We start from the raw sequence: 144,179 nt of genomic DNA, 5'->3' as shown, positions 1-144,179 counted from the left end.
CATTCTGAAAAAGAAAAAAATGGAAGGAATCACTCTACCTGATTTCAAGACTTATTGTAGAGCTACAGTAATCAAGGTTGTGTGATTTCGGCAGAGGGATCGACATATACATCAGTGGAACAATATAGAGAACCCGGAAATAGCCCCACACAAGTACCATCAAGTAATGTTTGATAAAGGTCAAGTGCAATCCAATAGAGGAAGGATAGTCTTTTTAATAAATGGTGCTGGAGCAACTGGCTATCCATAGGCAATACAAAACAAAACAAAACAAAACAACTCCTCAGAAACAAAAAATAAAACTTGACCTGAACCTCACACCTTATAAAAAAATTAACTCAAAATGGATCATAGAGTTAAATGTAAAAGGTAAAGCTATACGGCTTCCCTGGTGGCGCAGTGGTTGAGAGTCCGCCTGCCGATGCAGGGGACATGGGTTCGTGCCCAGTCCGGGAAGATCCCACATGCCGCGGAGCGGCTGGGCCCGTGAGCCATGGCCGCTGAGCCTGCGCGTCCAGAGCCTGTGCTCCTCAACGGGAGAGGCCACGGCAATGAGAGGCCGGCGTATCGCAAAAAAAAAAAAAAGTAAAGCTATAAAATTTTTAAAAGATAATATAGGAGAAAGTCTTCAGGACCTAGGACTTAGTGAAAAGTTCTTAGTCATAACCCAAAAGCACAATCCATAAAAGGAAAAAATGGATAAATTGGACTTCATCAAAATTAAAATTTTGCTCTGTGAAAGACCCTGGTAAGAGGATGAAAAGGCAAGCTATAGATGGGGAGGAAATATTTGCAAATCACATATTAGATAAAGGTCTCATTTCTAGAATATCCAAGAACATTTAAAAGTCAACATTATGAAAACAAGCAATCCAATTAGAAAGCAGGCAAAAGACATGAAGAGACATTTTACCAAAAATGATATACAAGTGGCAAGTAAGCACCTGAGCAGATGTTCAGCGTCATTAAGCATTAGGAAAATGCAAATTAATTGTCCAATGAGATGTCACTACACACCTGTCAGACAGTTAAAATAAAAAATTATGACAATACTGCATTTGTTTACTAAAACTGCTGTAACAAATACCACAGACTGGGTGGCTGAAGACAACAGCAATTTATTTCTCACAATTCTGGAGGCTAGAAGTTTAAGAGCAAACTGTTGTTAGGGTTGATTTCATTCTGAGGCCTTGCTCCTTGACTTGTAGATGGCCATATTCTCCCTGTATTTTCACATGGTCTTTTCTCTGCATATGTTTAGTCCTAATCTCTTCTTATAAGGACACCAGTCGTATTGGATTAGGGTCCACACCAATGACCTTATTTAACCTTAATCACCTCTTTAAAGACCCTATCTCCAAATATAATCATATTTTGATGTACTGGGGGTCATGGCTTCAACATATGAATTTAGGAAAGACATAATCCAGCCCATAACAAACACCAAATGCTAGAGAGGATGCAGAGAAACTGGATCACTCTTTTATTGCTGGTGGGGATGTAAAATAGTACAGCCAATGTAACACAGGAATTGCTCTCTGGGGCTTTTTTTTTTTTTTAACATCTTTATTGGAGTATAATTTCTTTACAATGGTGTGTTAGTTTCTGTTTATAACAAAGTGAATCAGTTATACATATACATACGTTCCCATATCTCTTTCCACCCTCCCTATCCCACCCCTCTAGGTGGTCACAAAGCACCGAGCTGATCTCCCTGTGCCATGCGGCTGCTTCCCACTAGCTATCTATTTTATGTTTGGTAGTGTATATATGTCCATGCCACTCTCTCACTTTGTCACAGCTTACCCTTCCCCCTCCCCATATCCTCAAGTCCATTCTCTAGTACGTCAGTGTCTTTATTCCCGTCTTACCCCTAGGTTCTTCATGACCTTTTTTTTTTTCTTAGATTCCATATATATGTGTTAGCATACGGTATTTGTTTTTCTCTTTCTGACTTACTTCACTCTGTATGACAGACTCTAGGTCCATCCACCTCACTACAAATAGCTCAATTTCATTTCTTTTTATGGCTGAGTAATATTCCATTGTATATATGTGCCACATCTTCTTTATCCATTCATCCGATGATGGACACTTAGGTTGCTTCCATGTCCTGGCTATTGTAAATAGAGCTGCAATGAACATTGTGGTACATGACTCTTTTTGAATTATGGTTTTCTCAGGGTATATGCCCAGTAGTGGGATGGCTGGGTCATATGGTAGCTCTATTTGTAGTTTTTAAGGAACCTCCATAGTGGCTGTATCAATTTACATTCCCACCAGCAGTGCAAGAGTGTTCCCTTTTCTCCACACCCTCTCCAGCATTTATTGTTTCTAGATTTTTTGATGATGGCCATTCTGACTGGTGTGAGATGATATCTCATTGTAGTTTTGATTTGCATTTCTCTAATGATTAATGATGTTGAGCATTCTTTCATGTGTTTGTTGGCAATCTGTGTATTTTCTTTGGAGAAATGTCTGTTTAGGTCTTCTGCCCATTTTTGGATTGGGTTGTTTGTTTGTTATTGAGCTGCATGAGCTGCTTGTAAATTTTGGAGATTAGTCCTTTGTCAGTTGCTTCATTTGCAAATATTTTCTCCCATTCTGAGGGTTGTCTTTTGGTCTTGTTTATGGTTTCCTTTGTTGTGCAAAAGCTTTGAAGTTTCATTAGGTCCCATTTGTTTGTTTTTGTTTTTATTTCCATTTCTCTAGGAGGTGGATCAAAAAGGATCTTGCTGTGATTTATGTCATAGAGTGTTCTGCCTATGTTTTCCTCTAACAGTTTGATAGTTGGGGCTTTTATTTTAAAGAAATGAACAAAAGCTGACACATGATTTCTCATAGCATCAGTATTTTTAATAGCCCAAAACTGGAACTACAATTTCCTTCAATAGGAGAATGGTTGAAAATGGCATGGTAACATCCATACCATGGAATGCTACTCCACAATGAAAACAAACTACTGATGCACGCAAAAATATGGATGAATTTTAAAAGGTCATTATGCTGAATAAAAAAACCTAATCTCAAAAGGTCACATACTGTATGATTCCGTTTATATACCATTCTTTTTTTTTTTCCAATTTATTTATTTATTTATTTTTGGCTGTGTTGGATCTTCGCTGCTGGCACGGGCTTTTCTCTAGTTGGGGCAATTGGGAGCTAGTCTTCGTTGCGGTGCACAGGCTTCTCACGGCAGTTGCTTCTCTTGTTGCGGAGCACGGGCTCTAGGTGCACAGGCTTCAGTAGTTGCAGTGCGTGGGCTCAGTAGCTGTGACTCGCAGGCCCTAGAGCGCAGGGCCCTAGAGCGCAGGCTCAGTAATTGTGGCACACGGGTTTAGTTGCTCCACGGCATGTAGGATCTTCCCAGACCAGGGCTCAAACCCGGGTCCCCTGCACTGGCAGGCAGATTCTTAACCACTGCGCCACCAGGGAAGCCTTATATACCATTCTTAAAATGACAAAATTAAAAATCTAAAAATAGAGTTACCATATGATCCAGCAATCCCACTCCTGGGCATATATCTGGAAAAGACAAAAACTCTATTCAAAAAGGTACATACACCCCAGTGTTCATAGCAGTGTTATTTACAATAGCCAAGACATGGAAACAACCTAAGTGTCCATCAACAGATGAATGGATAAAGAAGATGTGGTATATACATATATTTCATTATATATACATATAAATATATATATATATATATATATGTGTATAGTGGAATATTACTTGGCCATAAAAAAGAATGAAACATTGCCATTTGCAGCAACATGGATGGACCTAGAGATCATAATACCAAATGAAGTAAACTAGACAGAGAAAGACAAATATTATATGACATCACTTATGTATGAAATCTAAAACATAATGCAAATGAACTCATTTACAAAACAGAAACAGACTCAAAGACATAAAAAACAAATTTACAGTTACCAAAGGGGAAAGAGGTGGGGGAGGGATAAATTAAGAGTATAAGACCAACAGATACACACCATGATGTACAAAATAGATAAAAACCAAGGATTTACTGTATAGTACAGGGAACTATATTCAATATCTTGTAATAATCTATAATGGAAAAGAATTGGAAAAAATATGTATATATGTGTATAACTGAATCACTTTGCTATACACCATAAACTAACACAATATTGTAAATCAACTATACTTCAATAAAAAAAGTTTTTAAATAGTGCATTAAAATATCACTCATCTTGATTTCTGGGTTTTCTGATGTCCTTTTAAATTCTGTGCCCAAAGCAAGTGCCTCTCTCGCCCCAGCCTAGCCCCAGCCCTGTGGGTCATCTCCTGTTGCCAGATTGTTTGTCAAAGGGTTTTGCCTCTAATGTTTGCTATGTAAAATGTGAGCTTTATTTTACAATGTTTTAAACTTTAATTACAAAAGTACCTCATACTCGTAAAAAGTAAAAGAAAGTATAAAGTAAAAAGTAAAATTCTCTCATAACTTTCTCCTCTCAGTCCCGTTTCCAGAAGTTGCCACTGTTAGTAAATTGTATGTCCTTTCAGATAGTTTTTATATAAATACATGCGAAGTATACATGCTGTTAATACTCATTAAAAAACAAAAGGGGGGGGGACTTCCCTGGTGGTGCAGTGGTTAAGAGTCCCCCGGACATGGGTTCAAGCCCTGGTCCAGGAAGATCCTACATGCTGCAGAGCAACTAAGCCCATGTGCCACAACTACTGAAGCCCACATGCTCTAGAGCCCGTGTGCCAAAACTACTGAGCCCGCATGCTGCAACTACTGGAGCCTGCGTGCCTAGAGTCCATGCTCCTCAAGAGAAACCACTGCAGTGAGAAGCCTGTGTACAGCAACTAGAGAAAGCCCACACACAGCAACAAAGACCCAATGTAGTAAAAAAAACCAAAAATGACAACACAAAAATAATGGGATCCTATTCTACCACTGTTCTCAACTTGGTTTTCTTTTCGATTAATGATATAACAGACACCTTTTCATATTCTTCTATTCTAGTACATTCTCTGTGAGCTTCATAGAGATCCATTGTATGACTCTGTAATAATTTAATTCCTTGTTGATAGACATTCAGGTTGTATCTAGCATTTATTATTTCAAACAATGCTACAATAAACACCCTTAAACATATTTTTGCTTGTTTGTTCTAATGTAAATGTTTTATTACTATTGCCAAAAACCCCTCTAGAATATTTTATGCATCTTCTCACCCCTCCACCAATTTTGGGGGGAGTATTAATTTCCTCTCTCTGTGGCCAATACTGTATATCATCAATTTTTTTAATTTACTAATCTGCTAAGTAAAAAATGGAATTTCATTGTTTTACTTTGATACTCTTTTATTATATTTTTATAGATTTATTAGCCATTTACTACTCTCCTATGAATTTTGTGTTCATATCCTTTGCCCGTCTTTTTATTGGAACATTAATCTTTTCTATATGGATTGGTATGAACTTTGCATATTAAAGAGATTAGTGCTTCATGTATTACAAACATTATTCTTTCTGTTTCTTGTTTATCTTTTGATTTTGTCTATGGAGAGTTTTTTGTTTGTTTTGTAGGGTTTGTTTGGTTTTTTTTGCTGAATGGAAATTTCAGGATTTTTAAAAAAACTTAAATAGTCAATCTAATCATTCATGGTTTCTTAATATCATGTCATGCTTAGTATGGTCTTCCTCATTCAAACTTTTTTTTTTTTTATTCACATGTTCTTCTAGGGGTTTTGTTGTTGCTCTCATTGTATTACTTTAAGAGTTTAAGCCATTGAATTTCTTTTGGTGAAAGAAGTGATGTAGAGATTCAGATGACTTTTGTCAAATGCCTTTCCATTTCTCATAATATACTTTATTGGACAGGCCAACCTTTCACCACTTCTTCTGAGAGGCTAACTTTATTGTAAAATAATGTTTATACATACTTCTGATCATTTCTGAATTTCTCATTCTCTTTGTTTAATAGAATCTGTTTCCACAGCAGTCCACAGCATGTTAATTACCGTAATTTAGTGAAACATTTAAATATTTAATAGGGCTATTTCTCTTCATCATTTTTTTCTATCTGGCTCTTCTCTTATGTTTGTTTCTCTAGGTGGACTTTGGAATGAGTGTGCTAAGTTTTAAGAACCCTGTAAACTGTCATTATACTGAATTTATAAATTAATTTCAGGAAAACTTATCTTTTCATATCTTTAATAATATTCATATTTTTAAAATTCCTAGGCAAAATGAACACATGTCCTTCAACACATTAAAGTCTTCTTGGACAAAATAATATTGCATTATATTGCAGACTTTTGATTAAGAGCTTGAGAAGGGTGGTCTTTTCTATAATTCTATAATTACTATTTACACTTATTTTAATGTGAACTAATTCATTCTATAAGCAATTATGAAGCACCTACTGCATATAGCATACACCACGTTGGACAGTGAAAAGATAATGAAGCAAAGACATCGTCCGTGCTCTGACATCTTATCATGCGGTTGGTTATTTCTAGTAGGAAGACAGTCATATAAATAATTGCAGAATACTGTTGTGATTATTAAACAAGGGCAGTACAGTGTGTTATGGAATACAAAATCACAGGTTTGAAGAAGAGCTTACTTTCCCTAGGAGTTTCTTGAGGACTTCCAAGACATGACACGTCAACTAGATTTTGAGGAAAAGTGAATTTTGGCCAATAAGAATATTGTCTATTCATGATTCATGTATCTACTGGCGTCTGGATATTACTAAGAAAGATGCTTTTAAATGAAAATAACCAGAGCATTAAAAAATGAACATGATTATTCATTAAAAATTTGATCTTATATATAAGCAGATTTTCATACAAGTAAGTAAATTCTTTAGATTGTATAGATATGAATTTTTTACTATTTTAATGTTTCCTAGCCAGCTTTATTAATTTTCATGGTATATAAATTCAAAAATTTTAGACAGTTAAATCTATCATTTCCTGTTTAATTTCTCTTATTGTTTCAATCTTTCAAAAGCTACCATCTCTACAAAGATCTAGTAAATGGGGTCCCATTTTGGCCACATTTCAATAATCACATGGAATTGCTGAACAGCATCCAAAAATGATGAGAAATGAAAAGTAGGTTTCCAGTTTTTCACAAGTAAAAATTAGAATAAGCCAAAGAGAGATCTTGTGCATTGTCTCCAAGGATAATACAGAGGATGATGAGCAACAATTTTCTATGTCCAATAATTTTAATTAAGAGAAAATGAGTTTACAGCAAAGGACAACATTTTGGATGAGCACAGGGAAGAACTTATTTACAATCATGGTGCTAGAACAATAGAATAAACTCCAAAATAAGATGAGAGCCTCCATTCGCATAGGTTTTCCCAAGATAATAGAAACCATTTATACCAATGGTTTACAAACTGGAGTTCTTATTTGGTGTATCTTAGAGAAGGTAGAGGAAAAGGATAAGACTGTTAGCAGGAGGCCAAGGACATGGGTCTATTGATTCAACAGAAAGATCTGGAAAGACTGGTTTATCCAGTTGATAGTTGGGGTGTTGACAGGTGGGGTGCTGACTCAGCTGATAGCTCAAGGTCTCTTCTCTATATTGGCTGAGATTAGTAGTCAAAGGCCAAGTCATATTTTTTTAAAAATAATAATTTCAGTCACAGTTTTCTAATTTCGTGTTCTATGTTTATTCACATTTGGTCTTGGATAAATGGGTTCACAGTGAACACTTTTCCTCCAAATCCAACATAGCCATGAAATTACATAAAAGTACAAAACCACAAGCATTGAGAATATAAATTTTTTTTTAATGAGGGAATAAAAAGCAAGTTTTTCTGCAGTTTATAAATGCTATGCTAGTAGGAAAGTCAGATAAAAATAGTTTAGCACACTCCCAAACTCCCAAATTAACCAAATTTCTTTTCATAGGGTAGGCATATTCAGCATATAAATCAATGGTCAAAATCTGGTCTTCAGTGACTTTGAGAATAGACATAAAAATGCATATTTTACATTTTGAAAAGTCTTTAATTGACTAGTAGAGCTATGGTAAAAGGAGATTAGAAATTTTTTCAGCTGCATAAGATTTTCAATGAGTTCCCTAAGGATGTGGGTGGATATCTTTGATTTTAAGATTTGAGTTGATTAGTAAGAAGGAAATGTGGTGTCAGGCATTAGAACCTCATTTTTATTATCTAGCTTTTATGCAGTTCATTTCCTCTCTGAATTGAAAAAAAAAATACTTTATAATATCTTGGTTAATGAGGACAGTGTTAAATTTGAAAGGCTAGAGCTGGAGGTCTTAGAGGAAGGCCAGCTGTTGGCCAAGCCAGGCTTCATAAGTCTACATTGTATTGATGGGGTCACTAGGGCCCACAGCCCAGTAACTTAGGTTCATCAGATTCACTCAGACTCAGAGAGACGGATGCACACTAACAAACTCCCAGTTCTCTGAGGTCAAGGGTGGGACGAGGGAGCACACACATCTGCCTTTCCTTACTCACCAAATCCTATGAAATCATCACAGAGGTACTTTAAAAGAAAATAAATCTATAATAGTGTGGGGGAAACAATGAAAACCTTCAATAATGAGCCAGAAATTTGGAATGATTCCTAAAAGAGGAAAAGCAGTAAGAGTCATACTTGGGAGAAATTTTAAAATCCTGTAGAACATTACAGCTCAAAACACATCCAAGAGAGGAATCATAGCATTGAGAGGACTTGTTTTGGAGGAGCTAATGCAATTCACTAATTCATTCTTTTATTCAACAAATATTTGTTAAGCATCTATTATGTGTCAGGCACTGTTCTAGGCATTTGGGTCACATCAGTGAACAAAACAAGGTTTTATCCTCTTGGAGAGTGTGTTCTAGTGGCATGAGACAGACAATGAAAGATAAACTTAAACATTTCAGTATGGAGAAGAGGATGAATGCCATGGAAGATGAAAAAGTAGATGGGGGAGAGAGACATTTGTCCTGTGGTTGTAGGAGGCTGGATATTGAACAAAGTGGTTAGGGTAGGGCTCGCTGAGGAGAGGAGTTAGCCAAGCAGCTATCTGGTGGAAGGGCATTCAAAGCAGAGGGAACGGTGAGTATGAAGACTCCAGGGTGGGAGTGGTGTGCCTGTCATGTTCTAGGAACTTTGAGGAAACTGGAAGTGGAAGGGGATGAGGTCGAGAGGTCACAGGGAGCTGGACTGTGTAGCCCTTGTACAGACGTTGGGTTTTAATCTAAATGAATTGGGAGCAGTGTCAGGGGGACGTGTGTAGGCGGGGAGAGGAGAGAACAGGGTTTTGAGCAAAAGAGTGATGTGATTTCATGGACATTTAAAGGGCTTGACTCTGGGTGTCCTGTTGAGAATAGACTGTAGACAGTCAAGAACAGACACAGGACCACCAGTAATGCAGATGAGAGAGGATGGTGGCTCTGACCAGGATGGAAGCAGTGGTGGTAATGAAAGTGGTCACTTCTAATGTATTTTGAAGATAGAATGAACGGGATTTCCTGATGCATTGAGTGTAAAAGTGTGAAAGAGAAACGTCACAGATGACACATATTTTCTGGTCTGAGAATTGGCTAGATGGAGTTGTCCTTACCTGATATAAAGACAGCTGCATGTAGAATAAGTTTGGTGGAATTTGGGAGAGTTGTGTCGAGTTTGACACATCATTAGACAATCAAGGGGAGATGTCAACAGGCAGTTCTCCAGGATCTGGAGTTTGGAAGAGATGTCTGGGCTGGAGATATGTATTTGGGGCTTGTTGGCACATGTATGATGTTTGAGAATGAATACGATCACCACATGGGAGAGTACAGATATTGAAGAGAAAATAGAGGAGAAAAACCAGATGATCATCTCAATAGGTGCCCCCAAAATATTTGATAAACATCTATTCCCGATTAAGAAAACAACAAATATCAAGAAACTTTAAGGGGAAAAAAAGACTTCAATATATCATGAAAGATAATATGTTCTCTAAATGAAAGACTATAGTTTTTTCTTGTTTTCTCTGCTTTATGTTTCTCAAATTATAAAGCAATACAGCTTTATTGCAACAAGGAAACTAGTACAGTGATGTGTAAAGAAAAGTTAATCATCATTTCATCCCCATCTCAACCCCCTTTGAGGTGACAAAATGTTAACAACTGGCATTTATCCCTTCACATCTTTTTCATGGTTCATTCAGTATTACAAGCATTTATGCAGCCCACAGTTATAGTGGTTTGTTTTTATGTGCTTTGTTTTGACAAAATAGAATCATACCATAGACATTACTAGCTTTTAAAAATTTAACAACATATCATGAACATCCCTGCAAATATGTCGATATAGATTCAACTCTAGCTTTTTCTCTTAATATATATATACACACACATTATACATGTATATGTATGTATATATAATGTATATACATACTAATGTGTGTTATATATATATATATATATAGTATCATTATGCTAGTTTAAAAAATTTCTATTAGATTTTTTTTCCTTCTACCTTCTTCCAGCATCTACCCAAAACTAATCCCCCTACCCCCAACCTGGCATAGCCCTTGTTAACAGTGCCCTGTAGAGCATTCCATGCTTTTTCCCCAAGGTCATGTAATCATGAGCAAACTGAAGTCTGCACACAAATATATATATTTACATATATACACACGTACATACGTACACTCATATACTAGTTTATAGCTGGAAACCATAATATACACAATTCTAAGCATCTTGTCTTTATCACTCAACATTGTGAAGAAATCCTTCTAATTCATGGGGAGTAGTTCTAATTCCTTCTTCTTAGTAGCTGCATAGTATTTTATGATGCAGATACATGCACAGTTTATTCAACCATTTCCTTATGGACGCATATTCACTTTGTTTTTAGTTTTTTGCTACTATAATTCTGCAGTAAACAAGTTACATATAGCCTTCTGTACTGGTTCTTTTATTTCTACTGGCTACATTCCCAGCAGTGCAATCATTGGGTATGTGGATTCTTTATTTTAATAGATGCTGTTAGATATTTTTTTTTCCAAAAGGCAATAACAATTCACACTTTTCACAAGCAATGCATGAGATTGCAATAGATAATATTATTCTTTTTAATTTTTAAAAATAAATTTATTTATTTATTTTATTTATTTATATTTTGGCTGCATCGGGTCTTTGTTGCTATGCACAGGCTTTCTCTAGTTGCGGTGAGTGGGGGCTACTCTTCATTGTGGTGTGCTGGTCTCTCATTGCGGTGGCTTCTCTTGTTGCAGAGCACAGGCTCTAGGTGCGTGAGCCTCAGTAGTTGTGGCTCGTGGGCTCTAGAGCACAGGCTCAGTAGTTGTGGCGCTCGGGCTTAGTTGCTCCGTGGCATGTGGGATCTTCCTGGACCAGTGCTCAAACCCATGTCCCTTGCATTGGCAGGCAGATTCTAAACCACTGTGCCACCAGGGAAGTCCTATTCTTTCTAATTTTTGCCAGTCGGATGGGTGTAATGTCTCATTATTTTAATTTGCAGTTTCCTGACTGCTGGTGAGTTTGCGTACCTTTTAATATGCTTATTAGCCATTTGGATTTGATATTCTGTGAATTGCCTGTGTATACCCTTGCCCTTTTTAAAAAATGGAAGTGCTTATCTTTTTCTTATCACTTTGTAGGAATTTGTTGCATGTAAGAATTATTAACCCTTTATCTGTTATCTGCATTACACATACTTTTTCTAAATGCATATTTTGACTCGACTTTGTTTATGGTATCTTTTGCCATATAAAAGTTTTCCATTTTTAGATAATCAAATATGTCTATCTTTTATACTTCCAGATTTCTGGTTTTAGTTACAGAGCTGTTCTCTGTCCCCTAGATTTCCAGGTAGTCGCCTAAATGTTCTTCTAAGATTTACTGTTTACATTTAAGTTTTTTTTTTTTAAGTTTTTTTTTTTTAAGATGTTGGGGGTAGGAGTTTAATTAATTAATTTATTTTTGCTGTGTTGTGTCTTCGTTTCTGTGCGAGGGCTTTCTCCAGTTGTGGCAAGTGGGGGCCACTCTTCATCACGGTGCGCGGGCCTCTCACTATGGCGGCCTCTCTTGTTGCAGAGCACAGGCTCCAGACGCGCAGGCTCAGTAGTTGTGGCTCACGGGCCTAGTTGCTCCGTGGCATGTGGGATCCTCCCAGACCAGGGCTCGAACCCGTGTCCCCTGCATTAGCAGGCAGATTCTCAACCACTGCACCACCAGGGAAGCCCTACATTTAAGTTTTTAATCCACTGGGAATTTATTTTTGGATTGTTGTGAAACTGGGATACAAGTTCATTTTGTTCTAGATGAATAGCCAGTTATGCCAGCACTATTTATTAAATAAACCATTCTTTCCCACAGAATTGAAATACTACCTTTGTCACATATTAAATTATGATATATACTGAGATCTATATTTGGATCCACTCTTCTGTTCCACTGATTTGTCTACTCTTATGCCAATACCATGCTGGTTGTACTACAGTGATTTTTATTACAATGGCTTTCAGTTGAAGGCAAGTCTCTCATTATTTATCTTCTTTATAGTTTTCTTTGCTATTCAGGCTTTTATATTTCCATATGTATTCCATATAGATTTTAAAACAATTTTATCAACTTCTTCCACTCCCCCCCAAAAAACCTGTTAGGATAATAAATGGAATCGTGTTATATTTATTTAGGGGGACGATTGTTATTTTTTATCTATAAAAATTTCAGTATTTATTTCTTTAAAAAAGAAATAATATTATCACATCTTAAAAATGAACAATTTCTGGATAATTAAATGTCTAGTCACTGTTTAAATTTCTCCAATTATCCCATGATTATTTAGTCTATTTGTTAGACTCAGAATCAAAATAAGGCCATAAATTGCAGTTGGTTGTGACAGGTCTTTAAATCTTTTTTGAATCTATAGACTCCTCCCCTGTCACACTTTTTTCTTGCAATTACTGAAGAGAATGGGTTGTTTTTTCCAGTAGCATTTCCTAGCCTGCATTTTGATAACTGTGCCTCTGTGGTGTCATGTAATGTATTCCTCTGTCCCTTTAGTTTCTGCCTATTAGTGGTTAGATCTAGAAGTTTGATCAGACTCAGGTTCAATTTTCTGGCAAATACTCTTCACAGAGGACAGCACAGGATGTCTGATTCTCTCTCTTTGTTGTTCAGCACTCCTCTATCCATGGATTTGTTAGAACTTGCACAGTGGTGACGTTTTGACTCCATCACTCCTTCTGTATTGTTAATGGAAGCAGCTTTAGATGTTTCTTCTACAAAAGTACTTCAACTACTTGGGTACCTGGAGGTACATGTTATGCAAAAAAACAAGATAAGGGATTGATTTCAGATGAGCTGACTTCCTAGAATCTTCTGAAAGTGACCACTAACTTTTGTTTTGTTTTGTTTGTTTGCTTTGTTATGAACTAGTGGGCATAATCATATTGGATATATTTCAATCTATTAAAGTTATTATTCATGTTTCAGTGGCCTGTGGGAGCCTCTTCAGGTTGGCTTGTGAGGCTTTTGGACACAGCCCTGGGAATCTTTAAGGTCACACCAGAGAGCAGGAAGCTCAGTTACTCAGGGCAGGTGGTGTGTTTCCTGCCCTAGATCTGTCATGGCTGTAATCCAAGGGGCCCTTTGGCCTTCTGGGTGAAACTGAATTTGGGACCACCATCTGGGCACTTGATGTTACCAGCTTAGTCATTGTTTCTGGAATTTTTTTTCAGTGGACAGAGTAGAAAATGGTGTTTGTTGGTAAGAGTACATGTCATGAGTTTATACTAATAGTTTCAACTCAAATTAAAGACTACAGGGTTATTACTTAACTCATTGACCTCCTTCCTACCACACTGAAAAATTTCAGTTGTTGACAATCTCAACAGAATTACTTGCTTCCTTTAGGCCACTCTACATACACTATAGTCTGCGAATAATGGTCTCAATACTGCCTCAAAAAATGTGGGATTTCTCAGGGTAGCTTAAGATATTTTTTGCAATTCATTTTTTGTCCATAGGGCATGTCCCACTAGGGATGGGCTATCAAATTACTGTGCTTTAAAATTCACTTTAAATAGCTTCTCTCTGGGTAGCTGTGCCACCAACATGATTCTGGTTGAGTTGGGTTCATTTGTTTTATTTTACTTTCAGTGTTTAGGGATTGCATTTTAAAAATTTAAGTTTGATGTATAATTGTGTAAAACGTATATGGTTTTAAAGTCAAATCTAAAAGTAGGGAATATTCAGAAAAGCTCAGCTTCTGTCTCTGCTTGTTCACTACTTCCCCACAGGAAGTCATTTAAAACTGGTTTTATAGTTAATTAACTTTACATTTTTAAATTTAAGTAGTTATAGATTTATGCACATGTATACATACACAGTATGTGTATATGTATCTCCTCTTTCTTTTTTTTTTTTTTTTTTTTTTTTTTTTTTGCGGTACGCGGGCCTCTCACTGTTGTGGCCTCTCCCATCGCGGAGCACAGGCTCCGGACGCACAGGCTCAGCGGCCATGGCTCACAGGCCCAGCTGCTCCGCAGCATGTGGGATCTTCCCGGACCGGGGCACGAACCCGTGTCCCCTGCATCGGCAGGCCCTTTCTTAAATATATATACCATATATACTTCTCTCCATCTTGTTTTCTCATTATAAACTGTCTCAGAGATCACTCTATCTCCTTAACCTTTAGAATTTTAACCTTAGAATTTTAAGGTTTTAATCCAAAAGAATTCCCACCCCCTTCCAGCTTATCAACCTTGAAATGGCCAGCCTGTCCTCCACTGGTTCTTCAAATGCCCAATCCAATTGTATCATGCATCCTCCCCTTCCAGGCCATCTAAAGCATCAGCAGCTGAGAAGTAGTATTTTATGATATTAACTTTCCCCATCCAAGGGCAAGATATATGCAAATGTAAGGATATCAGTTATATCTCATATTATTATACAAATTTAATTCATCCTAATCCAAAACCCAACAGGACTTTCTAAGGGAATTTAATAAGCTGGCTATACAATTCATATGAAAGAGAAAGGGACCTAAATGGCCAAGAAAGTTTTGAAATAAAAAGAAAAATGAGGGAAGACTTTCCCTACTAGATACTGGAGCATTGAGTCTATAGTATAGACTGAGTTTACCTGACCATGATGAAATAACAGGGTCCAGATTTAGCCTCCTTCCTATACCATGAAATTACTAGAAAAAAATATGTAAAACAATAGTTTTCAGGCATTGGACAACAGGCAGCACAGAGAATGAAAACAAACAAGGTGAACTCTAAGACTGTCCAAGCATACTCCCTGGAGAGAATTTTTCAGCTGCAGCACAGGAAGGAGCACCTAAACAGAGTGGTCTCTGACCCCTGAGGAGGTCAAGGGAGCTGGAATTTGTGAGTCAGTCCAGACAGTAAAGAGCCACATGAAGAGAGCTCAAAGATCCACAGAGAGTTCCCCTTGAGAGTTCAGCTCAGTACTCATCAGTACCTAGGTGTCTTAGTCAGCTCAGCCACTGCAACAAAATGCCATAGACCAGGTGGCTTAAAAAACAGACAATTATTTCCATAGCCATTATTTTGTAATAACTTTAAGTGGAGTATAATCTATAAAAAAATTGATATGTTGTACACTTGAAACTAATATTGTAAATTAACTGTATTTCCATTCAAATTTTTTAAAAACACACTTATTCCTCACAATTCCGCAGGCTGGAAGTTTGGGATCAGGGTGTCTGGTTGGGTCTTGGTGAGAGCTCTCTTCCTGTCTATACCCTCACGTGGCCTTCCTTGGTGTCTCAGAGAGACTGAGATGCCTGGTCTCCTCCTCTTTTTATAAGGGCATTAATCCCATCATAAGGGCCCCACCTTTATGATCTCATCTAAACCTAATTACCTCCTGAAGACCCCACCTCTAAATACCATCACATTGGGGGTTAGGGTTTTAACATGTGAATTTGGGGGGGACACAAGCATTCAGTCCATAGCAATGTGTGTGAGAACTCTACATGAGGTTAGGGGAAGACCACCAGAAAAGATCAGGCAGAACAATCCCCAGAACTAGCCCTAGACTAAAGGCTGCTCTGAACCCAACTAACAAAGTATAAAGACAAATTTTGAAAGGACTGAATTCCTTCCAAGTAACTTAACTGTGTCCTAAAACAGAGCCCAAAACCATTCAAAGGAACAAAAGATATCCAGTATTGAACAAGACAAAATTCAAACTATTTGCATCCAATAAAAATTTACTAGGCATGCAGAGAAGCAGAATAATGTAACTCATAAAGATGAGAAAAATCAATCAATAAAACAGATCCAGAAATAACACAGATGATAAAATTAGTAGACTATGGCATTAAAAGAGTAATAACAAATATGTTCAAGAAGGTGGAGGAAAGCATGAGCATGTTAAGGAGAGATATGGAAGATACAGAAAAGACCCACATCAGACTCCCTCCTGGTGATTGGGCTTTGGAGACTGGGCCATGCAGTAAATCAGCCTTCGGTGAGTTGGCTTTTAGAAAACTGGCTTTTGGAGAACTGACCAAGAACCATCTTAAACGTGAGATTGATAGTGGGGCTAATATTTCTTTCCTCTTTGAACAGAAGTAGCACCCCTGGGGAACTTCAGGCCTCCCTCCTCTTGTTGGGGGAATGGGTTGGTGGGGAGGGGTATGTGAGAGCAGTGTGGGTGCTTTATCTCTTCAAGCTTCCTCCGAGGAGTGGGAGTGCCGAAAGAGAATGGACTCCCTTTGTGGGCATGCAGATCCAAGAGAACAAGAACCAAAAGGCTGGTTGCACAGTGACATTTATTTCACCCAACTGAGAAACATGGACCAATGAAGGTCAGGCTCTACTGAGTTGGTGAAAATGGTGAAATCTTCCTTGCTGGTACTTTCCCTAAGAGGAAGATGTGCCTTAAAAGAGTGTAAAGCTGGGGTTGGAAAGAGAAGCTGTCCCCATGCTCCTAGTAAGCTCCAGGCATTGTGCTGAGGATCCAAGCTTGGGTATGATGTGGTCACTGTTCTCAAGTCTCTCACAGTCTAGTGGGCTTGCCTTCCTCACTTTCTGTTCCTTTTTGTTTTCTTTATAAGCTCCCATTCTTCTTACTTGCCTCTTAAATAATTCAGCACCTGTATGGGGCTTGATAACTAGGTGCCCTGAGCTTCCTACTGCTCTATTTATACAGTTATCATGATGAGGGGAGAGACTGGTACACATTACTAGAGCCTAGAGCAAGATCTCCCTTAGACCCAGGGAGCCGGGGCTCCTGCCCTGAGCCCTGGGCTACAGAGGGCGCCCCTGGGGCTCTTCTCAGGCAATACTCACCCACTTGGCCAGGTGTCTACAGGGCCAAGGCAATGTGGCTGTTTGGAGTCTGTGCCCCTGAGAACCTGGACCAGAGCCATCACAGTTGGGCTGGAGTGTCCACACAGGGAGGAGAGAGAAGGTGTGTATGCCACGGGCGAGGGGCATTCACTGATATCCTTGCCCCAGATCGCTTAAATGTTCACAGTAAACTGTCTGGCAATCCAGAGGTGGCCTGACTTCTTGCTGGGGGAAACCAATATTAATTTTTACCCACCTGAAGCCTTTCTCTGGGGCCCGGACAGTGTACCAGAACTCATGACTTTACCTATCATTCCGTGTCATGTCTCTTAGCATCACCAAATTAGAATTCTTGATTCATTCCCTCCAACCCACCCACCACAATCTTCCCCATCTTAATAAACAGTTCCACCATCCACCCAGTTGATCAGACATTCTATATTCTTCTCCTTTCTGTTATCCTGAACTTCCACTGAGACAATCCATTAGCATGTCCTGTTGGCTATGCCTCTCAAATAGATCCCAAATCCAACTACCTCTTAACTGCTTTATTGCCACCATTCCAGGTTTAGTCACCATCATTTCTTACCTGGGCTACTTCAACAGCTTCTACAACAGTTTCCCTGTTCTCATTTTTGCCTTTCTCCCCCTTAGTTGATTCTCCAACAGCAACTAAATTGACTTATGAAAAAATAAAACGGATGATACTACTCCCTTGTTTAAAATCCTCTAATGGATTTCCACTGAGATTAGAATTAATCCAAAATCCTTTCAATTTCCCATGGGTCCTACACAATGTGGCCCCTGCCTACCTCAATGGCCTCCTCTTAGCCCACTCCCTCTTGGTCACCAGCTCCTTCCACTCTGGTCTTTGTCCTATTTTTTACACGCTCACACTCATTTCCTTCCGTACACATGCTCTTTTCTCTGCCTGGAATATTCTTACCAAATTCTTAAAAGGCTGGGTTCCTCTTATCTGGGCTCAAATGCCATCTTCTAAGAAAAGCTTTACTTAACCACCTTCTTGATGGAACCCATCATAACTCTAGCATCTCCAGTTACTTCCTATCATACTCTCCTGTGTTATTTTCTTCATAGCACTCATCAAAATTATCTTATTTGTTTCATGCTCATTGTTGGTTAACCTCCACTAGAATACAAGTGCCACAAGGGAAGGAATCTTTTTATTTTTTTTGTCACTATAGCCTTAGTCTCTAGAATGGTTCTTGATATATAGGTGGTACTAAATAAATATTTGTTAAATGAATGAATTAATCAATGAGGCTTTCAAGCTTTCTGATAATTAATCTAGAATGTGTTTGGAGGTTTTTCATATTGAAAATAAAGAAACCAACCTAGTATCTTAAATTGGGTTTCCTGGGAAGCAGACTCTGACCCTGAGATTAGCATGTAGGAAGTTTACTAGGGATTGCTTCAGGGATCAACACCAGTGGAAAGAAAAGAAAAGAAAGTAGAATTTGGAAGAGAGAAAAGTTTGGCTGTGTTAGTCCCCTAATAGGTCTAAGTTGATCCTAATAGGAATTCTGAAGCAAGGGTAGCCCTCCCAATTTAGTCCAGATCATGACGGCTGGGACCAGGATTTATACTTCCATGATGTTCAGTCATTAGACATAGGCTACCCTGGGGAGGAAGTACATTACTGGGATCAACTACAGACACTACCACTGTAGGAGGTCTCAGTGCTGCAGTTAATACTCATCATTTCCCTCCTCTACCGGCTGTCTATTTTACCCTCACCCTCAGCTAGCAACTCTGGTGCTCCTGGTGGCTTACCTGGTAGTATGACCCAGACCCTCAACTCTTAAGAGTCCGAGTCCCTGGTCACAATGCTGTTCTCAGTCTGTAGCTGCTACACTGGTCCATTTATTACCAAAACTGAACAAGAGAGTACCAAGAGATGCTCAAATGGATCACCCAGGTGGAAAACATATTCTGTTTTGCCCCTATTGTCTAACAGCAGTCTTACCTCTTCCTGGTGACTAGGGCCAATTATTCCTGCCAGGATGGTGATTCCTCTTCTTGTCCTCCGACACCTTGGCAGGAGGAGCTTAAAGAGCCCAGCTGGCAGCCATGGTGGAAGTACTCCCTTCTAGCAACCAAGACTCTTGACTGTTCAGAACCCAGAGTTTCAGGAAAGGGAAGCACAAATTCCCCAAATGGAGCAGTAGGAGTGAAGGAAAATGGGAGTACCCCCACTTGCACCTCTTGATTCCTAGGCCTATGTATTCTACCTCCTGGGGAAACAGCACCATATAAGGGTCATTTATTTAGAATGTCCCCTGCATTGCACAGGACAGCGTGCCATCTTCATAAGGTATTGGCTCTGAGCTGGCTCTTCTATCAGGCTAGTGGCTTCTGGTTATGGCGGTGTATGATGCGAACAGTGGATCTCACGGTATTATGCCTGTTCCAGCACTTCCTTTAACGTTAAGTGAATCCCTTTGTGTGACACAGTAGTACGTGGAATCTTATGCTGGAGGATTAACCATTCTATATGCGCTTGGATAATGGTACTGGATGAGGGCTGGCAGGCAGGAAAGGCAAATCCACACCTAGAATATACATCTATCCTTGGGAAAGGGTAGATGGTATCCTAAGTAGTTAACTTGTCATCAGGTGGTTGCTTGGTCTCTTGGAGGGACTGTGTTGTTGGTTTCTGTTGCGAGAAGGTCAGACATTCAGTGGTGAGAGTAGGTCGATCACCCTTAAGAGGGACCTGTGCCATTGCATCCATGTATAGCTTCCATCCCTGCTACCGTGGGAACTCCATTCATGTGCCCAAGATGCAAACACTGGAGTGGCTGATGACAGAGGCTGGCTTGTATCAACTGGATATGTGTTTTTTTAGTACGTCTCCTATGATAGATGTTCTCTGATGGTCATTAACATGTGAAATAAGGATCTTCACACTCTATGCTCACTTCCATATGTTCATCCACATGGCTTTACCCTTGTCTTTGTTGTTCCCCAGTCTTCCAAGCTTTCTGCTTCTAGACCCCTGATCAGAGGGCCAAGCTATTCAGCACTGTCCATGAGTCCCTGTGTATTCTAATTTCAGGCCACTTCTCTTTCCACATAAAGTAGCTGACCAGGTGAGAGGCATTCTCCTCACCGTCATCTTTCAAGACCATGTTGTGTGGGGCAGCAGTGCAGCCATCACCCCTTTCTAGCTTTCACCAACAAACTAAGTTGAGCCATTTGTGAATCAAGCTCAGGCTTTTTTTCCTGCATCAACTGATCATCAAAAATTCCCCCATGCAGTAAGAGATGTGAGCTGAGCAGTGGTATACTGGTAAATATTTAACAACTGGCTTTCTGAAAAGGAGAAAAAAATATCTGATTTATAACATTAGCTAATTTTCATAGTGTACATACTTCCACTATGGTCAATTTCAAACCACCAATATGATGTCGACAAGATGGCAACCCTTCCTGAAAAAACAATGAGCTCTCATGAGCTGGTGCAGACTGGCTCCAGCACACCACTAGGTGCTGCATAGCAGCACCTGCATGATGCTATGAGCTACCTGCATGCTATCTTCTCTTGCATCTTGCTTGTGCCCTCAGGTCTTGTTCACATTCAATGCTAGATGTACCTCTTCCACCTGGGTCTGCCCCAGCTAATGGCTTGCAAAGTGTGATAGAAATATCTCATGAGGGGTAGTTCTGGTGTCATGGTCACTTGGTGTTCCATGGTGAGGCACTCATCTCTATCAGGGCCTAGTAGTATTCCAGGAGCTGTGTTTTCAAAGGTGTATAATTCTCTGTTGCAGTTAACATGGCTTTGATCCAGAATTCTATGGATTTACATTGTGATTCTCCTATTAGGGCTTGTCATAAAACCTACATGTCTTATTTTCCCACCACTGATACCCCTAATAGTCTCTGCTGGGTTGTGTGGTCCAAAAGGCCAATAGCTGCTTGCCCTGCAGCCTAGACCTGTTGCAGAGTCCTTTTCTGCTATGGACCCGACTGAAAAATGGCATCCTTCTGTGTCACCAGATATGTGAGTTGGAGCAGTACTTCTGGAAATATATTGCTTCTAGAACCTGAAGAGGTCTACCTGGCAGGCATTGTGCTGCCTTGCTCATGATGGGAGCTACAATATGCAGTGATTTCTCTTTTACTTTAGAAGGGATGCCCCAGCATACTCAAGATCACTGGACTCTGAAAAAATACTTATGTGGCAGGCTCCTGAGTCTTTTAGAGTTCATCTCCCTTGAGGATGCATGTAAATTACCAAGGCCTCCAATATCCTAGCAACTGCTTGTTTTTTGATCCAACTAGCATGATGTCATAAATTTACTGGACCAGTGTGATACTCTGCAGGATGTCCAGCTGGTCCATGTCTCTTCAGACTATGTTATGACAGAGGACAAAGAGTTAACATAGCTTAAGGACAAGGCTATAAATGGATATTGTCGCACATTCCAAAGGAATGTCAATTATTTCTGACTCTTTTTTTGATAGGGGATAGAAAAAGAGTCGATTTGCCAGATCACTGGCCACATATCATGTACCTGAGTCCCTACTAATCTGCTCTAGCAAAGATAACATACTTGACACAGCAGCTGCAATTGGGGATACTATTTGGTTAGATTTGTGATAGTCCATTGCCATTCTCCAGGATTTGTCTGGATTTTGTAGAGGCCAGACTGGTAAATCAAACAGAGGTATGATGGGAACCACCACCCATCCATCTCTTAGGTCTTTAAGGGAGGCAACCATATTTACCTTTTTTCTCTCAGTTTTTTTAAAATGTGGGTTGTAAAACACATACAGTTGGCCCCCCATAACCATAGGTTCTGCATCCACAAATTCAACCAATGGTGGATGGAAAATATTTGAAAAAAATTCCAAAAAGCAAAACTTGAATTTGCCACATTCTGGCAACTACTTCCATAGCATTTACATTGTATTTACAACAATTTACATAGCATTTACACTGTATTAGGTATTATAAGTAATCTAGAGATGATTTAAAATATATGGAAGGGGGATCCCCTGGTGGCACAGTGGTTAAGAATCCGCCTGCCAATGCAGGGGACACGGGTTCAAGCCCTGGTCCAGGAAGATCCCACATGCCATGGAGCAACTAAGCCCGTGAGCCACAACTACTGAGCCTGCGCTCTAGAGCCCGTGAGACACAACTACTGAGCCTGCGTGCCCCAACTAGTGACAACCCGTGCACCTAGAGCCTGTGCTCCACAGCAAGAGAAGCCACCGCAATGAGAAGCCCATGCACCGCAATGAAGAGTAGCCCCTGCTCACCGCAACTAGAGAAAGCCCACGCGCAGTGACCAGAGACCCAACACAACAAAAAACAAAATAAATAAATAAATTTTTAAAAATTAGCATTGGTTTAAATTAATTAATTAAATAAATAAAATATTCGGGAGGATTGCGTAGGTTATATGCAGATATTACACCATTTTATATAAGGGATTTGAGCATCTGTGGATTTTGGTAGCCACAGGGATCCTGGAACTACTCCCCCTCAAATACCAAGGATGAATGTATAACACGGAATTCACTGTTTCAGCCATTCGTGAGTGTCCAGTTCGGAGGCATTTAGTACATTCAAATTGCTGTGCAACCTCCACCGCCATTAATCGCCACATCTCATTTCACTCAGCATAATGTCTTCAAGATTCATCTATATTATAGACGGTCTGATTTTCATGGCTTATTAAGGTTAAATAAAATTCCATTGTATATATAAACCAGATTTTCTCTGTCCATTCATCTATCAATGAACATTTGGGTTATTTCCACCTTGTGGCTATTGTGAAATAATGTTGCTATGAACATGGATGTACAAATGTCTGTTCAAGTCCCTGCTTTCAGTTGTTTTGCATATATACCCAGAAGAGGAACAGCTGAATCATATGGTAATTCTATGTTTAATTTTTGGAGTACTCGTCATACTGTTTTCCATGGTGGCTGCACCATTTTACATTCCCAACAGCAATGCACAAGTGTTTCAATTTCTTGCCAACACTTGTTATATTCTTTTTTTTTTTTTAAGAGCCACCTGGACACCATGTGCTTCTTTCTTTTTTTTTGGAAAATATTTATTTATTTATTTATTTGGTTGCACCAGGTCTTAGTTTCAGCGGGGGGGCTCCTTAGATGCAGTATGTGGGCTCCTTAGTTGTGGCAGGTGTGCTCTTTAGTTGTGGCATGTGAACTCCTAGTCGTGGCATGCATGTGGGATCTTCCCTGACCAGGGATTGAACCCAGGCCCCCTGCATTGGGAGCAATGAGTCTTATCCACTGTGCCACCAGGGAAGTCCCACACTTGTTATATTCTGTTTTTTTGTTTTTATAATTGGCATCCTAACAGGTGTAGAAGTGATTTCTTATTGTGATTTTGATTTGCATTTCCCTAATGATTAGTGATGTTGAGCATCTTTTTATGTGTTTATTGGGCATCTGTATATCTTTTTTTTGAGAAATGTCTATTCAAGTCCTTTACCCATTTTTTTAAGTGGGTTGTTTGTTTCTTGTTGTTTCCTTCAGTTGATTTTGTAACTGTTTTCTATTCATTGCAATTGTTCTTTGTTTCATTTTTCACCTCCTATTTTTCTGCCTTCTCAGGTTTTAATTGAACATTTTATATGAATTCATCTTATCTCCTCTCTTAGCATATCAATTATACTTCCAAAAAAACTTAGTGGTAGGCTTAGACTTTTCAATATACATTTTAACTTATCTAAGTCCATCTTCAAATCACATTACACTGCTTCATGCATACTAAGTTATTGCAGGTAACTCAGAATATCTCCAATTCCTCCCTCGCATCCCTTATAACATTGCTGTCATTCATTTAACTTATCCATTTGCTATAATAAAATATAAATAAAATAAAATAAAAGATTTTATTTTACTTTTATTCCTTCTCTAATACTCTTCCATTCTTTATGTAGATCTGAGTTTCTGACCTATATCATTTCCTTTTCCCTGAAGAACTTCTGTTAATATTTTTTGCAAGGCATTCTTCATTTCTGTTACAATGTTTTTTACTTTTAACATTTCCTTTTCATTCTTTTGTTAGAGTTTCCACTTCTCTACTTGTATTACCCTGCTTATGTTAATCCGCTCTTGCACGTTATCCACTTTTTCCATTAAAGCCCTTAGCATACTAATCAGAGTTATTTTAAATTCCCTGTCTGATAATCCCAAAATCTGTGTCATATCTGATTCTGGTTCCAGTACTTGCTTTGTCTCTTCAGACTATGTTTTCTCTGGTTTTTTAAGCAAGCCTTGTAATTTTCTCTTGAAAGCCAGCATGATGTATTGGGTAACAGGGGCTGAAGTAAACAGTAGGTCTTTAGTGTGAGGTTTTATGTTAGTCTGGCAGAAGTTGGGCTGTGTTGAATGTTTACTGTACCTGTAGGTGCTAGAGGTGTCAAATTCCTCTGTTGTCCTTGTTTAGTCTTCCAGGTTGGCTATGGTTTCCCTACGGAATCATCCTCGGTTTGAGTCCTCATCTTGCAGCTCTTTCAGTGCTAATCGTGTTGTACTGTTACACTGGAGCCCTGCTGGGGTGGTGGTAAGGAGTGGGCAGGGGATGTGTTCTCTAATCTTATCACTGAATCTATCTTTTAATGGGCCTGTGTTCCTGAGCTGTGACCTTCACAAGCCTTTCTTAGCTTTTTTTTTTTTTTTTTTTTTTACGCTCTTAGATAAAACAGGAAGGCTAGAAGGGGTTGGAGTGGGAGAAATTCCCTCCAGCCAGGTGGGAAGGCTCTGGTAAGAGCCTTTTTCCCTCCTGGAAAGTAAGTTCTTGCTATGGAGAATGTTCTGGGCATATTTCACAATGGTTGCTCTTCCCCATCTCTTCCGGAGCCACAAGAGTATCTTTCTTGGCTCTTTATTGTGAAAACTTGGTGGGATTCCTGGAGGTAAAACCCACTGGAGTGTGAAAGCCCACCTAAGACCGAGGCCCACAAGAGTTTTTCACTCTCTAGATAGTCTCCACTCAGCCATTAGCAATTTGTCAAAATGACCAGTGAGGTGAGCATTCCAACCAGGTATGGCTCCAGTGGCTTCTGCTCCAGGTAATCACATCTTTGCTATGACTCTTTGAACTTGCCTGTCTCTCCAGAGTTCAGGGTGGCAGTTTACCCTGCAACCTCAGTTTTCTAATGGTTTCAAGAAAAGCCAAGGGCTTTCAGTTTGTTCAGCCTTTTCTTCTAAGAACGGGAGTGATAACTTCTAAGCTCTTTACATGCTGGCGGTGTAAGTGGAAATTCCTCCCCAGGTTGTTCTTTATTTAGTATCTTGGCTGAGATGGGGGGGATGGTTTCATAAGCCTTTACTTGGCATTCCCCACTATGATAGCTCTTACTCCTTACAGGCCAAAAATTCAATATGGGGGGTTGTGCAAACTACCAAGGATGTCTATTCTTAAGTGTATTGATACATTTATGGACTGGGGACATGACAAGTGGGTGTGTTTGAGGATCCAGGAAAACTGCTACAAGCTGGACCTGGGCCAGACCTCCATTCCAGGCTCCCATCTGCCCCCACTCTAACGGAGTCCATACAGGCACTTGGAATCTCTCAGTGTCAATGTCAGTTCAGGTTCTATATGCAATTGTCCTTGAAATGTTTGGGTACTCTCTTTTCCCCAGTGTATGGCTACATAAGCAAATGGCTACAGATCCATTAAGGAAAGGACTCGGGGAATGACTACTGAATACACTGTTATGGTGTTGTAGAGTTCTTTCTCCTAGGAACATATTTCTCCCTTAATTAATGTATTCCAGGTCCAAAAACTGGTTGTAAACCCAAAACTAAAATGGAGTCACTTATGTTAGGGACAAAATGGAGTTGGCTAATTCAGGTTCATTAAAGAAAAATGAAACTTAACTTTACCTAACATAAGTTGCAGGAATTTACAGCTCTTCTCAGAAATCAGCAGAGGATGCGGGCCAGTCCCCAAATGCCAAGTCTATTCATGCCATCTTTGGATTTCCTTGTTCCCCTGATCAAAATAAGGAAGAAGACCACCAGGCAACCAATCAGCTGAAAAATCCAAATAACTTCTGCATTTACCGCCCCCCCAAAAAAACCCTTTTGTCTGTGAGCAACTCAGAATTCATTGCTCTGGTAGCCCTGAGTGTCTCACCTTGCAGGTCAAAAGCCTTTCAATAAACTCATCTTTCTGCTTTGTTTTACTCAGTGTGAAGAATTTGGTTTTTGACATAGTTCAGGTCCAGAAACTGGGCAAATTTTCACTGGGGCAACTTTCTTTAACCTCCTGATCTTGCATCCTTGATTTATATTGGTTGTTCAGATTGAGGACTTCCTTTGATGGTTGTCCATCTATTTTGCCTTAGATGCCTTGTTCTATTTACCATCTCCATAATTCTGTGGGTCAGGCCCCCTTGACTGCACTCCTACCTTATAGCATCCACTTGGTTTCGGATGTTTAAATGCCACCATAAGACCTCTGTGTTACAGGGTGCTATCACCTCTACCTCTCTCAGGAAGTCCAGCTCTGAAATGTCATCTTCTATCTTCAGCCCTGGAGTACGATGACAGCCACCACTGAATTTATGAGTGATGATGATGCCTCTCACCAGAAATTCCTTTTTGATTTGCTAAGTGGTGTATCCTCTGAACTTTTCTGTGGAATATATTCATCTGCTGAGTTTTCCAGCTTTATGTAAGTATTTTCGCTCTAGCATGTTCACTTACCTGAGCTGTTTAATCTCCCCTTACACTGTCAACCACAGCAGTTCTGGCATTTCTACCTTACTTGATGTAGTTTGGGCCATTGTTTTTGCCATGCTTCTAGATGACATCTTGAGTGTGTTCACGCCATCATCTGGGGTTCTTGTGCGAACCCGTATCCTGGGAGAGTACACCCAAATAGATAAATTCTCCCTCATTGGACTTTATGTTCCGCCTCCCTCTTCTCTTTTTATCCAGAACCTTCAGAATTCAATCACATGCATACTACCCTGGTTTCTGTTGGTACTTGTTGCGTAGGTTCTACAACTTCTTTGGGGTTGCTTTCCAATATTATCAGCCTTAGAATGTCTGTGGAATATCATATATCGTGACTTAATTCTAATCATTGCCTAGTGATCAGCAGGTAATGTGGGGGGTGCATCCTGAGGGAAGTGCATGTTATCTTGCACAGAAGGCCTCTCATTATCTCACAAGGAAGGAGCACTAGCTTTTAATAGGAAGTAGTGGGGCATTTTGGCAGACTCAGCAGGTTGTAGAGAATTTAGGGTTCAAGATTTTTCATGTATATTGACCTAAATGTCCTCATTCCATGTGTCAGAGTCCCACTCTTTCCCAAACAGGGATCTACTCTTGAAATATCATGCCTGCCTAAATGGAGAGTTTAATATTCTTTGGAAGTTTCCACTTGGCTTTCTGTTACTGTTACAGTTAAGTCCTGGGTTCTGTCCTCAGTTTTCTCTGTCTTCCCACTGCAGGAGATGAGAACCTCTTTACATGCTTCCAGAAGATCTTCTGGCTTTCATACTGAGCTTTGACTTGCAGATTAATCATACTCAGCCTTTCATTATCTCTCTTCAAAGTATCAAGTCTACTTAGCAATAGCCAATCAAATCCCAATGGTCTTACAGAATAGATACTATTTCCCCTATACTTTGGCAACAGTGCCTGATCTTGCCCAGTACACCACAGTTGAAAGCTTTAACAATTGCCCTGCTTTCTTGTGGTAGCTATGTTCCACCTGCCACTGATTCATTGCCAGCCAATGAAATTGGTGGCCAACTCCAACATTCAATCATAGTGTCTTCTTTCTTGGACCATTCCTGGCACCAAAGCTTTTAGGTCAGGTTCCATGAAAAGTAGACTCTGAAGCAAAGATTAGTGTTCTGGGAGTTTATTAAGGAGTACACTAGTGGAAGGAAAGGCATAAAAGTAGGATCAGACAGAGGGAAAAATTAGGCTGTGATGCTGTCGTATAATAAAGAATTTGACTGGTTTTGTCCCTGGTTCCTGGGAGGCAACTTCTAAACCATTGGAATTTCCCATGGGATAGGAGTGAGTTTGTTATTTATGGTGGGTCCTCGGACCACACCTGAGTTTATGCTAATGAGATGATTTAGGATGAGGGTTGGTCATGCCAGAAAGACCAACCATGTGATAAAAGAGTTGAGGCTTTCAGCCATGTGACATCAGCATAGGTTCTGGACCTCTAGGGAGGGGAAGGGGGCTGGAGATTGAGTTCCATCATGGGGCCAGTGATTCAATCAATTATGGCTGTGTAATGAAACCCCAATAAAAACTCAGGACACTGAAGCTCAGTGGAGCTTCCTGGTTTGTGAACAACACCTTGATGTGTCAGGAGGGTGACGTGTCCTAATTCCACAGAGAGAGGGCACAGAAGCTCTGTGTTTAGGACCCCCCCAGGCTTTACCCTATGTATCTCTTCATTTGGCTGATTCTGATTTGTATCCTTTATAATAAAATTGTAATCATAAATATAGCACTTTCTTGAGTTCTGTGAATCATTATTCCAGCAAATTACTGAACCTGAGTAGGTTGTGGGAAACCCCAAATTTGTAGCCAGTTGGTCAGAAGTACAGGTAGCCTGTGGGTCCCTGAGCTTGTGGATGGCATCTGGAGTAAGGACAGTCTTACTGGAGACTGTGCCCTTAAATCATGGCATCTGAGCTAACTCCGGGTGGTTAGTGGCCAAAATGCATGGTGGTACAAGAGACACCATCATAAATAATAACAGCCTCAGCTGATCCCACAGGGAGCTCTGATGCGCCAAAGCTCATGGTTGTTCCTAGTTACATAAAGGGATCAGGTGTTTATACCTCCACAATGTCTTCAGGCTGCCCTTGAGAAGCTCTCTTTATTTATTTAGCTGTGTTGCTTCTTAGTTGCAGCATGCAGGACATTTGTTGCAGTGTTTGGGCTCTTTGTTTGGCACACGGGCTTCTCTCTAGTTGTGGAGCATGGGCTCCAGAGGGTGCAGGCTCAGTAGTTGTGGCGTGTGGGCTCCTCTAGCTGTAGTGTGTGGGCTCCAGAGTGTGTGGGCTCAGTAGTTGCGGTGCATGTGCTTAGTTGCCCTGCGGCATGTGGGGTCTTAGTTCCGCGATCAGGGATTGAACCTGCATCCCCTGCACTGGAAGGTAGATTCTTAACCATTGGACCACCAGGGAAGTCCCAGGCAGCTCTCTTTAACCAAGGAAATTCCTGAAGGGAGCAGACAGTTGAGTACCGTCTGCAAGTAGCACTCCTAGAAACTGAGGGATGTCTTTCATTCTTGAAGCAGAATTTCTATGGCAAGTCATAGTGCCCACTACACTTTGTTACAGTTTCTATTAAATGGTAGAGGGAGGACAGGGTGATTAAAAGCACTACTGAAGATTGTTTTGAATTTGTAAGCATTTTGCAACTAAAAAGAATTCAAAAAGAGATTGGCCGGTTGATCCTGGCAAATCCTCACAAGTGATCATATTTTCCCAATTAAGTCTTTTTGATGTCTTCCTATTGCTCTTGGGAATGATAGTCTTAATATCCTTAGCAGACAACTCAGGCTCTGTGTGAAACGGCCCCCTCTTGCATCTGCAGGATCATGTCTTCCTCATCTCATTGCACTCATGCTCTCTCTGTCTGTGGATTGCACCTGAATTTTGAAAGTTTCAGGGCCTTTGCACAGGCTGCTTCCTCTGCTTGGAAATGTTTTCTTACCTCTTTGCCTGACCAATTTGTACTGTTTTTTCTGCTCTTTGTTTAAATGTCCCTTTCTCAGAGAGGTCTTCCCTAACCTTCGATCTAGGTGAGGGCCACTTGTTATATGCTCTCACAGTGCCTGTTCCCTTTGCATGGCCTAAAAACACTTACCAGATATAGTTACCTGTGTATTTATCTGTTTAATGCCTGCCTCTCTCCCTCTGATAAGTGTCATGAAGGCAGGAACTATGGCTATTTTGTTCTTCTCTTTTTCCCAGCACTTAATTCAATGCCTGGCATTGGAGTTTAATAAATATTTGTTGAGTGAATAAGTAAATGAAGTAATTAAGGCATAGATAATAGTGACAAAGTGCAGTGGTTAATCACGTGGCTCTGGAGACAGAGTGGGTTCAAGTCTTTTAAATCCTGACCCGTTCATTGAGAGCTCCGTGAACGTGTCCTCCCCTTTGACAATGTAGAAATTTATCAGTTCACATTGAGTCTGTCTGACTGGGGAAACTTATCCTCAATAACGAAACCCTAGGAGAATAATGTGGAATAAGAATGCCTCCTTATCAGCAGCACTACTGTGTACCCCTTAAGCACACAGACTGTTCTGGAATGAATCCAAAACTGTCATCTTGGCCACAATACTCAGCTTCTTGGTGCATCAGTTTCCTTACCTGTAAAGAAGTCTAACTCATAGCACCCAGCTTAAAGTTCTGTAAGGATCTGATAGGTTAATATATATATAAGAAACAGTGTGCGGGACCCAGTATATGTGTGTGTTATATGTGTTACCTAATATTATTTATTAAGTTAGGTTGGGAGACACCTCTGGTTTGACACCTGGAGCTGGTTAGCTGCATAAGACATTCCCTCTAGGTGAGTAAAGTCATGCCATAGACCAAATAATAGACTGGAGAGTTGTCTGGTAGAGTAAGAGTAAAGGAAATCTCCTCTGGCAACAGTTCTGGGAAGCTGTAGGGGAGCTGGTGGATAGCTCTTCTCTATTCTAGGGACCGTTCTGCCTGAAAATCCAGTATGAGTCATTCAGATCCAGAACTCTACCCCTCCTCACAGAGAGTATAAACATCCTGGCAGATTCTGGCCCTTTGCTCCCCTGTTGTAGATTCCAGAAAGGCCACTATACTTAGGGAAATACAGCCTCTCTTCAGTCATTCAGGTCACAACACAATTGATTAGGTTACAGTTTTCTTTAAATATACACTAGACCCAAGGAAGAAGTCTTATCACTTTGATTTCAGTTCCTCCTTTACCAAGTTTCCTTGCTCATTTATGACAGGCTGATGCCTCTTAGGGTGGAGCATTTCTGCAGGTAGGATTCTAAGCTTTTCCCTCATTGTTTCTCCAAAATTTTAGAGCACTTTATAGTATCCCTCAAACTGGGAACCTGGAGACCTGAGCCTGGAAATGTGAGAGTGAAATCTGGATTTTAATTCTGACATTGACACTAACTGGTGAACCTGGTCATCACAGGGCTTAGATTTCCTCATTTGAAAAATGAAGCAGAAAGAGATCAGCTGGAAACCCTTCCAGGTTTACAATTCAGTGATTATGCATCATGATCGCCAACAAAAGTCAATATGCTGTTAATGTACTTTTAGGGTAGAAAGTTGTACTGGGTATTTTATAAGTGAAGATACTCACTTTTATTTGGGCTGACTTTGGAATGTGCATTTTGTACAAAAAAAAAAAGAATTCTCTTTATAGGCTGCAATTGTAGAGTTGTATTTAACCTTAGAGATTGCAATTCTGAGGACTGGATAAGAACCCTAATATGGTCTTCCAGGGCATCCAAATGACCACTGCACAAACTACATAGATCACCCAGCTTGGGTTGGTTCACAAATCTTTTTCTTGTGTGCTTCTTCTGGGAATGAATGTAACTGAGCAAGCAGATAGGTTCTGGGGGGAGAGAGTCACAAAAGTCATAAAGTCATTCTGCCCCAACAATTTGCTATGGCTTTAGGGACAGCCCTAATGGCTGTGTGACATAACCTCTCTCAGTCTTGGTGTCCACTTCTATTAAATAACACCTACTTTGCAAGGTTACTGTAAGAATGAGAATAGAGGTACGGTTAACACCGTGGAAGCACATAATATGCACACAGGAAAAAGTTACGCCCTTACTGCCAATTTTCCCTATTCCAGTAAAAACATCAATAGGTTGAGTGCAATCTGTCCGTGCTTGGTAAAAAGTGGCAAACTGTTAAATCAACTATAGTATAAAATAAACATTAAAAAAAAAAGGCAAAATGCATTGTGTTAAGTCTTGACATTTTCTCACCTCAGTTTCCTCACTGCAATTGAGAATGTCTGGTCAGTGGCTTCAAGTGCTAGATCAGGAGTTATAGTTGGGTACCAATCCTGGCTCTGTCCCTTAACAGCTGTATAATCTCGATTAGTTTTTCAACCTCTGTGGGTCTCAGATTCCCCTAATGCCAGGGTAATACAGATGGATAGGATTTCCTAACTAGGATTAGACTTCCTCTTCTCTCAAGTTCCTAAATCAGAGGGCCGTGAAGGGGCCAAGGGCCCAGCCCGCCTAGCACCCGCCCAGAGGGCGGAATGTGCCTGCCAGACGGAGGGCGGAAGAAGGGCGGGTCAACGAGGCGGTGGGCGGGGCTGGAGTTCCCGCCTCCTATGCGTGCGCGAGCACCACGTACGCACGTACGTACGTACGCACGCACGCACGCACGCACAGCATACCGCGGAAGCGCGCGCGCAGGCCCAGCCCTCGTCGCCGCCGCCATTTTAGCTCCTGGTTCCGGCCGCACGGTGTAGGCTGTTGTAGCGGGAGGGGTGGGGGTCCTCCAGAGTTTTGTAGCTGCCTTCGACTGCACCGATAGAGCCGCTAGGTTCTCTTTGTTTCTTCCTTCGTAACCGCCCGCTCGAAGAGTCCGAAGATGTCTAAGCGACACCGGTTGGACCTGGGGGAGGATTACCCCTCCGGCAAGAAGCGTGCGGGGACCGATGGGTAAGCCAGGCCGGGGGCGCGAGGCAGGAGCTCAGGCTTTGTTGGGGTCCCGGCCGGGAGCGGGCCAGGGAGGGCTAGGCCGAGCGGGCCACGGGCCCCGACCCTTTTGTTTCCCTCTGGGCTCGGGTCACTGGCGGCGGGGCGCGGGAGAGCGGACCCCCAGGCGTTCGGCCCGGCAAGGGCGCGGGGAGCTGAGTGGCGCGGTGGCCGCCCGGCCCAGTCGGGAGAGCGGAGAGGCCTGTCGTGGCCAGTAGGGTGCCTCCTCCCCGGGCGGAGTCGAGCAAGACTGACTTCGAGGGGAGCGGACGGGAGGGAACCGCGGACCTCGTGGCCTGGGCTCCTGGAAAGGCCTGGAGCCTGGGGAGAGGGTGGGGGAGGGCGCGGCGGGAGTAATCGTTTCCAAGGGCACCAGGTACTTCTCAGCCAGCGGGGTCGGGGAGAGGGCCTTGGGGGGCGGCTGGGCGCCCAGCAAGGGGAGAAGCGGAGGCCGGAAAGTGAGCGAAGCGCGTGGATTCTGGTGTAGGCTGGGGTGGAGGTGCTGGGAGTAGAGTGAGGCGTGCGGACGAAGAGTTCTCGGGGGAGGGGAGAGTAGAGGGCCAGCCGGGAGAAAGGAAAACGTGGAGTATACCTGATGGGCTGGAGGGCTGGTGGTTTGGAGCCGCGGAGTTTATACTTTGGCGGGAGAGTGCGTGCCTCGGTCCATTCAAACACTTCAAAGTAGATACTAGGCAAACTTCCGCTCTCTGCCCACGCTCCCGCCATCTCCTTTATTTCCTGCTTTGGCCGAAACAGTAGTTATTGGGCATCCCCGGGATAGCAATTAGAAGGCATTCTTTTTATCCAATAAATTCTTGTTTTCTGTGTCCCTCCCCCGCCCTCGTTCCTAGGTAGCTTTTGAAATGAGAAGGCCCTTTTCAAAAGTTTTTAGTGTTTACGGCAAAATATCGGCCGTCGGGAGGTTGCTTTGGAGTTGAAATAGACCACGCCCGTGGTGTTTCGGATTCCTTTCTACTTACCTTTTCTTAAAGGTGCAGAGGAATTTAACAGTTAACCTTAGCAATTGCATCAAAATCATTTCTTGTCCAGTGTGTACTTTTCGTTCCTGAAGTACAGAGATTTATTTGGATAATTCAGGCAGAGACATGAAAGTCTGAATATCTTCAATACTTTGCATAATTTTGCGTTTTATTGTGTGTGTACGTGTGCAGAATCACTGTCAAGTCCGTATAACTTTTGTTCACTCAAAGTCTTTCCTTTCGGTTGATTGAGATGTCTGTGTCTGGGGAGTATAAGCCAGGATGGGGTATACTTTTTGGTGGCTTTCCGTATATTGAATATGGAAAGCATAAATATATAACAGTTTAATCGTGTAAATTTTTTAGTTTACGGTGTTCTATGTCAGCTTTCTCTCCCTTACCCCAGCACACACAGCAGAACTTTAGCACATTTGAGCTACAAGTCACAGGCTCCTTAGAGCTGGAAGTGACTTTAAAGAGAGTATACTCGGCTCCACTCGAGGGATGAGAAATGGAGACCCAGAGTTGTTAAGGTGGCTTGTGCAACCTTACAGTTTACAGGTGGATCTAGAACCTTTATCTTTTAATTTTCAATGTTAGCCTGTTGCTTTTTCCAATACAGCACACAGACTGTGACTGTAGTTAAGAGTCATTACAGCCTATTTTAATGACATTTACAATGGGTTGGTAAAGTAGGGAACACTTGGTTCTTTGTTCCTGTGCAGCAAAAATAAATTGCTTGTCATCTGGCTAAGATGCAACTAATGCCTCTCACAGAATTCAGATTGGAAAAAAATATACGGGGAAGGAATGAATTCACTTACTAATATTTGTGTGTATGTGCACCATTTAAATGCTTTTTTTGGGGATTAGCGGGCACATGATATGTACATGGTTTGTTCCCCTTTCCTTGCAAATCCGACATCCTTAGTAAAAATGTGGACTTTTTAAGTCTTTGATGGTGACCTTTTGATTCTCTTGGATATTATATATGACATCTACCTGTAAATGAACGAGAGTTCATCTTTGGAATAATGCTCAAGTTCTGAGATATTTTGGAGAGACATTTGTATACTCATTTCTATGTCACCTGAATGTCATTTCTGATAGAACTTTCTTTAGCAGTGGGCTTGGAGTGTTTATTAGTGCTTAGGGTTTTTTTTTCCGTATTTAATTTTAAAAGTTACCTTTGTTGACTGTCATGCAATCTTGTAGATTTTTTTTTTTTAAAGCCCTGCTAAGTAACAGGTGGTTTTACCTGAGAAGGTAGGCCTGTCAGTCTTGTGAACTCCACTGCCAAACATGGATGTCCCATTTTCCCCGCTACTCAGAAGGGAAGGTAATTCAGTGAGAGATTTTACTCAAATTCATGCTCCCAAACTATATATGGCTTTATTTACTCTTGATATATTTCAAGTTTGGAAACAGGTAGAGAAGTTGAAGGTTTCTGTTACATACTGACCTTATTCCTTTTTCCATTTTCCCCACAACATTTTCTGTGTAAAATTACTAACCAAAAGACAACTTACTGTTGAAATATGGAAAAAATTTTTGAAAACAGGGACAGTTTTCACTTTGATGTTAGTTTCTGATATTACTGCCTGATAAGAATTTTTTTCGATTAAAAATGTGAAACATAGATAAGATAACATACGTACAGTGTTCCCAAAACTATTTCAGGTGCTTTATAAACAGGTTTTCACTGCAGTTACGTGATGAGGTTAAGTAACTTGCCCCAGGGAACACAAGAAACGTCCATTCATAAAGATATAAAGAAAAGGGAAAAAAATTATCAGAAATCTTCATCCCCATCTTTATTTAATCCCTGATGAAATTTTTTTTAGATCTCTGCGTATTTATTCACAGGTATCCTATTTGATACCAGTAGGATCTTTTAATATATTATTTGTGCTTTGATTTTTAAAAATTCACCCAGAAATATGTCATAAACTGGAATGGATGTACATTATTCTTTTCATTGGCTGCATAGTATTCCACTTGTAAAGGGGTATCAAACTTATTTAACCAATTTTCTGTGCACTGATGTTTTGGTAGTTTCCTAGTCTTACAAGTGAAAAGTGTGATGAACATCCTTATGTGTACTTATATCCCTAGAAGTCCCTGAAAGTGAGATTACCAGATTGAAAGCAATGCTTGTTTAAAATACTCTGATTTTGATAACCAATTTACATCTTCATTAGCATTTCTTTAGTATCTGTTACTCCATGTAGAATTTTAATGTGGTATTTTAAATTTAAAAAATAAATGATAACCAATGTTTATTGGGCATTTATTATGTACCAGGCACTACTTTAAGCACATTACATATATTAACTCATTTAACCCTTGCAATACCCCACAAGAGCTTTTTAAAGATGAGGAAAGAAATAAATGTGGTCACATAGTTAGCTTAAATGCTGAGCCAGGATTAAGCTGAGATAAAATACTGAACCACGTGCTAAACAACTGTGTCTTGTTGTGTCTCTCCCTGCCAGTATTGTGGCTAAGTGATCACGGCTTTGATAATTAGTTTTTTAAGCATTATACCTCGATTAGTAAATCTTCTAAGTAACAAACTCCTTTATAATAAAGGTGCCTGTTTAAAAAAGAAAACATGCATATACACAATATTCTGCATATATTTATGAAGCAGTGGGTTTGAGGGCCCCCCCAACTGACCCTTAATTTTTATCTTCCCTTTCCTGTTGAAGGTAGATAGTTTGAATCACAGGCAACATTTCTAGGTGATTGAATTTGCTTTCTTATTTTAATCTAAGAGACTATTTTATTAATACTTCTCGCTTTGCAGATTAGTAAATTGAGGCTTATACCTTTCCAGTGGTTATGCAACTGTGATCTAGGTGCTCATGCTCCTTTTACTCTTATACTAGAGTTAAACCCCAATTCATGGTCAGCAGTTAATTTTTGTGTCTTCAGAATGTATTTTATGCTTCCTCTGTTGCAGTTATTTTTGGTAATAAAGTTTCTGGTGAAGTAGGCCCTTGAAAAACATGTATTATTTAGACCAGATGTTCTTTAAGGATTCTTTATGTTCTATGAACTATAAAATGTCTAGTCTTTGAATACATTCCTGACTACAGTGCTTCTCACTTTGCTGGACACGTATCTAACTATCCTGTTGTAAACTTTTTCTCATTCACATTTTGGGGCTGTGCAAATACTTATTTAATTACAAGCACCTTAAACTGGAGCAAAAGAGAGAAGCAAAGAAAGGATGGTTGACGGTCTATTGCGAAGATAGGCCAGGAACCTTAAGTTCTGAGTTAGGGGACTTTATTTTGTATGCTGAGTAGGTTATCCTTTAGGTTCCTTTGATTTCTTTCTGTTCATGCCAGATGAGATGAGAAGCTTAGATCCTAGCTTGTATGTCCTGTAATTCTGTAGAAGGTGAACATTGGGTTGGGGGAAAGGAGAATAGCTTTTTATATCTACATATATGAAAAGATTATATATATGTAAAAAATATATGTGTGTATGAATATTTGTGTACATATAATAAGGCTTTTCTCTATTTAGGCAAGTTCCTGTGGAATAGAATTATTTATTTTAGAAGGGACAATATCAAATATAATTGGTCTGTTTACTATTTTTGTAATTGGGGAACCATCCTAACTCATGCTGGGCTCAGCATTTTAGCTGTATTCTACGAAGGGGAGTAACTGTTGCCCAGCTGATGTGCCATTGCATCAGAATGAATGGTCTTCCCTAGTCTGCTACTGATAATTGAGGCATGGGAAATTTGTATGTCTTTTGTGTGTTATGGATAAGGAACATGACATGTTTAGCAGCTTGTGTCATGGTTCCATGTTGCCTCACTGTTTCAAATCTGAGTCCAAACACCTTGTGGCACACTTGTCTGCTATAGGATTTAGTCTGAAGTAAACTAGATTAGTAAAATGAATAAGCGTAGGTAATTTTAAAATTCTTACTGGTTAGGGATCATCTCTAGTAACTAGAAGTAGATACTGGAATTGGCTAAATGACCTAAGATTAATATGGTGATCATCTGCATAATTTAAACATTTTAAACAACTTAATAGTGTTCAGTGAAGCTTTTTTTTTTTTTTTTTTTTTTTTTTTTTTTTTTGCGGTTCGCGGGCCTCTCACTGCTGTGGCCTCTCCCGTTGTAGAGCACAGGCTCCGGTCGCGCAGGCTCAGCGGCCATGGCTCACGGGCCCAGCCTTCTCCGCGGCATGTGGGATCCTCCTGGACCGGGGCACGAACCCGCGTCCCCTGCATCGGCAGGCGGACTCCCAACCACTGCGCCACCAGGAAAGCCCGAAGCTTGTTTTTAAATGAGCTACTTTTCACTTTATGCATGATCAAAGTATACATAGGTTTTACAAAGTACTTCCAGTGTTTTTTACTATTGCTGTTAAGGATACATGCAAGAGTAAACAATGAAAACAAGAATAAAAAGTTTTAGTTTTCCTTATAGAGCAATGTATGCATTTTGAACAAAATTTGGGAAGTGTTAACTTAGGAAAACAAACTTGCTAATTCTTTAACTCAGAATTTTGTTCTGAATTTTGTTTGTATTACTGTAATGTGAGGTGGAATTGTCTTTGAGGCCAGAAGCAATAAAAGACTTAGTTCTTGCTAAATTTTGAACATACTTTCAGTGTGAAAATACCTTTTCATGTAACCTAAAGGAGAATCTGGGAAAGACTCTGATGCCATTCTCTTTTTGCCTAATTTGTCCCTACCTTTTTCCCACACTGCCCTCAGTCTTTAATTTCTAAGAAGGAAAGGATTTTACATGCAGAATGAGTTCTTGTGTTATCTCAGCTGATGGCTAAAGGTGGAAAGAGACTGTTCCTTAATAGAATTTGAAGCATCATTAAGGAAGGGAAAGATGTTTATGGATGAGGCATGGAGAATCCTTGATTACAAGTTCTTTTTCATTGTTTCTGATACTTCGAGTTTTATATCAGTTTATTTGTTTGTTGGACATTTACTTTCTTGTGACTATAACGCCGCTATGAACATTTTGCGTAAAATTTGGAATCTGAGTTGTAAATTTTTTTTATTTTATTTTATTTTTTTTAGGAAGGATCGAGATCGTGACCGTGATCGTGAAGATCGGTCTAAAGATCGAGAACGAGAACGAGATAGAGGAGATAGAGAGCGGGAGAGGGAGAAAGAAAAGGAGAAAGAATTGCGAGCTTCCACGAATGCTATGCTTATCAGTGCTGGATTACCACCTTTAAAAGCGTCCCATTCAGCTCACTCAACCCACTCGGCACATTCAGCACATTCAACACATTCTGCTCATTCTACACACACAGGACATGCAGGACACACATCACTCCCACAGTGCATTAATCCATTTACCAACTTACCCCATACGCCTCGATACTATGATATTCTGAAGAAACGGCTTCAGCTCCCTGTTTGGGAATACAAGGATAGGTTTACAGATATTTTGGTTAGACATCAATCCTTTGTACTTGTTGGTGAGACTGGGTCTGGTAAAACAACACAGGTGAGTTATTGAATACCACAGTACGTACTTTATTAACGTTTACGTTTACTAAATGTTGCGTATTTGGTTCTGGTTGTTATTCTCACTGGCTATCAGAACTTTTTGAAGCATAGCTGCTTTTATGTTTAGCAATTTTTAGTGACTTACGGGGTCGGAATCCTGTAGGGAAGTACCTATTTTCCTGAGTCTCTTTGGAAAAACAGCGGTGCTGTTTTTTTCCAGTTTTATTATGTAAATTATGGCAGTGATACTGTCCCACCCACTTTGAATCTGGGGTGGTACATATTTGGGGGCACAAGGTTTTCCAGTGCTTGGGTGGAGAGAGCTGAACCATTAGAGTGGTTTTGTTTTGTCATTTTCATTTCTTTGTTTTTGTTTTTATAATTGTTTTGAACTATGTGAATATTATCTATTCTTTTAAAAAAAAATAGAAGAGCTAAGTAAAGTCTTTTTACTTGAGACCTCCATCCAATAGTGTCCCCGTCCTCCCCACCCCTGAACTAAACACACGTTAGTGTTGTATTAGAAATATATTTAGGATATTTCTCAAACGTGGATGAGCCATTATTTACTAGGTCCATGTTATAGACATTTAGGCTGCTTCTAATGGTTTTGCATGGGCAAGTATATCTTTAGGATAAATTCTCAGAAGTAGAAATTACTGGGTCAGAAGATGGATTATAATTGTGGAACGTACAGCCAAATAGCCTTCTATAGGGAACGTATCAGTTTACCGTTCCGTGAGCATGTATGAGAGCATATGTGGGAAACCACTAGAGTGTACTACTGAACTTGAACTTTTGCAAATCTGACAGGAGAAAAATGGTATTTCAGTGTAATTTTTTAATTTGCACGTTCTTGCTATGAGTGAGGTAACCATATTTTCATTTTCAGATGCTTGAGCCTGACCCATCGGAAAATTTCTTAGATTTTACAAAAATAGCAGCCCCTGGCTATTGTAGAAAATTTGGAAAATTCAGGAAAGTGTTGAAATGAATTTAATAGTAACTTACACAGAAATGATCGCTGTGTTTCCTATGGGCCTGATTTTCCATGTTTATGTACCTATGAACATGTTTAGATTTGAGCATACTGCATATACAGGTTATCCTGTATGTGTATAATTTAAGTTACACAATGCCACAAGTCTGTCAATTTGAGTATTTCATAGAGGCATTTTGAAGGCTACAATAGCAACCCAGATTGGAGGCGCTTGTTATATAAGACTGAGCCTTAGTATGGTTTTTCTTTTTAAATGGAGGAAATGTAATGCTAATGTTGGAAGCTAAAACTGTTCGTTTATTTTTATCACCTTATGGAAATTTAAAGAATTAAATACATGAAAAGATATAACTCTAAGATTATTAATATTATATTTTTAATAATTATTTCAACTGGCTTATCTAGTTTGTGTAGTATTAATAGCACGCATTTAGTCAGCAGTTGGGTAAAGCCAGGCACTGTGTACTTTGTATTATCTCATTTAAGTTTTTCAACAGCCATGCAAGGAAGTTGTTAATCACCATTTTCCAGATGAGCAAAGTGAGGCTTTGATTTATGAGAGGTTTAGTGGGTTGCCCTAGGTTACACAGTAGATATAGGTGGGTTCAGCATTTAAAACTCTATCCCTTTGTCTCATAGCCAAAGTTATATTTATTTCCTATTACCCTTCTGTGGTCTTATATGATTAACCTTATTTCAGAGATGAGTTTATTTAGTAGCAGTTAGTGGAGAAGAAGGGCAGGTGAACTCAAAACAAGATTTGTGATTTTTTTGGATTAGTATTTTTTTTTTTTTTTAATACTTAAGGTACATGGATACCTAGGATTGCAGGGATTTGGGGGATTCAAAGGGAAACAACAGTGTAAATAGTGAATTTCATGCAAATGCTTTTTCCACATACTCCTATTAAACTTTGACTCAAAACCATTAAGAATAGTTAGCCATTTTTGGTTATCTTTTTGTGCCTATCAGAAAGTGAAATTCTCCAAACAAAATTGCAGAAGGAACCTAACTAAAATGTAGTAATAGGGCTTCCCTGGTGGCGCAGTGGTTGAGAGTCGGCCTGCCAATGCAGGGGACACGGGTTCGTGCCCCGGTCCGGGAAGATCCCACATGCCGTGGAGCGGCTGGGCCCATGAGCCATGGCCGCTGAGCCTGCGCGTCCGGAGCCTGTGCTCCGCAACGGGAGAGGCCACAGTACAACTAGTATTCTTCGAATATCACTGTACAAATCCTGTGCCCAAAAACTGCCACGTTTCCTGTAGCATTGAAATCTGTTAGGCTTTTGGAGGCTCTGATGGAGATCCATCATGTCCTTCTTGTAGGAGTGGATTCCAATTTAATGCAGTAAGCACTTAGATTTTTCCCATGGTTCTTTCCCAGGTAAGTGAGTAGAGAAGAACCATTAAATTAGCAGATCTCTTAGTTTCTATTGATAATGGAACAGCTAGGAAATGCAGTGTCATCATGGCAACAACCAACTACCTATGCTTGTTGGTCTTTTTTTTTTTCCTTGTTTACCCTTCATTGCCCTCCTTCAGGGAAGTGCTTTTGCTGCTTCTATAGGTCCTATTGAATTTGAGTTTGATAGTTAACTAAAATTAACTTTTAAGATGTACTTAAGGTGTTGCCATTGTGCCTACTTCTGAGGGGAGAAGGATAGGAGTTAGATTCTGCTGGCTTACCAAGTATGAGCTAAATTTGTAACTTAAATTGTATAGGAATCTAAGTTACAGTTTCTTAGAATATTTTTGGGAACTAACATTTGTTATGAAGTAGAATTTTCCTAAGTTGGAATTTTTCCAGTGCATAGAGAAATGCTTGGTGGTGGAACATTGACACTATAGAGCGTATTCAGCAAAGCCTCAGTGGACCTAGCTCACTAAGGAATGCAGTTATGACATATCAGTGTTATACATTACCCTTCCTTGGCTTGGAGAGCTCATGCTATTATAAGTTTAAGTCATAAGTAATAATTTGTGGTGTGCCTAAATTGAATTTTGTTTTAAATTATTAGAATGAGATAAAACACTTCATGTTAAATATACCTGATGCGCAGGCAGAGTAGAATTAATTCAAATGTGAAATTATTTGATAGATTCCACAGTGGTGTGTGGAGTACATGCGATCATTACCAGGACCCAAAAGAGGAGTTGCCTGTACCCAACCCAGGAGAGTGGCTGCAATGAGTGTGGCCCAGAGAGTTGCTGATGAAATGGATGTGATGTTGGGCCAGGAAGTTGGTTACTCCATTCGATTTGAGGACTGCAGTAGTGCAAAAACCATTCTTAAGTAAGTACTATCTTTAAAAATGAACACTTTTTTCCCCTCTGTTTTTATTTTCTGCCACCAGATAGGGGACTTTGCTAGTGGAGTCTCAAGCCATCTAACTTTAGACTAATCCATATTAGACCTTCTTATGCTTACTAGTTGACTTTTTAATATGGACTCTTTTTCTTGGTAGTAATATATGTATAGCTATTCAGTGGTCATTGAAGTTCAAAGGTCAGATTTTTTAGTTACTTGGTGCAATATCTTAGGTGAAATTCTGGATCATTTAAATATGATAGAAAAGTAAAGTGATACATTTAGTAAAGGACAGTTACTTTTAGAACGAATGATGTGTGGGAAGGGGTATGATTTATTTGGGTGAGAGAGCTTTTAATGTTAACTGTACAGCTATTACCATGCATATGTTATGAGCTAAAAGGAGGAATCTTTTGTCTTGTGATATACTCTTGGAGTCTCCTCAAAGACCTCGTTCCTCTTGAATTTCCCTAATACTTTACCTTCATCTTAACACCTCCGTTCTGCGTAAGTAGTGATGTTTGTTGCCTGATGGTAATTCTTTTGAAAATCTTCCCCTTTTTTAATTTGTTTATTCTGTGTATGTATGACATTTCAATCATTTTTTAAAAACAATTTCCTTGTCATGATACAATCTTCTCCCTCAGGTTGTTTTTAAAAGACAATTGGGAATAAAATGTTACATGGACAGTGACGTGAGTCTTTGATGGCAGAGGTACATACTGTGTTATGGGGGAAACTATATATTTTACAGAAAACATCAAATGTATGTAAAAGTAGAATAATACTGTAATGAACTCATGTTTATTTGTCTTGCATCTTCAAACTTGGCCAGTCTTATTTCATCCATATCTCAACCTTTTATATGTCCCATATAATTTGAAGTAAATCCTAGGCATCATACACTTTCATCTAAATATTTCAGTGCATCTCTCTCGAAGATAGGATTTCTTGAAATGTAACTGTGATGTCACAACTTAAAATTTTTCCATAATCAGAACATTGTTACCCTCAAGTTTCATTTCAATTTCTTAGTTTCTTTGATATATTGTTTCATTAGAACTTCAGATTGTTTCATTTTTAATAGCAATTGAACTTAGGTGTTTACTTCAGCTTGTCTTTATGAGACATGTTTTTGGCTTAAACCTTAATCTTCATTGAATAAATCTTTTTAGTTTAGTGTAATCACATTATTGGTTGGTTGTAATTACAATATAATTGACAAAAACACTACATAAGCAAAATCTTAACTTATGATTTTTTTTACTACTTTAAGATTAGATAATGTCAAGCAATTGAGGATAATAAAAGGCAGATTTTACTCACCTTTAGGAGGAATAATATTCTAAAATTTGATTCAGTATGCATTGAATTTTTTTTTTTTAAAGCCACAGTTGAGCAGGGAGAACAGAATTTGGAAATTCGGAGATGAGAAAGTTACATGCAGTGTTGGGGCAGAATGTGTGTTGTGTATTTTTGTAGTAGGAAGTGGTAGGCTTTCAAAAGCTGTGTGCTTGTGAAAGGTTTTGGTTCAGTTAATAGGGAGTGACAAGTAGCAGATTTGAAAGCTCAAAATGCAAGTATCTTTGGCATTGTGATATTTTCTTAATGGAATGGTTTCTGGAGGCTATAGTAAAATTAAAAAAAACTTTAATTCTTGACAGGGTAAGCTTATTGGAATTTCTTCTAGAATCTTCTGAAGAGCTAGAAGCTAACTTAGTATTATCTTTAAGTGATATCAAGTCCTAGTAGTACAGGGTTAGTGGTAGTTTTAACTCGTGGGAATGCTTCATTAAGTGCAGTGTCTTATGAATCCCTATGTGTATTTTGTATAGTCGTCTATCAACTCATTTCTTGAGAACCCAGTGTTCACAACATTTAAAGCTTTAACTTAATGAGGATCGGTTACATAGTTAATCGGGTAGGAAGAGTGAATACATCAGACAACTATCAGTAATCTCCATAAACTATTTTCATATATAGATATAAAATGCTTATGTATCTACTGTGTAGCCAGAAGAAGCCTTTAATTTTCACCATAGAAGGATGGTAAAGAGGACTAACTTATAAAGATTCTGTCTCAGGAGCTGAGAATTTAACCATGTCCTTCCTCATTCATTGTGTATACTGAATAAATACGTGTTTATTAATTAAATAAGTTTGAGAGTACTTTAGCCTAATTATATCTTTAAATCATCTTTATACAGATTAATGGTCCAAAGATAGTTTCTTCAGTGTTTGGGACACATATATGTCTAGGTTCTAGGTCTAATATTATGCTATTTTAGAGGATTGGATCTAGTGTAAATTAGTGCACAGTATGTTAGACTAGCCTTAAATAGTTATCCAGTCCCAGTAGGCAAGTTACTTTTCAAAACCACCACTGCTAAATGGTTTTTAAATTTTGTTTGTTGTGTGTTTCCCTGCTCCCATCTTTTTTTTTTATCCCCCTCCCTGAAGTATTTCTTTTGCAGTATATTTATGTTCCTTTGGCCATCTTGGAATGCACATTATTGGGAGGGGTACCTCATGAGATAGCTATAAGAAGAGCAGAATAGTCAGAAAGATTAAGTTGCCAAATTTGTGATGAGTCAGTGAAAAATATCTTAATTCATTTTAATATAAGGAAGAGGTTGATAACAGTTTTGCACAGGATTTTAAGCACTTTATAGTTGGACTTGTAACAAATTTTAAGAAATCCATTCTTCATCCTTTGTGAAGGAGCTGATAACTTTTAAGGCAGTTTAGTAGTCTTGAACTTTAGGGAAAACATCATAATATTTAAGTTATTAATTTAGTAGCTAATTTCACTGTTATTTTAGGTGGTATGCTTCCTTTTTGTTTTTTTTCCTCAAACTGCCAAATTACTGAGAGATTGTGATATTGAGGGAATCCAGTAATTTACACAAGTAATGCTTAGTCATTCATTCAGTCAATTAATAATTGAGTATCTTCTGTATGTTGGGCAGTGCTAGGTATAGTAGTAAATCTGGTTCCTGTCTACGTAAAGCAAATAAAAAAGTAAATATAAAATTTAAAATTATGATTAGGCTCTGAAAGAGAATTTTGGAGTGTATATGAAAGCATCATTTGAGAATTCAGTTGAGACTAGAAAAGAGAAGGCAGAATTTTAAGTCAAGGACTGAACTAAAAGTAATGGTTTGCCAGGAGTAGGGATTGGGGTACAGAGAAGCAGATCTTTCCAGGCACATGGAACATCATTTTTAAGAACTTATTTTCTGAAGGGGAAAAAAAATCGTACTTTTTACTTGAATGCACTGTAGTCTGCATATTATTTAAAGTATCCAACTCATTTGTGTGAATCAGCATTTCCATGGCAGATGGCTTTTGAGATATTTCAGGACTGGTTTGTAGACAGTATGGATGATCAAAGATTGGGTTTTTTTTTTGTTTTTTTCCTTGCCTAATTGGAACATAAACCCTTTGGGAAGAGAGTTTGTGTCTGTATCTGTAGACATTTCTTGTGCATGAATCCTTTAAAAAAAAAATTCTGAGGACATGGAAGGGGCAGCAGAGGAGTGTGAAAATTTGTCACTACAATGTAGACTAAGGGTGAATCTTAAATATAATCATGGAGAGGGTAGAATTTTCATGGAAAGACATTTTCCCTGATTTGTTTAAACTTGTCTTGGTGGAGAAGGTATAGTGATTTGATGTACATAATTTGCCTTTTATTCTGAATCTTTTGCTTTTGGGTATCAGATTTATGTCAATTTTGGGATGTCACAGGACTAAGAACTCAACCCAGGATAATGATGAAGCAGAAAGTGTTGCAGCTCTTTATTGGAGGACACATGCTTTTAGCTCTGTATGACTGTGCACTATCCTGAGATGTTTATCTTTTATATAACTTCAGGACAAGATGCTAGAAAATCAAGGAAAGTTAAAACACAGGACATAGCTGAAATTTAATTAAGTAACGGGGAGAAATAAAGCCTTGGGTTTTGAGGTGTGGTAAGCCCTGTGTAAAACTTGAGGGAGAGAAGTTTTGAGCAAACCAGCCAAGGAAGTGCTTTTCCACAGAACATGGATCGGAAACTGGCAGAATTTTTTAATCTCCAAAAGACAGTCTAGGCAAGAAGATGAGAGAGAATCCAAAAATATTTAACAACTGTAAGAACCCAGTAAAATAGAATATCTAAGGTTGACCCTTGGGGAGGATTTATCAGACATTGCCATAGCAAATTCTTTGGGACCCCTGGAAACAACAGTTCGAAGCACCAGCTGCATAAGGACTACTTAGAGGTTCCAGAGTGGGTTTCCAACAAGAGAGTCTTGTTCTAAAAAGTTGACTTGAGAAGAGAATCAAAAGGAAAGAGATTGTAGAGTACAGACTAGGATTGCAGTGCCTGAGTTGTGTCCTAGCTCTGCCACTTATTAGCTGTGATTTTGGCCACGTAATTAACCTCCCCTGAGCTTACTGCTTTTTCAGAAGATGGAGCTGATAATAACTACATCTTAGGGTTGTTCTCAGATCACATGTGTAATTTGTGTGTAGCCCATGGAGTAATTCCTGTTACCCAGAAAGTGCTAAGTCAACATTTCTACTCTTGCTGCTGCTGATAGTGGTGGTAGATTTCCAGTTTGAGAAATTATTGGATCTTATTAACCAGTTAACCCGGTTAATTTTAAATGGACTTATAAAACCAATTTAATAAAGTTTCTTTTAATCAACAATGGAACTACAATTCGGGGGTTTTAGCTTGAATCAAAAGTTGGCGTTACTTGTCAATATGAAATTAATGAATGAATCCAAATATTCTTTTAGGACTGGAGGTAAGATGTGGAAACAGATAACTGGTCATTAGAGGTCATTAATTATACAAACATCAATTATAAACTACTTTATTGAACATCTGTTATATGATAGGCTTTGTTCTAATTCAAGTGTAGCACTGAAGTTAGGGAAAGGCAGTTTTAGTGGATCTTTAGAAAGGGGTGGGAATAAAGAGTAAATGTGGCTATTTACCACTTAAGCAGTTCCTGTCATAGACTAAAAAAATAACTGTTGTCACTTAGAATTAAAATTCTGTTGGCTTTTGTTAATTCATAGAAAGCTAACTTGATTTCCTAAAGGTCTGCATATAGTATTACATTTGACCTTTGTGTTTATACTTAGGCACTCGCAAGGGATTAGTTATAGAAGTCTCTCTTGTTTACAGTGCCAGCATCTTTAAAAACACCAAGTAGGGGACTTCCCTGGTGGTCCAATGGTTAAGACTCTGTACTCCCAGTGTAGGGGGCACGGGTTCGATCCCTGGTCAGGGAACTAGATCTGCGTGCTGCAACTAAAGATCCTGCATGCTGCTGCAACTAAGACCTGGCGCAGCCAAATAAATTTTAAAAAAACACTAAGTAGAACCTACACATTGATCCTAGCTTTGTAAATTCTGTTGTGAAGATGGGAGAACATTTCCTTCAAAAGTTATGAAAATTTGCAGACTAGGCAGTATATTTTGAAAAAAATGATTTAGTTTCCTTATTTTTCAATTGTTCATTTCTTTTGCTTGATTAGATCCCTAACTCTGAAATACACACCAAATGTATTTTGGCTGTTTGCCAAAAATAAAGCTGTATTCTTTGGCTGCTGATCTTCAGCATTCCAGTTAATAACTATGAGGCTATGTACTTGATAAGTGTGATTTGATGTTTTCTGTTTGGCTTTTTTGGTCTGGTTTTAAAATAATTAATTAACTAATTTGGCTGCGTTGGGTCTTAGTTGGGGCACGTGGGATCTTTTGTTGCATCACGCAAGGTTCTCTCTGATTGCCGTGCGAGGGCTCAGTTTTGGCACGAGGGCTCTCTAGTTGTATGTGGGCTCTAACGCGAGAGGGCTCAGAAGTTGTGGTGGGCGGGCTTAGTTGCCCTGCAGCGACATGTGGGATCTTAGTTCCCCAACCAGGGATCGAACCCATGTCCCCTGCATTGGAAGGTGGATTCTTAACCACTGGACCACCAGGGGAGTCCCTGTCCATTTTTTTGATATTAGAATTGCGTTAAAACATTGTAGATTGCAAACTATTCCGAGTACTGTATAGTACCTTTCCATGTGACTGTTTACATCTAATGGTGATTTGTTCTCATTGTAACCGATATCATGCTAAATATAGTGTTGTGGTTATAGTAAGATTAGTGTTGCTCATACTGGATAATGCTTTTGCTAAGAATATGTCAAACTGAACGTGAGCTTATATAAATCTTTATCCCTTTACCATTGAAAGGATCATTATGTATATAAAGGAACTGAGTGTTGCTGGCTCTTTTCTGACTTGGTTGGGGAGGTAAGCTATGAAGCAATTAAGAAGGTAGTTTGAATGTCACATGAATTGTGTAGATGATTTCACAGAAGAGGTGGTATTTCATCTGAGCTGAGAAGGATGGAGAGACTTAAGTGGGCAGATTAACTAGGTAGATAAGCTAGATTTTAAGTAGAGTAGAAGTTCCCATGCTGCTTTGGTTCGCAGCATGCTTAATGTCAGGAGTTTTTTCATGACACCCTAGGCCTAAAGAAATAACTCAGAATTCTTGTTTATTTAGTAGTATAGTTCTAAGAACCTAATAAGTATTTATGTTCTAAAAACTTAATAGCCTATTAAACAAATATTGGACATTGAAAGAAAAAACTCAGTCATTATTTCATTCTTAACCACCATTATTTACTAATGTAATGTCTGCGGAATCAGACATTTATTTTTCTACACAGTAAACTTAGACTGTGCTTTAGTGGATTGTATGTGAGCTGTCCTTTAGGAGATCTTAATATTGAACAACAAACTGTCTTGCTTTTTTAAATGACTGTGTTCTTGTGGATCAGGTTTGTGAAGTTAGAACTGAGGCATACAGTGCTAGCTATTTGGGAGATGCACAGAAGACTTTCTTAAGTTAGTGATGAGTCCAGAAATAGCCAGGTCACTTAAAAGAGGTAAAAAACTTTCATTTTTTAAACTGACTTCTATATACTTAAAATGTATGATCAACTTTTTTTGTGCACATGGCATACAGAAGTACTAACTGATATTGGAAAAAAAAATTGTTTTGATGGATGAAGGTATTTGATAACTATCAGTAGTTCTTTAATAAGTATAATAGCATTCACTGTAAGCATGTTTAAAAATTGTTTGCTTTTTTTGGGTAATCAACCATTTCACAGTGTTGGCATTGTGAAGGAAGGGTAGGGTGTTTAGACTCACCATATTTGCTGGTGAAAAGAACAGTATTTTATAAAATCAGTGTACTATATGTAGTTCTGCCTTCTAATATTATTCCTGATAAATGCAAACTGTTTTAGCTTTGTTCTTTTTCTGTTCATTACTATTGTCATTAAAAAATTATTCTACCGATAGGGGCTTTAAACAAAAATAGGTTATGTGGTAGGAAAGTGTGTAAGTACTTCTTTTAGTCATTGTCTCTTTCAGAAGTCTTGATCCATTATAACTTTGAAGAAATTACCAGACACAAACCTGTTTGTGTAGGCATTTTAATATGGGTAGCTTTTCTTTAACAGAGACACATATGTCACTTGACTGGATTGTAGTGGGTTAATCTAAAAACAGTGGTAGGGCTTCCCTGGTGGCGCAGTGCTTAGGAATCTGCCTGCCAATGCAGGGAACAAGGGTTCAAGCCCTGGTCCAGGAAGATCCCACATGCCGTGGAGCAACTAAGCCTGTGCGCCACAACTACTGAGCCTGCGCTCTAGAGCCCATGAGCCACAACTACTGATGCCCACGTGCCTAGAGCCCGTGCTCCGCAACAAGAGAAGCCACCGCGATGAGAAGCCCGTGCACTGCAACAAAGAGTAGCCCCTGCTCGCCGCAACTAGAGAAAGCCCGTGTGCACCAACAAAGACCCAATGCAGTCAAAATTTAAAATAAATAAATAAATAAAATAAAAACAGTGGTAAACAGAAAATTTATGAAAACGTTAAACATTTTATTTTAGCTTAAAACCTATACATTCATTCGTCAATCTGTTAATGTAGGACAAACCCATTTCCGTGAATATGGGCCCTTTGGAGTTCCATTACTTAGTAAAATGTCTAGTTCTAAAGGTGGGATCTAAACCTCAAACACTTGCAAAATACACAGGTGTTGCTTTTCTAGAATTTAAGAGAGTTCAGTCTTTTGGAATTCTGGAATTCCAGACACCTTTCACTCTTCTGTAGTTATCTCACACATTTGATAGCTTTTGTGTGTGTGATTTATCTTTTTCAAGCTTTTCTGGAGCATACAACTTAGGATACATACGTACAACTCTCTTTTCTGTTCTAAAAGTTGATCATCATGTCACATATTATGTTGACCCACCTGGCAGGGACAAAAGTGTAATTATACTACAGTATGTAGAGTAAGGGTGGTTTTCCCAAGGATTCATTCATTAGGTGGAGGTTAGTTAAGAGTGTAGTGTAGAGTTCTACTGTATTGAATACTTACCAAGTGCCAGGCAGTTGGTGCAGTTAGGTGTTTTATATACATTGTTTTGTTTAATTTAAACAATAGCTACCATATTCTCATTTTTCAAATGGAGTGTTAGAGAAGTTGAACTTGTTCAAGGTTGAACACCAGTAAGAAAGCAGGGACTTGATCAAAGTTTGTCTTGCAACAAGGATGCGTTCTTAACCACTGTATGTCCACTGTATGTGTTGTTATTCCTCTCCATCCTCATTCTTCATCTCTCCATATAGTTATGTGTAAGTATTTGTGAAGCAGTAAATCTAATTACTAAGAATTAACAGTGCCTGTCATTTATACTGAATACTCTTTGAAGCAGATACCAAGAATTTCTTGGGGTCATGCTGAGGCAAATTTTGGATCCTCTAAAAACATAGTTTTGATTTACATGCATATTTAATCATGCCAGGATAAAGCCGATACTTTGAAAGGTAACCAAAACCCTAACAGTATTGGAAAAGCACTGTGTAACTAGGATTTTCAGAACAGATTAATTCAGAGTTTATAGTAGGGCTGGTTCAAGACGTATGGCTGATTTCATTTATATTTATCTTGGAGGCTGTTGTAGAACAATAAACATAAAATTGCCTCTTTTGGGGGGTACGTGGGCCTCTCACTGTCGTGGCCTCTCCCATTGCGGAGCACAGGCTCCGGACGCGCAGGCTCAGCAGCCATGGCTCACGGGCCCAGCCGCTCCGTGGCATGCGGGATCCTCCTGAACCGGGGCACGAACCTGTGTCCCCTGCATCGGCAGGCGGACTCTCAACCACTGCGCCACCAGGGAAGCCCGCCTCATTCTTTTTAATGGCTGCATAGTTTAATTCTTCTGATGGACACTCAAATTTACAGTTTTTGTTATTAAAATTGGTTGCTGCCCTAGGTACTCCCTTACAATCTTGTACACACATTTTTTCACGCATGTGTACAGGTGAGTATAACTGTGAAATGAATTTCTTAAAAATGAAACTGGTTGGATCAAAGGGTGTGTTTGCATTTATTAGCTGTGGCCAGATTTCCCTTCACAGAGATTTTATTTACTCAGACCAGTAAGGGATGAGCAAATGAGCATCAGTTTCCATGTCCTTGCCAATACTTTGTTGTAGAACTTTTTTTTTTTAATCTTTGTCAGTATTGTAAATGAATAGAATCTCATTATGGTTTTAATTTGCATTTCTTTTGTATGAAATTGAGCATCTTTACATGTATTTATGGGCCATTTGTATTTCTTTTCGGAATCTGAGATGCTTTTTTCGTCTTATCAGGAGTATTGCTACCTGGTTGACAGTCGTTTGTAAGGTGCTATTTTAAAATGTACGCTTTAAACAACAAGGTCCTACTGTATAACACAGAGAACTATATTCAATATTCAATGATAAACCATAATGGAAAAGAATATATATTTAAAAAGTACGTATATGTATAACTGAATCACCTTGCTGTACAGCAGAAACTAACACAACATTGTAAATTAACTATACTTCAATTTAAAAAATCATGAGTGGAAAAAATAAAATGCATGCCAATCACAGAGAAGGTAAATTTGAAAAATATACGGTATTATAGAACTGATGAAATTTGGTAACTTTCTATTCTTTGTCCTGTGGTTGGTCGGCCTTTTTCTTACTGAGTTGTATGAGCTTTTTTAGCAGTTGACATTCTGGATACGAGTTGCAGTTTTTGCCTAGTTTGCCATTTGTTTCCTTGCCTTGTTTATGACATTTCATGCCTTGCAGAAACATGAATTTTATATGTTTAACCACTTTTTAATATTGGATTTTACATCACACCCTGGCCAAGGTTGTTTTAAATAATCCTCCATGTATTCTGTATTCTGGTATGTTTTTGTCTTAAACATCTTTGATCAGTCTGGAATTGGGGGGTGGTGCTGAGGCAGCGAGTCTTTTATTACCCCCCACACCCCCCGAGAACACTGTTAACCGAGGATTGCTTACCCATACAGTCAGGTATTTTTCTTCATTCCTGCATGGGGGCTTTCTCTGGTTGCGGTGAGTTGGGGCTACTCTGTTGTGGCGCGCGGGCTTCTCATTGTGGTGGCTTGTTGTGGAGCACAGGCTCTAGGGCATGTGGGCTTCAGTAGTTGTGGCACACGGGCTTAGTTGCTCCATGGCATGTGGGATCCTCCCGGACCAGGGCTCGAACCCGTGTCCCCTTATTGGCAGGCAGACTCTCAACCACTGTGCCACCAGGGAAGCCCCAGTCAGTTTTTCATCACTCATAACTTGAGCATTACTTGTTGACATTCATTAAAGTTATGAATAATACATAGTTTATTATTAAAAACTTTTTAAATTTCTGGTGTTCAATTTGCAAAGCATTTATCACCTTTCTGTGGATCTATTTTCCCTTTATGACTTTTCTTTGAATCAGACTACTTGAGATGTTTCAAAAATTATAAATATATGTAAAGAAAACTATAACCAAATAACACGTTTGCAGTACATTTTTTAAGTTTTATTTTAATAGTGCCAAAGACTTTTTTTTTTTCTTTTGGCCATGCCATGCGGCTTGCGGTATCTTAGTCCCCAACCGGGGATTGAACCTGGGCCCCCTGCATTGGAAGCTTGGAGTCCTAACCACTGGACCACCAGGGAATACCCTGCCTCTTGTTTAACTTGATTAATTTAGACTAGTGCTTTCCACAAGTTAGCAAGCATCAAAATCATACGAAAGCTTGTTAGAACACAGATTGCTATGCCTCACCTTCAGAATTTTTGATTAAGTAGGTCTGAGGTGAGGCCAGTTCTGTATTTCTAACCAGTTCCCAGGTGATGCTGATGACTTTTTAAGCTAGTCTTTGTCCTAAGACAGTTAAAAAAAACACTGTGGAGAATAGAGTATCCAGTAAAATGTAGAGTTTGGCCGTCCTGTGCAGTTTTTGTTTACTAGTCCATTACTGAAACTTCAAAATAATGTAATTAAAATTTATTATTGTGACCTCCTATTTTTATGACTCACCCCTTAGTCTGGGTTAGTATTTTATCACTACTATGAAAGGTAGTAAAACTTGACCTAGCTAAAAGAAAATGGTTAGGGTTTTAATAGGACCACCAGTACCTACCTGTTTCTCCCTTTTTTGTGCTCTGTTTCAGGTTACTTTGTTTTTTTAAGCAAAGGGTTTCATACATCTAGCAGTACAGCAAATCACCAGGTAGCTTTTTTATTTATTTATCTGGGACTTTGAGGAGAGTGTGTTAGTGTAGGAGGGGCCTGGGATTGGGAATCAGTACACTGATACCTAGTCTTAGTAAGCTATTTAACTGGTTTTGAGACCTTGGAAAAGTTAACTGCTAGTACTCAGTTTTCTTCGCTGGGAAAGCAGCAAATTTGATTGTATCTTTGAGAGATTTTCCAACTTCAAAAATATCTTTTTTCCTGAAGCTCTCTCTGGTTGTACAAACAGCAAGCTTCCCATATTAGCTGGTGATGCAGGAGATAATTAACTGTAACATCTCATAGAATTGGATCACCGGGTGATGATCTAATCAATATTGACCTATTAGGAGTCCGTAGAATCTGGAAGTCAGAGGGTTCAGGTTTAGTTGACCATTTAACTTGGTAATAGGTAATACAAGTTGTTAATAAAAGAAGGCAAATAATAGTTCCATTAATTTAATTTATAATATTTATAAACTGCCATTTGTAACCTTTCCCCTCTTAGAAAAATATGAAAGAATGAGTATTTGGGTTAGCTCTCCTTTTGGATGCCTCGATAGTGTTTTGGTCGTCTTAAGTTTGAGGAATATGAGAAAAGATCAAAATAAAAGGGTGGTTTGTTTTTTTTTAAGGAGTTTTCAAGTGAAAGTTTGATACTTTAGTGGCTTTTTAATCACAATTTTAATATGTGAAATTAGAATGCATTTTACAGTCTATGAGGGTCTTATAAACAGGTGGAAGTTTGGTTGTCAGTGCTTGAACTTGATCTAGCTGTACAAGTTGTCACTTCAAATAAGTAATATGTATTGCTGTAACTACATATGTTGAGTTCATTTGTTAATTCAAGTATCTTCAAAATACTACACTAGGATTCCATGTTGAAATGAGTTGGCTTGCAAACTGAGCAGTAGAGTGTAAATTTGATAGTATTTAAGCAGATATTTGCTGTTCAAAGAGTGACCAGTTCGGATTTTTTGCCTTGCAAAGCAACAGACAAGAGCTTTGTTGAATCTAAGGAAATTATCCACAAGTAGATGAAACTCTATGAATGTTTTGCTACTGAGATAATGTGCAAAAGGACCGCCCAGCTCATGTCAGTAGTAACATCTGAAGGCAGGAGAAAGCATCACGTCCTCAAAGAGATCAAAGATATTTCAGAGCATCTAGAGGATAGTGTAGCTGATTCATGTACCGTGGTGCACTGTGGTTAAGGCATTGAGTCATAGTTTAATTGGCTCTGTTTTTGCTTCATGGTCTTAATAAAAAATAATCTTGCAGGTAATGCTGTGTTGATGCCAGGAGTGTGGTAGCTTCCTTTTTAAAATAGGACCAAAGAAGAAAGAAACGTAGCATATAAAGAGTAAAGATGGATTTCTTTGCCAAAAGTCTTAATTTACAGTTAAGTTCAGGTAAAATAAAGAGAAGACTTCATGTGGGTTGTATACTGTCATTTTGCTGAACTTGGTGCTCCAACAGATGGCCTTAGCTAAAAATATCAAGTTGGTGTGTGAAAGATTAGATTAGACTAATTTGTCAAAAATAGAGCCAGAATAGTGAAGTCATAAATGATGACATCAGATTTTTATACTGCTTTTAATTCTGTAAATAAAACCATGGATTTGTATTTTAACTGAATGACCTGTGACTTCAGCATTTGCAATTTGTCCAGGTGCCAAATGTAGGATAGCATTTCGTGTTAGTGACAGTAGCAGCCAGAATAGAATGGACAGGAGATGGCTGACCCATACGGCCATTCTGCAAACCACCCTTCTACTGAGTGCCTGAATTACGCATTAGCTGTCTTCTCTTGAGCCATCCCTAAGCCTAGTTTTCCTTTTTGCTTCATTGATACAGCTAATGCCATTTGCCTTTTCTCTTCCATATGTATTTATCAGCATTTCCATAGTGCTAATGCTGCTACTCATTCCATGAATATATTCCTTTTTATGATTCTTTACCATCATTTTATTGAATTGGATGGGGCTGGGGAAAGAAAGATGGTAGACTCGTGCTCTCTTAGTCCTTTTGAACCGGGAGTCTGTTAGCTTAAGTGGGAAGTTATTAGGATTTTAAAGAAATACAACATTTTAGTGCTGTAATGTGATAAAGCAACTTAAAATGGTTTCTTAGTTTTATTCGCAGGTTGAATATTTGTTTTAAATTTTATTTTGTTTTTAAGAAATTTATTTAAGTGACTAATTTTGCTTTGGCATTTGTGTGAAACCATGTGTTTGTTATATTCCATCATCAGATTTACCTTGTTTTCTCAATGCATTGCAGTATTACAGGCTCACTTGACAGGATTTGATAATGTATAACTGATATATTCACTGAAAAGTTTTTCTGGAAGCTTAATTTTGCAATTGATTATGAAACAATAGTACATTTGGTTTGAATAAGGGTTTAATTTTGACTTAACTGATGTCTTTGCTTTTCATATTTATGTCATGAAGTTTAGTTTTAAAATGCACTAAATGAACCTTAACTAACATGTTCTTTGTCAATATAGGTATATGACTGATGGGATGTTACTTCGTGAAGCTATGAATGATCCTCTCTTGGAGCGTTATGGTGTAATAATTCTTGATGAGGCTCATGAAAGGACATTGGCTACAGATATTCTCATGGGTGTTCTGAAGGAGGTTGTTAGACAGAGATCAGATTTAAAGGTGAATTAATTTATTTGTTTGGTTCTTTAAAAATACCTATATATGTATGTATATATAAAAAACAGGGAGCACATGATGATCACTCTGATCGACTACAAAAAATAATCACCTGTAAAAGAAGCAACCAATGAGAGTACCTGTAGTGGTTTATCCTTTCTTTGTAATTTACCTTGCTGTGTCTTTTAGACTTGAAGTATGTATTTTTGGTAATGCCTTTTTAAGCCAAATATTTTTGGTAATGTATTTTTAGTAATGTATTTTTTAGGAATGTATTTTTAGTAATATATTTTAGGAATGTATTTTTAAGCCAAATCTTTTGTTTCTAACCCACCTAGTTTTTTGTTTTGTTTTGTTTTAAATGATCTAATGGTGTTTTTAAGCCTTCTGCTCACCCTGACTTTATTAAGTACAGGGAATGCCTTCATTAAGGATCAAATCTTTGTCCTTGTCGCAACACAAACATGCTCATTATAACTCGTAACATCGGAGAGTGGAATAACTATACCCAGAATAAACCACTCCTTAGAAATGCCTTCCCTAAACCTAGGGTCTTGTGTATGTTTGTTTGTTTTTCTGTCCATTATACCACTTAGACCCTGGCCAGTGTTATTTGTTGATAAGGGCTTAAAACTGACTGAATATGCTAACTTTTTTGTCTCCCCAAGTTTATGAAGTTTCCCTTTTGCATTGTCTGTGTGTGTGTGTGTGTGTACCATTCATTGGAACTTAGTATCGTGTGTTAGTATATGTGTTACAGAGGGTTTGTATACTAGGCAGAAAGATTCTGGGTCTTAAGAAAAATTGATATTGAGTATGATTTGGCTTATAAATATTAAATGTATGCTTTTAAAGAATATACTTGAATAACTACATGAGTACTGTCATTATTGATTAAACCTTATGAGCTACTGAAATTTTTAGGTAGGAACTCAAAGTAGAAATTAAGAACTCTGTAGTGGAATGTTTAAGGGGGGAGCCTTCTGTTTAAGTACGTTTTTAATGGGTCATATAATGTCATAATTTAAATAAAAGGAGGGTGACTACACGGTCATGCAACCCTGTACCTGAACAACCTTTTTTCACTGTGGCTTTTACAGCAGTATAGAAAGCCTCTGTTTTAGAAAATTTTCTGAAGAGCATATGCTTAATAAAGATGGTTTAGAAGAATGGAGAAATATTTTGTTTTGTTTTGTTTTTGCGCTTTCTTCCTGTTTTCCCCTATGTGCAAGGTTGTCATGTTTTGTTTTAATAACATAGCTGCAATCATACTACATATTTATGTTGTCTTTTACCAATCCCTTTTACATAACACGTAATTATATAAACTTTGGTTTTTAAGGTGTTGCTTCATGAACATGTATTCTAGTTTATTTATTGGATGCCAGGTTTATTCCTACTTTTTAAAAATGTAAATAGTTTACTATAGTATAGCTTTTCTGTATTTGATTTTTTAAATCACAATTTATTTAGGCATATTGACATACTTGGAGCAGTAAACATTACTCTTCTGTTTTTTACTTTAAAACCACGTAAGGATCTTTGAAGACAGCTTCACTTAATTTACTGTTTTCTTTTCAGGTTATAGTTATGAGCGCTACTCTAGATGCAGGAAAATTCCAGATTTACTTTGATAACTGTCCTCTCTTAACTATTCCTGGGCGTACACATCCTGTTGAGATCTTTTATACTCCCGAACCAGAGAGAGATTATCTTGAAGCAGCAATTCGAACCGTGATCCAGATTCATATGTGTGAAGAGGAGGAGGGAGATCTTCTACTTTTCTTAACTGGTCAAGAGGTATTGTCATTATTTGCTTCATTATTTATATTGTTTCTGTTAGGCGACAACTTTAAGAACTTGGCATATATTAACCATATATTTCTTATGCCAGTATTTAAAGTTTTTCTTCAACCTGATTGTATATATATATGAAATAACTCTTTTTATCTGTGTACTCTAGGAATACCCTTTTATACTATTAGTCTTTGTGTTCTGGTTAATTACCCTAAGAATATTAAATGCTTTTAGAATTTCAAGATTTAGCAATTGTAGTCTCAACTTTGCAGAGACCTGGGTGGTGAGTAGTGTTGTGTTAATTTGCAGTTTTGCTGAGGTATGAATTTGAATCACAGGTAATGTGAAATCTGGTTATTATAGTCAGTAATTTAGTTTGTAAGTGAACTCAGGTAACTCAAGTGCCCATCTACTATCAAAACAAATGTGTGTGTTTTGTTTTTGTCTTCTTGCATGTGTTTACTGAGGATTGGAAGGAATCACTGAAATTCCTTAGTTAGAATTTACATCATTTTTAAGATAGGAATTTTATTATCAGATGCAGCATTTTCTAAACTCATATCCAACAGGATGTTTACAGGTGTGCTGAAAAATTCTTGATGGCTAAATAAGCTCAGTGAAAGCTGTCTGGATAAAATAGTTTTAGAAAGCCTTTTTCTAGAGGTTTTCTTAAAGCTTGTCATTTGCTATAGTAGGCTTTGTGGATTTTCTAGAACTTGCTTCTCAAACTAATACATGTGCTGATCACTTAGAAAACTTGTAGATTCTGATTCAGTAGGTCAGGTAGGGCCTGAGATTCTATTCCTAGCAAGGTTCTAGAGCAGTGCTATTCCATTACAACTTGCTTCATATCTGGAAATGTTCTGTATCTGTGCTGTTCACTCACCTCCACTAGAATGTGAACTATGTTATTTGCGTTCAGTCTGCAGGGATGCTTGATATATAATATTTGATCAAATGCTGTTGCATTAAGAGCTATAAATGTTGAGTAATTTTTTTATCCTTGCATTTTTTCAGTATTTTTCCATATGATTTATTATTTCTGTCCCATTGGCCATAGTTTCTTTTCTGTAGAGCAGGGTTTTTCGACCATAGCACTGTTTATGTTGTAGGTTGATTAATTCTTTGCTGTGGGTACCCCATGCATTGTAGGATGTTTCTTAGTGTCTCTGGCCTTTACGCATTAGATGCAGTTACACTCCCCCAGTCTGTAGACATTGCCACATGTCCTCTGGGGGTGCAAAATCATTCGCAGTAGAGAATCATACTTGTTCTTTTGGGAAGAAAGGTGGGTTGCAAATTCAGTTTTACAGATCTCTGTACGTATTAGTCTTCCTTTGTATGCATTTTGAATGGAAGAATTTTTATATATATTTTGTAAGCAAGAGTACCAAATGCTTTTTAGATAGCATGTAAACAGTGTTTATCCTATAATGCAACGTTGAGGCTGTTGTATTCATTTTGTTCTTTTGTGTATGGTCTCTATAGTTTCTCACTTCCTCCAAAGTGCATAGCATGTTTTTTTAACGGCTATTCAAAATAGTCATTATGTTCAGATAGACAAGCATATTAGAATTCTATTCAAAAATATCAGGTGGCCTTATGGAGACGACCTGAGATGCTTTTCTATGAGTTAGATTTCTGTGGTTGATACTTTGGCAGCTACCCCACAGCTGGGGAAAGGAAAGGAATAAGCCCCAAGGTTTTCAAATGTATGTATCTTTCAGTAAAGTATTACTGTAATTGAACTAGGTTTACCTGTGTCCTGTTGCATTTTAAAGTTTCCTTTAGAAGACTAATGAAGTCTTGAAGAATGTAAAGACCTTTAAGGAGAAGGTAGCAATACTACTATTCGTCATGTCTATGAACCTGTTATTTTTACTTGGTCAGTTCAGTGGTAGATTCTGGGAAATCAGTACTCCTGTCTCCATAAATTTGAATAGCATCCATAAATTTTAGCTATCTTGACATTTAAAAATGATGACCATGTTACCATTTTGACCACATAAACAGTTGTGTTTCTATAGTCCCTTGAGTTAATTTGGGAGGGGAGAGACCAGTTTTTAATTGATGAAAGGTTGGAAAACATGTGAATTCTAGAATGTGTATTATTTTTTTGTTAATCCATTAAATCAAGTGTTCCTAGAAGAACTCCTTAGAGGAGCTGTGCTACTGAATTAGATAAGAATGATTATAATTGACATATCAATTGTAGATGCTTAAAGTTGTTGAAACCTTCATTCTTTAAGCAGTACATTCTTTTATCTTTAATTTCACTGAGTCTTTTCCACATTCAGGAGTTGAGATTCATTAAATTAGTAGGGTCTAAATTAATTTACTAACATACATATTGATGCTTTTGGAGCTGAAAGTCTTTCCTGAATTCAGAAACTCTTAAACTTTTGTCTCAGTTCTCAATCCATGACTAAGCAGAAGGTTGCATTGTGCTGATGAATGTTAATAAGCTTTGTGGTCTTCAGAACTGACAGTGTTGACTCTGGAAGTTTGGTTAAATTTAGGGAAAATTTTGTTGCCGAGTTTAAAAGCATAGTGTTTAGAACTTCATATAAAAACATAAATGGTGTGGCATTTTTGTTCCCCTCTTCTCTTTAGAGTAGTCTTTATATCCCGTGCAATAGTGATTTTGTTTTAGCTCCATACATGCTTAGCAAATACTTTCAGTACTTCCAAGTAAAATAATCTTGTTAAAATTTCTGGAGTCTGCAAATGCATGATTTGGGGCACTTTTAATTTTCTATATAAAATCTGGGATTTGGTGGGTTCGGACCATTTATTTTCCAGTCGAATATATTATAGAATTAACAAAATTGAAAATACTGGTGGCAGTTTTCCTATAAGATATGTAGTATATAAAATCTAGTTTTGGATTTACATTCAGTTTTTTTTTGCGGGGGTGGGGAAGAGGTCTAATTTTGTATTTGTATACCAGCAGGGGGCATTCTAATCTAGGTACAGCATTTGAAAGCAGTTTTTTTGGTAAAAATATTTGTTTCATTTGTTATATTTTTTTCAGTGAATAGCAAACTTTCATTTTCGTTTGGAAACTTTAGATCTCAAAGGAAACTATTACATCAAATACTTAGTAGTAATTTTCTGTGTCAAAATTTTCAAGACCTTATCTGTTATTCAAGAAAACTGGTATGTTTGAAATTGATGAAAAAAAACCTTTTTTTTGTTGTTCTTAAGTATCCAAAATCTTTGTATTCTTTAACATGGAAACAGTTGCACTTTGATTTACAATCATTTCAAGGAAAATTATTCTAGCTTGATTATAATATACAATAAATTAACCTGATAAATGTTTAAAAATCATTCTGTCTATTGAATAAAAGATAATTTGTCAATAAGGGTAACTTCTGGTTGAGATTATTGGACAAACTGCCAAATCATTTAGCATACTTCTGAGTTTAACTAAATCAAAGCTTCTGTAAAATTTAAAATTGGCTCCCTTCCCATTTTCAAGTCCCTTTGCCATCCTCTAGAGCCTTCCATCTACCTGTCGCTCACACACTCTCAGTATCCATTGTGTGTCCTCTCTTTAAAACTGGGTTTGAATGCAAATGTATTGGAATCGTTTTCTGTAGTAGGGAAATTTTTGAAGAGGCCCTAAGATATTTGGGTTAACCTAGTTCTTAAATATCTATGTTGATACTGTAGAGGTGTGTGTTCTCATTAAGCACAATGAAGCAAATCTTCCATATAATTGCATTAGTGATACGTGACATTAAAGCCTAATTGGCTTGTTTAAAATATCTAGCACATCAATTTCTTTTAGATTGTGAAAATTGAAAAGGTTATGAGTGCAGTTAAATATTCCTGGGTGAGAAATTTCAATTTTAGTACAGTTTGTTGAGAATTAATTAGGATATCGAGTCTTAAGAAAAAAGGGTGTGGAATGCCAATAAGGCAATTTTGTGTTTATTTGACTACAGAAATCAGTTTCTTGGATTATTTTTGGAAATCCCAGTGAAATTTGCTAAATTAATTTTGATTACTAAAATGAAAATAAGCGGCATAGAACTAGGATTATGATAAATACTTAAAATGTTTCAGTGTGTATTCATTTTATTTTCAAACTCAAACTTTTGTAGGAAATTGATGAAGCCTGTAAGAGAATAAAGCGTGAGGTTGATGACTTGGGCCCTGAAGTTGGTGACATTAAAATCATTCCACTGTACTCTACACTCCCACCTCAGCAGCAGCAACGCATTTTTGAGCCTCCGCCTCCAAAAAAGCAGAACGGAGCAATTGGAAGAAAGGTAGCATTGAAATGTTCTCTATAAACATTGCATTAATGCGGAAAGATTTGTGTGTGAGATATCAAACTATATTGAATTACAAAGGAGTAAGTTATGGGTGATTGTCATCTGAATTGTATGCTACAAAGTTACCTGTATTTCCAAAGTAAATAGAAAGAAATGTATTTGAGTAGAGTTTTGCATCTTTTGACCTTAGAGTAAGAGCAGATACTGCTTCCCTCTCTCCCCAGAAGTTCCTCCTTAGCAAATGGAAGGTTGATTGGGGTGAGGAAGACAGCCAAATGTCTTCCTCCCCATTAAATCACTTGGCAAAAACTAAGTAGTTTTTTCTTCAGTGCCTTGGCTTCTGCCTAGAATTTTTGTCAAGACCTAACCAAATGTCATGTCTGTAGGTATGAAGTGTTGACTGCACAGATCTCTAATAACAGCAACACTAATCACACTGCGTAAATATTTGGATTTCTTGAGGGCAGGAACTGTGGATCCTTTTGGTGTGGATATCTGCCTGGCACAGGAAGGGAGCCAGGGATATTCCAGCCTTGTTTCTGGGTGCGCTGTGTTGGGGGGAGTGTATAGGAAGGAGATCTGAGTTTGATACAGGCAGCTATGCTTTTATTTTTTAAGAGATGGAGATTCTGTTAGTTCCTTTGAAAATAAGATTGCATTGTTTGAAAAGGTTGGAAAACCACTAGAGTCAACTTGGCTTCTAAAAAGCCCAGCCATTTATTAGGCTATATAATAAGCTGCATGTGAATTTTGGTATGATTCTTGATCTGGTTTTAAAGTTTGCATATTTTAAAGTGGGTATAGTTGATTACCTTCATCACCTTGGGGAGATGATTGTCAGGGATTAAGCTTATTGTATACAGGGTATCTAGAACAGTCTAGGCCCTCGTGGCAACTGTTACACATTTCTTGAGTTTATTCATGTAGAAAAGTCTTAGGAAATATTACTCACTTATGACTTGCTTGTCAGTCAGATTTGGAATTTATTGCTTTCTTATGTCTGTATTCTAGCCTAACAGATGCACAATTTTTTTTTGCTGTATTTTTTCGATCTTTTTTCCCAACATTTTTGATGATTGTTGGAAAATTACAAATTATAAAGATATTTAAATGTATCATGGTTAATTATCTCTTCACATGGCTGTGTAAAAGTTAAATGAACCAGATACATTTTTCAAATGGAAAGAACTTACTGAAAAGATAGGCAACACCAGCGTAGTGTTATATAAGTTAACAGGAGATTGATAGGGGAAAATATTAGGTTTTGAGTTTTTCATAGATCAACAAGAGTAGTGAATATGACTTTTAAAAAAATAGTCTGATCATAGCTTCATTATGTTCAACATTACAATTATTTTTGTCATAGTGCTGTCTCTAGAATATGTTTTAAAATATTTTCTGTTTATGTTCATTCAGAACTTCGGGGGACAGTTTTAAGTGATAACTTTAGTACATAATTTTGAAGTTGATTTGTTGACTGAAAAGTACTCATTCTCTGTGGAGTTTTTAACTTCACTCTTTGTCAGTGGATGTATATAAAAGTAGCTGTTTTGTAAACATTTTCTATAGTAAAGAGGAGTTAGTACATCCTCCAGGCAGGTGATTTAATTTTTTCTTGAAATCATACACTTTGTGTATCTGCATTCGTTTTAATTTTAAAATGGTGTTTTTATTTATCTTTGAGTAAAATTGGCTTACAGCAAGATTTGCCATGTTTGTCTTTTCATGTAGTTCTCTTCATTCCATTTTGAGTTACTTTGAGAACTATTGGGCGCACACATTAAAACTTCATATCTGAGCTCTTTGCTCCGTTAATACTAGTATATTGGAAGTTTAGGTTCAGTCTGGTGTCAGTCCAGTACATGGTACATTTTGTAGACTCTACAACCAAAGCCCATGGAATAGAATGAGTTGTTTGGTTTTTTAAAACTATTGCTTTTCATGTTCTTGTAAATCCTAGGATATTTAGGAGAATTTTGTCTTTCTGAAAAGAGTGATTCAGCAGCAGTTGGATATATGTGTGATGGCCACAGATGTTGAGGGGAGGCCATTGGAGTTCCCAGGGCTTGGGCTCACCTTGGGATCCCATCTCAGCCTTTTAATTCAGAATCAAAACTAAGGGACACAGTGCTATTTCATCATCCACTAATGATGTTTCATTCAGCTGAAGCTGTAGGATCTCTTGTTGGGAAATCATGTTATCTCCTGGCGTGAGTCAGCTTCATCTTAGAGGTTGAGAAGAGTGCTGTCATGGCCTCCCTGGATGATCCCAGGGGAGGGAGGACTTCCCTTGGCAATTGGTGCATTATTCTTTATGAGGAAAGGCACATTGAAGCCCAGCATGTTTAAGGGAAAGTGAACAATTTTTATAGAAATTTATAGAGGAGGATTCACTCAACAAATCATGTATTTTGAAGCTGGTCAGGGAAGGTGGGAGTGCCAGCTGAAAACCTGAGACTGTTGAAATGCACTAAGGCCAAGCAGTGACTGGCAGGCGAGATGAGCAAGTGACCATCAGACCCAGGGCTTGGCAGGTTCAATTAGAATAGAAGAAGGGATTGGTGGGATTGGGAAAAGAAGAAGGGTAAGAATTAAGATGCACACAGGTTACATGAGGGAATGTGGGTGGATACCAGATACTGAATACCAGTAAGAACTGGTATTCAGTTGCTATTTTCCTGTTCTCTTTTTTAAATGCTACAACTTTGGTAATAATCCTATTTATATTATAAAATAAAGAACTAGAGGCCAAGGCTTGATTCTTTTGTCATGAATTCATTAATTAAACATAACTGTGCCAGTTACTAGAATGGGACTTTATTCAAGAGTGCTATCACTGACTGATACTCACAGTTCATTTAAAATTACAGGGAGGGATAAATTGGGAGATTGGAATTGACATATACACACTATTATATATAAAATAGATAACTAATAAGGACCTACTGTATAGCACAGGGAACTCTACTTAATACTCTCTAATGATCTGTATGGGAAAAGAATCTAAAAAAGAGTGGATATATGTATATGTAAACTGTACAGCAGAAAGTAACTCAGTGTTGTAAATCAACCATACTCCAATTTAAAAAAAAATAAAGAGTGTGACAAAGCACAAAAATAAATAAATAAATAAATAAATAAATAAAATTACATAGGAACATTTAGGGGTTTACAGTCTGCTTCCATTGTGAAACAAAATACTATTTGATTCATGTTTTTGTTAAATTACTGTATATTCAAGCACTTTTTGTAAGGTAGTACCTTATTTGTTATCTTACTCATTGTATTAATTTATGCAAAATAGGGTTCCTAATAGGATTGTGGTAAAACTAATAACAAAACAGCTTTTTGGTACCAAAGTTTTCAAATGTAGGCTATATTAAATGTAATCTTTTATGGGCACTGGGTACTTAACTAGTATTCCTTTTACAAATAGTTACTGAGTTCTTTTTATGTGGACTTGTAACATAGCACCAATGGTAAACTTTCAAGTTTTTAATCAAGAAAGGTTGGCGGCTTCCCCGGTGGCGCAGTGGTTAAGAATCCGCCTGCCAATGCAGGGGACACAGGTTCAAGCCCTGTTCCGGGAAGATCCCACATGCTGCGGAGCAACTAAGCTCATGCGCCACAATTACTGAGTCTGCGCTCTAGAGCCCGCGAGCCACAACTACTGAAGCCCACGTGCCTAGAGCCCATGCACCACAACAAGAGAAGCCGCCACAATGAGAAGCCTGTGCACCACAACGAGAGTAGCCCCCACTTGCTGCAACTAGAGAAAAGCCCACGCGCAGCAATGAAGACCCAACACAGCCAAAAATAAATAAATAAATATATATATTGTTTTAAAAGAAAGGTTGAGAACACAATTCATAAATTTATGTGAGGGTGGAGACTTTTACCTGTTTTGATCATGCTTGACATTTGTTCAAATATTTGACTTTAAGCTAAAGCTACAGTGGTTTTGTACATGCATGAAAGTTTACTCATCAGTAAGTCACTCGTATGCATTTTTTGACTAAGACTTATAGCTGCTGTTTTATATAGATTTGGTGTTATTAAAAATCCAGCAACTATTTTTGTTTTTATTTAGTTTTCATTAATTTTGTCCATACAAATAGCTGATTTTTCTGTAGCTTATCTTAGAGTTTACTAATTAACAGTGTATGCTCAGAGCATACATTGCTCAGTAAAAAAGAGAAATGGCCCTTGTGGAGATGGCTCTATAGTTTTAAAGAGAGGCTTAATAATACACTATCTGAAGATAACTTAGTGTGGTGCTGCTGGGACATTTATATACAAGCTAATGTCCTCACTGAATTGGAGACCCCACCGAGTTCCCTAGGGACTAAAAATCCAAATTTGTTTAAGCTAAATGCATTACCATGTCCAAATAGAATTCAAGGAGAGCAACTCAAGTACTTTGAAATGGAATTATTGAAATAAATCAATGTGGATTCCATTAGAAGGCAGATTATTGAGGAAGAAAGGGATAAATCTAGCTGAGAGTTTATTCTTAACACGTATAATATAAAAAGATTAGAATTGGCATCGCCAGACTTTTTGTCATAGTGTTTATTCTATATATGGGGTTATTTACCTGAAATAATTCCTTTGCAAGTGAGGTTTGAACACTCTTTAAGACTCTTTGAACACTTATTGCCAAGCTACAGTCTAGAAAGCTTGTAACATATATATTCCTGTTGGTAATATGTAAGTCCCTTGACAAATTCAGTATCACCGTGTTATGACCACTTCCTAATTAGATCATGTGCCACTTAACACATCTAGAACATACTTAGGGCTTGCCTCATTCACCCCACTGCTAAGGTTCCAAGACAGCTAGATAACTTTTATCGTCTCATTTATTTCTCTGTTCTTTTGTAATCTGTGGGTGTGTATATTTTATTTAGCTTTAGTTAGTATTATTTATCCAGCTCTAGTGGTAGAGTCAGTAGAAATACCTCCCTCAGAGTTGTACAGTTTGTTATATGAGTGTTCCCCGTATTTGTCCAAAAACCCACCTCTCATAGGGTAGGTAGGTCCTACTCAAAAATTTTTTTTTATCACCTTAAAGCTTTTTAACCAATTTACTTTTTAAATCTTTGGTAGAAGTCTAAAGACCATGCTTCTCTAGGTCTTTTTATGCTTGTATTTCAGAGTGTGACTTTTGGATGGCAGTTGACTTTATCATCAGTAATGACACGGAGCTTGCCAAAGTTGGTGTAATCACCTGATTCTTAAACACTTGTGAAATCACACATCCACACCACCTTATAAGGTGGTGTATGATTTGTCACACACATACCCAGAGAAAACACATGAACACCAAGTGAAATTATTTGGTGGACAAAAATTGTTTTTAAATAACTCAAAGGGTTAATCACATCAATACATTTTTATTACACTGAGTATATTTTGTTGTATTAGAAATATGTGAAATGGTTTTTTTCCCCCAAAATATGTTTTTTTGTTTGTTCATTTGTTTGTTTTTTCGGTATGCGGGCCTCTCACTGTTGTGGCCTCTCCTGTTGCGGAGCACAGGCTCCAGCCACGCAGGCTCAGCGGCCATGGCTCACGGGCCCATCCGCTCCACAGTGTGTGGGATCTTCCCGGACCGGGGCACGAACCCGTGTCCCCTGCATCAGCAGGCAGACTCTCAACCTCTGCGTCACCAGGGAAGCACCCCCCCCCCCAAAATATGTTTTAAACATCTATCTAGAAGTACAACATCATAATGGCAACCATTTTCACCCCAGAATAACAGAAAACCACAAGATCTCTTATGTAATCACAGGCATGTAGTTTGTGATTCTGTATAATTTATAAGGGCTTTCCACATTCATTATCTAAGTTTATATCTTAAAATTCTGTCTCAGCTAGACTAGTATACAAGAGTTATAAAAGGAAATTAAAGCTTGGGGGTGTTAAAACCTCTCCACTCTTACTTAGCTATTTAGGTTTGATTCCTGGCTTTGCCACCTACCCCTGCTCCTTCCACTACAACACACTGACTTTGTAGAAGAATATTAAATAAACTCGGGTTATATTTATTCAAGTTCACCTGTTAACCTTGTTTATGCTTGCTTCAGCTCTAATTATTGAATGTTCGTGTCTTCGAAATGTTCTGGAAAATATATTTCATTAGCATCAAACCACTTACGGTTTATTGTCCATTTGCTAGTTAGCAGTCTTTTCAACTGACCAATGCACAAAGGGAGCGTTTTGGTCTTAGACATGTAAGTGATTCTAGAATATTATCCTGTTAGTGATGCTCTAGTAATCTTTTTTAAATATATATAAATTTATTTATTTATTTTTGGCTGTGTTGGGCCTTCGTTGCTGTGCGCAGGCTTTCTTTCTCTGGTTGCGGCGAGCGGGGGCTACTCTTTGTTATGGTGCTCGGGCTTCTCATTGCGGTGGCTTCTCGTTGAAGAGCATGGGCTCTAGGCGCATGGGCTTCAGTAGTTTTGGCTCGCAGGCTCTAGAGTGCAGGCTCAGTGGCTGTGGCACACAGGCTTAGTTGCTCCGCGGCATTCTAGTAATCTTAAACCTCCAAGATTTCCTGGCAGTGTGAGTCCTTTCTTACATGTGCCTATGGGCAGCCTTGTCCACATGCTGTCTCGTTTAAGCCGAACCTTCTATTTCTAGTGCTCTTCCCTTCCCTCTTGTGGGTAGATCCCACCTTACCTTCCACAACTCTCCTAAATGCCATTTTCTCAGTAAGTTTTCCTTGTCTTCACTTTGGAAATAAACACTTTAAAAATCTTACAGCACATTTTTTTTTTTTTTTTTTTTTTTTTTTTTTTTTTGCGATACGCGGGCCTCTCACTATTGTGGCCTCTCCCGTTGCGGAGCACAGGCTCCAGACGCACAGGCTCAGTGGCCATGGCTCACGGGCTTAGCCGCTCCGCGGCATGTGGGATCTTCCCGGACCGGGGCACAAACCCATGTCCCCTGCATTGGCAGGCAGACTCTCAACCACTGCGCCACCAGGGAAGCCCTTACAGTGCATTTTTGATGTCATTACACTTCCTCTCCACCTCTAATGTTTCTTTACAAACTGTAAAAGCTTTTAAGAGCAGACACTGATTTATCTTCTGTGTCAGCTGCTTGCATATACACATATTTCCTACTTAATGGCAGCAATCTGTTCCCAAAATCAGATGTTTTGGGGAAAATAATAATGAGGATCCCATTTTCCCATTGTTTAAAAAGAAAAACTATGTAACATGTCATTCTCAAGCCCCTAATCTTCTAAAACCTGTTTAAAATACAGTAAAACACCCATGTCAAAAAACAAGCTATCATGTTAGTATGTAAATGCTTTAAACATTATTCCCTGTCAATAAAAAGTTGAAATGATTAACAGTTTCCTTGTATGCAGTGACACCCCCTTTGAGACTATACACTTTACAAAACATCTACGTTCTGTTATGATCTGCAAATTCTTGGATTCTAACTTGAGATTTTCATCCCTATGTGCCATTTTGTTTAAAATACTGAGTTGAGTTTTGGTGATATAAAGTTTTCCTTTGTCAATGTTGCCTGAAAATATTGAAAGATGTTACATGTTGTGTGGAGTTTGGATATTAACCAAAGAGTGTTCTCTCAGGGAGACATTCTGTGAGGTAAGCTTATATTGCTTTATCGATAATTTTCTTTTGATGCTCTTCTGCTCTTTGAATAATCAAAACATGATGTGATTGAGTAATAACCTGAAGATTTTTTGTTGAAGGAAGGTACTATGATGAGCTAAATGAAACTTTGAATTTTAAAATATTCGTCTTTATGTAGCATTGGTCATTAAAGATCAAACCTTATTTCTGGTTTATTTAGTGGGTTGTAACTGATTGTTTAGTGAAAGTTAATGCTAATCTTACTATTTGAATTGTACTTGGCCAGTAGTATAAGTTAAATACTGTTTATTTCTTAACAGGTAGTCGTGTCAACTAACATTGCCGAGACATCTTTGACAATAGATGGTGTGGTATTTGTGATTGATCCTGGATTTGCGAAACAAAAGGTACATATTTTGTACTACTTCAGTACTTTATAAATTAGTATTAGTTTAACAGTACTTATTGCTTACTCATTTAATGGCTGAAATTTACTTTTTAGAATTATTTTCCAGTTTGTGTTTCATTTTCAGACTTCTGAGATATGAACCCTTTGTGTTCTAGCTGGCTTTCACATACTAAGCCCATGTTTAATATTTAACCCTAGACTTCTTTTCGGTTGCATTGGTTTCTTTGTAGTGATGGTGAGTGTTTTGTATGTGAGTGTATGGTTCATGTAAGGAGTATGGTGGTAGTAATAAATAAAGGATTGATTATCGTAACCTGCATATCAGTCACTCCCCAACTAAATTAGAGTTTCTGTGTGCCAGGCACAGTACTTGAAAAAAAAGTACTATGTTAACCTCTAGTTTAACAGTACGGAATACCAAGCACTTTTACCAAATGAAGTGACTACTCAGTAAATAAATAAATCTATGTTTTATAATTTAAAGATCTTTGATTGCATTTGATTAATTTTATAAGTATAATTGGGAAAATTCATGAATTCATTGTACATAGTATTCATGTTTTTGATAGAAAACTGTCCTTTAAACTGGCAGCATATAACTGACTTCTTCTGGACTAAGTTCAAAATAGTTTTCTTAATGTCCAAGGTGTTGAAATTGACAGGTTCTTTTCAGGCAGAAACCTTCAGCACAGTCTACTATATAAGAGTAAGGTAAAGCTGAAATTATTTTAAATTAGGAAGAGTAAAGATGATATAAGCTATCTGTGTGTTAGATAAGAGACTTTTCACGTTAGCTTGGGTCTCTCAGAATGCTGGAGTCAGAATACCTGAAAGAAAGTTAAGGAGTAAAGGCGATGAATTTTGTTTCTGTCCCAGCATGGTTTATGGTGGTCATCAGTACTACTTTGTTTATTTTCGGGTTAGCTGTGGGCTTTGGATACTTCTGTTAGATCACAGTTTTGTGTTTAACTGAAGGAAGAATCATTCTTAATGTTATTTCCATTCCAATAGGTATATAATCCTCGAATCAGAGTCGAGTCCCTTTTAGTGACAGCCATTAGTAAAGCTTCAGCCCAGCAAAGGGCTGGTCGAGCTGGACGAACCAGACCTGGGAAGTGCTTCAGACTTTATACAGAGAAAGCTTACAAAACAGAAATGCAGGTAAGGGTTTTACTGTGTCCTTCCTAGTGTGTGTGGAAGGTTAAGTTGAATTTGTTACCAGGAGAAAATTACTTCATTTACTTTATCTTGCCTTTTGGCACTATAATCTCTTTAGTTTTTCCGAGATTTATGGTGTAGTCTACCAATACAAATCTTTGTTACAGTTCTAAGTTGAGGTGGGCAGCAGCAGTAACGCTTTGAACCCTATAAAGATAGTTCATGGAAAGTGTCTGATTCCCTTTTAGTCTTTTTAGTCCACAAGTGTTTTTCTCTTCTCTTTAGTCAGTGGTTTAGAAGAAATGCCAAAAGTTGATGGCTAAGGGGGCAGAGAACAGATACGTTTTGCTTTTTGGAGCAAGAGGATTAAGGAATATTTAACAGAACAAATGTTTTTGTACTCTTCTAGGATAACACCTATCCTGAGATTTTGCGTTCTAATTTAGGATCAGTTGTATTACAATTGAAGAAACTTGGTATTGATGATTTGGTGCATTTTGATTTTATGGATCCACCAGGTATGAATTCTCAAAGCATATTTTATCAAACCTTTTAACCAAAATTGACTCTTTCTCTGCATCCTATTCAGTATATATATTAAATACACTTTACCTGTTTCTTACAATGCATCAAGATAAATTTTGTGTGTTAGCATTAAAACTAAAAGAGTGACAAAAGAGCAAATTCTTTTTTTTTCCCTTCAGAATAGCTTAATTATTCTGGGAGTTATTGACAGGGCATGAAAATGTGAAAATTTTCCCAGGTTTTTTTTTGGAAGAAAAATAGTTTGATAAACACATTGTTGAGTTAACAGTTACTTAATGTACTTAGGAAGATGACAGTTTTACTATTATACAGTGAAGTTTTGCAATTTTATATGATTCATAGTTTGCTTAGATCTCTGTAATTGAATTTGATGACAGTTTGAGTTTCGAGTCTGGTCCACTGTAGAATGAAAAATGAGAATGCTTATAATAATTTGTACTATGTAATGTTTTTGCTTGTCTGTTATATCGCCTTTTCCTCCTAGCTCCTGAAACTCTGATGAGAGCCCTAGAACTTTTGAATTATTTGGCTGCTTTAAACGATGATGGAGATCTGACTGAATTGGGATCCATGATGGCTGAGTTTCCTCTAGATCCACAGCTCGCTAAAATGGTTATTGCAAGTTGTGACTACAACTGTTCTAATGAGGTCCTATCTATTACTGCTATGTTGTCAGGTAATAGAGGGAAAGGAACTAAAAAAAGCCCAGCTCTTCAAAGTTTGGGTGGACGTCACTTTTGGTTTTGTTTTTTAATACTTAGTATGATAGTGGATTTTATAGGTGGTTTTAAGGGACTCATTTTGTTTCCTAAATATCTTGTAAAGTAGCTTCATAATGACATAGTATTTACAAAAGTAAATTAAGTCATTGTGCACACAGTATAGTAAAAACATGGGCTCTCTTGAGTGCAAATAAAAATCTCAATAAGAGAAGAATAAGTCTGAAGACATTATAACTGAGTTCTTTGGTAGGTCCATCAGTTTTGCAGTTTATTGCTGAAAGTACCAGAAGAACTTTGTTCTAGTAGCTGGCACTATTAAGTGAGCCTGAGACAAAGCAAACTGTCATTTAAAGAGTGAGCTTTTTTCTACATGTATAAATCGTACTGCAGTGGCGATCAAACATTTACTTCAAACTTAGTATCAAATAAATAGAAGTAGTAATATATAATTCTAGGTTTAAAATCTAACCTGATGGTAATTCTTTTACAATGGCAGGAAAACACTTGATAAAATAAATACGTCTAATAGATAAAATTGCTTATTTAAAAAATTAGAACATTAAGCTGAACAAATACTATTGTTTTTAATAGTAGTAACACTTAATTCACAAATAAATAGTAACTTGGAAATTAGATTTTCCAAAAAAAAGAGAAATATTGTTAACATACAAATATACACTGGTTCTTGCAGCGAAAAATAGAAAACGTATTAAGTTTTTACTATCAAAGTACTCTAATACTAGTTTCAGTACTGGGGAAAATTGACTTCCAGTCATAGAGTGGTTTATTGGTATTATTTATAATTAAATGCCTCAAATAATTCAAAATCTTAAATGTAGTTAAAGGAGGAAATTTTTTAAATTTCTAAATATAAAAATTTTGGCTTAGTTTAGATGTATATTTTAATGGTGTGAATTTTTAATTTAAGAACTAGCTAAAATGTTTTTTTTGCAGAGTTATGATTGATCAGACTCAGAGCAGATGGGCAGGGCAGTATCGAATCATTTTAATAAAATTGTAGTCTCTTGCGGAGGTGGTGGTAGGTTGTTGTCTGCCTTTTCTTATATGTTGTTTTTGCTAGATTCTCCCAGTTGTAGTTAACCCAACATTTTAGTTTTTAGAGAAAGTGTGGGGCAAGAGTTTAACAGATTGTGTATTTGTTATCTGCCCAGTTTTTATTTTTCTAGGTTCTCTTATCAGGCATACTACACAGTTACCATTGTTTGAGTTTAGAAAATTAGCCCTTTAAAAAAATTGGTCATTATGATGCAGTTGAGATCTTCCAACTACATCTCTTATTTGTAATAGTTCTACAAAACGTAGGGTTTACTGGTCATCTTTAGCACATCAAGAGAGTGAACATTTATGTGCAGCGGTTATTAAGCATGGCATTTGTGGGGGAAAATGTTAAAGCGTGAGGAAGAAGTCATGGAACTGAAACAGTTTGCTGAGCTTGTAATGCTTTGTTTTCCATTTAAAGAGTTTCTGAAGTTTTCGGGTCCTGATATAAATAGTACAAATCAGGGGCCTTATGGAGTGCTTCTTATACCCAATATTTAACTCTGGTAGCTAGTTCACATCAACTTTCACAGCTATGAGAGGTTTCTGTACTTTTATTTATTACCTTGCTTCAGTTACATTAAGCAAGACTTAGTATTTACTGTGATTATGTGTCATTGTCTCTATTTGGCTTCTTTGGAATCATTTTAAAGGGGAAACTGTGTGGCAAAGAGTAATTGATACTGTATTTGATCTCACTGTCGATTATTCCCATTATCTTCTATCTGAACTGATAATTTATAATTTTTTTTATTGACAAAGTTTTAAGAGCTTTAAAAATGTGTTCACAAAGTCCCAAGTTGTTAAGTCTTTTTATTTTCATACTGCTTTTATGACTATGGAATTACTAAAGTGAATTAAGGAAAGTTGTATTTCAAAAAATATAGTACACGTTTTGTATGTAACAACTTAAAGTTTCATGTGAATTAATATTGAGGCTCTAAACAAATACTGTAGTTATATATTTTGATGACCCTTGAAATAATGACCGTTTCAGACTAATTGTCAACTTCTAAAATATTGGATTCTGCTTTTATATTGAAGTCTTCAAATACAGTTTAAAAAAAGAACTTGGGACTTTATTTTCTAATCTTTTTCTTAAAATCCTGGAAAACTAGGCCGAATATTCCCAGCCTTTTTGAATTTTCTTAATTCAGAGGCGGTTTAACCTTCCACCACTACTGCTATCATCAAAACCCAAGATTTCATGATATTTTTTATGTTTACATATGCTTCTGCTCACCAGTGCTAATAGTGATACCCACCAGTTGGTAATAGCCACAGCACTAGGGAAGAATTATAATAGAAATGTGGCAGTACACTGGTTGGAAAGTTGTTTTTAGCTCTGCAGTGGGCAAATATAGCTTCATCACTTTCATAACCATTCAGCGGATTCAATGGATGGCCTTTTAAAAAATGATATTTAGCTAAAAGGCTATTAACACCGTAATTCTGGCTATTGGTAGAGCTATCGGCACTGGTTTTTGAAATAAGTTAGCTTTCTAGTATCTTGATGGCCTTCAGAATAGCTGTTTTGATGCCTACTTTTAGATCTAGTTAAAAATAATCAGGTACTCTGTAGCTTTGAAACCCTCTTGTCTTACAGATGTGGTTAGGTGTTGATGTACCAAATCAAGGTAGTAAACAGTCCAAGATGCAGTTGGAGGCCATCCTGCCCTGCCCTATGCTCTGTGAACTGACCTAGCTAGGCCTTGTTCCTCTATCTGTGAATGCGTGACTCATCGATATGGGCGTTTGTGTTGGGCCCATACCAACCTTGTTTAGTCCCACAGTGTTTTGTTCGCCCCACGGAGGCCAAGAAAGCCGCAGATGAGGCCAAGATGAGATTTGCCCACATAGATGGAGATCATCTGACACTGCTGAATGTCTACCACGCTTTTAAACAAAGTAAGTATAAATTAGATTGAATGCACTCTTTTGTCTAAATGTCACTTGCAGCATATAAGATGTTTCTTCATCTCACTTTTCGTTTATTATCCATGACAACTTTACATTAGAAACCCAGAGATCCTTTAGAAAAAAACTCATGACTGGCATTTAAAATAGAAATTGCCCATCTTTTCCAGAGTTGTTTACTTTTTTTTTTTTTTTGCGGTACGTGGGCCTCTCACTGTTGTGGCCTCTCCCGTTGTGGAGCACAGGCTCCGGACACGCAGGCTCAGCGGCCATGGCTCACGGGCCTAGCCGCTCTGCGGCATGTGGGACCTTCCCAGACCAGGACACGAACCCATGTCCCCTGCATCGGCAGGCGAACTGTCAACCACTGCGCCACCAGGGAAGCCCCCAGAGTTGTTTACTTTTATAACCAGGGGAAAAGCACTGGAAAGCTGGAAAATACAGAGAAATAAAGATAAAATACTTGTATAAAATTTACCATGAACATACAGATTTTGATATACTTTTGTTTTAATTTTGCATTTTTTGTGAATGGTTTTGTATTATAGAATTATTACTGTCTAATATTTTTACTAATAGCTCTTACAAAAGAGTAACAAAATAGAAATACAGGCTATAAATGTGAATGACCATTCTCAGGCTATAAGTGGTCCATAAACATGAGGGGGAAATTCAACTCTACTTGTAGTTCAATAAATGCATTGTTATTGAGAGGTGCCATTTTCTCACCTATAAAATTGGCAAAGGTTAAAGAAAAGTAGTCTTTAGTTGTGTAGGAGTGGGTTTAGTGGAGCAGTCTTACAGCAGACCTGGGAATGTAAATTTATGTTATGTTTATGAAAAGCAGTAGATTTTATGTTACCAGGAACCTTAACAAACTCAAACCCTTTGACCCAGAGGTAATCTGTGAGATTTTCTTTTAGCATTCTGTGGACAGAGATATGTTTCAAGTTTTTTATCCCACAGTTATCTATCATAGTAAAGGAAAATGGAAACTACCTAAATGCCCACCAGTAGAAAGATGGTTCAGTGATTTATGCTATAGCAATGTGATGAAATATTGTTCTAGCTTTATATTATGTTTTCAGAGAATATTTAGCAACATCAAAAACATTTTCCAGTTATTTGAAAACAAGGAAACATAGTGGTAATAATACAGTACTTGCCAGATGCTTTTGTTGGAATGCACTATTTATAAAAATTAAATGAGAGGAAAATGTAAAGGGAAAAAAATGTGGAAACAATTGCAATAGATTCTGAAAGTATTTGATTTCTACGTATCGGTAGGTTAACCTGTTGGGTGATACGTTATCAAAGACTGATAGCCCTATATCACCCTTTTCCAGGAATGTGGTGTCTTCAATCACTCTGAAAGTTTGTGGTTTCTGCTGATAAGAATTTAGTTTCCTAATTTATTATATAGACATTCAAATTTTGCACTCCTTGTTTTGTTTGACTCTCATTTTTATTTCTCAAAAAATCCTATTTATACTCTTAAAATAGTCTGTTGACTTTGGCACATCTCTTTGGGGATAGGGGTGAATTTATTCATTCAGGGTCCAGAAGTGCTAGAGGGCCAGTATGAGGAACAAGGACCTTAGCAGCCAAATTGCACATCTGTGTCTTACACACGAACTCTGATATGAGTTGATAGAATTGATGAATATCAGATAAGGAAAAGGTAGAGTCCTTCTCTTCCTGGATCTAACAAATTTGGGGCAGATAAGGGAGGTAAATGAAAAGTAATTGAGAAACAGATGAAGGCCAATACATAGTTTACTTCAGAAAATTAATTTTATCCTTCTTGTGTCCAAAGTATTGGTAATGCATAATGTTAAAGCCTTTATTCCCAATGGGATAGGTCAATTCAAGAAATACACTATATTCCTGTTGTGCGAACTGTATCACATGCTAGTTGATAACTGTGTGACCACCAGACATGTAACTTATTAACAGATTGTGATAACTGCCTTGAGAAGGAGCAGATTCACACCCATCTTGGTTCTCAGAATCCCTTGACGTTATTAAGGTACTGTTTTTAAGTGGAAATGAAAAGATTTCTGTAGGAGCAGCATGGTTTTTTAACCCTATTTCTCTCATAGGACATTTTAATTCTTTAAAAATTAGGTTGTGTTATTTTATCATTTAAGCTTTTTTTTTTTTTTTTTTTTTTCGGTATGCGGGCCTCTCACTGTTGTGGCCTCTCCTGTTGCGGAGCACAGGCTCCGGATGCGCAGGCTCAGCGGCCATGGCTCACGGGCCCAGCCGCTCCGCGGCATATGGGATCCTCCTGGACCGGGGTACGAACCCGTATCCCCTGCATCGGCAGGCGGACTCTCAACCACTGCGCCACCAGGGAGGCCCTGTCATTTAAGCTTTTGATGATAACTAGCACAGCATTGTATTTGGATTTCATAATTCGGTTTGAAAATGAAATTTAAGATTTATAGTGGAATTGTGTGTTTTCATTTTTACGTATAAATGTAACATTACAGTATCAGAGGAATTTTAAGATTTAAATGATAAAATTGCTAAAGAATGCTTGTGCTTTATACACATATTTGGTAGTTGGGAGCTTTCTAGGAAAATATTGAACAGTAGGTACCTATAAAAGCTTTATCCTACCCATTCTAAGCAGAGGGAGTGTCATGAAGTAGAATGGGAGCATCTACTCACTCGATAGATGATCCTTTTCTACTAAATGCTTCTCACTGCCATAGGGATGGTAAGCTGTTGGTTAGTTTTAGACCTTTTCCTCGATACGCTTTTCTTAATAAGGTCAAAGGAAACAGAATGACTGGACATTTAGCCTTTAATCACTGCCACCTTTTCAAATAAGGAGAGCTATTCTAAAAATAACATCAAACTTTGATCTCCACATAATATTTGGACATTTCATATCCATTTATTGAATTTGGGATGTTTTAACTATTTTTTAAGTGACGCTGTGTTGTATTTGAAACATTGTGTATTTGCAAACTAGCAAATATTAGCAAATATTTCAGATATTAGTCAAGAGGATCTATTTCATTAAAGACAATGATTGATTACATAGTAAAGATAAATCAGTCTTTATACTATTTGTTTTAACACTTGGGAAACAGAACTAGATTTAAGTTATTTTGCAGTGCCTTAACTTCTCTGTGTTTGTGTGTGTCTGTGCTAATGGTTTGGCTTTAGATCTTAAGAGTAGTTTCACTGTGAGAAATACATAGCTAGAATTATTTTAATAAAATGTTCCCATGTTTAGATTTTATTCCTCCCATTTATCAAACTATTTCTCAAAAATTTAGAGACATAGTAAAACCATCAGATACTATTTGTTTATCTTGACAACTTAAAATTCCTGTTCTGTTACTCTTTAGTGTATGAATTCTGTGAAAAGTTTAGCACGTCAGAAACACTACACTCCAGATCAGAGTCAGCAAATGAACAACCCTTTTAAGAAGTCCCCCTTTTTATTATCTGTTTCGACGTTACCTTTCATTAAACACATACTTTCTTTGTTTCATCTCTGAAGATACTCAGTGCTTTGCTTTAAATGTCAGTATGTTCAGTTGGATACCTTTTATTTCTCATTCCAGATGGGTTAATTAATGGACATTTTAACATGTCAGTTCTTCAATTTAAAGGTCATTTACTACCCCATCTATCCACCTACCCTGTTTCTGAAATGTGGCTGCATTTTGTAATGGATAAACATTTATTAATATACCTGTTGTTCCGCTGACAAACTGTTAAGAATATATATATTACAATTAGTAGAATCCTAGAACCAAGGAGGAAGGACTATGCCAAAGATTACATCACATAGCTGGAAAAGGATCATCATAGTTGTAATTTTTTAAGGACCCCTCCCATTTCAGAATAACCCTCTTAGATTTATTTATCTAAGGGCCTCTGAAATAAATAATGCAGTTTTCCATTGTGACTGTCTTTGAGACATAAAGATGACACTGTGTGATATTTTACATGATGCTACAGTTCGAGCTCTTATATGAGCATCTCTAGGTTAGTTGGAAGGATTAATCAATGGAGAAAGATCCCTTTGATAATAAACAAAATACATGTAGTGAAATTACTTTAAGTGCTTTGATATAAGCTTTGTTTATTAAACATAAGAATGAGTGTTCCAGACATCCTTGTAAACTATGTTACTTGTATTTTAAACCACTAAGAGGTACATGGGTCACAGTAAAACTTCTAAACACTAAGTTTGGGGTGCACACAATAGTCACTTGAAGTTCATTTTTATAACTTTTAAATTGTATTTGATAGTCTTAATCTAAGCTTGTTTTTTCTTTGAAAATGAGAAAGACATGGCATTTTTCCAAATTTTCTCAACCCACCCCTGTCACACTATGGAAAACAATCAGGTGGATGTTTATGGGTAAATAACTCAGTACAATTAAAATAGTTTATCCAAAAACCATTGTTTTGTCATTCAATAGCCAGAAACCTTAGTGCTATTTCTAATTTTGAACTTTACTCCAGATTTTTAGGAAAGTTGATACCGTTGTGATTAATTTATAAAAATGATGTGGGTTATTCCCTTTTGGATTATTTAGCTTACTGTTTATAGTGATTTCCATTTTTAATTAGATAATATACCTGTTTGGATGATTCATGTCCCCTTTTATTTTCCCTCCTTCCAACTTTGTAGATCATGAATCGGTTCAGTGGTGTTATGACAACTTCATTAACTACAGGTCCCTGATGTCAGCAGACAATGTACGCCAGCAGCTATCGAGAATTATGGACAGATTTAATTTGCCTCGTCGAAGTACTGACTTTACAAGCAGGGACTATTATATTAATATAAGAAAAGCTTTGGTTACTGGGTATTTTATGCAGGTATGTGGATAATACAGAAGTGCATAATTAAATGTTTACATAATGTTTGTTTTCTATAGCAGCCCTTGGAATCCACGTAAACACAAAAATTCAGTTAAAGAATGCCTATAAATATTGATCTTAAATTTTATGTCCAAATTCGTGAATGAACTGATATACTGAGAAGTTTTTACGTGTCTAAATTAATTCACTAAATGGCCTAATTAGTGATCCAGTTATATAGAAATCAATTTTAGAATTACTTTTTTATTAATGGAGTCTTTAAGACACTTGGTGCTGGGAAAGCCAGGCGTGTCTTTTGATTTAAGTAATAGAGATGAAAAATAATTTAAAACGTTGCATTAGCTTTGTGTTTTATATTGGAGGCTGAAGTAAAACTTGTCAGGTAAATCTAGTGAGTATTTATTTTAAGGGACTTAAAACAGATTATGTTTTTAAAAATGCAAAGTTTTTCTGACGAAAACAAGTCAATCCCTTACTTGGGATGGGATTGGTTTTAGTTATCTCTTATATATCCCACTTGTTTTTTTTCATTGTCTCCTTTGGCTCTGTCTTTTAAGCAAGATGTGGCCTGCCTTAAGGCCAGATGAGCTCAGTAAATAAAATGGACTTAAATGCACTGAGTCAGAATGAAAGTAGATTGGCTCATTGTATTTGAAATCGAAGCAACAGAATGTTTACTGTGGCATCTTATAAGATCTTATTAGAGTTAGGATTTTCATGCCTTGCTCTATTACTCAAGCGTTACGGATTTCTAGAAATAGGGCATGCAGTGTAGTACCTGGCACCTAGTAGGTGCTTAGTAAATATTTATTGAATAAAATTGAGTTTATTTTCTATTACGTATTATTCATTTCTATTATTCACACATATTTATATTACTAGAGTTCTAGAATTGGAAAGGGCTGTCTTCATCTGCTTTGGTATTTGTTAAATGTTAGATGAGTGCCACCAATTGCTGTGTTTGATTGTAGATAATGAATCTTTTAGTAATTGTTCAGCTACCACAAAGTTGTCACCTGGCGTTAAGAACCTACTCTAGACAGTCTAAGGCAGGAAAGGCCAAATAGTATATATTAGGCTTTGTGGGCCCATTAGGTCCCTATTAAAACTATTCAACTCTGCCTGCCCTTGTAGCACAAAAGCAGCCTTGGACAAATGGGAATGCCTGTGTTCCAATAAAACTTCACTGAAATGTAAATTTCATGTGATTTCCACTCCATTGTCACCAAATGTTTCTCTTGTGATTTTTTTCCCCTAATCATTTAAAGATGTATAAAGTATTCTTAGCTGACAGGCCTTACAAACATAGGCAGTGAGTTGGATTTGACCTGCTGTAGTTGGCCGATTCCTGCTTTTATTAGGCAGTGGTAAATAAATATAGCCATCAGATAAAAAGCAAAAGGTGAGGCTTGCTTGTCCCTAATTATATAGGTAGCTTTACACCACTTTTGTTCTGTAACTAGCACATCAGAAGTATTGTATTAATTTACTGGGTTTTGGTTTCAGGTGGCACATTTAGAACGAACAGGGCATTACTTAACTGTGAAAGATAACCAGGTGGTTCAGTTGCATCCCTCTACTGTTCTTGACCACAAGCCTGAATGGGTGCTTTATAATGAGTTTGTTCTTACAACAAAGAATTACATCCGGACGTGTACAGATATCAAGCCCGAATGGTAAGCTCAGCGCCTTTCGTTCTAAAAGTTTTTGTTACCGTTTGCTCAGAATGGAATCTGAAAGGAGTCTTGTTTTTCGTTTCACTCTGGGGAATTTGGTGTTTTCATCAATAAGGTATATAGTCCAGTGTATAGTTATGGAGCTTTGACCTGATGGTATGGTTACCTCTTAAAATCTTTGCTTTGATAAGAGGACGGTGAGATTGTTGGTACGGACATGGGCAGGATTTGGAGCCAAATATAAAGTTACAGTTAACTGATACCAAGAGTGTCTTTAGAGCCCTTCTCTTGCTGTTGTGATTAACTCAAGTCTCCTGGTTCCAGAAGTCAGTCAGTCTTTATATTTTCTCTGTCCCACTATAATTAGCTCTCAACCATTATTTATATATATGTTGGTGCTTTAGGAGCTAAGCAAGCATTAAAAACTATACCTCTTTGTATCATTGCATATTTGATTCACAAAATGTAATCAGAACTGACTTATTTTAAGCAAAATTACCCACCCATTTCAGTAGCTCACTACCTCACTCCCTCTTGTGTCCTTTTTTTTTTTTCCTTTTTTGCCAGAATCTATTCTGTAACTTAAGATAGGAAACGTCAGCCAAGAATGGTGGGACTGAAGCGCTCATTTTAGTTGATGTCACTTGCTATATACTTTGAGGCTTCTTTCCTACACTGATTTATGACTTTTGACACTTAAATTGTGTAAGACATTATCATTTTATCTTAAATGCTTTGTTGAGAAAAAATTGTATGGCTAAATGTTAGAAAAGATTCAGTCAAGTGTATTGTTTGGGGTATAGAGTTATATTTATGGTTATTAGAACTTTGAAAATGAGAAGATCCAGTCATTTGAATACCAGGATGTTTCTTGTATAGAACCTTCAGTACTCTAACCTTAGAGAGGTTGGTCAAAATAGTGTTCTAGAGTGAAGAAATGAATGACCTTATGTTAATATCTTTGTATTAATGTAAAGAAAGAATTTTTTATAAGAATTTATCTTTTTTTTAAGTTTATGGAAAGTCCACCATCAGAAAATTTACAGCTTATTAGAAACATGCATATCAAAAGTGGTGTTTATAAGGATTAGGCACTTGTAATTTTAACATTGATTTGGATTTGTAGGTTTGCCTTTCTTTATCAGTATATTAATGAGTAATGCCTATCCCATTAGCAACTCCAGTACTTTAATTGTTAATTTGGTAATTTTTCCCCCCCTTCTGGACAGGTTGGTGAAAATTGCCCCTCAATATTATGACATGAGCAATTTCCCACAGTGTGAAGCAAAGAGACAGTTGGACCGCATCATTGCCAAACTGCAATCCAAGGAATATTCACAGTACTGAATTCAATGCTTAGAACTGAAGTTATTCAGAGGACAGCTTTAAAAGATGAATGAATTCAAAAGTTCAAGTTGTGCTCTTCACGTTGGTTCAATAATGGCCTTTATTTGAAAGCTTTTTAATTTTTCTTTACAGTAAATATTCCATTCTGATTTCATAAATTAAACATTTATGCCTCCCTTTTGTGTTGACACTGTAGCTCATACTGGAAAAGTCGATCAATGTTTTGCAGTTTATTGAAAGTAGTTCTATATATAACAATGTTATAAGCATTTCTTTAGAAATGGTTGAAAATGCTTCTAAAATGTGATTATCGACCATGGTATGCATGATCGTTGTAATTGTTGACATTCCTTTTAGAAGTTGTGAAATGTTACAACTTGTGCTTATGTAGACACAATCTTCTGTCTCAGTACAGAGGCACTGACTTCAATAAAGTCTATTTATACTAATTTTGGCCACAGCACTTTGATATTTTTGTTCTAGTCTCTTTAAGTATGGCTTCTTCTCTTCCCCAGTGTGGGACTTTTTTTTTCTCTCCTTAAACTGTAAGTGTACTATGATTACATATTCAGCATCTTTCCACAGGGTTGCTCTTTAAAGTAGTCGTTACAGCAATGTTTTAAAGAACATAGCTTAGCACTTTGTTAGGTCAGGATGTGATCTAATGGGATAAAGTATGTAGTTTTTGCTCAGAAATGGATCCCCAAAGACAGAATAATAAAAGGATAGTTTTCTCTTCATCTTAAAGTTCGTTCCATAAGACTGATTATTTATTATTTTGTTACCACATTTTTAGCAGATGTTTTTGTTTTACTTAGACCATCCTAAGCACTCTAGTCACTGAAACAAATGTTTATATTAAATAGACAATAGGAAATGATATTATAGATCTTGGTCAGTTTTACTAAATTCTCAGTGTTGGGTGTTTTATGCAATGTACAAAGTAATTAGTGTGTTAAAATGTGAACTTTCCATTCCCTGTAACAGGTCACAGACAAGTTAAAAACCCTTTTTTTAACCACAAATGACCCATCAGAGGGTCTTTAGATGCAACCCATCTTTAGGGTGTGACCCATCAAAGCGTTCTTAGTAAATCAGTTCCTTTTACTTGAAGAGTAAATACTGTACTCATTAATGTCTGGACTTGCCTCTTCTCCCTCTCCCCTCTTTAAAAATATTTAAATGTTAAATTTATAGGTGTACATAGTTGGGATTTAAATATACTTTGAGGCATATAACTAGTATATGGTGTAAGGGAGTTAATTGGGCAAGTTAAGAGTATTTCAGGTTACTGGGATACTTCTCAGTGTAGGTAGCTGTTATTGTTAAATGATGCCTAGTGGTTTGAAAGAGTTAATATGCTTCTATTAAGTGCTTAATTTTGTTCCCATGGAGTAATTTACATGCTGAATTAATATTTTAGGTTTCATTTAAATTGTTTAAAAATTTATCCTACGTTAACTATTGGCAATATTATATGCTAGCATTTTTTTTTAGGTTAAGAAAGTCTAGGCACTTGATAAGACTGTTTTCACTAAAATGGTAGGTCTTGCCAAAGTAATATATTATCTGTTAAAATTATACCACAGTATACAGTTGGTAGATCAGTTGCATATCTTTATAATCTGGCCATCTATCCAATTTTAAATAGGTCTCAGTGTGTTGTGTGTGTTTTTTAACCTTGTGCTTTTTAAAATCTAGAGTTCGACCATTAGGTTTTCTTATAGAGAAACAAGTTATAGAACGATATGTAGAACAATGTTAGGTAGTTATTTGGCAGTTTCTGGGAATCGCTGGTATTGTTTGTATCTTATAAGTGATGAGTGTGCATTCGGAGTGGCTGCCTGGAAGCAGCAAACCGAGTTTTTTTTTATTCCCTATTATCATGCCTACCAAAATATTAAAATTCCCTCCATAGTAATTCAGAAAATCTTTTTTGAAGATTTTCTGGAGAGGTCTCCTTATCTCTCAGTTTAAAATAAGTAGAACTGCTTTTTGTTGTGAATATAGTCATTCTCAGTAACTGTGGGGAACTGGTTCTAGGACCCCTTGTGGATACCAAAATCCGTGCATGCTCAAGTCCCTTATATAAAATGGCATAGTACAGTTGGCCCTCTGTAAACACAGGTCCCACATCCCTAGATTCAACCAACCATGGATACAGAACCCCTAGATACAGAGTGCAGAATATGTAGCATAAGGAAGGAAGACGATCAGCAAGTAGAACGTTTGCCTGTAAAGGCCGAGGAAATGAACACAACTTGGGGGTATAGGGCAGGATAAAATACATACCCTGTAATCAGTCCATTTAGCTAGAATTGCAAAAATAAAAGGATTCTATGCTGAATTTTTAATATAGCATATGACTTAGTTCTAGAATTTTAGGTTTGTAAGGTACCTGCAAATAGTTGGGATTCTTTTCTGAATAATTTTAATGGCCATCCCCTTTGCTCAGATACTTCAGAGCAGAACCATTACTTTAGAAGACATCTTAATAGTTCTCTTAGAAATGCTGAGCTGAATACTCTTTCACTGTAACTAATTGTTTTTAATTCTTCTAGAGTAAAGTTAAATAAGCCTGGCTGTTCTTCTGCATGATGCCATTTAGTTATTTGAGTTAACTGTCATCTTCCTTTATTCTTATTTAGGCTGTATAGCCTGTTTTCCTCCTCAGCCTTCCTCTGATACGGTTTCTAGATATCATGAATGTTCCTGCTTAACCTCTGCTGGGTGTTCTCTGGATTGTAGTCAATACTGTGGTCTAAGCTGGGCAAAGTGCCGTGGAACTTGTATCTCCCAGGGGACCAGACATGCCATTGCTTCTGTTAATGCAACTTAAGATTATATTACCCTGTATTAGTGAAAGTAGAGGAGGGGATTGTGGTCTGGTTCTAGGCATTTTTAGAGGTGTCCTCGTACCATACTTATGGATAAAATAGGTGGGTGTTTTATCCATAGGTAAAAGATAACCATCATACAAGTGGTTAGATAGTTATCTTGCTATCATCAAGGCAAATGTGTTTATTGAGAACTTACTGCTGTAGTGACTTTTAAGTACTTCTGTTGATATACACTGGCTAGATTTTGGGAACTTTCCTGTTTGGCTTACTGTGAATTCTCTAGCTTGGACTGTTAATTGCTCATTTCTAAAGTGTTTGAACTTAGCCTAGCAAAAGCAGCCTCTGTTATCAGTCATATGCTAAGTTTAACCCAAACCTGGGAGTTACTTGTATTTGGCAGGTTTCTTGCATTCTTTTAATACGTGGGCCTGTTTTATTCTGTTTGAAAAGATGCTATTTTTTGTACAGTCTTCATTTATAATTAATAATAGACTGTAGTAAATGGAACCTGATTGAGAACTCATGGGAAAACTACATTTATAACTTGTTTTTAACATTTCTCCCTGATAGAAGTTGTATTGTTACTGGTATTCCTTCATAGAATTTTTGTATACATCACTTTGTAATACCAATCACTGTTCATTTTATTAAGTACCAAGTCTGGAAGGCATTGTGTGAGTCTATAAAAATAGATTGATAATTCAGAGACCATCTGGAATTATGGTCTGGTTGGGATTTTAAAAATGTGTTCAAAGATCCATAATACAAAGCAAGGTATGATGAATGTGGTAAAGAGCTATAGGTATCAGAAAGGAAGGATGGGTTAAGGATTAATTAGTCAAGTATTGAGTAAAGTGAGATAAATAAGCAGCCAAGTAAGTTAAATGGTTAAGTGTGAGTCCATTGGAAGTGGTTAAGGACTGGGGTAAGCTCACATCCCTGGCTCTGTCATGTGACAATGCCTCATGGTGGTTTTGTTTGTTTGTTTTGTTTTTTTTGCCTGATGGTATTTTAAACCAAGCTGGAAATTCGAATTTATGTGTTAAATCTCCCTATTATAAATTTTAGATTTTTTTTTTCTTCACTCTTAAAGCTGGATTCTAGGCAGCCATTTGCAACTTTGGGGTTAAGTAATCAGGAAATTTTGTGGTTTAGTTGCACATCAAACAATTATTAGGATTGCAACAGGCACTAAGTATTTCTTAGACAATTAACAGCATTATCAGGCCAAGAGTCATGGTCCAGAGACAGTTGTTCTGCTTTAATTGAAGTATAATTTACATACAGCAAACTGCCTTGTTGATTTAGGTCTACAGTTTGGTGAAGTTTGACAAATCTATACAGTTGTGTAATCATCACCATAAACGATACACAACATTTTGATCACCCCAAAAATGTTTCCCCCTGTCCTGTTGTTCACTAATCCCCTTGCTCAACTCGCAAGAGCTTTGCAAGTGCACAAACTTTCTGTCCTTTTAGTTTAGCCCTTTCCAGAAGGTCATAAATGCAATCAGACTGGTTGTAGTTTTTTTGTGTCTGGTTTCTTTCATTGGGCATAATGCTCTTAAGGATCATCCATGTTGCATATATAGGTATATTCAGTAGTCCATTATGTATGTACCATATTTGTTTATGCATTCACCTGTTGCTGGAAGGTTGAGTTATTTCCAGCTTTTGCTATTATGAGTAAAGCTATTTGCATACAGGTGTTTGCGTGGACCTGGGTTTTTATTTCTCTTGTGTAAATACCTAGGAACGCATGTTTAGTTTTATGAGAAACTGCCCAACAGTTTTCAAAGTACTGTACTATTTTGCTGTCCCACCATCAGTGTGTGTTTCGTTGCTCTTCATTCTTGCCAATGTTTTGTAATTACCACCCTCCCCCTTTTTTTTTTTGCCACACTGAGCAGCACGTGGGGTCTTAGTTCCCCAACCAGGGATCAAACCCTCACCCCTTGCACTGGAAGCTCGGAGTCTTAACCACTGGAACTCCAGGGAAGTCCCCCATTTTTTTTTTTTTTTTTTTTTTTTTTTTGTGGTATGCGGGCCTCTCACTGTTGCGGCCTCTCCCGTTGCGGAGCACAGGCTCCGGACGCGCAGGCTCAGCAGCCATGGCTCACGGGCCCAGCCGCTCCGCGGCATATGGGATCCTCCCAGACCGGGGCACGAACCCGCATCCCCTGCATCGGCAGGCGGACTCCCAACCACTGCGCCACCAGGGAGGCCCAAGTCCCCCATTTTTAAAAAAAATTTTAGCCATTTAAGTAGGTGTGTAGTCCCTCATTTTGGTTTCCATTTGCATTTCACTGTGATGAAATTTGCACGACCAGTCTTTAGTGGTGTTGAACATCTTTTCACATGCCTGTTTGCCATTCACATCTTTTTTGGTGAAGTGACTGGTCACATCTTTAGCCCTTTTTATAATTAGTTTTATTGTTGAGTTCTTCATGTATTCTGGATCCAAGTTCTTGATGAGATATGTTTTGCAAATGTTTTCCCAGCCTGTTGACTTATTTTCTTAAGGGTGTCTTTCAAAAAGCAGAACTTTTAAATACCGATGAAGTCCCCATTTATCCTTTTTTTTTTTTTTTTTTTTTTTTTTTCCCTTTAATGGTTTGTGCTCTTGGCATTAGGGGCCAGTTTTGATGGTGTGTTAAGGGGGCAGCAAGTATGCCATTTTGGCTGGAGCATGATGTATACGCTATAGAGGTCAAATGAGGCTGTGAATTTAGCTAGGGATTGAGTTGTGGAGGGCTTTAAAGGCTAGATTAAAAGTGGATCCGAGGGGCTTCCCTGGTGGCGCAGTGGTTGAGAGTCCGCCTGCTGATGGCAGGGGACACGGGTTCATGCCCCGGTCCGGGAAGATCCCACATGCCATGGAGCGGCTGGGCCCATGAGCCATGGCCGCTGAGCCTGCGCGCCTGGAGCCTGTGCTCCGCAACGGGAGAGGCCACAATGGTGAGAGGCCCGCGTACCGCAAAAAAAAAAAAAAAGTGGATCCGAGTTCACTATAGAGGATAAATTGGAAGTAGTGGGGGACACTGAAGCCACTTAGAACATTATAATCCAGGTAAGAAGATTGAACCCAAACAGAAGAATAAGAGTGAAAGGGCAAGAGAAAGTAGTGACATAAAGCAGAGTCATTAAAGATAGCTGGTTTAGGGTACAAGTGAATGAAATGGTTTGGTGTGCCAACTGCGAATCTAGGCTTCAGATCCTTTTACTGTGATCCTAGTTGCCACGTAGAGAGAGAAATGGCAGAGGTTACAAGTATAGAACCTACAATAAGGGAATTGGAGAGGTGAAAAACCAAGAAAACAGTTTAGATAGTGCACTTTCATGGGTAGATGAGAATTGTGAATCTACAAAATCATTGGATTAACCAGTTTGTGTTTAAGGCAGAGGCTGCAAATGGGTAGCCCAAAGAGCCAGATTTCAGCCTGCTCCTCATCTGTTTTATGTGACCATGGGGTGTTTCAAACCAAGTAGAGCCATTGTTTAGAAAGGGAAAGATGATCACATAAGGTTTTTTCAAAATATTCATAGGTCAGGCAAGGACAGGCCTACCTGATGTTTAGCATGGCACTCAGTAATCCGCAGTGGGGTTTGTGTCTGGCCCCTGCAGGGAGGCACATTTTCTTCAGTTTGCCTGAGTCCCTTGCATGGCCAACCTGCCCTCTGTTAGGCATTGTTGAGTGAGAGAGAGAGGGTTTTGAACTAGGAAAAGCTTGCCAAGGCTACTTTTTACAAGAAGTTGCATGGTTAGGATTGAGATCAAGAGGGCAGGGATATTAAAAGAAGGACCCAGCTTAACCTTTTTAGGGAAATCCTGGACCTGTGTCTTAAGAGAGACTGGGGTTGAGGCCAAGCTTGGTGGTGGTAGCCTAGGAAATGAGAAAACTTCCTTAGACTAAGGTGAAGATAGAAGAGAGGGTTAAGGGACCCTAACTCAAATGCCTCTTTTTTTTTTTTTTTTTTTTGCGGTACGCGGGCCTCTCACTGCTGTGGCCTCTCCCGTTGCGGAGCACAGGCTCCGGACACACAGGCTCAGCGGCCATGGCTCACAGGCCTAGCTGCTCCGCGGCATGTGAGATCTTCCCAGACCAGGGCATGAACCCGTGTCCCCTGCATCGGCAGGCAGACTCTCAACCACTGCGCCACCAGGGAAGCCCTAAATGCCTCTGTTTTGATGGGGGTGGGGGAATGTATTGATCTTAGTGTGCACTGGAGATCAAGTTTAGGCTTGAGGGAAGGGAGTAATGTGTGACAGAGTTGGTAAGTGGTTTGATTGTGAGTAAGCAAAGGATCATCAGAGGGATGCCTTCGTCATGGGCAGGTTTAGATCTTAGGAATCTGATAGTAAATTCACTCTGCTCAGGTTCCTCTTCTGTGGTCTGTAGCCTGGGAACTGAAAACGGAGAAGGCTGCCCCAGGTTGAGGATGGTTATAGTAGGCATGGAGGAAAGTGGTAAAGTCTTTTAAGATCTTGCCATTAAAAAAAAAAAAAATTAGGCAAAGCAGATGTTCTTTATACTTAAAGTTTAATGCATTCCATGTATTTAGATTTGGATGGCAACTATACCCGTAAACTCATCAAGTAGCAGTGAATTTTCCTTATGCCTTGTTTTCTTGTGATTTTTGGTTAATGGCATTGGTGAACACATTCTACACTCGGTAATAGATGTCATGTTTTTGCTGAGAGGTGTCTTAATTTTAGCTTAATTTGTTATTCATATGTAGAATTGTTGGCAGTTGAAAGAAATTTTGACTTAGCCAAATCTGAGGCACGATCAGAGGCATGCTAGTGGAAATTTATTTTAATGCTTACAGAGGTGAGTGTTGTTTATTTTAGATCACATAAAGAAGTAGAATTGTTAAGGTCCGATGCTGGGGAATACTTCAGCTCTTTGGCACTAGTTCTATTATATATTATAGTACCTTGTCAAAGAACCTAGTATTTGACTCACAGGGAGAATTTACCAGTGCTAACATTCTTTACAAGGGAAACATTTTAATGTTTAAGGAATGATAGATAAATTTGTGCAGTAAATTGTAGAAGAAATGATTAGAATTTCATTTCTGAATTGCAGTAGTGAGCGTATGGTATTACTTTAGTATATTTGCTTTTTATTGTACAGCCTCAGTTCTCCTTAGTACAAAAACATGTACTGAAGACTGTTTTGTAAAGTATTTACTTAGAAATTCTTAAAAGCTTTATATTTGGCTGCTTTGTGCTATCATGACTTCCCATGATTAATTATATTAATGAAATTTTTGTAATTTAAAATATAGTTTACATTTTATTTTCTTATTGTTTACCTTTTTTACATTTGAGAGAGGCTGGACCGATGACTTAAAGGTGTTTTTTAACCTTTGAATGCCTGATTCTGTTTTTTCCTTGCCTTTATTAGAGATGTTTAATTACCTCAGAAACAGGAGTTTGTACAGAAAGTCCTGATTGCTTTAGAGATGTCTTCTTAAAGTAATGTGATGCTTGGGATCCGCTCCTGTCAGTTTTGGTACAAGGTATTTTGTTTATCAGGGTTAAGAAAAGTCTTTGAAGCCCAAATTTCCCACAGTTTGTGTAATTACTATAGAGAAAGGTAATATTGGATATCTTTTAGTATAGAGGACTTTTACATGAACAGCTCTCTTGGACAGTTATTGTCCTGTTTTCACTACGAAACAGGTAGACTGAAGGCAGTAGAAATGATGGGAGCATGGTGGAGGAAAAGAGAAAGCAATCAATAGCAACTTTTAAAATAATTCATAGGAACTCTGAAGAGTCCTTGATCAGAACTCAATCTCCTACCTCTAGGGTAGACTGCATTTTCCCCCCCTCCCCTTTTTTTCCTCCCCAGAAAACTGAGGTCCAAGGTCACGTGGCCACTCAGCGGAACTGGTATTCCTCTGGCAGCCTAAGGGCTCCCTGCACTGCTTGATGCATTTCCCCTGAGCTGTGTACTAGGGAGCTTGGATATATAAAGCCTGGTTGGAGTCCCTGATTGATTGCATGGTTCTCAGATTGTGATCTCACGTTAAGTTTAGAACATTATCCACATTATGTATAGGCACATGTGTGAGCAAGGTGGATCTGGTTTTCCGTTCTGGTGTAATGTTCACAAGGAAATAGGAAAAGGAACTTTACTGCATTCTGGTGCTCCTCTTGCTCGAGTGGTACTACAAGGGTCTCATGGGATTTTTTTTTAAACCAGTAACTTGCTTTATTGTAGTATGGATTTTCACTGCAACTATTTCTTGTTTTTAAAGTGGATCAGTGATATGCTAGTGTGAAGTGAACGTAATCCAAAAGTTACTTGTTTAGTTTGGGGATGAGAAATATTTCCAAACCGAAGTGAATCATGTTCGCTCCTGCTTAATTCATGCTAAACTGCTTTTCCCTGAGATTTCGAGCCATTATGATTGTCTTACCCATTTCTGTCCTTGGAGTATTGAGTATTTAAGGCTGTTTTTCTCTGATAGGCTGTGAGCTCCTTAAGGGCAGGGCCTGTGTCACATGTCACTGTGTCCCTAGTACCTAACATTAGGTGTGGTATGCAGTAACTTTTCAGCAGATATTTAAAAAATCTAGCCACTGTGGCTTTCTTTTTTGTGTTTGCTTTTCTTACTGCATTGTTGCTTCCTCGCTGGTGATGGGGTTACTTCTTAGAATGCCTACTCCTTTTTTAACCACCAGGCTAGAAACCAGATTATCCGAGGAATATGGGGTAGGAATATCGTGTAATGAGCTTTAGAAACAGATTGACGGGGGTTTGAAATACTGGATGTGACTTACCTAACCGCTTCCTCATTTGTTAAGGGAAATTGGTTATAATACTTTGCCAAAGGATTGGATTGACTAAATGAAATAGTATATAACTAACACCTGGTCCAGTGGATGCCTGTAAGTAGCAACTTTTCCTATTCCATTGTTACAAATATGATTGGGTATTTCGTGGGGCCTGAGTAAAGCTCCATTCTTTACACGAACTTTGAAATATTTATTGTGACCACCTTCCAGAGGTCTGTCTTGTTTATTAGTCCCTGACTCTTAGGATTCTTAACTAAAGTCACCTGGAAAGAGATTCCCCTGTATAAACATTGATACTACTGTGAATATGACAAGAAGATTTAAGTAACCTGAGTGCTTTCTTTTCCTTATTATATGCCAGGGGATGCTTGCAGGGAAGTATCCCGAAAGAATGTATTGAATGTATTGAAAGGAATCACAAGTTTTTCATGGATAATCCACGTTATATTTATGAATTGATAGTGTAGTGACTGTGATTGTTTATAGATCCTGTGCTGTAATCTACTGAAGTCAGTATCTGATTACAATAAATGTCTGAAGTATTTGTCTACAAGAGAAACTCAGGATGTCGTGCACTCTCAGAGGGTCCAGTAGAGGTTTCCAGGGAGAGACCTTATTTGTTTTGACCTTCCTTTTTTAGTCTCCTGACAGGGTTTAGACCCAGCTAGGCAAGCAGGAGCAGGTGTTTAGACTTACGGAAGACTTTTTGAACTATTTAGCAGAAACGTCAGTTGTTTTTCTTCTGTAGTATTTTCCCCCCCAGTTCCATAAGGGAAGAGGGAAAAATATTTAAATGGTATAAGTAAGGAAATTAGCTTATTTTGTATTAAAAATGAATACTAATAGCTTTTGTATACGTATGATATCTAAAGAATCCTTTCAAAACTTTTATTGTGAAAAGGAATATGGTGTCTTTTGCCAAGTTCTCGTTAGTAAATATAAATACTGTAACCATGTTCATATGTATTATTAAATTATGTCTGAACAATATATCTGAAGAAAGACCTACTAGTAAGTGGTCTAAAAGTTTTCCATGGCCATTGGGTTTCCCACAGAATTTCTAAGTCTGCTAGATTTATTTTTTAAGTTAGTGTTTTAAGTTTAGTTTTGCTATTTATTAAAAAATAGCAAACTTAGAAAAACAGATAAGTGACAGTTCCTCATTTCTCCCCCGCCCCCTTTTTGCTTCCAAGCCATTACCTAGTTTCTGAATGTGGCATTGCGATCTTTATTTATTTTACTGTTCTGAACTAAGGCTTTTGAGATAAGTCCCTAGTGTTGAGGAAATCCTGAATCCTGGGGTGGGGTGGGGGGCTTCAGAAGTATGGTGACAGGCTGTGAAATAGTGTTGTCATGACTTATCAGTGGCTAGTAAATGGGGTAGTTGCCCTCTGGCACCATTTTGAGTGAAGGCAGCTTAATTGCATTCCCTCTGTTTAGATAAGCATTTGGGATCTACCGTCAAATGTGTGAATGCTGTGCTTAAAGTATTTCTATTATATAAGATTTGATTTCTTAAGTGATTTCTCTTTCGAAGTTCTACTTTACATCAAAAGTTATTTGGACAGTGTCTTTCACTGTATGTGTATGTGGAGAAACATCACTTACAAATGTATGTAAATCCAGTGACTGTAAAATATCAGGAATTTTGGAATTACATGACTGACAGTTGGTGGTTTGCTCCCATGTGTTACCCCTCCCCCCAAAAAAAAGAATCCTGTGAAAAAAATTAAACCTTTTGATTAAGAATTTGGAATTTTTTAGTTGTGTTATTTTTATTTGAAGAAAACTCTTTCCCTGTTGAATGAAGATTCTAGTTTCTGGGCATATTACATTCATGCTTCCAGCCTCATTGCTTTCTGCAGCATAAACAATAAACACTTAAACCACTAAGCCTTTACCAGGATACTCATGGAGGAAGGCTGCAGCTATTTGAGCTAATTTTTGCATGCTTTGTCAATTCAGATTTTCTACTAGGTTGAAAATCCACTTTGGTTTTCAGTGGTGATGGGTTTTATCCTCTGATGATTCAACCTTTTCGATTTTTGAAAGAGAGGAGTTTTAACCTTAGCAGTCATGTAGTGCTTTAAAATTCAAAACAAGAATTTGACTCTTTGACTCTTAAAATGATAACGTGTTTTGTTCTTGTGGAATGGGAGGGCCAAATGGCTAACTTCTGTCGCCATTGCAGCAGCCGTCAAAATCAAAGGAAATGCCGGAAGGGACCTCAAGCCATTGATTCCAAATCCTCATTTTCAAAGAAAATCAAGGCCCTGAAATAACCAAGTTTGCTTCAAGGTCATTCAGTTTGTTAACTTTGTTTCCTGATTCCAAGTGAGGGCTTTCCCCCCTGTGCAATTATGTACATGGTGGCTTTTATATTTATAATCCCTTTTTTTTTTTTTTTTTTTCTGTACGCGGGCCTCTCACTGCTGTGGCCTCTCCCGTTGCAGAGCACAGGCTCCGGACGCACAGGCTCAGCGGCCATGGCTCACGGGCCCAGCCGCTCCGCGGCATGTGGGATCTTCCCAGACCAGGGCACAAACCCGTGTCCCCTGCATTGGCAGGCGGACTCTCAACCACTGCGCCACCAGGGAAGCCCTATAATCCCTTTTGATTTCTTTCTTTTCCCAAATAAAAACGGTTTTTAAACTATGCCAGTGGCATTAAGGGAACTTGGATAATAGTTACTAAAACATTTTGTGTGTGTGTTATTTTAGTAATTTCATTGTGGAGTGAGTTGCAAACCTTTGCTGATGTCAGGCTATTTTTTTCTAATTTGATTAGCATCGTATAAGCATGTGAAATCTTGGTCCTTTACAACTAAAGATGGAGTGTACTTTTTCGTTCAGTTTTCAAATAATGAAAATTTTGACTTATTTTTTAACTTAAGGAAAGAAATCATTTTTTGACTTTTTCTTAAGGAAAAATATGTTGAACTCTGGAAGAAAAACACATATCAAACACATTTTGATTTGCCCTACGATTTTTGAATGGTACTTTTATGTACCAAGTACTGTGTTAATTAAGCACTTAACATAAACTAAATTTATGAGGTGCTGTGAGGTTATGTAACCTGCCCAAGATTTCAAGCCTAAGTGAGACCTGGGTTCCAAACCTTGAAGGTGGAGGTAAAGGGTGGGGGAGAGCAGATAACTGAGCAGGGAAAGCTCAGTTATCTCTACAGCATTGTTATTTCCCTTAACACCTTACCCTACCCCCAGCCAGTGCAAAACTGAACTGAACTTGTCATATCTGTGCCACTAGAGACTTGCTTTTTTGAAGGCCAAGGCTTTATGTAGAAATCACAGTTGTGCTCCACCCCTTAGTCCCATTCCTCCCGTCCTTGTCTTGCCAAGTTTGGCAAATGTCAAAGTGTACCCACTCACCTAATCCTTCCTTGAATTGTTGGTTGCTTCCTCCCATCCCCATCTTGGGGATTTCCCCTGTTTCCTGCTGTGCTCTGTTATGCATTTTAAAAGATCTTGTTATATTTCTTCTGCATTCTCAGGTGTTTTGTTGCAGGAAGCTTTCAGGTGATCTGTCTCTAGAATTGCTTGATACAGAAATTGGCCACTCCCTTTTAATCTTTTTTTTTTAAGATTTATTATTTATTTATTTTTGGCTGTGTCAGGTCTTAGTTGCGGCACGTGGGATCTTTCGTTGCGGTGCACTGGCTTCTTTCTGGTTGTGGCGTGCAGGTTTTCTCTCTCTTAGTTGTGGTGGGAGGGCTTAGTTGCCCTGTGGCATGTGGGACTTTACTTCCCTGACCAGGGGTCGAACCTGCGTCGCCTGCATGGTAAGGCAGATTCTTTACCACTGGACCACCAGGGAAGTCCCCCCCTTTAATCTTTAAATCAAGAGAGGATTAGGGGCACAGCACTGTGCTATCTAATGAATTATTCCTACAGATGTAGAAAAGATAAATATTTATTGATTTAATCAGATGAGTGAAAGTTTAGTGAGCATTCCCCGGCATATTGACATACTTGGGCCAGCCGATTTTCTATCCTTTAGCAAATCTCACTTGGGTTCTATTGGCATAATTAAGTGGGGTTGATAAACCATCTCTATTTTCTTTCCCCCTTAAGCCTGACACCCAGTGGTCAGGCTTTGAAACCAGAACACTTCCTTGCCAGGATTAACTAAGAAAAGAGGAGACTGTTCTTAGCCTCCTGCCTCACACTTTGATCTTGAGGGTGGAAGAGGTGGGTGAAATACTGAGCCAGGGGCCAGACCCAGAGGGCCACACAATTCTTGAGATGCATTTAAGCTATCCCTTCACAGGGGACTTGCCTTGAGGAGCCGGGGATTTTAGCCGCTTCCTTCCTCAGTGTCCTTGTTATTTGACTGCTGAGCCTTTGTTCATTCCCTCATCTTTTGGAGAGGGATAAAGTGAAGTCTCATCTTTCACCCAGGGGTCAGACTCTGAAGTCAGACCTTAAGGCAAAAATCATTATATAGTCCAAATTAAATCTCCCCAAGAAGGTGCTGTATTAGAGATGCATGCTGGGCTATTTCAAGAAAAAAAAATGGCCAGTTTTTCCTTCAGTATTGAAAGATCACAGTTTTTAAGCTGAGAATTGATATAGTTGGCTTTCATTCAGAGGCCATTTACTAGAGAATATCAATCAAAATGAGAATCCCACTCATTACCGAAGACATACTTCAAGAGGCAGACACGTCTTGAGGAAACAGCAAGTTCAACGTTTCATAAGCTGGAGGCACTTTCACTCAGAATAGTGGGCAGAGTTGCCCAAACTGTTTACATTGGGTTTTCTCTGTTTTTGTTGGTGTTTGCTGACTCCTTATAATTGAATTATCACATATAATTAATTAATTGCTACTTCGGATATTTTGAGAATTGGGCAATCATTGTGACAAATGCTTTGTAAACTGTAAAGATCCCTGTGGTAGTCATCAGTGTGATTCTCCAAATATTTCTGGTTCCAGGCAGGTGGTAGTTTTTTTCATCCCCCTTGAAGTTAGGTATGGCCATGTGACTTGCTCACTTTAGGCCAGTGTAGAAGTGAGACTATAAGCTGTAAGAGCATAGTCAGTGTGTGATTCCCATTGACCAATCTCCCTCTGCCATGGCCCTGTTCCAGAGTGAGGCCACACAGAGCAAAGTTCCCAGCTGATCCCAGATGGAAATGAGCAAGAAATAAACCCATGTTTGTAGAAGCCACGGGGGTATGGGGACTCTGTTGCTACAATATATTTTAGCTCATCCTGACTCAGGTAACATACAACACTTACATGTCTTATGTGAGATTGTGCTATTTTATGCATAAGCCTAATCCAATCAACAAGGCTTATGGTGAAGGTACAGTTGTGATTGTATTTAAAACAAACTTTTGAACTCTTAACAGAAAAAGTTAGCTCCAAGATCCTTCAAGGATATGTTTGAGTCATGCCTTATGTCCAATAACCAAGCATGAGCATTCATGGGAAAGGTGGAGAACTGATATTTGGTGAGGCCCCTCTCTTCCTGCCGCTGTGCTAGACTGATTTGCACAGACGAACACATTCAGTCCTAACAGCAACCCTGGGAAGAACCCTGGGTATTATTCCTACTGCTCAATATAGAAAGTAAGGTTGAGAGATACTAAATGGCCTGGGTCACACAGCTAGCTAATAAGCAGGTGAGAAAATTATTTTTGAGAGTGCAGAATGCAACTTTAATGTACAGTGACAATCTCAGCTTAAACCTAGAAATTGGCGAGGCGTACCTACTTGCTGAAGTCTAGTTGCACAGCTTAAGGATTAATTACTCTTATTCTGGATTTAAAAGGGAAAATGTAAGTCTCTCCACTGCACCTTGACCTTCCTCACTGACTGTGACCTTGCAAAAAGTCACCCTGATGTAAACTTCTACATAACAAAACCCTAAGGGTCATCCTTGCAATTTGGGACTCCTGTATGGGTGGGAATGTTGGCTGGACTCTCTTTTACCAGAGCTCTCTCTTATTGCTTGATTCATTTTCCTCATTTATATTACTATATCTTTCCTTAAAAAAGAAAAACAACAACAAAACCCAGCAACCTAAAATGATGCTATCAGAATGCTACACCTTTCAAATTCAGATTTTTTAAAAATTGCAAAGCCAAATATATTCATTTGTATTTATATAAAGTAGTATGAATAAGAGCCATGTTTAATTGCTTCAGAATATTGTCACTTACCACACATTATGAAGCTTTTTTATGTTAATTTGTTATATAGCGGTATTAAGGCACCTTGGTGCATTTCTGTGCATGGACGTGGGATGGGAACATGAGCAGCTGGTCAGTTTTTAATAGGGGGCTGCCTTGTAATACAGTTAAGCCAGTGGTTCTCAACCCAGCCCCACCTTAGACCAATGAAATCAAAATCTCTAAGATTGGGCCCACACATCAGGGTTTTTTTTTTTTTTTCCCCCAAAACTCCCCATTTGGTTCTAATGTGAATTTAGGGTTTAGGTACCTTGGGTTAAAATCATGGACTCTTCTTGGTCAGGCAGTCTTGGATTCAAATCCTGAGTTGACAGAGGAAGTTACTTTAAGCTTTGCCATCTATAAAATGAGGATAGTTTAGTATTTACTTCATACGTTTATATTAAGTATAAAATTATATAGTGTATGTAAAAGGGCATAGTCCCTTCCCAGGATCAAGTGCCCAGTAGATTATTACTGTGATTAACTTTTAAATGACTGGGAACTGTGGGTCAGGTTCAAGCAGGAAAGAAAGAAGGTCTCCATTTGCAAAGAAGCAAACCCAACTAGACAGAGTTTGAGAAGCGACTTGCCCAAGTTCTCACGACTAGGCCTAGGGTCCTGTTTCCTCCTCCAAAGCTGATTTTCTTATCTTTATGCCATCTCCCCTTTAAAGTTCAGCTTCTTAGTTACATCAGGTAGCCTTCCCTTCAGTTACTGACAGCAAGGAGCTGGACGCCTTTAGGAAGGGAATGTGCACAGCAGGCTGCTCAGCCCCTCGCAGGTAGGTCTCCAGCAGCACTCAAGTGTGCTTTTACTTCTTAGAATGTTCTCTTGGATGGCATGGCTCAGGGCATGAGAAAGTGAAGGGGCTTTTCTAATAAATGGTCGTCTGGGCCCTGGGTCTCAGGGAGGCGTTTTGAAGTGGTGGTGAAAGTTGGGGCGTTTGGCGTCACTCTTCTGAGGCCCTGCCGCAAACACTTGCAGCTGTGTGACTTCACATCTATGCGGTGGTGATGATTCCTCGTAGGGTTTTGGGGAGGACTGAATGAACTGCTTCTGCTACTTCCCAGTTGTGTGGCCTTGGAATAATTACTGAACCTTTGATACCCTCAGTATTCTCATCTGTCATATAGGATCATGGTACGAGGTACTTGGGATAAATAAGGTTATGTACGTGAGGTGTTCAGCATACACCTGCTATGTGCTCAGCATCTAAGCAATGGTAGCTGTTGGACCTTGTTACCAGAAATTGCCAATTTCCCTCATCCCTCTACATCAGATGTCATGAGGTGATATTACGTCATAAGTCGGCTCTCTTCTGAGGCCTGATGGACAGTGGCCACGGTCAGGTCCAACCCATCTCCCCTTGATAAGCTTTTCTAACTTTTTTCCCAGCTTGCTTCCCATTTGTGGATCCTGTTGGTCTGCAGTTTCCCTTCTCTTTGCCTTGCCTTCTGGCTACTTCCTTATCGTTAGCGTCTCCATAGAGTGGGCAAGGAAGAGAAAGGATAAGACACTGTTAGTAGGAAGTCTGGGAAGAAGACAACATTGGATTATAGGAGGACACGTTTGCGATACCATTCCCACCTTCTTGTTACCCTGATACTAAGAAACCTTCACGTTTGAAGAACCATTTATAATTCACAAGGCACTTGCAGGTATATTGTCTCTAAGATGAATATTGCCCCATTTTTACAGCTGTCAAAACTGAGGCGCAAACAGGAAAAGTGACTTCCCAGGGCTCTGTTAGCTAGTGAGGACTCAAGCCTAGATCTTCTTACCACCTTCTTTGTTTTTTTAACCTCTGGCACAGAGGGTTAAGTTAATCAAGCCCTTAGTGTATGGCATGTTACCATCATTTGTACAGAAAAGCTTCCCCTGACAATGCTTAAACAAATGGGTTACTGTGTTCCAATAGAACGTTATTTACAAAAACAAAGGGCAGATTTGACCTGAGAGCCATAGTTTGCTGATTTATTTATGTCTGTGTTGGGTCTTTGTTGCTGCGTGCAGGCTTTCTCTAGTTGCGGCAAGCGGGGGCTGCTATTTGTTGCAGTACACGGGCTTCTCATTGCGGTGGCTTCTCTTGTTGCGGAGCACGGGCTCTGGGCGCACGGGCTTCAATAGTTGTGGCATGCGGGCTCAGTAGTTGTGGCTCATGGGCTCTAGAGTGCAGGCTCAGTAGTTGTGGCGCACGGGCTTCGTTGCTCCGCGGCATGTGGGATCTTCCCGGACCAGGGCTCGAACCCGTGTCCCCTGCATTGGCAGGCGGATCCTTAACTACTGCACCACCAGGGAAGTCCCATTTCCTAGTTTATATGTGTCTTTCCAAATGAGGACTTTTGTCTTGTGGGACAGTATTTTGAATTGACTTTTCACAGAGAATTTGTTTCTTACTTTGTTTCTCCTTCAACTTGATGCCTTTAAGGTCCATTATTGCCATGGGTACATCAAACCTGTTGCTTCTGACTACGCCATAGTGCTCCGTGGGTTGCAAGCCCCACGGTTTACCCACCCACGCTCCCAGTGACAGACACACAAGTTGTCCCCAGCTCTGCACTGTAAACGAAGCTGCATGGAACACTTCCTTGCACTCGCCCTATGCGCCCGTGTGAGGACCTCTGTGCTGGGCGCCAGGTCAGAGCAGGGCCGTGCTGCTCTCAGCATGGCTGCACAGGCTCCGCTACCCCCACACCTCTGCCAGATGGTGGCATTCCACTTTCTCATCTTCGCCATCTTCATATCTCATTATTTCAAGTTGCGTTTCTCTGATTACTCATGAGTTAGAACATGTCTTCATGTGCAAATAGATCTTAAATTTTCTAATTCAAAAGCCAGGTTTTCCCTTAAACCTCAGCTGGTCCTTCTCAAAAGATTTCAGACTTTTTAATGGGATTTTTCGAACTTGTACAAAAGTATAGATGTTTTGTAATGAACTCCCATGTATCCATTTCCCTGAATCAACAGTTAACATTTTGCCATCCTTTTCTGGGGTCCCAGCATTATGACCGTTGGCTGTACACCAGTAGGCTGAATAATGACCCACCCCCACAAGTCATCCATGTCCTAATCCCTGGAACCTGTGAATATATTACCTTACGTTCCAATAGGGACTTGACAGATGTGATTAATTAAGGATTTTGAGAAGAGCACGTTATCCTGGATTATTTGGTGGGTCCACTATAATCATAAGGATCTTTATAAGAAGGAGGCAGGAGGCTCACAGAGTAGGAGATTTGATGACTGAGGCAGAGAGAGTTTGGACTGATTTGAGGAAAGAGCCAAAAGCCAAAGAATGCAGGTGGCTTCTAGAAGCTAGAGGAGTCAAAGAAACAGGTTCTCCCTTAGAGCCTACAGAAGGAATACAGATCTGTTGACACCTTGATTTTAGCCTGTAAGACCCATTTTGGACTTCTGACTTCTAGAATTGTAAAATAATAAATGTTTTATTTTACCAATTTTGTAGTAATTTGTTACAGCAGCAATAGGAAGCTAATGCAACCTGCATCACATGCTTTATGTAAAAGCTATAAACCAGGGCTTCCCTGGTGGCGCAGTGGTTGAGAGTCCGCCTGCCGATGCAGGGGACACGGGTTCGTGCCCCGGTCCGGGAAGATCCCACATGCCGCGGAGCAGCTAGACCCGTGAGCCATGGCCACTGAGCCTGCGCGTCTGGAGCCTGTGCTCCGCAACGGGAGAGGCCACAACAGTGAGAGGCCTGCGTACGGCAAAAAAAAACAACAACAAAAAACTATAAACCAGTATGTTAATGTCTTCTTGTTCCTTCTTTCTAAAATGCCCTTCCCCCCAGTTACCTGCCTGGGTTCCTCCACCTTCTTCTCCACCTTCTTCACCTTCCTTGGTCTCTCTCTATTCATATGCCACCTGCTCAGAGAGGCCTTTTTCAAGTAACACACTCCTATCACTATATCTCCCCTTACCTTGCTTTATTTTTCTTCATAGCATCAAATTACCTGACAATATATACATATAAGTATATATCTTTATTTCTATATGAAAGCAGAAGCTTGTTTTGTTCACTTTACCTCGCAAAAAGTAAGGATTCCATAAATATTTGTTGAATGAAGGAAAGAAGGAAAGATCTTGCTTGTGATATCAATCCTCTCACTCAAGGGCTTCCTAAATGACATTCCCCCCTCACCTGTATTCTTAGTGTAGTTTGTGGATTTCTTCCTTGAATCTTTCATTAAAACGCAGGCACTCTGCTTAAATCAAGGAATGCTTCAAACACACTGTGGGTTGCCAACAAGAAATTGGCATTAATTCTACTTTGCAAATGAGAAAGAAGTACCTGTCCAAGGCCAGCAGCTTTTTAAAACCATAATTGTGGGGATTTGGGCCACTGTGCTGGGCAGAGGACAAAGGCGAATCCAATGGCTGTGATCAAATGGCTCACCTGGGCTTCTCTGGAGGAGCAGATTTGTTTCATCCTAATTCACCATCAGAGATCAGCAGAGTTGGGAGGGAACTGGGGAGACGGTCTGGATTCACTGCCTGCCTTTGCCATGTGACTCCTGAAACATTCCCTGGGTGCTAGCATTAAAAAAATAGTACCCCATTCCCCAACATCCCTTCTCCCACTCCCAGCTGGCCCCAAACTGCCCAGGCTTCAGTAAGACACTTGACAGGTTTTATGATACCGTTGGGGACAAAAATCCTGGTTGTCCTGGCTCAGTGCAAAGGCAGTCAGGCAGAATGGTGACTGTCGCAGACCTGTGGGACTAGCACTTGTGCCTGGCTGCCCAGGCTGTTCCTGATTTTCCAGCAGTGAGGTAATGGCCCCAGGAACAGCCTGGAGCCAGTATGGGGCGGAAAGTGTGCGGATAAATACCTTCTCCTCTCCTCAGCTGGGATGATTCTCAAGCATGTTGCACGCTGGATAGAGCTCCAGTGCCCTTGCAGTAATGAGCTTGTTGGTGCCCTTTTTACTGGCTTCCTTCTCTTCCCTGACCCCGCTTTCCTACCCGTATTTCCAGGGCTCATCTCCCAAGTAAAATACACACACTGCATTGTCATCTCAGCGTCTGCTTCTGGGGTCTACCACTTCTGTTCCTTTCGGCCTAAGTGCTACTCATCTTTTAGCTGCATCTTCCCTGTCCTCCAAGACCCATCCTTACCTTCTCAGGCCACCCCAGTGCACTCCTTCCTCAGCAGTGAGTATCCCTCCTTGCATTTGGCACATACTGCCTTGCGGCAGTTCTAATGTTATCCAACTTTTGATGGAGTTGGGGTGGGTAGGGTGGGCATATCTCTCCCAGTGAGACTGTAAGTTCCTGGTAGGCAGGGCCACTGTCTTAAACTGGATAATCGCCCTTTGAGCATATAGTTTTGGACCAGATACCTAATAGTTTCTCAACAAATACTCATTCAATGATCAAAGTATCCAGAAAAGAGGATTGTGGTTAGAAATTTTTCAATTAGAAAAAATTTGGTTGTAGACAGAACACCCAACTCAAATAGGGTTAAGTAAAACTGGGACTGTTGGTTTGTACAGTGGAAAAGTCGAGGGGTACATTGGCTTTAGGCAGCGCTCGATCCAAAGCTCAGACAATGGCTTTGGGACTCGGTCTCTCCCCTTCTCTTGCCTCTGCTTTCTTCTCTGTGTTGGCTTTTTCAGGCTCCTCTTGGGGACACCACCAACTAACTCATCCACTTCATTAGCAGCTCTCTTGACTGAAAAGACAGTGGCTCTTCTTGGGAGCCCTGGTCTCAGGATGCATCAGCTGGAATCCATACCCACTCCTGAGCCAATCACTCTGGCCGGGGAGATGGAACCCTGCTGACTGTCTGGGCAGGGCTAGTGGTAGGGCATGGGGCGGGGGTAGTCGTGCCCCACATGACTCATGTGGCCTCTGAGAGTGAGGGGTTCCTCAAAGAAATCAGAAATACTGCTGGCTCAGACCCTGCAGCCAGACCCTGTGACTAGGCAACTGAGCTCGTAGTGCGTTTCCTTGTCTACAAGATGGGAATAATAGCAGTAGTATCTAGAACAAAGCAGAGGATTAACAGAATTAACACACGGTGCACTTAGAACATTGCTTGATCCATGGAAAGCACTCGATAAATGTTTGCCATTATTGTACAGCTGAATACATATTTTTGATACTGCAGAAGCTCTCCTTTCCAATAAGATTGGAACCAGTTGGTTGGTTGATAAAATGATGGATATTTAAAAACGTTATACCCCTTCAATGTTTTAACTTAAAACATACGTAGATCTGAGACCACCTGGCCGGGCTGGCCCCAGGGGGTAGGCAAGTAAGGCACTTAGGGCATGAAATAAAAGGAGGCACTCACTGTGGGGTGCCGACCCTGTATGCGCATGGTGCTGAGGGCAAGTCCTCCCGAAATTCTGCACTCTGGGTTCCTCGCTTGCCTCACCAGTTTCCCACTTTGCTGTCTAGGTCTGTTGATTAGAGTTTCTTGTTTGTTGTCTGCACAAGCCATGCACTGAAGTAATATGTCATCTCTAACTTCTGCTTTCGGTTTCTTTAAAGGCTTGGAAGAACTTTAATACACCTGCAAAGCCGAATCCTGGATTCTTACCAATGCTTCCAACACTGTCTGGTCATCTGGCCCACGCCAGATTCAACAGCAATTTTCTTTTCGCAACTTGCATCCACTCAGTCATGGCAAAACATTTCACTTGGTTTTCATAGGAACAAGACCTTCTTTTTCCCACAGGTTTCATAATATGTGATTAAACTATGAAATCAAAGACGTATAACTGGAATAGAAGGTCCCTGTGGGCAGGCCTTCTCTGTCTTATTCACCAGAGCTTAGAACAGTGCCCACACATCACAGGTGCTCAAATGTCTGTTGTATGAATGAATTAAACTGGCAGCCACAGGTTTGGGGAACAAAAGATTGATTCAGTTTGTGGGAATATGTGGGCGAACTCAAGTGGAGCAAAGCAGCTCTGAGCATTTCATGGGCTGTGGGCATCGTCAGCATGCTTTACAGAGGGACTGGGTGGCCTCAGTCAATCCAGCAAGTTAGTAAAGAAATGGTCAAACAAGAAAGCAGATACCACATTATATGTAAATATATAGGGGAAGGGTCCAGAAACATCTGCTTGTTTCTTACAGTAGGCAGGTATTTCCCTGTGCTGACTTCTTTTTCCTCCTGTCCTTCCAGCTCTTCCCCCTCTGCAGCATCCCCTCCTCCTCTTCACAGCTTCTGCTTTTGAGAGTTAGTAGTGTATCAGCCACTATGAGAGATATCTATTATTTCATTTAATCCCCAGTAACTCTATGGAAGTAAGTAATAGAATTTCCATTCGGAAAGGTTAAGTCCCTAGCCCACAATCACATGGTCAATAATGTAGTAAGGACTGGGTGATCCCACAGGTCATAACCACTCTTAACCGCTTAATTATGCATACAGTCCTTCCATCCATCCATCCTTCCTTCCATCCATCCATCCATCCATCCATCCATCCATCCTTCCTTCCATCCATCCATCCATCCATCCATCCTTCCCAGCAGTGGTGCTTGTCTGTCCTGCCCAACCATAGCACTTAGACTCTTGGTATATGCAAGAGAAGCTTACAGACTCATGAAGGAAACAGGTACAAGCCATTACAATGCAAACTGTTAAGTAAGAAAGCAAAGGAAATAAGCTAGTGGGGAGGGAGAATCAAGGAAGGATCATATTTCTCAATCACATAGGTGGTACCTGATAAATATTAATTGTCGATTAATTTTGCTCTGTTTGCTCCCCAGGAAAAGCATCTGCTCTCATGCTGAAATAAGCATGTGGGTAAATGTGGTTTATAAACTCAAAACCACTTACAAATGTAAGGAAATGTGCCTGTGGTTACCTGACAGGTGACACACCTGAAGCAATGCCTACCTGTAGTAGATGCTACGTCCATGGGTGCTGTTATTAAACATCAGGGCACAGTTGGTATGCTAGCTTTGGTAATTTAAAATAAAAAAATATTTAACATTGTGAAAATACTCCCTCCCTCCGTTTTCCTATTTCATTGCATAGCAGTGATAAAGCTGAAGCCAGAGGGAGTGCGTGTTTTCATGAAAATTCTCCAATTGCCTACAACTTTTATTTTTATTTTAGGCCAGAATTTGAGGTGTATTCCCTTGCACCCACACAAACTCACCATTCATTCTGCTTTTCTCCCACCTATTTTATCCCTAGCATATTTCATGGATTCTTCCCCTAAAGAGTTTCCTAGTCATTAAAGATTTTGGAGGCAGACAAAACAGTGTTCCTATGTGACTTTGGGTGAATTTTTTAATTCACCCAAGGATAAAACTTATTCTCATATATTTATCATTAAATATCTACCTCATGGAGACTCTAGTGAAAATGACAGGAGATAACGTACAAAGCACCTACTTTGGCACCTGTCATATAGTAGTAGCTCAATAAAATTGTTTTCCAGTTATCTATTGCTTTTTAACAAATGATCTCAAATTTAGTGGCTTAAAACAACCATCTTACCATATATTCCATGCATGGAGGGTCAGGTTATTTGGGAAGGACTTGGCTGGGTGGCGTCGGCTAGTCCATGGCTGAGATGGCATGAGTGGGGCTGGCAGATCCACTTCCAAGATGGCTCGCTCACACGGCTGGGGCTCAGCTGGAGTTCCACATGGCTGCATGGTCTTCCTTACAGAAGAGGGGCTAGGTTCCAAGAATGTGTCCCAAGAGACTGATGGAAGCTGCAGTGATCTAGCCTCAGAGGTCCCAGAACATTCTTGCTGCTGCATTTTCTTGGTCAGGCAGGTCACGGGCCAGTTCAGATCCAAGGGAAGGGAAATTAGACCACACCTACTAAAAGGAGAAGTATCAAAGGATTTGCACCTATCTTTAACCCACCAGGAAAAGCAAGTGTTGTTTTTATTGTATGTGCTGAGGCATGAGGTCAGCACAAGCTGCTGGGCTCCAGTGCTGACCACGGGTCTACTCAGGGTCAGTCCTTCAGCTGCTCCAGCCGTGGAGCAGCAGCTGGTTCCTTGTCTCTGCTGGCCTCTCACTGAACTGGAGAAGGCAGGTTTCAGAGCCAGCCATGGGTCTCACCATCTGTCCCTGTGGACTGTTCTTCCTCCTTCCCTCCCTCCCTCCCACCCTCCCTCCCTCTTTTCCTTTCCTTCCTTCCTTTGTTCCTTCGTTCCTTCGTTCCTTCCTTCCTTCCTTCCTTCCTTCGTTCCTTCCTTCCCTCCCTCCCTCCTCCCTTCCTTCCTCTCTTCCTCTCCCTCTTCCTTTTTTCCTTCCTCTTTCTCTCTTTTTCTTTGTGTGTGTGTGTGTTTTGATGCTTTTATTTATTTATTTATTTGGTTATTTATTTATTTCAAGTTCTCTTGAATTTGTTTAACTGAGTAATCCTTTAAATGCTGGTTTAAATTCTTTTTGTTTTTCCATTTAACGAGCTGTAATCAACATATAGTGCTGTATGTGTTTAAGGTGCACCACATAATGACTTGATATACATGTATTGTGAAATGATTACCACAGTAAGTTTACATAATAGCCATTACTTAATATAGTTGTAAACTTTTTTTTCCTTGTGGTGAGAACTTTTAGGATTTACTCATTTACAATTTTCAAATATACCATACAGCAGCGTTAACTATAGTCATCATGTTATCTATTACATACCCAGTATTTATCTTATAACTGGAAGTAGGTACCCTTTGACCACCTCCATCCAACTCCTCCCCACCCATGCCCCTCCCTCCCTTTGGTAACCGCAAATCTGATCTCTTTCTCTTCGAGGGTTTTTTTTTTTTTTTTTTTGCTTTGCTTTTTTTGTTTTTTAGATTCCACATATAAATGAAATCATGCAATATTTGAATTTCTCTGTCTGACTTACTTCACTTAGCAGATTGTCCTCAAGGTCCATCAATGTTCCTGGAAATGACAGGATTTCCTTTTTTATGGCTAAATGGTATTCCATTGTATTATATATACCACATTTTCTCTATCCATCCATCCATCCATCCATCCTTCCCAGCAGTGGTGCTTCTCTGTCCTCCCCAACCATAGCACTTAGGCTCTTGGTATATGCAAGAGAAGCTTATAGACTCATGAAGGAAACATGTACAAGCCATTACAACTTAGGTTGTTTCCATGTCTTGGTTAGTGTAAATAATGCTTCATGGACTGTACTTTTCTAAGCCATTCATTGCAGAGTCTTAGCAAACATCTGATCATTTTGGTGAACATAGCAATCTCATCATTCCATGTGAAGATCTTAGCTCTGAGCATGAACTAATGAAATAGAGGTTTTGTACCCCATGGTGTGAAGCAACCTGGTTGCCATTTTATTTTGTCTTCTGGATTATATTTGGGAGTCATCCTGAATGCTGAAATGGTTTTTCATATCATAAAGACTTTAGGTTTCTTTATGGTTTTGGTTCTGTTTGCTTCATAATTCAGACTTTCCATGAGTACCTTGCTTGGACACATTTTCCTCTGTCCTTGAGACATCTGTATCAGTTCATTATTCACGTGTGTAAAATTCCTTTTCTTCACTTTCATTATGCTCCTTATTTGCCAAAACCAGCATTTGTCAAAGTGAACATTAAAAGATGTCATATGTATATAAAAACCCAGATGTCAGGTAGGCCAGGGAAATGCTAATGATTAAACAAAGTCAAGCAAAGAGTTTTCTTTACTGTAGGACTTATGAGAACCTTTAACAAACTAATGTGTACTTTGTATTTCAGACAAAATAGTCAATGCCATGTTTCACAGACTTGGTGTGGCCCCAGACCCTTTTCACAGAGCACCTCCCAGGACTTATGTTCCATGGGACACACTTTGGGAAACGTAGGCCTAATCCTGTGCTCGTTTTGGGGGGAAGATGCGTGTGACCCACCATTTTGTCAGTGTCTATATTTCAGGTGTCTGCACACCTTCCCTTCCTCCGGGCAATGCCGAGGGCTGCCTTCTTCTGGGATCTGGGGGCAGCCTGGTAGAGTAAGAGAAATCTGGGTTCCATTGCAGTTTCTCCTCTCAGCGCTGTGATCCTGGGCAGGTTAGCCTGAGATTTCTCAGGTCTGGTATGGAGTTAATACAACTTCCTGAGCTGGGCAGTGGGGAATTATAGCGGTAGTGCACACAGAGAAGGGGCTGGAGCCGGTTCTGTGACTGAGCCACCACAGGGAGCAAGGAGTGAACGCGCTCGCCCCCTAGTGGGCATTTCTGCCTCTGCCACCTGAGTCGACCCATCCTTACGACCGATGGCTTCCGTTGGCTTGTTAGCAACTGTTCTGAACTAGTATGTGGGCAATTCAGTTTAGACGAACGAGTCGAGAAATTATTTAAATGAAGGTGATTGATCTGAGAACGGGGATTGTAGGTATTTTCCCCAGCAAGAGACGATGCATCATTCCCATTTTATGCATGCTGGCCTTGAGGTCACACAGAGGGGCCATTCCACACACCTGAATCCTGTGTGGACAGTTAGGAACAAGATCTTATTACCTTCATCATGTGTGGTTCTTAATTTTGAGGGTAGGGGCGAAGTATGATTTGCCTGATTCTATCTGTGATCCAAGGTAATCGATAATATCTGAAAGTTGCAAATAGTCGGCAGGCAGTGATAACAAAAGTCACTGTTATTCAGAGCTTGCTCGGTGAGGAACCATCTTAAGCTCTTTAGTTATTTAATCCTCGCAACAAACCTTGGAAGATGGTAGAATGACTCTCATTCCCATGTTAGAGCTGAGGCAACTAAAGCACAGAGCCTTTGAGTAACTTGCTTGAGGTCACACAGCTAATGTGGGATAAAAATGAGCATTCAAACCAATCCACGCAGTCAGATTTCGCTCCTGTGTACTTAGCCATTGCACCGCCCTGCCTTTCAAAAATCGCTTGTCGACCATCCTGGTTGCAACAAGTGTTTACAGTGTCCCTGCTGTGTGCCCACCCCTGTGTCAGGAGCAGTGGAGGATACAAAAGATTCATGAGACTATTTGATGTCTATGATCGCTCCAAAATTGGTTTTGACTTCTTAATAAAGGGTAAAATCCCTGAGGAAAAAAACTGAATGATGAAATTTAAAAGAGGAAGTTTTTCAGAGTAGGAAGAAACTGGTTAATAGCAGGCTGAAGGGCAAACATGTTTAAAAAAAGAACCAACGCAGGGAAAACCAACACTGTATTAGTGACACATATGATTTGTATGCCTGTGAGCAGGAAAATGTAAAAGGGGGAAAGAACTATCTTCTTGAGTAAATGAAGCATAGAAGTTCATTAGGGCCATAAAGGAGTGTTAAAAGAGGTGGAAACCCTGCCTTGAGAGCATCAATGGATTGTAATATAAACCATGTCAGGTAGGTGCAAATTGGAAACTGGAGATGCAGAGGCACGATCTGAGGAATACATTTACCAAAATAGCAGATAAATAATAAATTATTAAATATGTTAAAAGCTAAAAGGATCTTTGTGTCTGCAAGGCTCTTAAATTCAAGAGAAAAAAAAGGCCGGGCTGGTCTGGTCTGGGTGGGGGGAAGGGAGGGGAATGGAGACGGTCTGGCTGGGTTAGTCCTTCCTCTAAAGACACAGAAAACACCCCTGGTGGAGCTTTCACAGGAGATCATTAGTCCCAGGCCACACACGAGGCCCTGGGGAAATGAAGGAACAAAGTTAAAAACACGAGGGCAGTTGACAGCTGGGAGGTCCCCTGGCCTCATCCTGTGCCCAGGAGCCCCAGACCTGGCGGGAGACCCCACTGCCCAGGGCAGGGAGGTCTGGACGCCTCGGGCCCCTCTGTCCCCCTCCCGGGAGTGCCCTTCAGCTCCTCTGCTGCCAGCTGCTCGGAACCACAGGGTCCAGGTGAAATCTTCATGGTCCCTGTGCGGGCTCAGGGGCGGCGCGGTGGGAATGCTGGGGAGAGGGTGTGAGGATGGGCCGTCCTCTGAGCTTCCGCGACGCCCCTGCCACCTCTCCCACCCAGACTGTGGCCTCTTACCCCACAGACGGGGGGAAAGGCCCAAAGGGCAGCGGGGAGTGGCCAAGAGGGGACGCACACAGGATTCAGGGCCAGGCTCAGCGCGACCCTCCACCAGCCGGGTGACCTTGGGCAGGAACTCACTGCTGGTATGTAAAATGGGATGATGATCGTAGTATCTCACTGAGTTCTCCAGATGCTGGTGGCAGGCCTGCTCTGCTGAGCCGGGCACAGTCCTGCCCTGGTGGAGCCTGGTGGCGGGGGGGGGTCGGCCTTCTGCCCTCTTCCTATGGGTGCTACCTGCAGGGTACTTCCCAAGCACGGTAGCAGCATCAGTTAATTTCATCGTTGCCGCCACCCTGTGAGGTCGTGATTCCTATGTTCCTTGTGTTACAGCCCAGGAAACTGAGGTGGAGGGCGGCTAGAGAACTTGCCCGGCGCTCAGCTGGTAAGAGGTGGCACTTGCTCCAGCTCTGATGCCTGACATCTGAGCTGGGCTCAACCCCGACTTTGTACAGGAAGCCCATGATCGTGTGCACGGCGTGCAGTTGTAGCTCTGACAGGTGGCTTGGCGTGCCCACGATAAGGACATTTCACTGAGGAAGTGACAGCACTGGGACCCAAACGAGGTCCGAGTTAACCAGGGAAAAATGGAGGGGAGCGGTCCCCGTGCAGGGAAGGCTGAGCCCCTGCTGTGAGGACCAGCCTGGGGATGCGGAAGGGACCCGGCACAGTGCTAGCTGCGTGGCTGGCTGCATGGCCTTGGCCAAGCTCCTTAGCCTCTTGCAACCTCAGTCCCCGCATCTGTAAAATGGAGAGAACGAGAGGTCAGAGGATCAAGTGAGACGCTGGATGTAGAGTGTTTAGCCCGCACGGTAGTGGCCGTTGTTAATGTTATTTGTTGTCCTGAGCAAAGATGTGTGAGGAAGAATCCCTACCCCAACCCCCCTCCGAGCCTCTACCTCAGCAATGACACCACCTGAGAGTTGAGAGAGGTCAAAGGTGCTCAGGGGGCCCTGGTTAGGCTTCTCCCTCAGTTTACCAGAGTAAACAGATAAAACGAGAAGCCAAAGTCATTATTCAGATTGTCCTAAGCTGCCCTGGTGGTGAGACTTAGCAAACAATGTGGGAAGGATTATCTGAATCTTAATCATGACACGTGGCAATGCCCAACACGCTCCCGGATAGGTATAGCTTGTGAGGTCTCAGGAATCTCCTTATTCTACTATTGTGATGAATATTGATGTCTCAGTAGCGCAGATTTGACCCTTCAACAGCCAGGTCAACCAAACACTCAGTGTCAAGGTCAACAGCAACTAGAGTGTCCCATGTCTCCCACGTTGTTCCATTTCATGTTCACAGCAGCCCCGCCCCTGCCCTCGGGTAAGTGTCCCAAGCCCATTCTGCAGATGGGGAGACTGAGACTGTCTAAGGCTGCATGGAGAACAGACCCAGGATGGCCCCCTAGCCTTGCTGTTCCCACCCTGCACTCTCTTACATGTTAGGAGAATTTTGTAGGTACATGATACTTCTGAGTGCCCTTCCTAGGGTTACCATTAAGCTTTGGTTTTACGTTGAGAGACTTAAATAAATCTGACTCTAGATGACTGTGTGATTCCCTCCTCTTGTCACTTGGGTATCACTTCAAATCTTAACTCCTCAGTTTTCCTAAATGATCACCAGCCCTTCCATTCGCCATATCACAGGGTAGAATTGTTTCTCTAGTAGTTATCTCACATCATCTCGTCCAAATAAAAAATTACTGACTTTATTGCATGGCTCAGTTCACTGGACAGTGAGGGCCACAAGAGTAAGAATCCTGTTGGTCTTCCATTCTCCACTGAGGCCAGCACATTCCTGCACATGGTATGTGCTCAGTCAGCATCTCTGTGTCCAGAGGGCATGCTCAGGTGCACGGAGCCTAGGCCCCCAGGCGGGGCATGGTTGTTCCTCTTACTGTTTGCCCTCTAGCAAGCAGCCAGGCCTCGCTTTTCCCATCTGTAAAACGGGCAATGGAATACTACCATTTAGCAGCCACCTAAAATGATGTTGTGCAAAAATATGAAATAACATGAACAGATATTCATGATGTGGCAAGTGGGAAAAAAAATCAGGCAATAAAACAGCATGTTAGGGTGAACCCATGAAGGGTGCAGAATATGGAATTAAAGGCCCAGGCTGTGCTTCCAGGCTGCCTGGTTTCCAGCCTGAATTCCCCATTGACCGGTGTGTGACTTTGGGCAAGTGACACTCTCTGTGCCTTGATTTCCTTGTCTGTAACATGAGGCTGATAAGAGTCCGTGTCAAAGAGTTGTGAAAATTAATGAATTAAGGCACTTAGTGTGCAAGATGGGTGTTTGGCACATAGTAAGAGCCTAATGAAGATGAGCTCTTGCTGTTGTTATGACCATTATTGTTTCTGTTGTTACCCTGATGTAACAAGTGAGAATGAAGACTTGCAAAATGAGATGGACAATATAATTCCATTCGTTAAAATATGTGTATACATCTGACTGGAGGTATAGGGATAGGTCTTTTCTTATTTTCTTCTGTTCTTTCCTCCCTCCCTCCCTCTTTACCTCCCTTCCTGTCTTCTTTCTTTAATCGAACATGTATTACTTTGTGTAATGAGACAATAAAATCAAGAAAAGTCATTGAATACTAAAAAGAATGAAATACTAAAACGGGCAAGGCACACTTCCCGGGGAGTGGGGAAGGTGGGCCCTGGTCTCCGTTCTGTCACTAAGGACATGCCAGGCATTACAGTCAGCCCTTCACATGCATTCCACAATTTAATCCTCTTGGCAGACCTGTCTGTTAGGTTGCTATCGTCACTGTTAAACAGATAAGGAATCCAGGGCCCAGAGAGGTCAAGTAATTTGTCCCAGAGCGTCCAGCTACCAAGGAGGTGGTTCCCAGCCAGGCCTATCTGACTGGGAGCCTGAGGTCTAAAAGCCTCATCATTTGACTTGTGGGTCCTGGGCCAGCACCATCAGCATCGCTCAGGAGCTTGCTAGAAAAATGCAGAATCTCAGGCCCCAGTTAGCCCTACCAGAATCCACACTGTGACAAAGTCCCTGGGTGGTTCACGTACCTAGTTAAGTCTGAGAAACCTTGGTCGACCCGCCATGCTGTGCCATGTCCCTCAGGCCCTCCCCCACAGCCTGCCTGCCCCCCTGACTGTTCCTCCTTGCTGGGATCTCACTCTCCAGATCTCAGCAGGGGAAGCTGGTAGAAGCGACCTCCAAACCACTTTAGTGACTACTTAGCAGCTCTAAGACAAAGGTTTGAAGAAAAAAAAAGATGTCTGAATCCATAGACCTGATTTGAGGATTATCTACGGAGTGCCTGTATCCATGTTATCTCTTTCCAAGTAGGAGACTGTAAAGAGGATATTTTTGTTATTTAAAAAAAGATAAATACTGCAGGCTTCATAACTAGAGGCCCTTCTGATATGCTTAAATGCAGTTCAGGGTGCCCTGATTTAAGGGGCTAGTGCTAGAACAGCAAAGGTAAATTATCCTGGCCTGTGGGTGTTTATATATGATGATGGAATGCAAACCAGCATTGTTTGGCTCTAAAAGCAGAACGGGAAAAAAACTTCATCTGGGTATTTAATTATACAGGGCAGAGTGGAAATGGTCTTTTCTTTCCTCACTGGCCCATGATTGGAAACCCATAGGTCACTCTAAGTCAAAAGCCATTACAATGTATACGAAGGAACTGGAACATAACATTTAGCAGAAGTTTTCTCCGTTTCTGCTTGTGTTCTTCACTGCCAAGGCTGTTTGCACTGTGTAATTCATGGATGGAGTCGGATAAAGTGGTCTGTCGTCGTGCACGTGAGCAGGCGCTCGCACGCGCACATGCGTGCACACATGCGCGCACACACGCGCACCCCCCTCCCCCTTTAGGGTTTATGGGAGGAAACAAGTCTGGTAATGATCAAGTCTGGTAATTTGGCGTTTAATTCCACCTAGGTAAAAGAAGAGTTGGAGATGAACATATCTCTTGCACGTGTGTATGTATGGGTTCTAAAACCAGATGAAGTCAAGGGTACAGGGCTGCAGCTTTTGTTTCTGCCAGTCTCTTATGAGATATCAGGCTTCTTCACTAGTGTTAGAGCCAAGGCAGAGACCTAGAAAGATAAATGATTTAATTCGGGCTGTCAGGTTCTGTTTGTTTGGAAGCAAGGATTCACGAGGAGAAAAGCACATTAATTGAAGTCTCAAGGTGGTAGTAAAGCACATTTTCTTTATTACTGCTTTCTGTGTAGCGGGATGACTTTTTTTTTTTTTTTTTTAAGTTGATTTGGGGCTTCCCTGGTGGCGCAGTGGTTAAGAATCCACCTGCTAATGCAGGGTACACGGGTTCGAGCCCTGGTCCAGGAAGATCCCACATGCCGTGGAGCAACTAAGCCCGTGCGCCACAACTACTGAGCCCATGTGCCGCAACTACTGAAGCCTGTGTGCCTAGAGCCCGTGCTCCTCAACAAGAGAAGCCACCGCAACTAGAGAAAGCCTCCATGCAGCGACGAAGACCCGATGCAGCCAAAAAAAGTTTGTTTGGTCAACTTTTATTGAGTTGGCCCTGGGCTAGGCGGGAAAATCCACGTGAAAAAGACCGGCCTGTGGGCAGTGGACCATAGGAATGGTGGGAGCAGGGCTAAGAGAGACACACGTCGTTTCCTCTGGGACCCTTACAAAGGCCTTTCCCCCAAAAGGTGACTCCCAAGTTCGCTGTTGAGGTCTCTGCCAGGCAGAAAGGTGGGAAAGGCATTGCAGGCAGACGGAGCCATAGGGGCAAAGCTACACCCATGTGGAGAATCTGATGTCTCTGGGCATCAGTGTTGGCAGCACTGAGGTTGCGTGTGGCTGGGAGACATGAGGAGGAGCAGAGGAGAAAGGGACTTGAGGTGAGACCGGGTGGGTATGTGGGAGGGATCCATCCGATCGTCAGGGCTCCTGTGGCTTCTTTTTCTGTTTTGTTTTGTGTGTGTGTGTGTGTGTGTGTGGTACGCAGGCCTCTCACCATTGTGGCCTCTCCCATTGTGGAGCACAGGCTCCGGACACGCAGGCTCAGCGGCCATGGCTCACGGGCCCAGCCGCTCCGTGGCATGTGGGATCCTCCCGGACCAGGGCACGAACCCGTGTCCCCTGCATCGGCAGGCGAACTCTCAACCACTGCGCCACCAGGGAAGCCCACTCCTGTGGCTTCTTAAGCCACATGGGATCATAGAAAATCATGCCAGACTTGGAGAGGGTGAGGACAGTTAGACTGAAGGAATTGGAAGGGGCCCGTGTAAGGATTGGGGCTTTTTAAAACAATAGTAATTGCTACTTTTTTAATTGAAGTGTTTACAACTGAATAATCTACAGTGTTGTGTTAGTTTCAGGTATACAGCAAAGTGATTCAGCTATCCATTTTATATACATATATATTTTTTAAACTTTATTCCTTTTCAGATTCTTTCCCATTATAGGTTATTGCAAGATACTGAGTATAGCCCCCTGTGCTATAGAGCAGGTCCCTGTTGCTAGCTATTTTATATGTAATAGTGGATATATGTTACGGGTATATGTTCGATCCAAAGAGCAGTGGAAGCCACTGAAGGGAGGCCGTGATTAGACTTGTGCTTTGAAAGCTTATTCTGTTTGAATGGTAGGTAGATAACAAGAATGGAGACAAAAGGAAGGGAAAGGAGTTTACTGTAAGGTCCTGGTGAAAGAGAAAAGTGGCCTGGCCTAGAGTGATGGGGAGGAATTGGAGAAAAGTGGAAGGTTTAAGGGGAGGAAACAGTAGATATAGGTGTCGAAGGGGAGGGAGACGTCCAGGTTGTTCTTCATACATCATGGTCAAGACTTCTTCCTAATTGCCTCCCAGAGACAGACACAATGTGCTGTCATCTGTCTTCAGATGGCACCCAGGACTTGCAGGTATGGTCCAGGAGTGGTCTGAAGAGTACAGGCTTCTATGGGCATCTTATCCCCTGGCATCAAGATCCTCTGATTTTTTAGCAAATGTCAGAGCCAAGTCAGACAAAACAGTGTGACAGATGATCTGAGTCCAGCCTTTATCATCTACTCTCGGTCTGAACTCCTGTCATCTGCTCTATGGCAGGTATTGTAAATTAACTCAGTATCCATTGCAACACCTCCTAATTAACCTTTTGGTACTTGGAGGCCACACAGTGGAAAACTACATTTCCCAGACTCCTTTGTATGTAAGATGCCCCCAAGTGCACACACCTGCTCTGGACTGACAGGCAGAAGTGAGCAATGTTTGGTGGCTGCTAAGTGCAGGAGATCAGGTGTTCCGGCCAATAATGTGGCAAAGACTTTTTGTTCTTCTGGGACAGTGGGTGGTAGAGTTTTCTGATGTCCAGTCCCTACTGTAATATCACTTCTTTTTCTGTCTGCTTTGTTCCTATTTGTAGCATCCGAACCCAATTGTCTGGCCGTCCCAGGAATGATATGAATTTCCTCAGATTGTCTGCTTAAAGCATTGACATGTATTCTGTTGCCTGCAAATAAGAACCTGCAATTCACTTCATTTATTATTACATCTTTTCTTTGTTGTTCTACATGTAATGTTCCTTTTTTATGAGCATAGTATGAGCTCCTTTAAGACCAAGACAAGGTCATGAGTCTTCTCTAATGTCAGCCACAGTGCTGCTGTGGATGATTGCCATATTTGTCTGCTTGACAGCCAATCATCATTCTTCTAGAAAGAGGAGACTACTAGTTTGTGCCCCAGCTTTCCTCTGGGGGACCCCATCTTCTCCAGTCTCAGTTCACATGCTTTTATGGGCTGACTCTACCAAGAGAGCCAAGGATGGGCATGTGACTCAAGTCCGGTCAGTCAGAGCATTGTATCCCACTGACTACCATAATTAGCTCAAAGATGGGCACGTGACCCAATCAGAGCCAATGATTTGAAATCTCAGGGTTTTTTGCTGGGACTGTTGAGAGAGAGGGGCATCTGTCTACTCTCTTTCTGTTGGGACTACTGATAAAAAGGAAGAGGTGAGCCAGGCGCTGCTGGAGGCTCTTGTGCAGGCTTGAGAATGAGGTCAACCCAAAGGCAAGTAAAACCAAGAAACTGTGTTGTTGATGTAGGTTGAGACTTGCAGAGATCCAGCCTTTCCCAAAGACAGCCCTACTCTTGGTCTTTTCAGTTAGGTTAGTCAATAAAGTTTTCATGTTTGTTTTTTGCTTCAGCCAGTGAAGTGGGGTTTTTGTCACTTACAACCAAGAGTCCTGACTAAAACTGTAATTGTCCATAAGTAGCTCCTGATTGGTTTATCAAAAAACTGAAGGTCTTAACTCTCTGTTTTCGTTTTAAGCTTTGTCACTTCCGCTCCAGCCTTTCTTAAGTGACCATCATTAACATATGGTTGCGCTTTTAATGATTTGATGGAACAAACAATTCAAATACAGCCAAGATACACCTTGATCCATCATCCTCTTAAACAAATTGGCAGCTGCTTCTGGAAGGAAAGAGGTTCCAAGTGAGGGCCAGACAATGAGGAGGGTGCTGTGGCTCTGAGCTCTGTCCTGTGGTAGACACTACTTGCCACTGTAGAGCATGAGCTAAGAACATGAGCCATAGCACCAAAATGAATTAGGGTTACTTGGGTTTGAATATTACCTCCACATTCGTTAGAGGTGTGATCTTGGCAAAGTTGCTTAGCTTCTGTGAATTTAGCCCCAACTGGCGTATAATTAAAGAAGAGTTTATTGGCTTACATACTTGGAAAGTCCAGGGCGGTGTCTGGCTTCAGGTTGGGCTGGATCCAGTCTCTCAAAGGATGTAAGTCACGAATCTGTGGTGCTTCCTTTCAGTGCTGGCTTTCCCCTGAGCTGGCTTCATTCTGAAGCAGTTGGGTTCATTCTTGTGGGTGTAACAGGGCCTGGAAGAGCTCCAGGCTTATATCCTCCCAGCTTTGCTCTCCCAACAGAAAGAACACACCTCTACAGCTCCTATAGCCTTATAGGTCCAGTGAAAATCTGAGGTAGTGCTCTTATCAGGTCAGCTTGGGTCACCTGCGCATCCCTGGAGTGAGGGGCTTAGGTCAGATAAATGAGACAGAGGAGGGAATGTTCCTCAAAGGAAAAGCAGGGGGCTGTTACCAGAAGAGGGAACTGATGTTAGTTAACTGGGTAAAAACAACAGATGCCCCTTCTTACTCTCCTAGACTATGTTCTCTCAGGAAACAGTGGAAATGTTCCCACTTCAAAAGGTTTTTGTAAGATGAAATGAGTCAATGTTTGGGGTGCAGATGCTCTTGGTGCCTCACCCATAGCCCCACAGCCCTTACCATTTCCAAGTATGTGGCCGCAGGTTCGAACAGCGGTCTCTGCATCCCTTTGCCTGAGGACTTGCTCTGGCTGCCAGCGCCCACTTTGCCCACGTTTGCCGCAGGTTGGACGTGCTGGGGAGTTAACGACACCTGGGAGCAGCCGTCAGCCGAGGAGTTGACGGATCCGTATCCCAGCACCCTCAGCCCTCGAGTGGGGTAACTCTGAAGGGTGCCTCCTTCACTGCCCCCCAGAGGTTCCCACGTGTCGTTAAGCTCTGGTTGCCCATAGTTGGCCGCTTTAATCCTTTCTTCTTTTCTCACTTCTCCTACTTCCCTACCTATGCTTCCTAGGATCTCCTCCCAAATAAACAGCTTGCACTTTAATGCACTTCCCTTTGGTCAGGGCAGCCCCAAGTAAGGCTGCCCTACGTTTAACATCATGCCTGACATACTGTCAGCATTCGTTACACATTTGTTATTACTATTGTCATAGTTATTTTTAGGTTCATTTTCTGCCATAGTTGGGTTTTGCATGAACCTCTGCATCCTTCTTCCTGCCCTTTTCTTTCTGCACTTTCCACGGGATCTCCCTGTCTCTTTCTTGCCCTCTCAACTTTTCCTTGTCTCACTACTTCTTAATTTTAATCTCTCCCCAGGGTAATTACAATTTTGATGAGCAGATGTAAATTTTTAAACAACTATAAAGAAAATCGGCAACTAAACCAATTGGTAGACCAAACAACATGTGTTGAGACTGTAAACTTCTTTTTTTTTTTAAATAAATTTATTTATTGTTGGCTGTGTTGGATCTTTGCTGCTGCACGCGAGCTTTCTCTAGTTGCGGCGAGCGGGGGCCGCTCTTCATTGCGGTGCACAGGCCTCTCACTGCAGTGGCTCCTCTCGTTGTGCAGCACGGGCTCCAGGCACGTGGGCTTCAGTAGTTGTGGCACGCAGGCTCAGTAGTTGTTGCGCATGGGCTTAGTTGCTCCACGGCATGTGAGATCTTCCTGGGCCAGGGTTCAAACCCGTGTCCCCTGAATTGTCAGGTGGGTTCCTAACCACTGTGCCACCAGGGAAGCCCCAAGACTGTAAACTTCTTGAAGGCAGGGATGATTTTGGTTTCCACTGTGCCTGGAATTAACACAAGTTTGTATTCAGAGGGCTTTTTAAAATAAGACAGATTAGCAGACTTTATTTTAATAAAGGAAAAAGACTGAATGAAATCTTCTTCCTCTGTACATCTGCTTCCCATCTGCAGTTTTTGCCAAAACGACCATTTTTTATCCACATCCACCACACTTTGGCCTCTTGCATCTGCAGAGTGGAGCAACCGTTCACTAAATGACACCCTAGTGGTATGAGAGTGTTAATGCAACTCATTTATAAACAAGGAAAACACCTCAGCATCATCTGGACCATTAACCAATTTCCACTATGAAATGAATGCAAAACATTTCTTAGGGGGAAAAGTGTTTACGAATAAAGATGTATTTTCTTGTTAATGGAAAGATATCAATTTAACAAATCACACATTTCAGTGTGACAAATCGTGACTTGGCAGTATGACAGAGGAATGCGTGCAGAAGTTTGGTTTGTCTTCAGAGAACCAAGCACAGGGATTTGGAAATGAAACGTGGTTTCCATCTTCATATCTCTGAATACTGCAGAGCAAAGAGTTAGCAAGGTAGCTGGGATGATCTTTTCTCAATGAGCTTGTGGCTCCCTCGGCTTCCCAAGGGGTTGTCTCCATCTGTTCAGGGCCCCAGTGGGGGTAGAAGGGGTGGCTTGATTTTATGTTTTTGGGAACTAGCAAACAAACCTCTACGTTACTGTGCTAATACCTGGTGAGCAAACCTACCAAGGAAGAATTTATTCAGGATGGCAGGGCTGCCCTGGGAGAGGGACAAGCTGGGCAGAGAGGAAGGTGTTTCATCAGAAGCCTATCCAGGTGGCCCTCCTTGGGCCTTCCCTGTTTGGAAGAAGAAAGAGCTGGAGATTTGAGGGCAGCCAAATGTTTGTGGCTGGAGGCCAGACTTCTGTATACAAATGTTCCCCTGTTTGTTGCTCAGAGGACATTCTTTCCACCTCTTCCTGCCTCTCCCTCCCTGGATGTCTCTGTAGGTCCTGAGCCTGCTCAGTGGATCCATATACCCATTTTCCTGTGTGTTTGGAGATGGGAAAGACTATTTTTTAAGGAAAGAGAAATCATGAACCAGAAATCTTTGGTTCAAGACCTAGCTCTCCACTTACTAGCTGGGTAGGATGGGGATCAGAGTCTTTCCCTGAGCCTCTGCTTCCTCACCTCTAAAACAAAAATAATAATAGCTCCCTAACAGGGTCCTCATGAAGAGTGGATGAGCTCGTGAACGTGCAATCAATTTTTAAATGAACACGTCTCACAGATGTACACACACCACGAATTTGGGCAGTTAGAGGGTGGAACCACTGACTCTGCTGTTGGAGGGATGTGTGATATGGTCATAAGAGCAGTGCTCTGATGGGCTCAGTTAGATCTGGATGTGAGAGGTAGGTGAGGGGGGTGGTCACAAAGTTTGGGTTCACTTCCCAGTACTTTGCCACTGGGTGATCTTGGCAAGTTATTTGGCATATCTGTGCCTATTTCCACATCTTTGAAATGGGTTTAAAGAGACTCAATTCTTCCAGGATTGTTGTAAGGAATAAACCTATTCGTTCAGCAAATAGGAAAGGGGATCACAGAGACAGAATTAACTTCCCTTGGGGTGGAGGTGGGACCTGAGGGGAAACCAGGGAAGCAGTAAGTGGCTGTAGGAATAGAATGTAAACTTGAGATAAAACGTATATGAAAAACACCTTACAGACTAAATCTCTATAGTGCTCTGTAGAAATATTATCTAAAGGACTTTAGACAGGAAGCCTAAGTAAGAAATCCCAGACATTGGGCCTCATTTCTATTTTCCATTCCCTTTACATTTAATATTGATAAGCGTGAGACTGCAGAGGGTTAAAAGGGGGGACGGCATGAAAACTGTTTCCCTCTTTCTCCCAGCCTGAAGATCCAGGAAACAATAGAAGGAACGATGGAGGAAAAGCCCCTCTCTTCAATATTGGCGAGATCAGCACTAATTTTGATAACTGAATAGAATTTCCGTGGGTCTAGTACTCCTTAAAAACTATTGTATTTTTGAAGCCAGGCCAGTCAGCATTGTTTGGATCTGAAGTTAGTACATTAAATTTCATCTCTCAGTGTTCTTTCTGACATCATTTTTTTAGAAAAAAAAATCTTTTTCCCGTTTATTAAAACCTCTAGTGGCCAGTGTGATTAGGGACCACTGATTTGAAACACCATTCTTCACAAACCCAGGAAAGAGGATGGTGACCTATTTCTTTTAAGATCATTTGACATATCTTTGAAAAATAAGTTAATCTCAGAAAAAAGGTATTTAACCAGAAATCTAATATGTTTTCTGAATCGCTACTAGGAGCAATGCCATTTGCAGGAAAACAGAAGCTGTCTTTCTAGAGAGATACTTTTCTCTTGCTTTATTTCCCCTCTGAAATCATGAGCCGATGTTTGTGACATCAGTGGGTTGCTGTGGAAGTGTTGATTTCACAGAGGATTTCGACCTCAAGTGGGGAATTTAAAAGAGGAAGTGTGGAGTCTTGGAAAAACACAATTGGTTTGGATAAAAATGGGCAGCATTTGGAAAAAGGATTCAGAAAGAAAACAGTATAAATTGTATATAACAGGTTGTTTCAAGTTGTCCTGGAAAGATTCAAATACTTGTAGGAGCACCCTACACTGATACGTGGACTTTTATCTGAATTTTACTTACTATGAATATCTATAAAAAGTTGGGGGGAGCAGGTAAGGAATGGCTTTTTGCAGAAAAAAACCTCTTGGATATTCAATTACTAAAATTGAGAGAAAGCTTTGCTTCTAAAATACCATTTGGGGGCGGGGGTTATCCGTTTACAGTTTTATAGCATGTAATAGACTTAGGAAAATAGCTCCATTTAAAGGATTGTGACTCAAGGGGCCTGAATCTCAGTGCAGAAGCTACAAAATCCTTCTACGTTTTAAACTGTTAAATCAACAGAATGCCAAACTAGAGCCTTTCTTCCTGCTGGGGCAGTATTGTCCCCTAAATCCACTTTCCAGTTCTCTCAGCCTAGCCTAGTTTGATGTAGCATTGACTTAGCTTAACTACAGCCAAAGGAAGTGGGTTTGCATTTGGGATGGGAGGAGGCGGCCACGGGTGTGTGTGTGTGTCGGCGTGTGCGCGCGCGCGCGCGGGAGACGTGGAGCACCGGGAAAGGAAAAAAAAAAACAAAACCCATTGAGACGTAGCAACTGTGTGAAAATAATTTCCCCGTGGCTGTAAGAGGGGTCCCTGCACGGGAAAACAATTTTAGGAATTTAAAAAAAAAAATCTTCATAGAGGGTGGGAGGAAGGCTGGCCAGGAGGGTGCGGGGCGTAGCGGGGGACAAGTGCCTCCCAGCCGGTATCTTTCTTTCCCAGTCCAGGCTTGGGGCGACCCCCTCCCCACCCACCCACCTGCCCGCCGCCGCACCCGCGCCCCCTGCAGTCCCGGGGTCCGCACAGACCCGCGGGGAGGGTTGGCCGCCGGCCTCGGGGGAACTGCAAAGGTCTGGCGGCGAGGGCTTATTTAGTGGCCGTGGCTGTAGTACAGGCTGTCCCCGGCAGCCGGCGGAGTCAGCGCACCCACGTGACGGCCCCGGCTCTCCAGTGAGCTCCCCAAACAGACGCACACCCAGCCACACGCGCGCACACACACACGCACGCACCCCCGCGCGCACACGCCCGCCCGCTCTGCCTCTGCGCCCTCCATCCCGGCTCGCTCATTCTCTCGCCCTCTCGCTTCCCCTGCGGTCTCTCGCTCTGCGCGCACACACCACACACACGCACACGCACACACACGCGCGCACACACGCAGCCGGCACAGGCGGCGGCGGCGGCTGCTCAAGTCAGGACGAACCTCTCTAGGTACCGTCTTGAGAAGGCGGCGGCGGCGGCGGCGGCGGCGGCGGCGGCGGCGGCAGCAGCGGCAGCCCGAGCATCCCTCCTCAGCCGGAGAGGGAGCACCGCCGAGAGTTTCCGTTCCCTTTGCCGTTCCCTTCCCCCTCCTTTTCTTTATTTTTCGAGAGAATTTCTTCTTCGCTTATTGGTTTAATTTGATTTTGAAAATTTTTGGTTGCTTTTGTGTGTGTGCTTTTTTTTTTTTTTTCTTTCCTCATTTTATTTGCATCCAGAGCATGGCGGGCTGCGGGCTGTCGGAAGACACCTTCTTCTCTTCCTTCTTTTACAACTACGGCTCCTCTTGGGAAACCCCTTCCAACCAGGTAAGCGGTGGCTCGGTGCCGGTCGGCGTCGCGCCCCGTGCCCCCAGCCGTGCGCTCACTTGGCACTCGGCGGGGAAGCAGAGGCTCGGGAGGGGGTGGGGAGGCTGGGGGGGCCAAGTGGGTCGCACCGTCTGGGTCTGTGCCAACCGGCGAGAGGAGGTGTCCGCCTTCCCCCAGCACTAGCTTTCCAGTCTCCAGGGTCTGTTGCGTCCCTCCCTTGTCCAATCTACCATCCAGACTTCTCCCCACCCCCCGCCCCAACCTCCCAGCCCAGCGGGAACCCGAGAGAGAGAGGTAGGAGCCGGCACGTTACCCCGAACAACTCCAGGCAAAACCAGGGAACTCGAGCGCAACCTTCCCCAAGTCGCCGCGGGCGCCGCGCCCCTGTGCGCCTGGCGCCTGCCCTCCCTCCAGATGCGCCGAGGGGCTGCGGAGCTCTGAGTCCCCCGCGACGTGCTGTTCCCCCTCCACTCCCCCCACCCCGGGCTCCGAGCCACCTCTTTCCCTAAAATGGCTGCAGTCTCAAGTGGAGGCGTCCCCTGACCCCGAGGAGGAGGGGGGAAGAGTGGATGCTCCGGTGCCCATGACCCCGAGCCTCCCCCGGCGCGCACAAGCACCCCACAAACACACACACTTAACTTTGATGACAGTGCAATGCAGTCCGGCTGCATCGTGCCCTCGACGCTCCCCACCGCCGGCCTCGAGGTGTGCTTGTCGGTGTGACTCGGGGGGCGCGGAGGAGCTGGGGGTAGACGCCGGAAGGGGGGGCGTGGAAGGAGATGGGTGTTAGTGGGCCACTGGTAACCTGGAGAGACAGGCATGTGCTCAGGGTCTAGGCGTGCAGAAGCTATTCCGGGAGCCAGAGCGAGAAAGAGGAAAAATGCCTTTTAATTAAATAACTGTTGTAGTCTGCTGCCCCCACCGCTTGTTTGGTGAAAGTCTACAGGCATCTGTCATCTCCAAACTACACGGGGAAGTGGAGCTGGAGTCGAGGGAGGGGAGGGGAGAGTGTGTGTGTGTGTGTGTGTGTGTGTGTGCGCGTGTGTGTGTGTGTGTGTGTGTGTGTACGCGCGCGAGTCCAGGCTGGGGAAAGTTGGCGGGAGGCGAGGCGAAGGAGCAATGGTGAAAGGCAGCAGCAACTCGGTGGGCGGTCCGGGGCGCGGGGGATTCCCGGGCCCGGCGGAGCCAGCGCCGCGGGGGGAGCGGGCCGGCGGGGTTTGGGGGGCGTCTAGGAAAAGAGCTCTGTTCTGCCCGGCTTGCCCAGCCGCCGCGGCGTCTCTCCTCCCCAGCTAGCCCGCCCGCCTCGGCCGTTAGCCGGGCTGCCCGCTGCACTCGCCGGCTTTGGCGCGCTCCTTCCCGGGCCCGGGGCGCAGCGCGCTCCTGCGAGCTCTCGGCAAAAGAGCCAAAACCCCAAAGCGAAACAACAGAAAAATGCGCTCCGCCGCCCCCGCAACACCCCCAGTTTCCAAGAAACTGAGACTGCCGAACTAGTAATCGCCGGGCGAAGACCTCGCGTCTCCGGCGTGGGCTCTCCAGAAAGCGCCGTGGCCATCCGAGTGAATAATACAGCAGGGCGGTCCGGGAGACTCGGAGAGGCTCCTGCCGCCGAGACAGCATCAGCGGGAGACGGCGGCGAGCTCCGGCCAGACCGGCCGGCTGCCGCCGCTGGTGGGGGCGTCTGGGCCGCTCCCCGGAAGCGTGCCGGCAGCTCGCCGGGTGCGGAGCTCTGGAAGGCGGGGGCCGCGGTGGGGGGGAGGGGGGACGACGGGGGGCGGGTTGGCGGCTTGAGCTGGGGGTTCAGGCAAGGCAGCCGAGTAACGGGAGGTCCCGCTGGGAGTAGAAACTTGCAGGAACTGCCGAGGGGGTCGGGCGGGCGCTGGGATTGGGGAACTCGAGGGGGTACTTCGGCTACCCGAGGCAGGCGCTGGGGGCTTTCTCCAGAACACCCTGCCTCGGGTGCTCTCCGTGCCTCCCGGCGCCGGCTCCGGATTGCCGAGAGCCAACAATCCCTCTGGCTCGGCAAACTCCAGCTCTCCAGGAGCGGGTGTCCGCGCGCCTGCGCGCGCGCGTGTGTGTGTGTGTGCGCGTGTGTGTGTGAGATTGTCGATGAGTCAGAAACCAACCCCAGCTGGTCTTTGAGGACAGAGAGGTGTAGGAAAGGCTTGAGCCACTCACCCCGCACAAGCCGGGGCGGGATTAGGGATTCCTTGGCAGCGCCGCGCCCCCGAGTCCGGGAGTCAGAGGCGTTAGGATAAGTTTTCAGGCGCGTACCTCCGACCTGCACCTCTGGGCCGCGAAACTCCAGCACTCTGTTTACCTCCCAAGGGAGAGAGAAAGGAGATTTGGGTGTAAGGAAGCTCTCAGAGATACAGCTTTACAGCGATGGGAGGTCTGGCAACATCTTTGAACGAGATAGGAAGCAAGTCGTTTGAGAGCCTTTAAAAGCGAAGGGCTACGGCCCGATTTTGCAAGACTGGCAATCACGTGCAAACTCCTTGGAAACCGAAGGAGGTGGGCGAGAGGGAGGGGTGCGGGCAGGATTGGAGTAAAGGAAGGAGAGAACCAGAGAAGGGGCGGGGGTGGCGTTTTAAAAAGAGGAAAACTATCGGTTTCTTCGGGTAAAGTTAGTTTAACTTGATTTGGAAAAGCGTTTTCCCAAAAGGCAAGCTCTTTCTTCTAGAAAGGGAGACTCATGTTGCTAAGAAAATCGGAAAGAATTTCTGACAAAGCAGCTGGCGCTGCTCTGTGGAGGATGATTAGCTCACAGGCCGGTACTGGGTGGCGTGCTGCTCTCAGTGCAGTGGCACTGTATGGTGGGGAAAGGGACATTATTTGAAATATTGATTTCTTCTTCCACTGGTGCGGTATGAACTTTAAGGTAAAGTACAGAAACAAATGAGAGATGTACATCATTAGAGAAAGGTGCCCTCAAAGTGCTACCGAGGCTTTAGTCTCTGGTGGTAGGTGCAGCCGGGCAGCGAGTCTTACCAGGACTTGCGGCTTCCATCGCGGCCTTATCACCATTTTCAGGGATGAAGAATATATAGGTATAAGGACCTAGGTTCTTATTGATCGCCAGTTTGCATTTTCAGCATTTGAGCGTGGTTAAATGACTAAGAAACCTGCTCCTAACTGTTCCTTCGGAGAAAAAGCATTAATTAAACAGAGGCAACCCTAACTCTCATCTTGGACTCTGGGCAGGGCTGCTAGGGGGAGGCCTGGGCCAAATTTGAAAGAGTGAAACTTATTCATGATTTTTACCTGAATCGCTGCCAAAAGGCTTACAAATCTTCCATTCCCTAAAAATAGCAATGCTCTTCAAATATAATTTGTTTACTCCACCTCAATTAAAAATAAAATCCTATTCCTAGTGTTAGAAAGTGCTTATGAAGGTAAGGGTTCCCTGTACAAAAAAAACAAACAAACAACCTTTTTATTTCTAGATCAATATGATATGCTCTCAACATCTAATACCATGTAAAAGAAGCCTTTTTACAACATCAATAGAACGCAGGCATGTCTCCCTAAGAAGCTCTTTTCCTGGAATCACAAGGCATTTTGATTACTTTCATTTTCACAAGAAACGTGACTATGACACCTCTGGTGATAAACAAGCAAGTGAAAAAACTAATGAAAATGGGGGTTCTTTATATAGAGACCTGGAAATTTGGAAACGACTGGTGCCTTTATTCCTTACTAAACACAAAAACAGACCCAAAAAACCCAAACACGAATCATGGCTGACTGGAAGGTTTTTAGTTATTCTGTGAAATTTTATTATTAAAGCAGGGGGAGGGTGGATTAGGGTGACTTTTTTGGAGAGAGCCCAGTGTGTATTAGAGCCGAATATGTTACCATTTAAAAACTGGGAAATTCCATCTTATATCTGAAGGGACCATGCTGCAGAAATTTTGCACCCACTTGCCAATGTGCAAAACATACCATAGTGAGAGTGGGGCGGGGAGCATCTGCTTAGGTGGAATTTATTTCTTCAATTAGAATGAAAACCCCAATTAAAGTGCGTATACGAAATGTCTCTGATTTGGCTCAGCGCAGCAGACAACAGACCATTCTTTAATTTACAGTTTCACGCCTAGGGATGGCAGTAGTGCAAGCTTCCAGAACCCAACTCTATCTTTTTATGTTGTGCTTTTTCAACCTGCGACTCTCTCCTATAGTTGTTGAAGCTTTCTGTCTCCAACAGGAAACTGACTGTGCACTGGTCATTACTGCTTGCAGCTGAGACCTGGGTCACCTTCTTAGCTGTCCCTCTGTAAGCCCAAATTGAAGCAGGCCAGGTCTGTATGATATTGAAGCAATCAACTGAAAGTGAAAAATGAAGCCAATTAGCTGACTGCTTGGGTGTCCACAAGGCCAGCTATCTGACTTTATTCACCCAATTGACCGGTTCTTTGGTTACTGGGTAGCTTAAACCTGAGTTCCTGATAAAGGCATCACCAGCAGACTGTACTCTGCCTTTAACTTTTTTTCTTTCCTAACCCCCTCCCCCTGCCACTCCCTCAAATTTGCCAGACTAGAAACGGAAAATGGCATCCTTATAAGGACACACACTCTCTTCTCAGAGTAGACAGTGACTGTTTTGAATTCAGCCCTGGACTTTTGTTAGCCAAGACCTATAATTCTTTGTACTCACTCTATCTTTTCAAGCAGGCTAGACGTTTCAGTGCAGAATCATTAATGGATTTGGGTAAGTTGTTGAACGCTTGTGCTGACTGCCTATTTTTGGGGAGGTGAGGGGTAGGGCTTGGCACTCCTTCCATGAATATAGATAGCCAAAGCAGAAACAGTCCGCTGAGGAGCACTTCTTTTCCATCCAGTCCAAGTACCTTAAAGAATTCAATATTTTTCCCCCCTCTTTTCTGGGTATTTCATAATTCTTAAAGTGGTAACACTGCTTGGATCCACGGAAATGAGCCAAGACTTGGGACTGTCCTCCATTTACAAGGTTGTTAGGAAGCCAGTAACTTAAAGCTGGAAAAATATAAACTGGGCTTCTTTGTTTAAAAACATTTTAATTTCCCTGAAGATGAGTGTATGTAGTTTTTAGGTGCATTTCTATATATTTACTTCAAATACATTTTAGAAATCTACCTCTAAACCCAGCTCACCTTATCCCAGTTTTTCCAACATTGGGTTTCTCCTAGGTAGACAGAAAAGTAAGAGACTTGTAATAACTTGGGTTTGTTGTGGATCTTCCAGCAAGGGTAGCTTCTTTAAGGTACAAGCTTGAAAGTCTTGTTCCCTTTTCTGTATAAAGTGCTGTTACCCTAAAACTTGGGAACCAAAGTACAGTGACAATAGCTACCATTTATTAATGCTGTTCCAAATTAAAAGTATGTGACTCCTTTAATCTCCACAACATATGAGTTAGATACCTTTATTATTGTTCCCATTTTATAGATGAAGAAAATAAGGCACAGAGGGGTAAGTACCTTGCCTCAGACCTCAGTGCTAATTAGGGGCCAAACTGGGACATCCTCCAGGCAGTCTGGTTTCAGAGCCCAGAGTCCCACTTACTCTCCAGTACAACAGAAAAATGCTGTGTGGCCACAGGTACGTTTTTAGCAAGTTTGTTATGCTGTCATTCATTTGCCAGCTTCATGAAATAATGAATAAATCCTTTGCTTGTCCAAGTTTGCTCATTTTGTTTTCCTGGTTATTTATATAACCAGGTATAATTCTGTTTGGGAATGAGTTGAAGTCTTTTGTTTTGGTGAAATCAGCCATAACTACCTGATGCTTTTTTTTTTGTTTCTTGGTGATGGACTAAATGTTCGAGTTTACCATTCTTTTCGGTTCATCCAGGTTGAGAGATAGAGAGGGTCTTCAGATTGCCAGCTCCCAACATCAGATAGTTAAGATTTAGCGGAGGGCTCATTCCAAATGTATGTGGGCATCAGGAAGATAACACTGTACAGAAGGAATGTAATTTTAAGATACACGAATAGAATAATTTTTATAAATAATCATTCAGATGCACCAAAACTGTAGCTTATGTATATATATATATATATATATATATATATATATATATATATATATCATGTATAGGTATGTGTATGTGTGTGTATATATGTATATTTGAGGCATAACTCACTCTCCTTTTATAAGCAAACTTATATCATTTGGGGTTTGTTCTGTATATAGCTGTGTTTGTGATTTAGACTGAGATTTACCTTTCTTGTCATGGTGACGTTATAGTATGTGTCTTCTGTACCAAATCATGCACCTAACATTTATGTCCATCGTGAACTAATGCCTTTTAGTGGTTCATCCCTTGTATCGTGTTCTTCTAAAATATAGTTGTGGGAAGGGGAGGGAAAACATTAAATGTCCGTAGTTACAGCAAGACAGTCTCAGCGAAGAGGGCAAAGAGTCTCTGTCTAGTTGCACGTTCCTGCGGCCCTAGTGGAAAAGTAAAAGTGCTGGGTTTGCATTGGAATGAGAATGGGGTCACCTACCCTTTGTAGTCATCATCAAGGAAGCAGAACTTCCTTCCAGAGAGAGAGAGACCATAGGAAATCAATGATCACACTTTGCCACTGGAGAGGTAAATGTGGACAGCAGACGGCATTAAATGAAAGGGCAGCAGAAAAGTGATTTACTGAAGACGGCAGTGTGACTTTTTGGTCCCTTCAAAGAATTCAGGTTTTTGACATAATTATATCAACATCTTTCTTTCTTTTGGATTATATTTTTTTTTAAAAAAAGGAGAAGAGGAAGTACCGTTAGGTGCTGTTACTGTCTTTTCACTTGAAGATAGTTACTTAAGGAAAGCAGAGTGTCTGGGACATGGAACCACATCCGGACTTCTGTTTGTTTGTTTATTCCATGTATTCCCTGACACAGAGGGGAAGCTTGCCAAGGCTCACCTTGACAAGAAGGTGCTGCAGAGGGATGCTTATATGGGAGAGGCACGGAGAAGGGGGGCGATCGCTGGGGTAAAGGGCAATGTGGGTGTGGAAGCTTAATGACATACGTAGAAGCAGGCGTGCGGTTCTAATACACTGCCCCTTTGTAGGGTGCGCTTCTGATTTGGTGCGCTTCTGATTGCTTTGTGAGCACAGCTTCCTGTAGATATGAAATATCCAGCTGCAGGTAATAGCTATAGGGCAAAGAACGTCTGGCTTATATCTGGGAGAAGACAAAAAATCCATGTGATCTCTTGCCTGAAAGCATATTAGAAAGTGTGTTAGTTGTGTAACAACGAAACCAAACAAGCCAAAAAAGCACAAACAAAAAGAAAGAGGACTTTAACCATCACCCCCTACCACATTTTGCTTCAATTTATTATTTCCAGTAGCAGTTCAGTCCCTAAAGTTAACAATGAATGATTATGATTCTGTAGTTTTGTTTACAGCATAAATTAGCATTTTGTTTTCTGTTACAGCTTTTGAATGAGGAATTATAATGTATAATTTGCTGAAAATAGATGTTATCATCTCTTAGGATGAGAACAACCCCATAAACTTGAACAAATGATAAAAATGGAATCAATTACATTTCAAATGGAAGTAGTTTACAAACCTCCAAATACAAAGTGGCAATAGTAGCTGGTTATTGTAACAAATAATTTGTTTTTTTAAACAACATTTATTGAATTCCATTGATGATTTGGTAATTGTTCACAGTCGACTGTAGCCCTCCCTCTTCCAAAATGAAATGTGGCGTGGAATGACTGCATCTTATGAACTGCAGGTTGCCTCATTATTTAGTGTTGCAACCAGAATGTATATTTATTTGCTGATGTAACCTTTCTGAGTAATAAGAAAACATCAAATTGACAAAAATGATGCCACCAAGGCTGGTTGGTGGCTTAAGATAAACACCCAAGGGCTCATGAGTGAGAGTGTTTTCAGGTTGCAAAGAAAGAAAAGAAGTATATTGTCAAAATGGGTGTGTGTGAGTGTGTGTTGAAGGGGGAAACATTTTAAATAATTTATCAAATAGCTGAGTCGTATTTTTACCTCAGCAAGAATTCATTTCTCTGCCCCACTCCCATCACTGTCTTTCCCATAATCCTTTCCATCCTGAGTTGTCATCGTTAATGTATGAGTTTCACCTCCCCTATCACTTAGGAAGCTCCCTGTGGGAAGGAACAGTGCCTTCTTCAGTTCAAGATCCCTCATCATGCCTGGCCCGTAGTAGACAGAGAGATGTGTTGGAAAATGTCTGAAATTTCAGAAAACTTTTATACCGTTATATGTGTCCCTTCATTTATTCTTATTTGTTCCATCTCTTAGGATGATGAGGACAATTCTACAGTGTCCTTTTTGAAAATGGGAATTTGACTTGGAGAGTAAATGAATCCTGCCTTCATTTAAGTGTCCCCAGGGAAGAAGATGATTGGTTTACTGTAGGCTCACTAGACCTCTTAATTTTTAAAATGAAAAATTATGAAGTATATACTTAAATTAATAAATTCAGAAAGGATAAAGGAGGAAAAGTGGGAATCTAAGGGGTTGTAATTTTAATTTTAACTTTTTATTTTTTGGTAACTTCTACATGCTGAGTGGATCATTCATTTTTGATTATTTCTAAAAGATTAATCTATTTCTTTAAAGTTAATATGCAAAGAAATATATTCAACATCACTTTATTTTTAGATCCCACGATTTAGTCTGAAACAAATCAGTGGTGCATTATAAACACACAAGAATGTATCTAATGACAGGAGTCAGGCTGAACAGATGCTAAAAAGGATGCTTCTGGTGAAGTTGAGGGAGCTGCAGGAGGGGACGGAAAAAAATCTCTGGAAGTTGGAGGGCTTGTGAGGTGAACAGTATAGAGACTTTCCACCCATCAAATATGTGTTTGTGCAGTTCAGAGCAGAAGGGACTCCATTTGCTTCTGCATAAAAGTAGGAATGATGACATCCATCCCCTAGAATGGTTGTTAAGATTAAGTGAGACCTTGGACCTGGGAAGACCTTTGCTCTTGACTAGTAAAGAGCTGAGTCAGTGTTAGGTCTTCTCCATCAATCCTCAAATATTTATAGAGTACCTACTGATGTGGCAGTCCAGCAATGTGCCTGGCACATAGTAGTCTCAATACATTAGATTGAGTCGATAATAATAGAGTTCTTGCATTGAACACTTACTATAACATTCCAGAAACCTTTTAAAGTGCTTTACATAGAACAACTCATTTTGTCATCAGAATAACCCTAGAGATAGGTACTGTTATCAGTGTTGCATATTACTCTTTACAAATGAGGGAGCCAAGGCACAGAGAGGTGAAGTGACAACCAAGGTCACACAGTCAGCAAGTGGTACAGTCAGGATCTGTATCTATCATGTCTGGCTTCCGAGCCCATGTTTTAATATTAACCACCATGCTAGGCTGCCTTCAGGTGGACGAACCGATGGGTGACAGGGAAATCAAAGATGGGTAAAACCTGCTGCCTTCAACATGGGTGTGGGTTTCAAGTGGAACCTCACCTCTACGCAGAGAAGGTTAGAAAATGGGTAGTGCTTTAAGAAAGCAGTGGATAACAGTGCAGTGGTCATTTGGATGATGGGGAGTTTCCTTTTGGCTGGAAGAATCACAGATTTCAAAGAGGCAGTGACATTTGCTTTGGGCTTTGGAAAATGGGGAGAATTCAGGTAGATGAGAATGAGGCAGAGGGGGCATTCCAGGCAGAAGGAAAGCGCAGAAGGAATTTGTCAAGGAGTAGTTGTCAAGGATTGTTCTTTTTTTTTTTTTGTCAATTTTTTTTCAATCAACCAAATTTATTGAGTACCTACAATTTATTGTGCTTATCCCCACCCTCAAGGAGCTTTAATTTAGTAGGAGACATAGATCACATGACATATATATAATATATATTATATATAAATTCTTTTGTATCTGTCTCCATATGTATATACATATCGTCAATCTATCATCTATTTGTCTGTCCTTCCTTCCTTCCATCCGTCCATCCATCGATCCATCGATCCATCGATCCATCATCATCTTGTTCAAACTGTGAAGTACCAAGAAAGAAAAATAAAAAATGTTATACAGAGAGAAGAACAGGTGAGGGGGCAGGGTCTGGCCTACTCATTGTTTCAACTTTGGAAGTTTATAAAGGATCTTCCAAGGGACGAGTGTACAGTCCTCCCACCAGCAGTCCCCCTCCCTCTCTCTTGCTTAGCATAGGGACAGAGCTAGCAGAGGTAGGATCATGTGAGTTAGTAATCTAAATAGGGTAGTTGCTTTCCATTCTGTTCTGTCACAAGCAGGCAAGAAAGCTTTCAAACTTAGTTGAAAGTTGAGATCTTTGCATCATTTAAAACCTGCTCTGTTGACGATGTCAAGAGAACAGTTTAATTAGTAAATCAAACGTAAAGTTTTATTTTGGATCTTATTGCACTTTAATGGATTGCTAAACATTTTCTGGATTAAAATTTGTCATCCGAGCTAGAAAGTGACGTAGCCTCTGAAGTTGGGGACACACTCTGAGGCCTGTGCAGCAGTGCTAATGAAATTATTTACTTCTTTCTTTTCGTGATGTCAGACTAAAAGGGTTACATAGCGTTGGGAAAAGAGCCAAAAAAAAAAAATTGTAAAGGGGAATGGAATCATCTTTACCATGTTTGTCGAATGCTTGTTTTTTAGGAAGTAGGACTCCATTGCTAACTGATTTTGTGACCCTGCTAGTAATATATGCATTAGAAGTAGTTTTAGGATTATTTTCCCCAATTAAACTGGCCGTAAAGAACAAGTTTCTAAAAAAAACCAAAACAAAACCAAACAGCAACCCCTACCCCCTCCAAAAACCAATAGGTTGATTACAGTTTATGTGCATTAAAATAAATACTGGTTCATTTCTCCCAAATTTTGACCATATTCATTCTTTTACTGTAGTAGTAAAATCGAGTATGATGATATTTTGGGGAATGTTTATAAAGTGCTCTCTTAGTCACTATCATTATGGTGGAAGGAGAGCTTGCCTTCTGAAACCATTTTTTTTTTACTATAGTAGCATCGAATACCCACCGGAAATAAAGTAAATGTTAAATAAATATGCATTATACTCATTTAGGTAGTTCTTTTTTAAATGCTTGTTACAGTGATATTAAACATTTGCATTGTGGGGTCTCACTCCAGGAACAATGACAAAATCTTTCTTAAATCTCTGCCTCCTCTGTAACTGATTCTGTCAAGTGACCTCTGAGAGCATCTCAAAAAATCATTAAAAAAAAAAAAAAAAACATAGGCTGAGGTCATTTTAGGCTAATGAGTCTTCCCCAAGCATTACTTAATTGTTTAAATAAAATAATTAGAGAATGTCCTGTAATATGAGAGCCTTTGAAGATACTTGAATATCCCTCTTTTTGGGAGAATTTTGGGAAAATGCCTAATCTTATATTTGGGTATATATGGTATTTAAGAAGTCTTCATAAATAGGAAGCACTCCTTGAATGCTGTTGTTCTTATTTGTTCTTTTATATCTGCTGTATTTAAATAGTTACAGCTTTTTCTTAGTTGATTTATAAATGCCTTGAGTTTTTTTTTTAACATCATTTGCATGACTCACATTAAATACAGTGCAGGGCACAAAATAGGTGCTAAAATCTTTATTGATCATTTGAAAAGAAAAATAAGCTTTGACTCCTTCTGGGAATATACAGGTATCAGCAGCCCCTGTTTCAAAAAGGATCAGAACATAGAGGTAGGAACATTCCTTTAAGCACCAACCCAAAAAGGACTTTTGCTAAAAAGGGAGTTTTCTCTTCAAAATTAGGACAAATACTTGTTTTGTTCTGCATTTTCAAGAATAAGGAATACTTTCTTCTTTTATACTTTACTACTTAATTTAAAAAATATATTTAAGCCTGATTTTCTAAGGTACTGTTTTGGAATATCATATACTAGGAAACTGATAAAAACATATTATTAATTTTTCTTGTTATAATATGATACATTTTCATTTTGGAGATTTTTCTTAGAAAGGTTCAGAAAAAAGAGGAAAATCAAAACCATACATAATGCAAATATCTAAAGATAATCACAGATACCATTCTAATGGATATCTTTCCGGTCTTTGTTTTAGGCCTACATAATATTTCATTTTTACATTGGTATCACGTGTAAGCAATTTTATAACCTGATCTTAGCCCAATAAATCATAACTAACTTGCCACATAATATTTCATATGCTTCTATATCCCTTTTAATGTCTCTGCAGTATTCCATTGTATGATTATAGGACCATTTATTTAACCATCCTCCTAAATGTTGGGTGTTTATGTTGTCACCAATTATGACTAAACCTGGGGCATATCTATGATTATTTCTTCAGGATCATACCCAGTAATAGAACTGCTGAGTTAAAGGGCATACAAATTTTTACGACTTTTGTGTTAATTGTTTCTTAGAAGAGATGCACCAACTTATACTCCCAGCAGCTACATGTCAGATGGAGGCTATTAGGAGACGAACCTCGTATTACAGTCTTTTCTTTGTCCATTTGAAAACTTCAAAATAAACCTTTATAAGGACCGTGTCAGTCAAGAGGTCATGCTTATATCAATTATGACCTTCTTTCGTCTTTAGTTTTTCAAATTCTTTGGGCTGCTAGAATAAAACGCTAGATCCAAGCAAATAGTTTATGTCAAGAGTTTAACTCTGGTTATCAAATGAGCATTTTCTCCCCTCTTTCCAAGGCATATTATCTCTACAAAACCTCCTGGCTTATGTTCTGTTGAGACCTATGGAGAGAAAAATCTTTCTTGTTCCACTCACAGAACTACTTAAACTTCAAAACAAGGAGTAAGTCTGGACTCTAAGCAGTATCTCTGGTCATTCCTGAGATACTTCCAAGGGAAGAGGAATGTTAACTATATAATAAGGCATCATTATTGCTGGTCTGGTCTGGACCCAGATCTGACAAATCTTAGAGATATTTGTGCAAATAAAAACTTATACAAAAGTAATAATGATTCAATTCCACAATGAAGGGCATTCTCTTTTCTCACTGGCTCGCCCCGCTTCCTTTCTCTGTTGACCTGCTCACAGCTTTTTCCATAATGCCTTTGAACCCTTGGTTTATTAACAATATAAACTCCCTTTTCCCAAATCTTGCCTTTACTGCGGTTTGATTCCTCCTTAGGAAGATACAGTGGGGCAGTGGCTGTTCATTTGTCCACACCCCTTAGGCCCAGAGGAGCTGTGGTCATTGTAGCTTCCAGAACATTACTTGGCCACTATCACACAAAACCATGTGATTCCTGTAGCCCCCGGTGAAATTCCCAGAGACTGTATCCTATCCTTCCTCCTGGTCATCTTCTCAGCTCCCTGTCACTTTCCCTTTTCCCCTGAGGGCCCAGACACTTGGCTTATGTCTCCCCTCTCCCCCAACTGTCATCACCAGGGTGATCTTCAGCATTTGTGCATGGAGGTTGGACCCAGTGGCTTAGTCTCTGAGTTGCAACATTTCACCTCCCACAGTGGCCCAGTCACCAGCTGACCTTATCGTTTGGAATGGCTCTGCTCCTGGAACCTTAAACTCCAGTGTCATCATACATGACTACAGCCTTATAGCCTTTCTGCTCCCTCACCTATTTATTTCCAAGATCCCTGGTCCTTGTACTGCTCTCCCTTTTTTCGCAGCTCATCAGTCATACTTCCCTCCTTGCTTTTTTAGCCAGTGCAGAACCCGATACATCACTTTAACCACTCTCTTGCCAAAACCTCAAAACCCTTATTAATCCTTTGCCCTTTAATAACTGTCCACAGAATCCCAGTCTTGGGTCAGTCCAACCAACTGCCTTGTTTGCTTCTACATGCAAGCTGTTGCTTGCTGTTGGAAAAACCCAGTCATGCTAAGGAATGCCACTGTGATTTTATTGTCCCCAAACTCAGTGCCATTCACCAAGCTCTGTATGGGTCATCAAGCTCACTCACTGTTCGTATCTGCAACTTCAGACATTGCCCACTGTCCTCAACTCCTCTGCCCACCACTGGCTCCCTTCCCAGGTGAGGATTCATGGTCACCCAGTGTGAATTCCCTTAATCTTTTGTCTCATATCTGGAAATCTCCATCTTTTCACCTCCGGCTTTTTCTTGCACCTGTGAATATCATCCCCTCTCATCCTCTCCAGGACTTTGATCCATCATTATGGCTTCGTGACTCCATACACTTAGGAATAAGTGTTCCACTCCCATCTTGAAAAATTCCTCCTTCAACCTTTTACTTCCCTTTAGAGGGTGCCTGTCTCCTTCTTTAGTTGGATGGCATGAAAAAGCCCAGCTGATGTGACTGTACATTTCAGAGTCAAGAATCTGCATGACTGTGAGGCTGGTCTCTCTCAGTGGCTCAAAGATTGCTGGAGCAAAGGGGCAGATAGTGATCCAGGCAGGTGACCTCTGTGCCAACCTCAGCAGGAAACTTGTAGATACTCACTGTTTACAAATCCTCCCCTCCCACTCACTTTTTAATGAGCTCTAAGAAGGGTTCACCCATCACCACCTTACTGAAACTCTCCTGGCAATGGCTTCATAATACCCAAAGGCTGAGACTCTTACTAGTTCTTTTTTTTTTTTTTTTTTTTTTTTTTAGGTATTTCTGTGACTCTGTTGAGGAATTGCTTTGACTTCTATGGCATCTTCCTATCTTTCATCACCTCTCCTCTCCCTCATTGTCTCTTGCTTTGCTTGACCTTAAATGTGTGTTCCTGGGGTCCCCACTCTGATCTCCTTTCCTTTTACTGTATTCCTGCTCTCCTGTGGCAATCTCTTCACACATGGAAATCAGTCTTTCAATTTGTATTTCCAGGCAAGATCCCTTCCTGAATTCCGAAACTATTTAACCAACTGGCTACTTGACAGTCCCATTGATATTTTAAGCACAGTGTGTCAAAAGACAGAATTCCTCATGCGTTGCTCTTGAATTCCTTATCTGGATGAAAGGCAACAATACTCATCCTGCATATCAGTTAACATTTGCAGTATACCAAACCACCCAAAACCTTGTGGCTTCAAATAACAACCATTTATAAGTACATAATTATATGGATCAGGAATGTGGGCTAAGGTCAGCTGGGTGGTCCTTCTGCCGGTTGGTTCAACTAGGTTCACTTAGTCTGCAGTCAGCTGGCCGTGGATGGCCTCACTCATACGTCTGGCAGATGGCTGGCTGTTGGCTGGGGATATGGGGTTAACTGAGCCATGTATCCATGCATCCATCATCCAGCAGGCTAACCCAGGCTCATTCACATAGTAGTGACCACAGTCTTCTCAAGGAAAGCAAGAGAGAGGAAGCTGCAAGGTCTCCTGAGGCCTAGGCTTAGAACTTGTAAAACATTACTTCTGTCTTATTCTGTTGGTCAGAGCAAGTCAGAAGGCCAGCCCAGATTCAGGGAGTGGAGAAGTATATTCTACCTCTTGATGGGAGGAGCTGCAAGGCCACACCACAAGGACATGCATGTGTGTGATGGGTGTGGGAGGTGGGGTAGGTGGGAGGGAATTAGGGGCCACTTTCATAATTAACTATACTCATGACCCAAGTCAGCCAGTATCTCTTGCTTTCCTTCTCCTTTCACTTCAAGTCAGCCATCAAGTTAGGCCGGTTATGCCTTTATGTGAACTCTCTCATTTGTTCCTGTCATCAGCCACTGGTCTGCATAATTCGTAAGCTTAACCTCGGTATGAGTTTGCTAGGGCTGCTGTAACAGAGCACCATGGGCTGGGTGGCTTAAGCAATGGAAACTTACTTTCTCACAGTTTTAGAAGTCCAAGGTCAAGCTGCAAGCAGGTTTGGTTCCTTCTGAGGGCCAGGAGGGAAGGACCCATTCCAGGCCTTTCTCCTAGGCTTCTAGATGAGTGTCTTCTCTCTGTGTCTCTTCACGTTGTCTTCCCTCTGTTTGTGTCTGTGTCCAGGTTTTCCTCTTCTTATAAGGACACCAGTCATATTGGGTTAGGCCCCATCCTAAGGGCCTCATTTTAACATAATCACACTGCAAAGACCCTGTCATCAACGATGGTCACATTCTGAGGTCCTGGGGGTTAGGATTTCATCATGAACTTTTTTGGGGTGGGGGGACACAATTCAACCCATGTTGATTCCCCCCAGCATCCTCTACCTCATCCTAAAACAGCATTATGGTAGTGGTAGGACTGAAATCTCAGGCTCTTTGTTAGTGTTGTTAGTGCCAAGTGATAGTATATTTTTTGTCATTTTTTCATGTCTACCTTCCTAGACTGTAAGCTTCATGAGGGCAGCACACTTTGTCTTTGTGTGTCCAGCACTTGGAACAGTAGACCCCCAATCAATAGTGGTTAATTTGAATGTATGACTTCCAACTTATGAAAAAAATAAGTAAATTATCTTTTTACTTGAGGCCCTGGGGAAATGGTCCTCCAGAAACAGTGATCTCAGGATTTGTGATTTAGAAAAGAGTGGTGAATGATGTGGCCTTAGTGCCTTTTGGCTGACCATGAGCAAGGAAGTGAGACAATTCTAGCCTTCACTCATTCCTAGTTATAACTAGTGCAGAATGACTGAAGGACGTGGTTGAGAGAATAGAACTTGTTAGACCCACGTGTGCAATTATAACACATTCTGTTAACTAAAGAAAGAAGCTGAGACTGTGATACAAATGACAGCAACGTTAGACTTTTCCGAAACAGCGTGTTTTAGGGTTTTCCAGAGAAACAGAACAGACATACTGTGTGCGTGTGCGTGTGTGTGTGTGTTGAGAGAGAGAGAGAGAGAGAAGTATTTTAAGAAATGGTTCATGCAGGTGTAGAGGCCTGGTAAGCCCAAACATTGCAGAGTAGGTCAGCAGGCTTTAGACCCAGTAAAGAGTCGCCATTGGAGCCCCAAAGCCATCTGATGGCAGAATTCTTGCCCAGGAAGGTCAGTTTTTGTCTATTAAGGCCTTCAATTGATTGGATAAGACCTACTCACATTATGCTTTACTCACAGTCACCAATTTAATTGTTAATCTCATCCAAAAAACACCTTCACAGAAACATCCAGAATAATGTTTGACCAAATATCTGGGTACCATGGCCCAGCCAAGTTGACACATAAAACTAACCATCATCCAGTTCAACCCTCGTGGTCCCATGAGGCACTTCATGGTATAGAATATAATGACTGGAATGTAGGCAAAAGGAATGGATGAAAATAAATAAGTAACTGATCTATGTACATATGTAGGAGGGACTCTTTCTTGAAAATGCCATTAGGGTCTTGCCTGA

The 144,179-nt window shown here is 40.3% G+C and overlaps 1 protein-coding gene across 1 annotated transcript; it reads left to right on the top strand.

Moving 5' to 3' along the window:
- Nucleotides 1–32,765: 32,765 nt before the first annotated feature.
- Nucleotides 32,766–84,980, top strand: DHX15 (DEAH-box helicase 15). The gene is made up of 14 exons (XM_082603876.1): nucleotides 32,766–33,002; nucleotides 39,089–39,524; nucleotides 42,625–42,818; nucleotides 56,985–57,144; nucleotides 58,723–58,941; nucleotides 63,051–63,218; nucleotides 71,161–71,247; nucleotides 72,261–72,410; nucleotides 72,817–72,925; nucleotides 73,438–73,629; nucleotides 76,520–76,642; nucleotides 81,315–81,505; nucleotides 83,015–83,184; nucleotides 84,414–84,980. Exons 1-14 carry the CDS (start codon nucleotides 32,932–32,934, stop codon nucleotides 84,529–84,531), a joined length of 2,388 nt encoding a protein of 795 aa, XP_082460002.1. The 5' UTR covers nucleotides 32,766–32,931; the 3' UTR covers nucleotides 84,532–84,980.
- Nucleotides 84,981–144,179: the final 59,199 nt, after the last annotated feature.

Source organism: Mesoplodon mirus (assembly GCF_964341445.2).
Source record: "Mesoplodon mirus genome assembly, chromosome: 2".
NCBI lineage: Eukaryota > Metazoa > Chordata > Mammalia > Artiodactyla > Ziphiidae > Mesoplodon > Mesoplodon mirus.
Note: the sequence above shows the minus strand (reverse complement) of the source record. Positions and strands in the feature narration are given on the sequence as shown.

Bases quoted from the DNA above. Each gene is read 5' to 3' on its own strand.
- DHX15 (XM_082603876.1), top strand. From the start codon at position 32,932: ATGTCTAAGCGACACCGGTTGGACCTGGGGGAGGATTACCCCTCCGGC. The intron at 39,525-42,624 runs GTGAGTTATTGA...ATTATTTGATAG, and splicing joins GGTCTGGTAAAACAACACAG to ATTCCACAGTGGTGTGTGGA. The intron at 58,942-63,050 runs GTATTGTCATTA...AAACTTTTGTAG, and splicing joins TTTTCTTAACTGGTCAAGAG to GAAATTGATGAAGCCTGTAA.